The 144179-nt window shown below is 41.0% G+C and overlaps 1 long non-coding RNA gene and 26 other non-coding genes across 27 annotated transcripts; 13 read left to right on the top strand and 14 right to left on the bottom strand.

The window, feature by feature from the left end:
- Positions 1 to 17410: 17410 nt before the first annotated feature.
- On the bottom strand, positions 17411 to 17485 carry Trnas-cga (transfer RNA serine (anticodon CGA)). Its single transcript has one exon. It is a non-coding gene; the product is annotated as a tRNA-Ser (tRNA).
- A 225-nt stretch (positions 17486 to 17710) lies between these two features.
- Positions 17711 to 17785, bottom strand: Trnas-cga (transfer RNA serine (anticodon CGA)). The gene has a single exon. It is a non-coding gene; the product is annotated as a tRNA-Ser (tRNA).
- A 225-nt stretch (positions 17786 to 18010) lies between these two features.
- Positions 18011 to 18085, bottom strand: Trnas-cga (transfer RNA serine (anticodon CGA)). Its single transcript has one exon. It is a non-coding gene; the product is annotated as a tRNA-Ser (tRNA).
- A 225-nt stretch (positions 18086 to 18310) lies between these two features.
- Trnas-cga (transfer RNA serine (anticodon CGA)) lies at positions 18311 to 18385 on the bottom strand. Its single transcript has one exon. It is a non-coding gene; the product is annotated as a tRNA-Ser (tRNA).
- A 225-nt stretch (positions 18386 to 18610) lies between these two features.
- On the bottom strand, positions 18611 to 18685 carry Trnas-cga (transfer RNA serine (anticodon CGA)). The gene has a single exon. It is a non-coding gene; the product is annotated as a tRNA-Ser (tRNA).
- A 225-nt stretch (positions 18686 to 18910) lies between these two features.
- Positions 18911 to 18985, bottom strand: Trnas-cga (transfer RNA serine (anticodon CGA)). The gene has a single exon. It is a non-coding gene; the product is annotated as a tRNA-Ser (tRNA).
- Positions 18986 to 19210: 225 nt separating this feature from the next.
- Positions 19211 to 19285, bottom strand: Trnas-cga (transfer RNA serine (anticodon CGA)). Its single transcript has one exon. It is a non-coding gene; the product is annotated as a tRNA-Ser (tRNA).
- Positions 19286 to 19510: 225 nt separating this feature from the next.
- On the bottom strand, positions 19511 to 19585 carry Trnas-cga (transfer RNA serine (anticodon CGA)). Its single transcript has one exon. It is a non-coding gene; the product is annotated as a tRNA-Ser (tRNA).
- Positions 19586 to 19810: 225 nt separating this feature from the next.
- Positions 19811 to 19885, bottom strand: Trnas-cga (transfer RNA serine (anticodon CGA)). The gene has a single exon. It is a non-coding gene; the product is annotated as a tRNA-Ser (tRNA).
- Positions 19886 to 20110: 225 nt separating this feature from the next.
- Positions 20111 to 20185, bottom strand: Trnas-cga (transfer RNA serine (anticodon CGA)). The gene has a single exon. It is a non-coding gene; the product is annotated as a tRNA-Ser (tRNA).
- Positions 20186 to 20410: 225 nt separating this feature from the next.
- Positions 20411 to 20485, bottom strand: Trnas-cga (transfer RNA serine (anticodon CGA)). The gene has a single exon. It is a non-coding gene; the product is annotated as a tRNA-Ser (tRNA).
- Positions 20486 to 20710: 225 nt separating this feature from the next.
- On the bottom strand, positions 20711 to 20785 carry Trnas-cga (transfer RNA serine (anticodon CGA)). The gene has a single exon. It is a non-coding gene; the product is annotated as a tRNA-Ser (tRNA).
- Positions 20786 to 21010: 225 nt separating this feature from the next.
- Trnas-cga (transfer RNA serine (anticodon CGA)) lies at positions 21011 to 21085 on the bottom strand. The gene has a single exon. It is a non-coding gene; the product is annotated as a tRNA-Ser (tRNA).
- A 206-nt stretch (positions 21086 to 21291) lies between these two features.
- On the top strand, positions 21292 to 21366 carry Trnas-cga (transfer RNA serine (anticodon CGA)). The gene has a single exon. It is a non-coding gene; the product is annotated as a tRNA-Ser (tRNA).
- A 225-nt stretch (positions 21367 to 21591) lies between these two features.
- On the top strand, positions 21592 to 21666 carry Trnas-cga (transfer RNA serine (anticodon CGA)). Its single transcript has one exon. It is a non-coding gene; the product is annotated as a tRNA-Ser (tRNA).
- A 225-nt stretch (positions 21667 to 21891) lies between these two features.
- Positions 21892 to 21966, top strand: Trnas-cga (transfer RNA serine (anticodon CGA)). The gene has a single exon. It is a non-coding gene; the product is annotated as a tRNA-Ser (tRNA).
- A 225-nt stretch (positions 21967 to 22191) lies between these two features.
- On the top strand, positions 22192 to 22266 carry Trnaa-cgc (transfer RNA alanine (anticodon CGC)). The gene has a single exon. It is a non-coding gene; the product is annotated as a tRNA-Ala (tRNA).
- A 225-nt stretch (positions 22267 to 22491) lies between these two features.
- Positions 22492 to 22566, top strand: Trnas-cga (transfer RNA serine (anticodon CGA)). The gene has a single exon. It is a non-coding gene; the product is annotated as a tRNA-Ser (tRNA).
- A 225-nt stretch (positions 22567 to 22791) lies between these two features.
- Trnas-cga (transfer RNA serine (anticodon CGA)) lies at positions 22792 to 22866 on the top strand. Its single transcript has one exon. It is a non-coding gene; the product is annotated as a tRNA-Ser (tRNA).
- A 225-nt stretch (positions 22867 to 23091) lies between these two features.
- Positions 23092 to 23166, top strand: Trnas-cga (transfer RNA serine (anticodon CGA)). The gene has a single exon. It is a non-coding gene; the product is annotated as a tRNA-Ser (tRNA).
- A 225-nt stretch (positions 23167 to 23391) lies between these two features.
- Positions 23392 to 23466, top strand: Trnas-cga (transfer RNA serine (anticodon CGA)). The gene has a single exon. It is a non-coding gene; the product is annotated as a tRNA-Ser (tRNA).
- A 225-nt stretch (positions 23467 to 23691) lies between these two features.
- On the top strand, positions 23692 to 23766 carry Trnas-cga (transfer RNA serine (anticodon CGA)). Its single transcript has one exon. It is a non-coding gene; the product is annotated as a tRNA-Ser (tRNA).
- A 225-nt stretch (positions 23767 to 23991) lies between these two features.
- Positions 23992 to 24066, top strand: Trnas-cga (transfer RNA serine (anticodon CGA)). The gene has a single exon. It is a non-coding gene; the product is annotated as a tRNA-Ser (tRNA).
- A 225-nt stretch (positions 24067 to 24291) lies between these two features.
- On the top strand, positions 24292 to 24366 carry Trnas-cga (transfer RNA serine (anticodon CGA)). Its single transcript has one exon. It is a non-coding gene; the product is annotated as a tRNA-Ser (tRNA).
- Positions 24367 to 24591: 225 nt separating this feature from the next.
- Positions 24592 to 24666, top strand: Trnas-cga (transfer RNA serine (anticodon CGA)). Its single transcript has one exon. It is a non-coding gene; the product is annotated as a tRNA-Ser (tRNA).
- Positions 24667 to 24891: 225 nt separating this feature from the next.
- Trnas-cga (transfer RNA serine (anticodon CGA)) lies at positions 24892 to 24966 on the top strand. Its single transcript has one exon. It is a non-coding gene; the product is annotated as a tRNA-Ser (tRNA).
- Positions 24967 to 38998: 14032 nt separating this feature from the next.
- LOC126094553 (uncharacterized) lies at positions 38999 to 89902 on the bottom strand. Its single transcript, XR_007521847.1, has 3 exons — positions 89784 to 89902; positions 55264 to 55363; positions 38999 to 39112 (listed from the first exon to the last, which is right to left on the bottom strand). It is a non-coding gene; the product is annotated as an uncharacterized LOC126094553 (long non-coding RNA).
- Positions 89903 to 144179: the final 54277 nt, after the last annotated feature.

Below are 144179 nucleotides of genomic sequence, written 5' to 3' on the forward strand. Positions count from 1 at the left end.
AATACAACAGCGAGTCTTTAGACTAAAAGTCATAACGACACAAAATTATCACCGAATAAGGGACATGTAGCCGCATAGTTACTTTTCTCGATATGTAAATATAATTGCTGTTCAAGTGTCTAATTTCAAAGTGGACCCCTTTCACTTATCAAATACAACGAAAGTAGCTGTAGGGAAACGCTCAGCGTGTTTCAGAAGATCCCAATTATTACGTTTAGCATTTAGCCTTTTAGAGTTCCTGTGCGTGATTTTGTAAAGATTAAGGTACACATATGGATAACGGATATGCGAAGTTATCGTGACAGTTCTTCAGGGACACTGCTACATTCAAATAAGAATATAGCACAGTAAGGACTGAAAACCAATACGTGCCCTCAAGATCATAACATTGCTTCGATCGTCAGTGCACCGATTGAGCAAACTGATGTTAATATGGTACCTTAGATGTATTTCTTATATAATGGCAACAGTTTCCATATATCTGGAGAAACACATGGCTTCTCGTCACCATACATCATGTGAGATGGTTATAATTAAACTTTCGCTACTTGAGTGGACCCCAACAAAAAACGTAATCGTAGTAGCATAATGAAAGTTTGTGGAAGCATTTTTAAAGAAAAGAAAAAGAGAAATAACGTACAAATCACTGAATGAAACACACTTTAATTTCCACATGAGAGGCGTACCATGTTTACGTTCCAGGTTACAAGCGCTGCTCGATGTGATGACCGTCTCCATCCACAAAAATGGTTCAAATGGCTCTGAGCACTATGGGACTTAACAGCTATGGTCATCAGTCCCCTAGAACTTAGAACTACTTAAACCTAACCAACCTAAGGACAACACACAGCACCCAGTCATCTCTCCATCCACGATAGCCTGGAACCACACTAGAGATTGCTCTGGTGCTACCCGAAATTTCTAAGGCGGGATGTTAGCTACTATAGATTTGTAAATAAAGAATTTCGCTCGCTCGAATTTGAACGAGCCCAAGGCGCACCTGCACTCCTTGGGCGAATGGGAATGCTGGAAGCAGGCAGGCTGTGGTCGAACGAGGCGCCATGGGGAGGGCAGCGCACGCCACGTTGTTGTTGCGACCGTTTTACTAGCAGCTCTGTGTGTCTGCAGACTGTTGTCGCTCCTGACATACTCCCACCAGCTGATGGAACTACACTCACATCAATTTAGTTATGCTGTAGTGGTAGGCCTATATCATTTTGATCCATAAGAGAAAATAGCTCGCTTTATGCAATAATGAAAATTTTTTAAACAGTTTGAAGTTTCACAAGGAAACGATGTGGCTACCACGTTAAAATGTCCTCAGATTACCAAATTATTCACTAGTGCCATAATTACAATGAATCGACTCGTTTGGAATAAATTCTGTTTCGTCTGAGCGAGATAAGGTTCCATACCGCTCTGAAACTTCTTTCGCTACCCACATAAAGGCTGGAAGACAAAACATTCTTCTCGCTAAATTACACAGCATGGGAAAGAGTGCTGGTACGCTTTCACCTCTGAAGCGGATCGCCGTCACTATTGTACATTTACATCTACATCTACATGGGTACTCTGCAAATCACATTTAAGTGCCTGACAGAGGGTTCATCGAAGCAACTTCACAATTCTCTATTATTCCAATCTCGTATAGCGCGCGGAAAGAATGAACACCTATAAGAATGAACACCTATATCTTTCCGTACGAGCTCTGATTTCCCTTATTTTATCGTGGTGATCATTCCTCCCTATGTGTCAACAAAATATTTTCGCATTCGGAAGAGAAAGTTGGTGATTGAAAGTTCGTGAGAAGATTCGGTAGCAACGAAAAACGTCTTTCTTTTAAAGATTTCCAGGCGAAATCCTGTATTATTTCTGTAACACTCTCTCCCACATCACGCGATAATACAAAACGTGCTCCATCTCTTTGAACTTTTTCGATGTACTCCGTCAGTCCTTTCTGGTAAGGATCCCACACCGCGCAGCAGCATTCTAGAAGAGGACGGACAAGCGTACTGTAGGCAGTCTCCTTAGTAGATCTGTTACATTTCCTAAGTGTCCTGCCAATAACACACTCTTTGGTTAGCCTTCTCCATAACATTTTCTAGGTGTTCCTTCAATTTAGGTTGTTCGTAATTATAATACCTTGGCATTTTGTTGAATTAACGGCTCTTAAATTAGACTGACTTATCGTGTAACCGAAGTTTAATGAGATCCTATTAGCACTCATGTGGTTGACCTCACACTTTTCGTTATTTAAGGTCAACTGCCACTTTTCGCACCATTCAGATATTTTTTATAAATCGTTTTGGAGTTTGTTTTTATCTTCTGATGACTTTATTAGTCGATAAACGACAGCGTCATCAGCAAACAACCGAAGACGGCTTCTCCGATTGTCTCCCATATCGTTTATATAGATAAGGAACAGCAAAGGGCCTGTAACACTACCTTGGGGAAGGCCAGAAATCACTTCTGTTTTACCCGATGACTTTCCGTCAGTTACCTCTCTGACAGGAAACCACAAATCCCGTCACATAACTGAGACGATGTTCCATAAGCACGGAATTTCACCACGAGCCGCTTGTGTGATACCGTGTTATAAACCTTCCGGAAATCCAGAAATACGGACTCGATCTGAAATCCCTTGTCAATAGCACTCAACACTTCATGTGAGTAAAGAGCTAGTTGTGTTTCACAGGAACGATGTTTTCTAAACCCATGCTGACTGTGTGTCAATAGACAGTTTTCTTCGAGGTAATTTATGATGTTCGAAAACAATATATGTTCTAAAATCCTGCTGCATATCGACGTTAACGATATGGGCCTGTAATTTAGTGGATTACTCATACTCTTGAATATTGGTGTGACGTGGGCAACGGATCTTTCGTCGATCGAACGGTAGTATATGATTGTTAAGTATGGAGCTAATACATCAGCATACTCCGAAAGGAACCTAACTGGTGTACGGTCTGGACCAGAAGACTTACTTTTATTAAGTGATTTAAGTTGCTTCACTACTCCGAGGATATTTACTTCTACGTTACTCATGTTGGCAGCTGTTCTTCATTAGAATTCTATTTACTTCGTCATATTTTGTGAAGGAATTTCGGAAGACTGTTTAGTAGCTCTGCTTTGGCAGCACTGTCTTCGACAGTATCTCCATTGCTATCGCGCAGAGAAAGCATTGATTGTTTCTTGCCGCTAACATACTTCACATACAACCAGAATCTCTTTCGATTTTGTGCCAGGTTTCGAGACAAAGTTTCGTTGTGGAAACTGTTATAACATCTCGCATTGAAGTCCGCGCTAAATTTCGAGCTTCTGTAAAAGATCGCCAATCTTGAGGATTTTGCGTCCATTTAAATTCGACATGTTTGCTTCGTTGTTTCTGCAACAGTGTTCTCACCTGTTTTGTGTACCAAGGAGGATCAGCTCCGTCGTTTGTTAATTTATTTGGTATAAATCTCTCAATTGCTGCCGATACTATTTCTTTGAATTTAAGCCACATCTGGTCTACACTGATATTATTAATTTGGAATGAGTGGTCTCTCAGGAAGGCGTCAAGTGAATTTTTATCAGCCTTTTTGAATAGGTATATTTTTTGCTTACATTTTTTTCGCTTACATGAATGAAACCGACAAACTGCAGGGAAGGATTCCTGTCTGGAAATGGAGAAAGAAGGTCCTATGAACATGTGTTCGGAAATGGACGGTATGCGTGCGCCAACAACATATCATTCCGGAACACCGTACAGAGCTACATAGCACCCAAGTCGCAACACATGTTCAAAGTGGCCTCCATGTGATGCGGCTGCAATGCAGCATACTCATTATCGAACTTTGGCTTGCACCATGTTGGCGGGCCGCTTGCCTGGAGCTTGTACCACGGTTCATCTTAATATCCTGTAGAACCCTGTCCTGCAAATCTGCTGTACACACAGTCCGCCATATCCCTGCATGTTCGTCCGTCTGAAAGGGCTCATGATCACACAAATGCCCAAAATGGGCTTGAAACGTTGTTTGATGTGGTTGGTGACGGTCAGGATACTTGTTTTGGGATAGACGCGCAGCCAACTGCTTGGCTGCACAGAAACACGATCTCGGCTTGGTCGCGACATGCATAAAGGACCATTCTGATGCTCACAGTCCGCTGCGTCAGTCACACAGCCTGCAAGACACAAGGCACACACGACACGTTGTCAGAGGAACTTCCATTCGTCAGCGCCATCCACCGTGCCGAGGATACATTTCCCGAACATGTTCATATGACCTTTTTTCCTTCATTTTCAGTTAGGGAGAACTCCCTGCAGTTTGTTCCACACTGTATTCGGGGTAAGGGGCTCCGGAAAGGCTCAAAATCATGAAAAGTTCAATTTTTACTTTTTTGGATTTTCTGAATCTGCAGACTATTACCTTTTAATAGATATATAATTTATTCAATTCCGAAGACTACAACTATTTTTAAATTTTTTTTGAAATGTGTTCTACATGGGCGTGACCCACTGTGGCGCTGTTAAACTGCTGTCAAATGGTGTTATTATTAACGTCCGTGTTCATCAGGTACATTTTAGTGATGTGAGATAAAGTATGTGTTGTGGCTAACCTGTGATGGTTCAATATATATCGCTGGTGTGATTGTCGATTGTTTCATGTTTATTTACTCTGTCGTTATCTCGAAAATATTCGTAATTAATTCTGTTTCCTGAGTCTCTGTTTTGTTGAAGTATAATAATGAGTAAAAGTAAAGTTGCTGTTGTGACTTTCAATGATGGCAACATTGTAAGGTGCAAGGTATTTAGAAATATGGGAATGAAGATAGGTTCTAACATGGTACGAGCGATGCTTGCTTTAGACAAGGAACGCCTTCGGGCTGCAGACAGGGCTGTAAAGAGTCTAGAAATACAAGCAAGAGTAAACAGGAGGATGAACAAGAGAAAGCTGGAGGAGGAGTTTGCAGAGGATGAAGATAATCCATCCTATGGACCTGGAATGCACTAAAAAGTTAATCCAATCTTTGTCGCTCGATTCCCAAAACTTTTATTTTCTCATACTAATTACATGTTTTCTAAGGACCTTCCAAACATATTTGTTTCAAAATTTCAGTAAATGTTACACAGTACCTTCTTCATAATTTAACACAGCCTTTTTCCAAAAAACTGTATATTTTCGAATATATAAACAAAAAATTGCAAAAAAAGTTGTGAATTTTCATTACAATTGAAAAAAAATCATCTTTAATAACTGAACTAAAATTTTGTAAAATCCCTGTGTTACGCTGTAGCCCATATTCCAATAAATAAACTGTAAAAATTTCAACTTCCTACCTCAAATACTTTGTGAGGAAAGATGTAATTTATAAGCGTTATTTTAACATTGCAAGTATAGGGCGTTCCGGAGCCCCTTAAATACATGTCAATCGCATCGGCAGAAGGAGTGTGGTATGGCACACAGCCCAGTCACTCCGAAAACAGGGACTTAATTTTTTGGCTGACGTGAGGCTGACATTCACTCAACATCCATGAATGAATATTTACTTGTATCACAAAAATAGACTAAGATATTACTGTCACGTTATAGTTTTGTTCTAGCTTATCAGGAGCTGCCATTTCAGTACATACTTGAGCGTAGCATTTAACGAGTTATCTGTATCAGGCACAGATATTTTTGCAATCGAAAGGGCGATCACAGAAATACACTTGTACTGTACTGGCAGAATACCGGTGACGCTGAAACTGGCGTTCTGCTATTAAGTGCAGTTTCCATTTGCTGGACAAGCAGCATGTGTTAAACAAGAAAACTGAGTCTGTCTATCTTCAGGCCCTGTGTTACAATCACTTTCCAGTTTGTTCACACATAGACAGTTTGTTCACACATAGAAAAACAACAACTGGAAACTTCTCACCTTACGGTACTCCTACTGCAACTATGAATAGCTCTAAAGGTGGCACGAGTTCTTATGTAGTGTTGCTGCCGTAACCGGCAATCTTTTTAGAGACGCCTGTCTCCTGAAACATTTACATGACTTTAGGGCAATGTCTAACTACAGACTTACATTCTAAACAAGCTGTTCCACCTACTCTTCCTTTTTGTTTCAGTCTTGTCGGTATTAAGTCATCAATTTTCTTCACGAAATGGGCAGTATCTTTGGCAGCATACGTCGTATAATACATCACTGCAACTCATTTTTCAAATAATGACCATCGAAAATGTGTTTTAGGACTGTATTCATAACGTCTGTAAAGCATGGAAGATACTAAAAGGACGCAGTGGGTAGCATATATTATCACCTCAGTCAGTCAGTCAGTAATAAATCACATCTTATTAAAATGATCGAGATGTATCCCCAACAATTTGAATAATGTCTTCTCAATTTACTTCTTAATAAATTGCCTAGAATTTTTATCTGCTCAGAAGAAAGAGTTGTCACCAACAACATATATTTCGGTGGCTACTCTAGATAAACAAATTATGCAGTAACAGATAGGTAATACATTTTCTGATCTTATCGACCGGTCCATGTACCTGCTCTGCACCCACACGCACTCACGCGTTGTTGTTGTGGTCTTCAGTCCAGAGATTGGTTGATGCAGCTCTCCATGCTACTCTATCCTATGCAAACGTCTTCATCTCCCAGTACCTACTGCAACCTTCATCCTAATGAATAAGCTTAGTGGTCTCCCTCTACGATTTTTACCCTCCAAACTGCCCTCCGATACTAAACTGCTGACCCCCTTGATGCCTCAGAACATGTCCTACCAATCGATCCCTTCTTGTCAAGTTGTGCCACAAATTTCTCTTCTCCCCAATTCTATTCAAAACCTCGTTATTACATAAGTGATCTACCCATCTAATCTTCAGCATTCTTTTGTAGCATCACACATTTCATAAGCTTATCTTCTTGTACAAACTGTTTTTCGTCCATGTTTCACTTCCATACATTGCTACACCCCATACAAGTTCTTTCAGCTACACATAAATCTACACTCGATGTTAACTAATTTCTCTTCTTCAGATACGCTTTTCTTGCCATTGCCAGTCTACATTTTATATCATTTCTACTTCGACCATCATCGGTTATTTTGCTTCCCAAATAGCAAAACTCATCTTCTACTTTAAGTGTCTCATTTCCTAATCTAATTCCCTCAGCATCAGCTGATTTAATTCGGCTACATTCCATTACCCTCCTTTTGCTTTTGTTGGTGTTAATCTTATGTCCTGCTTTAAAGACACTGCCAATTCCGTTCAACTGCTCTTCCAGGTCTTTTGATGTCTCCAACAGAATTACAATATCATCGGTGGACCTCAAAGTTTTTATTTCTTCTCCATGGATTTTAATACCTACTCCGAATTTTTATTTTATTTCCTTTACTGCTTGCTCAATATACAGATTGAATAACATCGGGGATAGGCTACAACCCTGTCTCACTCCCTTCCCAACCACTTCTTCCCTTTCATACCCCTCGACTCTTAAAACTGCCATCTGGTTTCTGTACAAATTGTAAATAACCTTTCGTTCTTTGTATTTGACCCATGCCACCTTCGCGCCTAAAGCCTGAATAATGCTGGGTATCACACTAGCCCATATTTCATCGGCTTGTCTTTCAGTGTTTCGTGCTACCGTCGTATCCCAATTCATAACTGACATTTAAAAGTTCCTGACACAAAATGCGGAACCCTACATCTAAATATTAATGTAAACTGACGAAGATCTCTGGCACTCATTTCTGCGCACCTTTTTCATTACCGTAGTTTTCAATGAAACTTTTGATGTATCACAACTTATACTTTGTCGTGTGCTGCAGATGTGTCGTGGCCGATCCACAAGGAGGGCAGAGCACTTGCCACAGTACATGTAGCCGACATACTTATTAGCCAGTAATGAAAATCTCTCCCAAACTTTGATACTATCGCCGTCTTTTGCAGTCTCCATACATCCTTTCGAAGCGAGTTCCGCTTACGCGCTCGAACCACCATCAGGGATGTCAATTGGAGCTGTTCTATCAACATCTGTTGGACTTAGTGGAACTGCCTGCCGCTGTGGACGAGTGGCTCTAGGCGCTTCAGTCCGGAACCGCGCTGCTGCTACGGCCGCAGGTTCGAATCCTGCATTGGGCACGGATATGTCTGATGTCCTTAGGTTAGTTAGGTTTAAGTAGTTCTAAGTCCCGGGGCTGATGACCTCAGATGTTAAGTCCCACAGTGCTAAGAGCCATTTGAACCATTTGACTTAGTGGAACTACATGCACCATGCAATGCAAGCTGGCATAAACGTCAAATGCAGGCCTTTATTGTCTACCTCCTTCACCATGCTCATCTCCAATGTGTGTTAGTGACCCATAGATAAAACCTTGCCCTTCAGGTGACCACACAGCCAGAAATTATACGGTTTCAAATTTGGTGACCTTGGTGGGAACACAGTTTGGAACGATAAGTCAATGATTCGATTACCTCCAAATGTGTTAACGGAGTAACCGAGTGACCTCAAGAGCAATGCGTCGATTCTCGGGAAGAGCGGAAGCTCTACTGATGTTTTTCTGTCAGAACACCATTATGATTAAAGCCCTCCTCGCGTATCCCACAACCATGTTGACTGTCTGCCACAGTAATGCACATTGCTGCTTGTGTTTCAGCCCTATGTTGCCGTATTAGTACTGGCACCTAACAGCAACTCCTGACACTAACATTACTAACATCCTGAAGCACCAGGTCTGAAAATTATTCCTGTAAAGTTTGTTATACGTTCGATAAATGGCTTTCCGTCTATACTGGATCAAGTAGCGAAAGTTTAATTATAACCTCTCTGCATTTTCCGTTTAGCTACTGGAAGGCAAAGTGGCCGCGAACCAAAAGGTAACTAAAAGCATTGTCTACGCAGTGCGGTCTATCTACGGATACAGGCGGAATAGAGCGCACACTTTCGTCTGTTTATCTGCTTTATTTAAACATTTTTGTTGCTTTCCAGAACACTAATCTTCCTCCTAGTAGACACTGCTTAAAACTCATTTCAGCTCACCTGCAGAAACGTCTCCCTGTTCAACGTGTACATCTTTCCTACTTTGATCTCCAGCTGTTGTCCGACCGCCATTGTGAAGGTAAGCAGGCTGCGTCTGCACCGAGTGTCGAAGTCCACCCACGCATTGCTGTATGCTGAGTGCATCAGCCTCTCGCTCTGTAACTCACGCAATCGGTTAATGTTTTACTCCCAAATAATAATACATATATAACAAGATTATCTGGCTCTTTACTGGACATTAGTTGCATTTACATACAGAAAGATAACTAAATGCAAACGTAAGAGTACTGTATTTCAGAGAGTTGATATCTTAGTTTAACTGGAGAGACGGGGATTATAACAAAGATATGACGCAAAATCAACAGTGCAGTACTGAGTTCAGTGCGTACTGTGACGAAATGTTCGCTATCTGGAAACTACTTGATTCTCGCCCACTTGCATGACTGTTGATCCCATAACTTTTCGCATAACCTTTCTCTTTACTGGTGACAGCAGTATTATAATCCCTAAATAAACAAGAGATTGCCTTGCAGAGAAAGAAAATTAAACCCCCTAGGAAGTTTACAACTGGCCAATATGCAATAAAAGGAAATTCTTCAGAAAGAAAAAAAATGCCGTGAATTTCAGTTTGGAGGGGGAGAAGTGATACTGTAAAATAAAATGTAGATATGACCTCTACATACTGCATTGAAAAACACGAAATTTCTAGTAATGAATACTGATTCTCGGTGAAAATGGCGCGAACACACAAAGATACTTGCAAATAGATGTGATCAGCAAATTATGCCAATGCGTAACAGTCAGTATCTTTTCGTTACATGCTGCTCATATGTACACTCAGTTGTTAGATACGGAATCCTTTTCTGGGGAAAAATTACACAAAATGTAGATACAGCATTCAGAATACATAAAAGGACCATAACAACAGTAAAAAAAGAAATTGCGGTCGAGCCCATTGTAAAAACTGTGAAAAACACTAAAGACTAAAACTGCACCATGAGAACATATTTGTCAACCAGTTTTAACCATTAGTGAGTGTGTATTGGGATAAAAAGCAGTGAACTAATGATAGTAACACCAGAACCTTTCAGCTATGCAATAAGCATGATTTTTATGTCCCAGAGAAGTAGAGTCGTAATGCTTCACAGAAATAGTCTCTCTCTCTCTCTCTCTCTCTCTCTGTCATACACACACACACACACACACACACACACACACACATACACACACACACACACACACTTTCATAATACAGCAGATCTGAAAAATGGGCTTGCATAGCTACTGTCTGAAAACTAATCGGAGAGTAATGATTCATCAATCATGTGATTAAGAACTGAACAAGTGTTATCCGTCTGATTATACTGATAGCTTCCAGTTGTGCTAGTGTTTACGTTTCCACTTTTGTAATAATGAAACACATAATTTATAGCCACCTGGTACCACAGTAATATATATGATTACATTGGACAAGCAGCGATTATCGAATCTTAACGCGTAGACCTACCTCTCTGCTCAGGTCACGTGATAGTAAGCAAAGAGGAGCTACTTAATGCTAATGTTGTGAGTGCGACTCAGTATCTGAGTTCCAATATATTAGAATATTAGTTTTATAACCAACAGTCATCTAGTAACCTATGTTAACAAACCAGCTATCTGGTACACTTGTTCATATCACTTGAGTGCCATCATTGACCTAATAGCGTAGACTGGTTTATCAGTAACGTCATGACTGATGCCATAGTCCTAAACAGTTGCATCGTCCTTATCAGTGGGAAGACACGCCCCTTACCCTCCCCAATCTCCAACGAATCAACAGTTCTGGATGGTAGAACTGACTCTTTCTGTTAATGGATCATTAAAAACCCTCTCCCCCTATCTTCAGTCAATGACAGGACAGTATTAAAAATGAAGCAGCCAATCAAAATTATAATATGATGGAACTAACCTAATTGTATTACTGGAAAATTAAAAACCTTCTTCACCTACCCTCTCCTCTGCCAACGTCCTATCTTCACTTAATAATAACATCCAAGTTGGGGGAAGTAGTTCAGTTGTGCTCTACGCCCCAACCTTTCTCTTTATCTCCAAACAGTCAGGGGGAAGTTTTAAAAAAAGCCAGTCGAAAAGCCAAGATGGAGGGAACTAGCTCAGTTCTGCTTGAAACCTCCATTACCTTTGTTCTTTCCAGCCAATCAGGGTGCAGTATTAAAATGATGGATAAAAATAGCACCAAGCTGCACTATTTCCTTGATATTTACGTTAAGTTGCGTAAAGCGTACTGTGTAATTTAGCACATCCCGTCCCCTCCCGCCCAGTCAGAGTTTAATATTTCATCTGTTTCAATGAAGTCCAATCTGGGCTGTGCTCTAAAGTATCACAACGACCAGAATTATTTACCAAAAAATATGTCACACACCTTAAAAAGCACATTAATTGGATAAAACATCGAAAATGTTGTGAAATACGTTTTCATTCCTGCCATAAACAATTGTATGTGGAATAGATAACCAGTTGCAGCGGTTCGTTCCATTCGAAGCTATATATGATTCGCTATGGAACCAGTATACATATATATCTATGGAAGTAGTGTATGACATACTCTGTATAAACAGTTAAAAACCACAAATTACTTGTAAAATGTAACAATAGTGATACGCAGCTACTGATGGTGAAATTTAAATGAAATAATATCCTGCGAGCCCTGAAATACGCGAAATAGAGCCAACTGTTAATTTATGCCCCAGTGGCTTGTGCGACAAACAGATGCTTGCAATGGTAAAAAGGTTAAATGATGGATTGGTGGGTCCCACTTAGTGGATGACACAACACAACCTTGAATTAATTATTTTCCGAGTCTATGATGGTCTTCAAATATGACAATATTGTAAAATGTCTCTAAAATGCGTGAACGACACCAGCAAGTGTGCCACTTACATTACAGCAATATCTAACTACGTAAAGTGTGTTCTGTGTTGCGTACTGTCATCACCTAACTTTTCCACCACCAATTTAGGAGGGTAGCAAAACAATACATCTCTACAAAAATTCAGTCGATCCCAGAGATTATAAATGATTTAACATACCCTCACAATGGGAACTATGGCTCTCTAAAACCGGCAATCAACTACATCAAAATCTAATAAAACCACCACACGCACTCATGATAAACGCTTGTTTGCAAAGGAAGAAGTTGTCTTTATTTCCTTGGGAAGAAATGGGGTGTTTTATTGCGATATATTGTTTACACGCACGCATAAGACGACCAAAGTCGGTGACAGAGACTTCTCCAAATAAGATTACAAAGACGAAATCTCGAAAAAAAAAAAAGATAAAGTTATGTATTATTTACTGTATTATCTGTAACGTTTCATACATTTGTCAAGCTCAACAAGGCTTCAGATTAATTACTAAAGCATATAAACGGTCTGTATTACCTATTAAAATGCATGCAGTAGCTTGCATATTGACGCTACTGATAAAAATCCTTAGGTTTAGCAGCACTTGCTTACGGCGAAAGTTCGATAGGCATACCACACTTCCAAGCTCTATGGACCTTCAGGTAAAATATTCTTGCGTCTAAACTGTTTGTATAAGCTATTAAAATACACATAGCCTGCCTGCTTAACACATTATGGAAGATCTATAATAAAATTCGAGTAAAATACAGTTTTATTATATGGAAGATTTCCCAAAATTTTCAAATACAGTTGTATTATATGGAAGATTTCGCACAATTTTCAATCACAATGGGACTTCAAATTGAGCATTTCGCTTCTAAAGTGGCTATGTAGCTTATTAAAATACACGCGGCTTGCATGCTTATCGTAGTATGCAGGACCGCTACGAAAATACGAGCAAAATAAGATTGTGTAAGCGCGGGAGCACGGTAACAAATGTATATGAAAAGGTCTTGCATAGAATCACGGTTTTGGGGATCTTAGTGTTCAGTTCCTGTTTGAGCTGGGAATATGGGGTAAAACGTTTTTGGTTTATTCCGGACGAGCCGCCATTAGTTTAGCCATTCGAACATGTGTCTTACTGTAGCTGTTTTGTAGTATATTAAAAAGGTGCCAACGACGAACAGGAGCTGCAACAAGGAATATTGTGTGAACCGATCAATTACTTTTTCGAAAGGTTTTAATTGGGCTGAAACTAATGCTCTGCTAATGGCAACTTTTGTATATGCAGCGTTCGGATTTTAAGTGCAAAAACATTAACTCTTAAACAATCATAGACTGGATCGAGACCGATGGTTCAAATCTGGTCAACTGGTGTATCTAACCTTTGTCTAATGTAAGCTTTAACCGTTCGACAAAATTGCTTTAGTCGCGCAAAAAGCACGTTCCTTGGGAGGTTTCTAAAGGGATCCTCTTCTATTCTTTAAACTTGTACGTGTCGGTTCAGACTTTGCACAAAGGTAAATAAATAGATAAAATCGAAAAAAATTATTTTATCCAATAATTTTTATCCGTTATTGAGCTACGATGATTTAGTCACGGTAAATATAGCACATAAAATTTGTTCTTAACGTGAACTGAATGCGCCTAAACAATTTAAAGTGAACGAAATACGTAAAAAATGCATTATTACGATACAATTGGTGAGTCTCTCTCAAAATTTAGCCTCATACGGATTTTAGGTGCTAAACGTCTTTTTTTGTGATGTTTTTCATGCATGCCACTTTCATGTTTCAAACTCTTGCTAATCGAATTTTGTAAGAAGGAAGACGAATATATGCAATTAACTGTCGTCCTGTCGTCCGTGAAATCTTTATTCGGCACCACGAATCGATTTTGCGTGAATTGCGCGTCTCGAGCTGGTTTAAAGTGAAACATGATAGTAAAAAATACGTTCTTACGATAATTCTAAGAAGTGTTTGCAAAAAATCTTTCATCATTCAGGTCTGACTTGCGAAAAATCACTCGTTTGCACATGAAGCTGTGTTTTGTACAAATGTGCTTCATTTTAATAGTTGCTTTTGGATATAATTTAAAACAAAGCTGGTTATTACAGTTGATTATCGTTTCGTTATTTATACTTTAAAGATTTTATTTGTCCGTGGATTAAAAACATCGAAAAATCTTTGAACATGTAAGAGGATGTACCAAACCGGAATTGTACCCATCCCTGTACAAATGATAATTTATACGGTTTGATCGAGCTTCTAAAGCCTTATCGATGACAATGCAGAACAGAGGTCACCTAATTTCTAACCAAAAGCAAATGTTTTACAGCGTTTTCTTCAGAAACTACTCTCTACCTTGTAGAAAATTTGTAGAAAATTTCAGACGAAATAAGCTTAAGTTCGTCATTTGTTGTACATAACTGTGAAGTTGATAGTATTTTCTCGTGCATACATTGTTTCTCAGTTGTTGTGCTTATTTCAGCCAGTCACACAGATACTGAATTCGGACGGGTTGTTGCAAGATTTCGCACCAAAATTATTCAGGTGAATTTTTCTAGCGGCGGTTTCTTAATTTTCAATTATTGTTATTGTGTACTTTAAATAAACAATGACAAGAATGTTAAGATAAGAGATAATAACAAGACGTATGCTCCACAATAGTTTATTACTTGTTGCTGGTACTGTTCAGCGTTCATGTAGCACATGATTCTTTACACATACATCTTTTTCTCATTTTGCTTCAAATATATATATATATATATATATATATATATATATATATATATATATATATATATATATATATATAAAACATTTCGTTCACAACATCATTCGATATATGTATTTCCAAATATTTTGAAATGATACGTTCAAGGATCTGATAGCCAAGTTAAATTTAACTATACATCGGAAGGGTTTCCAATAGTTGGGCATATTTTGGTGCACCACTTAACTGATCAGAGGTTAAATCCTCAGCTACTTTAATAGTCACATGAATTGTCAGTGACTCAAATTAAGTAAATTGTCAGTTACTTCTTGTGTCTTAGGATGCTTCTTCCCGGTGATGGTCAAATCATTGGATGTCCAAGAGATAGCCTGTCCTATCACATTGTTTTCCACACTTTGTGATTCATTATAAAGATACTTCCACATTTTATAATGATCCACTGTAACTTCGTGTTTGTGTTATTTCGTACTTTTTCATCGCGTGGTTGGTCACGCAACTAATTTTAAGCGCAATTATGCTCAGTCTCATGCTGCTGTTAAATTAGGTGAAAACGCTTTGCCGTTTAGACCCCATTTGGGAAGCAACCTTTTTAACAGTAGTATGTGGACACTGAGACTTTCGCAAGATTTTCTAACTTTCGAAGCTGTTACTTTACATGAACTATATGACCACGTCTTTTTCTTTGAACAAGGGTCCTACATTTTCGTTCCCATCGTTAATTGCATCTGTACCGGGGGAACGACAAGCTCCGGCATGCAGATGAAGAACGCAAGAGCAGAGAAGGCTGTGATACGAAGTCACCCAATAGTTCGCTGACTAAGACCGCAGCACGGCAGGAGCGGCCTCTAGCCGAAGAGCATATAAGCGCCGCTCCTGCCAGCCTCGGCCGGACGGTAGAAGACGGACACTGGAAGAAACCACGCACTGGAAGAGAGCACTAGGAGAGCTGTTACTTGTGACCCATTACTAGCATTGACATTCTGTATAACGAAAGACATTGATTATTAGCATGTCGTCAATAGCTCGCGACACGACATTGTAAACCAAATTTAAATATTGTTAATCTACTTTATTACAATAAAAACCATTAATGTGGTTTTCTGGAATTGTTGTGTAACTATCCGAGAAAGCAGCATCCTTTAGGCTCCCTATAAGAGACGAGTAGGTAGCACCCCACAGTATCTACCCAGTATTGTATGGTAAATTCATCTGTGTAATATAAACGATCTCCGCAGACTATTATCATAAACGTGGCACAGTATTCTGTATTTCATTCAGTATCGTATTTATTTTTGCTGTTACTTGGTGAACCCTGTTCGGTATTTATGGTTATTTCTCGTATGTTTGCACATACAGTCCCACATATATTTGAATAAAGTAGGTGTAAGTATAAAGCAAAAATTAAAAAAAATTAAAAAGAGGAAGAAAACTAAAAATGTATAAAAAGTAATGAAGTTATAAATTAAATGACTGAAAACTAAAACAAGAAACCTCCCACGGGGATGGGACCTTGGTGTGGAGACAAGGCTTTTGTGCTCTGAGGACACAGTAGGCTGTACCTGACAGATTAAACTATACCAGGCTGGTAATGGCAGAGAGCCAGATCTACGATGCCCCACTCAAGCAACATGGTTCTAAAGACAATAAAAAACCTGAATCGGATCAGTTGTCGCCCGAGTCAACAAAAATCTACGTCCATTACCTAGCATGGCACTCTGTCATAATTATGGTTGAGTAAAAGTTGAGAACCAGAATGAAACAATGCTCATATTAGCACAAAAAAGGTAGTATGTTATGGCCAGAGTTAGGGGGTGTAAAAGAAGGGAAGCAGCTTTTCGACTGATCTGGCAACCTTGAAGACAATCAAATCAAAACATCTTGACATTTTCCAGCTGTTTTACGAATTAACCCTGCTTCCACAGTGCAGTTAACTCTCTTAGCTGCAAGATATTGCACGTGCATCTTGCACTGCATAGGCTACACTCCCTTATTCTGGGCCAAAATTCCAGAACATTCACCAGCTATGGTAAACATAGGCCTGAAGAGCACACAAGGAGTAGCTAAACACGTTTTTCTGAGGGTATAAGATTTCTGAATGTGGATTTGTTCCGAAGAGGTTAGGAGGAAGGGGGTGGGGGGAGCGCCAAGACGATCTTTTTATTTTTGCGTGGGGAAGGGGGTGTTTTTGAACCATTTTCCCCCAAAACCAATCCCTGTTACAAGTATAGTGATGGGTGTAAGAACAAAGATACACAAATTTTTGTGCTTCTAGAGAGTGGGACGCATCTACAATAGGAAGTATCCGAGAGTGAGGGTACGTCCCTTAATGAGGATACATGCATCGTAAACTGTGATGAAACATTTAGTAATATTGAAGCGACATGATAAATGCAATGTTGGATGACATTATGCCATGTTATACTGTGTGACATAGTGTATCGTGTTAGTTTACTTGACTCCATGCATTACATTACATGACGTGGGTGCTAATACTAACAAGTAAAAGAGAGCGAATATGTCAAGATGTTTTGATTTAAATGTCTTTGAAGCTGCAAGTCGAAAAGCTGGTTTACGTATTTTACATCCCTGACACTGTCCAGAACATATCCGCCTTTTTATGCTAGGATAGGAACATTTTTTTACTCTCGTATTATTCATAGTTAATGGTGGCATTCAAATGATGTGACATGATTAACACAGAATGAGATTTTCACTCTGCAGCGGAGTGTGCGCTGATATGAAACTTCCTGGCAGATTAAAACTGTGTGCCCGACCGAGACTCGAACTCGGGACCTTTGCCTTTCGCGGGCAAGCGCTCTACCAACTGAGCTACCGAAGCACGACTCACGCCCGGTCTCACAGCTTTACTTCTGCCAGTATCTCGTCTCCTACCTTCCAAACTTTACAGAAGCTCTCCTGCGAACCTTGCAGAACTAGCACTCCTGAAAGAAAGGATATTGCGGAGACATGGCTTAGCCACAGCCTGGGGGATGTTTCCAGAATGAGATTTTCACTCTGCAGCGGAGTGTGCGCTGATATGAAACTTCCTGGCAGATTAAAACTGTGTGCCCGACCGAGACTCGAACTCGGGACCTTTGCCTTTCGCGGGCAAGCGCTCTACCAACTGAGCTACCGAAGCACGACTCACGCCCGGTCTCACAGCTTTACTTCTGCCAGTATCTCGTCTCCTACCTTCCAAACTTTACAGAAGCTCTCCTGCGAACCTTGCAGAACTAGCACTCCTGAAAGAAAGGATATTGCGGAGACATGGCTTAGCCACAGCCTGGGGGATGTTTCCAGAATGAGATTTTCACTCTGCAGCGGAGTGTGCGCTGATATGAAACTTCCTGGCAGATTAAAACTGTGTGCCCGACCGAGACTCGAACTCGGGACCTTTGCCTTTCGCGGGCAAGCGCTCTACCAACTGAGCTACCGAAGCACGACTCACGCCCGGTCTCACAGCTTTACTTCTGCCAGTATCTCGTCTCCTACCTTCCAAACTTTACAGAAGCTCTCCTGCGAACCTTGCAGAACTAGCACTCCTGAAAGAAAGGATATTGCGGAGACATGGCTTAGCCACAGCCTGGGGGATGTTTCCAGAATGAGATTTTCACTCTGCAGCGGAGTGTGCGCTGATATGAAACTTCCTGGCAGATTAAAACTGTGTGCCCGACCGAGACTCGAACTCGGGACCTTTGCCTTTCGCGGGCAAGCGCTCTACCAACTGAGCTACCGAAGCACGACTCACGCCCGGTCTCACAGCTTTACTTCTGCCAGTATCTCGTCTCCTACCTTCCAAACTTTACAGAAGCTCTCCTGCGAACCTTGCAGAACTAGCACTCCTGAAAGAAAGGATATTGCGGAGACATGGCTTAGCCACAGCCTGGGGGATGTTTCCAGAATGAGATTTTCACTCTGCAGCGGAGTGTGCGCTGATATGAAACTTCCTGGCAGATTAAAACTGTGTGCCCGACCGAGACTCGAACTCGGGACCTTTGCCTTTCGCGGGCAAGCGCTCTACCAACTGAGCTACCGAAGCACGACTCACGCCCGGTCTCATAGCTTTACTTCTGCCAGTATCTCGTCTCCTACCTTCCAAACTTTACAGAAGCTCTCCTGCGAACCTTGCAGAACTAGCACTCCTGAAAGAAAGGATATTGCGGAGACATGGCTTAGCCACAGCCTGGGGGATGTTTCCAGAATGAGATTTTCACTCTGCAGCGGAGTGTGCGCTGATATGAAACTTCCTGGCAGATTAAAACTGTGTGCCCGACCGAGACTCGAACTCGGGACCTTTGCCTTTCGCGGGCAAGCGCTCTACCAACTGAGCTACCGAAGCACGACTCACGCCCGGTCTCACAGCTTTACTTCTGCCAGTATCTCGTCTCCTACCTTCCAAACTTTACAGAAGCTCTCCTGCGAACCTTGCAGAACTAGCACTCCTGAAAGAAAGGATATTGCGGAGACATGGCTTAGCCACAGCCTGGGGGATGTTTCCAGAATGAGATTTTCACTCTGCAGCGGAGTGTGCGCTGATATGAAACTTCCTGGCAGATTAAAACTGTGTGCCCGACCGAGACTCGAACTCGGGACCTTTGCCTTTCGCGGGCAAGCGCTCTACCAACTGAGCTACCGAAGCACGACTCACGCCCGGTCTCACAGCTTTACTTCTGCCAGTATCTCGTCTCCTACCTTCCAAACTTTACAGAAGCTCTCCTGCGAACCTTGCAGAACTAGCACTCCTGAAAGAAAGGATATTGCGGAGACATGGCTTAGCCACAGCCTGGGGGATGTTTCCAGAATGAGATTTTCACTCTGCAGCGGAGTGAGCGCTGATATGAAACTTCCTGGCAGATTAAAACTGTGTGCCCGACCGAGACTCGAACTCGGGACCTTTGCCTTTCGCGGGCAAGCGCTCTACCAACTGAGCTACCGAAGCACGACTCACGCCCGGTCTCACAGCTTTACTTCTGCCAGTATCTCGTCTCCTACCTTCCAAACTTTACAGAAGCTCTCCTGCGAACCTTGCAGAACTAGCACTCCTGAAAGAAAGGATATTGCGGAGACATGGCTTAGCCACAGCCTGGGGGATGTTTCCAGAATGAGATTTTCACTCTGCAGCGGAGTGTGCGCTGATATGAAACTTCCTGGCAGATTAAAACTGTGTGCCCGACCGAGACTCGAACTCGGGACCTTTGCCTTTCGCGGGCAAGCGCTCTACCAACTGAGCTACCGAAGCACGACTCACGCCCGGTCTCACAGCTTTACTTCTGCCAGTATCTCGTCTCCTACCTTCCAAACTTTACAGAAGCTCTCCTGCGAACCTTGCAGAACTAGCACTCCTGAAAGAAAGGATATTGCGGAGACATGGCTTAGCCACAGCCTGGGGGATGTTTCCAGAATGAGATTTTCACTCTGCAGCGGAGTGTGCGCTGATATGAAACTTCCTGGCAGATTAAAACTGTGTGCCCGACCGAGACTCGAACTCGGGACCTTTGCCTTTCGCGGGCAAGCGCTCTACCAACTGAGCTACCGAAGCACGACTCACGCCCGGTCTCACAGCTTTACTTCTGCCAGTATCTCGTCTCCTACCTTCCAAACTTTACAGAAGCTCTCCTGCGAACCTTGCAGAACTAGCACTCCTGAAAGAAAGGATATTGCGGAGACATGGCTTAGCCACAGCCTGGGGGATGTTTCCAGAATGAGATTTTCACTCTGCAGCGGAGTGTGCGCTGATATGAAACTTCCTGGCAGATTAAAACTGTGTGCCCGACCGAGACTCGAACTCGGGACCTTTGCCTTTCGCGGGCAAGCGCTCTACCAACTGAGCTACCGAAGCACGACTCACGCCCGGTCTCACAGCTTTACTTCTGCCAGTATCTCGTCTCCTACCTTCCAAACTTTACAGAAGCTCTCCTGCGAACCTTGCAGAACTAGCACTCCTGAAAGAAAGGATATTGCGGAGACATGGCTTAGCCACAGCCTGGGGGATGTTTCCAGAATGAGATTTTCACTCTGCAGCGGAGTGTGCGCTGATATGAAACTTCCTGGCAGATTAAAACTGTGTGCCCGACCGAGACTCGAACTCGGGACCTTTGCCTTTCGCGGGCAAGCGCTCTACCAACTGAGCTACCGAAGCACGACTCACGCCCGGTCTCACAGCTTTACTTCTGCCAGTATCTCGTCTCCTACCTTCCAAACTTTACAGAAGCTCTCCTGCGAACCTTGCAGAACTAGCACTCCTGAAAGAAAGGATATTGCGGAGACATGGCTTAGCCACAGCCTGGGGGATGTTTCCAGAATGAGATTTTCACTCTGCAGCGGAGTGTGCGCTGATATGAAACTTCCTGGCAGATTAAAACTGTGTGCCCGACCGAGACTCGAACTCGGGACCTTTGCCTTTCGCGGGCAAGCGCTCTACCAACTGAGCTACCGAAGCACGACTCACGGCCGGTCTCACAGCTTTACTTCTGCCAGTATCTCGTCTCCTACCTTCCAAACTTTACAGAAGCTCTCCTGCGAACCTTGCAGAACTAGCACTCCTGAAAGAAAGGATATTGCGGAGACATGGCTTAGCCACAGCCTGGGGGATGTTTCCAGAATGAGATACTGGCAGAAGTAAAGCTGTGAGACCGGGCGTGAGTCGTGCTTCGGTAGCTCAGTTGGTAGAGCGCTTGCCCGCGAAAGGCAAAGGTCCCGAGTTCGAGTCTCGGTCGGGCACACAGTTTTAATCTGCCAGGAAGTTTCATATCAGCGCACACTCCGCTGCAGAGTGAAAATCTCATTCTGGAAACATCCCCCAGGCTGTGGCTAAGCCATGTCTCCGCAATATCCTTTCTTTCAGGAGTGCTAGTTCTGCAAGGTTCGCAGGAGAGCTTCTGGAAAGTTTGAAAGGTAGGAGACGAGATACTGGCAGAAGTAAAGCTGTGAGACCGGGCGTGAGTCGTGCTTCGGTAGCTCAGTTGGTAGAGCGCTTGCCCGCGAAAGGCAAAGGTCCCGAGTTCGAGTCTCGGTCGGGCACACAGTTTTAATCTGCCAGGAAGTTTCATATCAGCGCACACTCCGCTGCAGAGTGAAAATCTCATTCTGGAAACATCCCCCAGGCTGTGGCTAAGCCATGTCTCCGCAATATCCTTTCTTTCAGGAGTGCTAGTTCTGCAAGGTTCGCAGGAGAGCTTCTGTAAAGTTTGGAAGGTAGGAGACGAGATACTGGCAGAAGTAAAGCTGTGAGACCGGGCGTGAGTCGTGCTTCGGTAGCTCAGTTGGTAGAGCGCTTGCCCGCGAAAGGCAAAGGTCCCGAGTTCGAGTCTCGGTCGGGCACACAGTTTTAATCTGCCAGGAAGTTTCATATCAGCGCACACTCCGCTGCAGAGTGAAAATCTCATTCTGGAAACATCCCCCAGGCTGTGGCTAAGCCATGTCTCCGCAATATCCTTTCTTTCAGGAGTGCTAGTTCTGCAAGGTTCGCAGGAGAGCTTCTGTAAAGTTTGGAAGGTAGGAGACGAGATACTGGCAGAAGTAAAGCTGTGAGACCGGGCGTGAGTCGTGCTTCGGTAGCTCAGTTGGTAGAGCGCTTGCCCGCGCAAGGCAAAGGTCCCGAGTTCGAGTCTCGGTCGGGCACACAGTTTTAATCTGCCAGGAAGTTTCATATCAGCGCACACTCCGCTGCAGAGTGAAAATCTCATTCTGGAAACATCCCCCAGGCTGTGGCTAAGCCATGTCTCCGCAATATCCTTTCTTTCAGGAGTGCTAGTTCTGCAAGGTTCGCAGGAGAGCTTCTGTAAAGTTTGGAAGGTAGGAGACGAGATACTGGCAGAAGTAAAGCTGTGAGACCGGGCGTGAGTCGTGCTTCGGTAGCTCAGTTGGTAGAGCGCTTGCCCGCGAAAGGCAAAGGTCCCGAGTTCGAGTCTCGGTCGGGCACACAGTTTTAATCTGCCAGGAAGTTTCATATCAGCGCACACTCCGCTGCAGAGTGAAAATCTCATTCTGGAAACATCCCCCAGGCTGTGGCTAAGCCATGTCTCCGCAATATCCTTTCTTTCAGGAGTGCTAGTTCTGCAAGGTTCGCAGGAGAGCTTCTGTAAAGTTTGGAAGGTAGGAGACGAGATACTGGCAGAAGTAAAGCTGTGAGACCGGGCGTGAGTCGTGCTTCGGTAGCTCAGTTGGTAGAGCGCTTGCCCGCGAAAGGCAAAGGTCCCGAGTTCGAATCTCGGTCGGGCACACAGTTTTAATCTGCCAGGAAGTTTCATATCAGCGCACACTCCGCTGCAGAGTGAAAATCTCATTCTGGAAACATCCCCCAGGCTGTGGCTAAGCCATGTCTCCGCAATATCCTTTCTTTCAGGAGTGCTAGTTCTGCAAGGTTCGCAGGAGAGCTTCTGTAAAGTTTGGAAGGTAGGAGACGAGATACTGGCAGAAGTAAAGCTGTGAGACCGGGCGTGAGTCGTGCTTCGGTAGCTCAGTTGGTAGAGCGCTTGCCCGCGAAAGGCAAAGGTCCCGAGTTCGAGTCTCGGTCGGGCACACAGTTTTAATCTGCCAGGAAGTTTCATATCAGCGCACACTCCGCTGCAGAGTGAAAATCTCATTCTGGAAACATCCCCCAGGCTGTGGCTAAGCCATGTCTCCGCAATATCCTTTCTTTCAGGAGTGCTAGTTCTGCAAGGTTCGCAGGAGAGCTTCTGTAAAGTTTGGAAGGTAGGAGACGAGATACTGGCAGAAGTAAAGCTGTGAGACCGGGCGTGAGTCGTGCTTCGGTAGCTCAGTTGGTAGAGCGCTTGCCCGCGAAAGGCAAAGGTCCCGAGTTCGAGTCTCGGTCGGGCACACAGTTTTAATCTGCCAGGAAGTTTCATATCAGCGCACACTCCGCTGCAGAGTGAAAATCTCATTCTGGAAACATCCCCCAGGCTGTGGCTAAGCCATGTCTCCGCAATATCCTTTCTTTCAGGAGTGCTAGTTCTGCAAGGTTCGCAGGAGAGCTTCTGTAAAGTTTGGAAGGTAGGAGACGAGATACTGGCAGAAGTAAAGCTGTGAGACCGGGCGTGAGTCGTGCTTCGGTAGCTCAGTTGGTAGAGCGCTTGCCCGCGAAAGGCAAAGGTCCCGAGTTCGAGTCTCGGTCGGGCACACAGTTTTAATCTGCCAGGAAGTTTCATATCAGCGCACACTCCGCTGCAGAGTGAAAATCTCATTCTGGAAACATCCCCCAGGCTGTGGCTAAGCCATGTCTCCGCAATATCCTTTCTTTCAGGAGTGCTAGTTCTGCAAGGTTCGCAGGAGAGCTTCTGTAAAGTTTGGAAGGTAGGAGACGAGATACTGGCAGAAGTAAAGCTGTGAGACCGGGCGTGAGTCGTGCTTCGGTAGCTCAGTTGGTAGAGCGCTTGCCCGCGAAAGGCAAAGGTCCCGAGTTCGAGTCTCGGTCGGGCACACAGTTTTAATCTGCCAGGAAGTTTCATATCAGCGCACACTCCGCTGCAGAGTGAAAATCTCATTCTGGAAACATCCCCCAGGCTGTGGCTAAGCCATGTCTCCGCAATATCCTTTCTTTCAGGAGTGCTAGTTCTGCAAGTTTCGCAGGAGAGCTTCTGTAAAGTTTGGAAGGTAGGAGACGAGATACTGGCAGAAGTAAAGCTGTGAGACCGGGCGTGAGTCGTGCTTCGGTAGCTCAGTTGGTAGAGCGCTTGCCCGCGAAAGGCAAAGGTCCCGAGTTCGAGTCTCGGTCGGGCACACAGTTTTAATCTGCCAGGAAGTTTCATATCAGCGCACACTCCGCTGCAGAGTGAAAATCTCATTCTGGAAACATCCCCCAGGCTGTGGCTAAGCCATGTCTCCGCAATATCCTTTCTTTCAGGAGTGCTAGTTCTGCAAGGTTCGCAGGAGAGCTTCTGTAAAGTTTGGAAGGTAGGAGACGAGATACTGGCAGAAGTAAAGCTGTGAGACCGGGCGTGAGTCGTGCTTCGGTAGCTCAGTTGGTAGAGCGCTTGCCCGCGAAAGGCAAAGGTCCCGAGTTCGAGTCTCGGTCGGGCACACAGTTTTAATCTGCCAGGAAGTTTCATATCAGCGCACACTCCGCTGCAGAGTGAAAATCTCATTCTGGAAACATCCCCCAGGCTGTGGCTAAGCCATGTCTCCGCAATATCCTTTCTTTCAGGAGTGCTAGTTCTGCAAGGTTCGCAGGAGAGCTTCTGTAAAGTTTGGAAGGTAGGAGACGAGATACTGGCAGAAGTAAAGCTGTGAGACCGGGCGTGAGTCGTGCTTCGGTAGCTCAGTTGGTAGAGCGCTTGCCCGCGAAAGGCAAAGGTCCCGAGTTCGAGTCTCGGTCGGGCACACAGTTTTAATCTGCCAGGAAGTTTCATGATTAACACAATTAGCAACAGAATGTTGGGCTTATCGTGTAAGCACTCCAACAACATCCTCTCTAAGTATGCGCCTGAAACTACTGCTTCAGAAAATCCGTCTCAAAATGTGATGTGTCTATCATCTTGATAAAGTTAGCCTGGAGGAAACACGAAGTAGTTTCCTTCAAATGTGAGCGAGATTGTCCCAGATACGACTTTTTTCCCAGAACCTGATCTAAGACCAGATGCTGTAGGCACTTTGCCTTCGGCTCAGACATACAATGTTTGTCTGCGCAAACCTAGGCCTGAGGAGCACGATCTTCGTACTACGCAGCACCTTTAGCTCGGCGTCATAGCGTGTGTGTGCTAGCGTCTGCGCGCATTTGTAAATACTTCACCCATTTTCATTCAAATACCCAAGCTTCCCTCTAAGATAAACGTATAAGTAAATACAATAGCCCGATATATTAAATATGGCAGAACTACATAAATTTAGGCAGTGTATTCCACTCGAAACACATCTTTGTATGGTATTAGCAATTACATCCATTCCCCACTATGAGTCATTTTGTGTAGTACGTTGGTGAATTTTAATTATACGTCATATTTTCTGCATAATGCTACTCCTAAAACATTCCACACTTTCCTTGGTGTACGCTTGCGGCTCTCTCTTCACATACAACAGTCAGACCTCTTCTTTGTTCGCGGGGATATATAGCTGTTCTTTGAATTCTGAGATTTATTCTCAGTTAAGTGGCAGTTAGAATGGTGAATAATCGTGTGAGCTGAAGTTCAATACATCAATGTGTAGTACACTGAAGTGGCACAGAAACTGGTATAGCCAAGCCTATTCAAATAGGTATGTAAACAGGCAGAATGCGGCGCAGCGGTTGGCAATGCCTATATACGCGTAAGACAACAAGTGTCTGGCGCAGTTGTTAGATCGGTTACTGCTATAATATCAAGTTAACAAGATTTAAGTGAGTTTTAACGTGGTGTCATAATCGGCGCACGAGCGATGGGACACAGCTTCTCCGAGGTAGCGATAAAGTGGGGATTTTCCCGTACGACCATTTCACTAGTGTACTTCGAATATCAGGAATCCGGTAAAACATCAAATCTCCGACATCACTGCGGCCGGAAAACAATCACGCAAGAACGGGACCAACGACGACTTAAGAGAATCGTTCAACGTGACAGAAGTGCAACCCTTCCGCAGACTGCTGCAGATTTCAATGCTGGTCCATCGAAAAGTGTCAGCGTGCGAACCGTTAAACAAAACATCGTCAATATGGACTTCTGGAGCCGAATGATCACTCGTGTACCCTTGATGACTGCATGACACAAAGGTTTATTCTTCGCCTGGGCCCGTCAACACCGACACTGGACTGATGATGACTGGTCGGACAAGTGACGTTTCTAATTGCATGAGCGGATGGTCGCGTATGGGTATGGAGACAAGATCAAGAATCCATGGAACCTGCGTGTCAGCAGGGGACTGTTCAAGCTGGTTGAGGGTCTATAATGGTGTGGGGCGTGTGCATTTGGAGTGATATGGGACCCCTGATACGTCTCGATACGACACTGACAGGTGACGCGTACGTAAGCAGCCTGTCAGATCAACTGCATCCATTCGTATCCATTGTGCATTCAGACGGACTTGGGAAATTCCAGCAGGACAATGCGACACCCCAAACGTCCGTAATTGCTATAGAGTGGCTCCAGGAACACTCTTTATGGAGTTCACCAAACTACCCAGATACGAACATTGTTGAGCATTTCTGGGAAGTCTTGCAATCTGCTGTTCAGAAGAGACCTCCACCCCCTCGTACTCTTACGGATTTATGGACAGCCCTGCAGGATTCATGATGTCAATTCCCTCCAGAGCTACTTCATACGTTAGTCGAGTCCATGCCACGTTGTGTTGAGGCACTTCAGCATGCTCGAGGGGGCACCACACGATATTAGGCAGGTGTACCAGTGTCTTTGGCTCTTCAGTGAATTACGCAGTGAGATCTGTATTACCCCTTCCCACGCCACTTATTGACACCGAGAAGCACATGTTAAAAGATGATGCAAACCCTAATGTTTTATCAATAGCGTCCTGCGAGGAATAATATGACGTCGTTGTAAGCCTCCGGCATAATATCCTTGTCGACAAACGCTGGTATTGCCTACACCTTTTAGCACGAAATTCATACCATCTTAATTTTCACGTTTCTCGAGAAATAGAGTTAACATCACTATATTTTCCATAAGCTTTTATAAATATTTTCCTTTAACTGGTTTCCAGAGTTTCGTTCATAAATTTTTCTCGATGCGCCTATTATGACGGAGTATGATTAACTTCTATAGGAATATAGCATTTGACACCATGTCTCTCTAGATTGCTTCACTTTTCCGCTATTAAAAACACATATATATGGTGACATATTTCTCCTATATCTATCTATTGGTTACATTAAAGTTCATTAATTTAGATTACTCTTTCTTTAGAAATACTGAATATCTTGATTTTCTATTTCGTATCCGTATTTTTACTATGTTCCGTATTTCAATTTTTTTATATGTTTCCATATTTTTGACTTAAAAATAGGCAAAACACCGAGTAATAGAGTATCATGCTTAAAGGTCTGCTACACAGCGTAACAGGCAAGGCGACCAAGTGCTACCAAGTGCTACTGGGAATAATAAATCAGCATTAAGGAGTTCTAATTTTAGTATTAAAAGGTAAAACTGGCAGCGAAACTGTATTTGTCAAATGGAGTTATTCCAGAAGATGAAAAGGACGTCATCTTATTCCTCAAAGGATGACATTGGTAAAACATTCGGGTTTGTATCACATGTTAACAAGTCATTTGTGATTTGTATACAGTCATAGACAAAACGAGCGAGGCCCCTCGCCTTTTCGTTATGCTGATCCGCACAGCTTAAAGGTTTGCTACACAGCGTAACAGGCAAGGGGACCAAGTGCTACCAAGTGCTACTGGGAATAATAAATCAGCATTAAGGAGTTCTAATTTTAGTATTAAAAGGTAAAACTGGCATCGAAACTGTATTTGTCAAATGGAGTTATTCCAGAAGATGAAAAGGACGTAATCTTATTCCTCACAGGATGACATTGGTAAAACATTCGGGTTTGTATCACTTGTTAACAAGTCATTTGTGATGTGTGTACAGTCTTAGACAAAACGAGCGAGGCCCCTCACCTTTTCGTTATGCTGGTCCGCACAGCTTAAAGGTCTGCTACACAGCGTAACAGGCAAGGCAACCAAGTGCTACCAAGTGCTACTGGCAATAATAAATCAGCATTAAGGAGTTCTAACTTTAGTATGAAAAGGTAAAACTGGCAGCGAAACTGTATTTGTCAAATGGAGTTATTCCAGAAGATGAAAAGGACGTCATCTTATTCCTGACAGGATGACATTGGTAAAACATTCGGGTTTGTATCACATGTTAACAAGTCATTTGTGACGTGAGTACAGTCTTAGAAAAACGAGCGAGGCCGCTCGCCTTTTCATTATGCTGATCCGCACAGCTTAAAGGTCTGCTACACAGCGTAACAGGCAAGGCGAACAAGTGCTACCAAGTGCTACTGGGAATAATAAATCAGCATTAAGGAGTTCTAATTTTAGTATTAAAAGGTAAAACTGGCAGCGAAACTGTATTTGTCAAATGGAGTTATTCCAGAAGATGAAAAGGACGTCATCTTATTCCTCACAGGATGACATTGGTACCACATTCTGGCTTGTATCACATGTTAACAAGTCATTTGTGACGTGAGTACAGTCTTAGACAAAACGAGCGAGGCTCCTCGCCTTTTCGTTATGCTGATCCGCACAGCTTAAAGGTCTGCTACACAGCATAACAGGCAAGGCGACCAAGTGCTACCAAGTGCTACTGGGAATAATAAATCAGCATTAAGGAGTTCTAATTTTAATACTAAAAGGTAAAACTGGCAGTGAAACTGTATTTGTCAAATGGAGTTATTCCAGAAGATGAAAAGGACGTAATCTTATTCCTCACAGGATGACACTGGTAAAACATTCGGGTTTGTATCACTTGTTAACAAGTCATTTGTGATGTGTGTACAGTCTTAGACAAAACGAGCGAGGCCCCTCACCTTTTCGTTATGCTGATCCGCACAGCTTAAAGGTCTGCTACACAGCGTAACAGGCAAGGCGACCAAGTGCTACCAAGTGCTACTGACAATAATAAATCAGCATTAAGGAGTTATAATTTTAGTATTAAAAGGTGAAACTGGCAGCGAAACTGTATTTGTCAAATGGAGTTATTCCAGAAGCTGAAAAAGACGTAATCTTATTCCTCACAGGATGACATTGGTAAAACATTCGGGTTTGTATCACTTGTTAACAAGTCATATGTGATGTGTGTACAGTCTTAGACAAAACGAGCGAGGCCCCTCACCTTTTCGTTATGCTGATCCGCACAGCTTAAAGGTCTGCTACACAGCGTAACAGGCAAGGCAACCAAGTGCTACCAAGTGCTACTGGCAATAATAAATCAGCATTAAGGAGTTCTAATTTTAGTATGAAAAGGTAAAACTGGTTTCGAAACTGTATTTGTCAAATGGAGTTATTCCAGAAGATGAAAAGGACGTCATCTTATTCCTGACAGGATGACATTGGTAAAACATTCGGGTTTGTATCACATGTTAACAAGTCATTTGTGACGTGAGTACAGTCTTAGACAAAACGAGCGAGGCCCCTCGCCTTTTCATTATGCTGATCCGCACAGCTTAAAGGTCTGCTACACAGCGTAACAGGCAAGGCGACCAAGTGCTACCAAGTGCTACTGGCAATAATAAATCAGCATTAAGGAGTTCTAATTCTAGTATTAAAAGGTAAAACTGGCAGCGAAACTGTATTTGTCAAATGGAGTTATTCCAGAAGATGAAAAGGACGTCATCGTATTCCTCACAGGTTGACATTGGTAAAACATTCGGGTTTGTATCACATGTTAACAAGTCATTTGTGATGTGTGTACAGTCTTAGACAAAACGAGCGAGTCCCCTCGCCTTTTCGTTATGCTGATCCACACAGCTTAAAGGTCTGCTACACAGCGTAACAGGCAAGGCGACCAAGTGCTACCAAGTGCTACTGGCAATAATAAATCAGCATTAAGGAGTTCTAATTTTAGTATTAAAATGTAAAACTGGCATCGAAACTGTATTTGTCAAATGGAGTTATTCCAGAAGATAAAAAGGACGTAATCTTATTCCTCACAGGATGACATTGGTAAAACATTCGGGTTTGTATCACATGTTAACAAGTCATTTGTGATGTGTGTGCAGTCTTAGACAAAACGAGCGAGGCCCTTCGCCTTTTCGTTATGCTGATCCGCACAGCTTAAATGTCTGCTACACAGCGTAACAGGCAAGGCGACCAAGTGCTACCAAGTGCTACTGGGAATAATAAATCAGCATTAAGGTGTTCTAATTTTAGTATTAAAAGGTAAAACTGGCATCGAAACTGTGTTTGTCAAATGGAGTTATTCCAGAAGATGAAAAGGACGTAATCTTATTCCTCACAGGATGACATTGGTAAAACATTCGGGTTTGTATCACTTGTTAACAAGTCATTTGTGATGTGTGTACAGTCTTAGACAAAACGAGCGAGGCCCCTCACCTTTTCGTTATGCTGGTCCGCACAGCTTAAAGGTCTGCTACACAGCGTAACAGGCAAGGCAACCAAGTGCTACCAAGTGCTACTGGCAATAATAAATCAGCATTAAGGAGTTCTAATTTTAGTATTAATATGTAAAACTGGCATCGAAACTGTATTTGTCAAATGGAGTTATTCCAGAAGATAAAAAGGACGTCATCTAATTCCTCACAGGATGACATTGGTAAAACATTCGGGTTTGTATCACATGTTAACAAGTCATATGTGATGTGTGTACAGTCTTAGACAAAACGAGCGAGGCCCCTCGCCTTTTCGTTATGCTGATCCGCACAGCTTAAAGGTCTGCTACACAGCGTAACAGGCAAGGCGACCAAGTGCTACCAAGTGCTACTGGCAATAATAAATCAGCATTAAGGAGTTCTAATTCTAGTATTAAAAGGTAAAACTGGCAGCGAAACTGTATTTGTCAAATGGAGTTATTCCAGAAGATGAAAAGGACGTCATCGTATTCCTCACAGGTTGACATTGGTAAAACATTCGGGTTTGTATCACATGTTAACAAGTCATTTGTGATGTGTGTACAGTCTTAGACAAAACGAGCGAGTCCCCTCGCCTTTTTGTTATGCTGATCCACACAGCTGAAAGGTCTGCTACACAGCGTAACAGGCAATGCGACCAAGTGCTACCAAGTGCTACTGGGAATAATAAATCAGCATTAAGGAGTTCTAATTTTAGTATTAAAATGTAAAACTGGCATCGAAACTGTATTTGTCAAATGGAGTTATTCCAGAAGATAAAAAGGACGTAATCTTATTCCTCACAGGATGACATTGGTAAAACATTCGGGTTTGTATCACATGTTAACAAGTCATTTGTGATGTGTGTGCAGTCTTAGACAAAACGAGCGAGGCCCTTCGCCTTTTCGTTATGCTGATCCGCACAGCTTAAATGTCTGCTACACAGCGTAACAGGCAAGGCGACCAAGTGCTACCAAGTGCTACTGGGAATAATAAATCAGCATTAAGGTGTTCTAATTTTAGTATTAAAAGGTAAAACTGGCATCGAAACTGTATTTGTCAAATGGTGTTATTCCAGAAGATGAAAAGGACGTAATCTTATTCCTCACAGGATGACATTGGTAAAACATTCGGGTTTGTATCACTTGTTAACAAGTCATTTGTGATGTGTGTACAGTCTTAGACAAAACGAGCGAGGCCCATCGCCTTTTCGTTATGCTGATCCGCACAGCTGAAAGGTCTGCTACACAGCGTAACAAGCAAGGCGACGAAGTACTACCAACATACTACGCACAGGTGTGTAATTGAAAAACTATCCTAACTTTGTCAGACTTTTTTCAGTCATGTGTAAGACTATATTAATGCTGATTAGTGTGTTGAATACAACACGTAAATATAAGATATAAAAGAAAGAAGAAACGCTAATTAGAATGAACCGTACTAATAAAAATGAATTTCAGCTTATCGAGATAATTTAACTGTTTTAGTAAGACAAAGTACCGCAGATCGTTACTAAGCTATGAAATAACTGTAGCAAAACCGAGTATCCTCGTTGTGCCTGTGATGGATAAGACGACTAATTCGCAACATAAATGTCAATGTAAGCAGCAATTCCTGTTGTAACATGCTTCCTGGACCAAATAACATACATTTCCTACGTCTTCAGTGCGAATCATGTAGCAAATGTAATTTAAAGGATATAAAAATATCGAGTGGATTTACTAACGTAATTATGAACCACTCAAGAACGTAAAGAGATGGTCACATAGTTGTCAAACATAATCTACGGTGTTGCCATTGTCCATTACACTAGCAGCAGGAAGAAAACGTTCGCTCAGCTGATGTGCTGAGATAGCTAGCATTGGCGAAGCTCGCACTTCAAAGACGCCACAGCATCGTCTGCTGCCACTTCGTGGGTAACGAAATACCACAAGTATAAGCCAATGTGTTGTATTCGCATATCTGTGACTATGACGTAGCGCTAAAGTGTGGTTATGGATAGTACGTATGCTCAGATTACGAATCTAACATCATAAATAAAGACGAGGGGAAATGAATTAGGCGTCCTTCCTCTTCGTAACATCAAATGTATTTTAGTTATTCTACATTAAATTAACTGCTCAGAAAATCGTTCACCAGAAGTGAATAACTTTTTAGCAACACCAGATGATATTAACAGTTTGCCGGCGCGGCGTCATATCGCAGACAGCGCGGCTGCTTGCGCTGTTCGAATTCTTCCCCGGGCATCGATGTGTGTTAGGTTAGGTAGGTTTAAGTAGTTCTAGGTCTAGGGGACTGATGACCAGCAGTTGGCCGCATAGTACTTAGAGCCATTTTTTGAGCTCTCGCGTAAATTTTCTTTACATAAACTGTCGTACCTTTAGAATGCGTTGACATAGAGGCTCACTTTTTTACACAACCGAGGGACCGTATAACGCAGGAAGTGCGATACATTTCCGCATATTATGTCTACCCGTATTCAAGGTAAACAGGTTTTAAGGGTTTGGTATACAGATAGACGGTCAAGAAAGTGAGACTAGTAAGTTTCCATTTTTACCGATTTAGGTGACGAAATCCTAGCAACGAAAATGCTACGACAGTTACTGAAGATCAATGCCGCATAAATAATTCCCCCTACTCTTTATTCGAAATGTTCTAGTTGCAGTCGATACATCAGTATATTAATCATAGCTACGCTTTCGATCCAAATCAGATTTACAGGAATGCAAATAAAATCCATTTTCCTATACACGTGGTAATTCTGATCCCAGTATTAATGCCACCGCGTTTTGGAAGTGCCAGCATTCCCATTGCTTAAGACACACTTCCACTAATGAACTTTTCTGGCTGTGGTGAGTCTAATGGAGAATTCTAAACATTGTAGAATACGTTTGGCAGTTATGTAGCCATTTATTTCCTGGGGTGGTGCAGAATTATCCTATTAAATTTACTCGCTAATAACAGTATTTTGTTATTTAGATAAACATCCCTAATGATTGTCACATAAGCGGTGACATAAAGGTAGACAATTCATGTTTTTAAGTCCAGAAAGCTCTATGCGACAGAAACTGCAGATCATTTTCCCATTTTCATTGCGAAATGTTATTCGTGTCTGGGGTAATAATAGAGCGCTCTTTGCCTGGGTTTTTTGCTAACGTAGTGAAAGGTGTTTGCTACTCCAAGGGAGGTCTGGTGTGTTTTTGGTTCTAATCCCGATGGAGGCAGATAGACTATCAGTAAAGCAATTTTAAGAAATTCTCGCGCTTCCAATACGTTTTTTGCTACCTTTTTTCTGTACCGGAGCCCTGTGGATGTCAATATGAAACCTTTGTAGAATTTCGTACTTGTTACCGACTACATTTTCCGCTTCTGTCAATAACTGAATTGACTTAAGCGTGGCACTGAATGATTTTTAACTGAATTTCGTTATGAATCGTCACGCATTGCTAAATTTGCACACATTCATGGTAGGTCAGCAACGGTAATCGAGCATTACTGGTCTGAACGTTGTCACAGACCGTTTCGCGGCCGAATGCGCATAATGTTATGCTAATTCGTAACGATCTGCGGTACTTTGTCTTACTATGCTCTCTTATGCTATCTTATCTCGATAAGCTGAAATTCATTTTTATTAGTACAGTTCATACTAACTAGCGTTTCTTCTTTCGTTTATATTTTTGACGTGTTTTGTTTCACACGCTAATCAGCATTAATATAGTCTTACATATGATTGAAAACAGTCTGACAAAGTTCGGATAGTTTTTCAATTTCACGCCTGTGCATAGTATGTTGGTAGCACTTCGTCACCTCGCCTGTTATGCTGTGTAGCAGACTTTAAAGCTGTGTGGATCTGCATAACGAAAAGGCGAGGGGTCTCGCTCGTTTTGTCCACGACTGTACATAGCACATCAGAACCGAAATACACATGTGCGGCTCTCTGTTATTCATTGTTTTTAGTGATATTAACACTTTCTTCACAAAGCTATTCACCACTAAGGAAATACAATTTTAGTGTTTAAACGAACAAATAAATCGACATGAACATTGTGCAACAGTATTAAAAAGATATCGTGTTATTCCCTGCAGGGTGCTTTTGCATCATGTGTCAACAACAGCCTCAAGATAAGTGTATATAACATCTTAGAGTAACGATACAGACATGTAGCTCTCTCAGTTGTTCAGCATTTCTAACGACCTTAACACTGCCTTCGAAAGACCAATGAATATTAAGGAGTTTCGATTTTAGTGCTAAAACGTAGAATGAACGGAAAATACCAGCATTTGTTGACATATATGCTATTCCGCAGATTGAAATGACGTCATGTTATTGGTTACATATGGCCTCTGTTAAAACATTCGAGTTTGTATAATGTGATAACCAGTGCTTCACTTTTTGCCCACTTACAAATTATGCATTCCTTTAATTGTCTGATATCTGTCGACTACTGTAAAGCTGAGAAATGAATGAATCGATTTGTGCTTCGATTTCGTGACTCAGACAGAGGAGAAGTTATTGAACCTGTTACTGCTCTAACGACAGACGAGAAACATGCAAGGAGAAGGATTCTAGGTAAGTCTTGAAGTCCAGCCCTTTAAACATGATAGAAGTCTCTAAGACATCTTTGTACAGGTGGTACATCCTACAGTGGAAACTGATGACAAAGAAATTAATCGGAAGAGAACAACATGCCATAGTCTGGAGCCGAGCGACCGCTACGGTCGCAGGTTCGAATCCTGCCTCGGTCATGGATGTGTGTGATGTCCTTAGGTTAGTTAGATTTAATTAGTTCTAAGTTCTAGGCGACTGATGACCTCAGCAGTTAAGTCACATAGTGCTCAGAGCCACTTGAACCATTTTTTTGAACAACATGCCATATTTACATTGGAAGGCTGTTTCAGTTCTTGGATATATCCAAATTATTTAATCCTGAAAGCATCACGCCTACGCAAAATACGAAAACATACAGCCAGGATTGCCCTTTGGCTGATACATAACCACACCTTTAAAACACCTATCAATTAAAGAATATGGGCGTCAAAGCGTTTTTCAGCCTCCCAGGCAAGAACACTTGCTTACACTATACATCACCAATATACTACTGGTGTGATCAAGATATGTCAGACTGGATCTGCCTATTGACAGAGTTGCTTTTCGACTTAAATAAATTGTTAAGCCAGCTGCTCTGATTAGACAAAAACCTGCTAGCCTCTGCTGTTTCCTATTATGGAGCTCGAGTCAGACACTGAGGCAGCAAACTGAACACCGAACACTGCTTTTCCCTCCACAGTTGGACACCGTAAGACATACATGAATGCGAGACATTGGCAGCTAGCATGCCCACAAGCGACTGGGCAATGACTTTCACGCCTGCTGTCAGGTAAATCAAGTGTGGATAGTTTCTTGTAAATCATCATCATCTTAAATTTGATTCAAATAAGGTCCATGTGTATCCTATGCCCATCCTACACTAGCAGTAGTAACTGTTTTTTACATTTTAAATTTCGGATTTTTCCCCTATCGTTTAGGAGATACTAGGAGTAGTCTTATGGCAACATCGCACACTGATAATGTATGTTAATGATACGTATTTATTGCAGCGTCTCATTTATTTAGCGTAGTACAAGCACGTATTTCTTACAGCTATTTTGCAGAATAATCTACGTAAAATTTACTGTCATTTTCAAGCATTCCTTATCCATCCTCACTGGGAGTACTAAGGACTGGGAGTATTACAGGATGAAATTGGGTTACAGACGGATGGCAGAAACTACCGGAAGGTTATAATTAAACTCTCCCTGTTTAACATGTTATAACACGAAAACTAATTGCCGTACGAGTACCAAGTATGATACCATTAATGTCCAGAGTATGAGGTGCAAGATTTCCATGCGTCACAACGGCACCGTTTAGTTCTAACTACGGCCACCAGGTGTAATGATCAGTCATCGTGATTCACTGTCTCACACACCTGACCAGTCGCTGTGCACTTGGTGGCGTGTCAATATGAGCTTGGACGAAAGGAGTAGGGAATTATTTGTGAATCTCTATTATCAAAACAACAGTAATACTACAGCAGCACTTCGGGAATATCGCCGGCTGAAAGAATTACGTACAGTCATGGACTGTGCGGCTGGTCCCGGCGGAGGTTCGAGTCCTCCCTCGGGCATGGGTGTGTGTGTTTGTCCTTAGGATAATTTAGGTTAAGTAGTGTGTAAGCTTAGGGACTGATGACCTTAGTAGTTAAGTACCACAAGATTTCACACACATTTGAACATTTTTTTTGAAAGAATTACGGACGGGTCCTCTTTCTCCACCTGCCGTGCGGAGCGTAATGAAGAAGTTAGAATCAGCTGTAGAACAGGGCGTGCTCCGTGAAGAGGCCGAGACCGGTTGCACCACAGGCGGTTGATGAAATCGCTGTTGCTAAGGCAGACAACGTTATGCGCAATTTTCGATCGTGAGGCAGAGCGCATGCTGTGTCAAGACAGTTGAACATCTCGTGGTCCACTGCATGGAAAGTGCTTCGAACCATACTCAAACGGCATCCATACGAGATCCATATCGCTTAGCAGCTTGCACCACAAGACGCTCTCCACTTTCTCACAAGGATTGATGTTGACGAGGGCTAGCCCTGGACCATCCTATGGAGAGACATTTTTCTCTGACGAGTGAGGTGAACAAACAGAATTGCCGAGTATCGGAATCTTCACCTCCAGCCACAGTGCATGACGTTCCTCTGTATGGTGCACGTGTCACTGTATGATATGGCTTCACGGGTACGTTCTTCATTGGCCCATTCTCTTTTGAACAAGTTGGAGCTCAAGAACCAAAAAAGTGCTGTGCGATGTGCTTCGCCAGCATGTCATACCCGCTCTGTACGAGAGAGAGGCATTGAACTCAACAGTTTTTATGCAAGATGGGACCCCACCGCTCATCGTTCGTGAAGTTCACCTACTTCTCAGAAACACCTTAGGAAATGAGCGAATAATCAGCCGATCGTTTCCAAACGCTTGGCCGGCACGATCACCTGATCTCACTTCCTGTGATTTCTGGTTGTGGGGCTACCTGAAGGACAATGTTTACCAGGAGAACATTCACACACACACGCTGATATGAAGCACAGCATATCAAGAGAGGTTAACCAGAGTACCTACGTACATGTTTCGTTCTGCTGTTCAGAATGCAGTCCTGCGCTTTCTGGCACTTCTGGACACTTGATGGGCGCCATATTGACCCTTTTTGTTGCAGTAATGGTACCGGTATGTAACGGCATGGTGTACCGTGGCAGCACATTGAAAATATTTCGACTGAATTGATTCTGCATTGTTTCTCTTCCCCACGTCCTTGACATTAATGCTACCAAGTTTGGTTCTAGTATAGTAATTAGTTTCCGTTAAATAGGGAAAGTTTAATTGTAGCCACCCGCCATTACTCAAGCCTTATCAACTTCAACGTATGTATTGTAAATTCATCACGTGATAATGATGTAACTTTTGTTTATGTGTGGTAAAATTAGTAAGTGTAACGACGCTGATAAAAACCGCATTACGTGACTGGAAAACATTACGGTGTCATACGTAATTTGCCTACAGGACTAATATTTTCCGATATTTTTGCAGAACACGTAGCGGCATTATATAACTTGTACGTAGTCGTATGTCCTAGATTGAGATCATTGATATTTGGGTGACAGTCCGACTAAAAATTGTAAAATAGTCCACATTTGAAGAAACTGTTTGAGTTTTTTCTCCAGGGTACTCATACGAAGGTGATGGACACAGAAGACAGTTGTGGGGAGACGTTTGTTCGTTGCAATAATTTCAGTTATGTACTTAGAGCGGATATTTGAGGAGCACTTTATTGTAAAATGCCCGCTACTAATTGTCTTAGTTAAGATATAACACTCTGATGCTGCGATTAACCACATTAATATTGACTGTCATCTTTAAGTAGGATGTTTTGTAATATGTAGGTCTGCAGGCATTCGTGGTCATTTTCACTGAAGTTAAAACCTTCTGAGTTGTTAGGCTGTATCATATTTCTTCAAACAATCGACCTTCCGACCCCTTCACTGTGATTTTCTTTAGAATCTTGCTGCGTCCACTGTAGACTGAACCTTGTGCAAAATTTACCAAGTGACACTACACACAAACGCTATTTATTGATGAATAATACTTCATCCACTGGTACTTCTACTTCTTATTGCACATATTTGTCCGTGAGGACAGGGCTAGCAACGGGATCTAACAACAAAGTGTAACTGGTTTGTGATTTCCCCAGCTCAGCTGAAAGACTTTGCTTGCCAGTGGGGTGGCTAACGTAGGCGCAGTCGCTGATAGTCAAGCGGCTATAGACTTACCTGGTCATTTACCATCTGGCCAAAGATGCAATACATTCCGATGTTATATAGGAGGGCTGGTATTGTGAGAATTGACTTCAGCGCTCTTGTCTCGCCTCCGGCAGTCTGTAAAAACTGTTTATGCAAAAATATTATAATATGATTTAATAATTACTACTAAATATCTATTTATGCATTATTCTAGAACATAAATTGGTCAACCAGGATATTATGATCACCTGCGTCACAGCCGATATGTTCACCTTTGGCACGGATAACAGCAGCGACGGCTCGTGGCGTAAAAAGCAATGAGGTCTCTAGTGGAAGTTGGCACTACATCTGCTCACACAAGTCACGTATTTCTCAGAAATTCCGTGGAGGGTACGACAATCTCTGACGCCACATTTAGTAACATCCCAGATGCGTTCTATCGTGTTCAGATCTGGTGAGTTGGGGAGCCAGCACGTCGGTTGGAATTCGCCACTGTGTTCTTCAAACCAATCTACATCGACTGGCCTTGTGACATGGCGCGTTATCTTCTTGAAAATTGTCATTTCCACCAGGAAAGATGATTGTCATGAAAGGGTGTACGTGGTCTGCAACCAGTGTACGAAACTCCTTGCCCGTCATGGTACTTGTACCAACTCCACTGGAGCCACGGGTGCCCACGTGAATATTCCCCCAGAGGATAATGGAGCCTCCGCCAGCTTGTCTCGACCCCGCTGTACACCTCAAGCAGCTGTTCCCCTGGAAGACGACGGATCTGCGCCCTCCCATCAGCATGATGAAGAAGGTATCGGGATTCATCAGACTATCCTACGCTCTGCCACTGCTCCAACGTCCACTGCCGACGATCATGTTCCCAATTTAGTAGTAGTTGCCGACGTCGTGGTGTTAACATTAGAACCTGCATGGATCGTCGGCTGCAGAGGCCCATCGTTAAGAGTGTTCGGTGTACTGTGCGTTCAGACACACTTGCACCCACCATTAAAGTCTGACGTTAGTTCCGCCACAGTTGGCCGCCTGTCCTGTTTTACAGTCTGCCGAGCCTGCGACATCTGACATCTGTAATGAATGACGGCCGCCCAACTCCACGACATCTGGACGTGGTTTCACCTTGATTTCGCCACATGAAGACGGTCATCACAGCAATCCTTGAACACCCCACAAGTCGTGCAGTTTTTGAAATGCTCGTGCCAAGCTTTTGGGCCACCACAGTCTGCCCTCTGCCAACCTCTTATAGATCACGCGCCTTCCCCACTCTACACACGGGCAGCACGCTCACTGATACTACATGCACTGTTCCTATGACTGGCTAGCAGTCATTCCTTGCCAATTTTCCACTCCTGTTGACTGAATGGACTTATGTCGGTAACAGGTCGGTGATCATAATGTTCTGGCTGATCAGTGTATTTGTGACAGCAACCGACACAATGACATAGGGTAAAGACCATGATGTCTGTTTCTGCCTGTTTCTTTACTTGTCCCAATCAAATGTTGTGCGTCATAAACGTGGTTAAAATTGCTCAAAATGGCTCAAATGGCTCTGAGCACTATGGGACTCAACATCTTAGGTCATAAGTCCCCTAGAACTTAGAACTACTTAAACCTAACTAACCTAAGGACATCACACACACACCCATGCCCGAGGCAGGATTCGAACCTGCGACCGTAGCAGTCCCGTGGTTCCGGACTGCAGCGCCAGAACCGCACGGCCACCGCGGCCGACGGTTAAAATTGCTCCACGCATTCCAGGGCTACTTCGCAATTCTTCCCATCTTCGTCCCCAGGGCCAAAATTTCATCAGGTCTGTCATAAATCATCCCTAGGGCAACTGAAATGACTGGATTCAATATTAATATCATTCATTTTCCGTTATTATTACCATGTGCCTCATATCACAGTCACATACCACTCTAAGGGTGCTATGGCTGCCTCATCCTCACGGTATTTTCATTTACAAAGTAAAACTGATATGAACTAGTTTTGGTTTCCATTGCACTAATTATTTAGAAGTTTACATGTCACTAATTTACCACCGCCACAAATAAAGATCTCGGTGTGTCTTACATTCATCGTCATCATCATTTGCTTCCAAGGATTATGCGCTATAGTCATCTGTACCGGTCTCTATCATCCATCCACCTTGTTCTCTCATTCCATTCGGCCGATAATTCAATGTTTTCTTTTGGCAGTCTGTTTTATATCACCCTGCCAACATGATCCTTACATTTCATTTCATTCTCTCTTATCTTTATTAACTGAAATGATTTTTAAATCGGTATTTATTAGTATTTATCAGAGCACTCAATAAAATCCTTGGTAAAAAGGTAAGTTTGCAAATTTCAATGAAAGTGAGCAATCCCTTAATAGCCACTAATACTTCGCAAAACTCTTGAAGTAATGGGTAACGTATATAAAACGCTAATAAGAGGAGGTTGTTGTTTTTGATGTGGTCTTCAGTCCAGAGACTGGTTTGATGCAGCTCTCCATGCTACTCTATCCTGTGCAAGCTTCTTCATCTCTCAGTACCTACTGCAACCTACATCCTTCTGAGTCTGCTTAGTGTATTCATCTCTTGGTCTCCCTCTACGATTTTTACCTTCCACGTTGCCCTCCAATATTAAATTGGTGATCGCTTGATGCCTCAGAACATGTCCTACCAACCGATCCCTTCTTCTAGTCACGTTGTGCCACAAATTTCTCTTCTCCCCAATTCTACTCAATACCGCCTCATTAGTTATGTGATCTACCCATCTAATCTTCAGCATTCTTCTGTAGCACCACATTTCGAAAGCTTCTATTCTCTTCTTGTCTAAACTACTTATCGTCCATGTTTCACTTCCATACAAGGCTACACTCCATACAAATACTTTCAGAAACGACTTCCTGACTCTTAAATCTATACTCGATGTTAACAAATTTCTCTTCTTCAGAAACGCTTTCCTTTCCATTGCCAGTCTACATTTTATATCCTCTCTACTTCGACCATCATTAGTTATTTTGCTCCCCAAATAGCAAAACCCTTTACTACTTTATGTGTCTCATTTCCTAATCTAATTCCCTCACCATCACCCGATTTAATTCGACTACATTCAATTATCCTTGTTTCGCTTTTATTCATGTTCATCTTATATCCTCCTTTCAAGACACTGTCCAATCCGTTCAATTTTTCTTCCAAGTCATTTGTTGTCTCTGACAGAATTACAATGTCATCGGCGATCTTCAAAGTTTTTATTTCTTCTCCGTGGATTTTAATACCTACTCCGAACTTTTCTTTTGTTTCCTTTATTGCTTGTTCAATATACAGATTGAATAACATTGGGGAGGGCCTACAACCCTGTCTCACTCCCTTCCCAACCACTGCTTCCCTTTCACGCCCCTCAACTCTTATAACTGCAATCTGGTTTCTGTACAAATCGTAAATAGCCTTTCGCTCCCTGTATTTTATCCCTTCCACCTTCAGAATTTGAAAGAGAGTATTCCTGTCAATATTGTCAAAAGCTTTCTCTAAGTCTACAAATGCTAGAAACGTAGGTTTTTCTTTCCTTAATCTAATTCTAAGATAAGTCGTAGTGTCTGTATTGCCTCATGTGTTCCAATACTTCTTCGGAATCCAGGCTGATCTTTCCCGAGGTCGGCTTCTACCAGTTTTTCCATTCGTGTGTAAAGAATACGCGTAAGTATATTGCAGCCACGACTTTTTAAACTGATAGTCCGGTAATTTTCACATCTGTCAACACGTGCTTTCTTTGAGATTGGAATTATTATATTCTTCTTAAAGTCTGAGGATATTTCACCTGTCTCATACATCTTGCTCGCCAGATGTTAGAGTTTTGTCAGGAATGGCTCTCCCAAGTCTGTCAGTAGTTCTAATGGAATGTTGTCTACTCCTGGGGCCTTGTTTCGACTAAGGTCTTTCAGTGCTCCCTCAAACTCTTCACGCAGTATCATATCGCCCATTTCATCTCCATTTACATCCTCTTCCATTTCCATAATAGTGTCCTCAAGCACATCCCCCTTGTATAAACCCTCTGTATAATCATTCCACCTTTCTGCTTTCCCTTCTTTGCTTAGAACTGGGTTTCCATCTGAGCTCTTGATATTCATACAAGTGGTTCTCTTTTCTCCAAAGGTCTCTTTAATTTTCCTGTAGGCAGATCTATCTTACCCCTAGTGAGATAAGCCTCTACAATAATACATTTGTCCTCTAGCCATCCCTGCTTAGCCATTTTATACTTCCTGTCGATATTATTTTTCAGACGTTTGTATTCCTTTTTGCCTGCTTCATTTACTGCATTTTTATATTTTCTCCTTTCATCAATTAAAGTCAATATTTTTTCTGTTAGCCAAGGATTTCTACCAGTCCTCGTCTTTTTACCTACTTGATCCTCTGCTACCTTCACTACTTCATCCCTCAAAGCTACCCATTCTTCTTCTATTGTATTTCTTTCCGCCATTCCTGTCAATTGTTCCCTTAGGCTCTCTCTGAAACTCTGTACAACCTCTGGTTTAGTCAGTTTATCCAGGTCCCATCTCCTTAAAGCCCACCTTTTTGCAGTTTCTTCAGTTTTGATCTACAGTTCATAACCAATAGATTGTGGTCAGAGTCCACATCTGCCCCTGGAAATGTCTTACAATTTAAAACCTGGTTCCTAAATCTCTGTCTTACCATTATATAATCTATCTGATACCTTCTAGTGCCGGCCGTAGTAGCCGAGCGGTTCTAGGCGCTTCAATCTGGAACCGCGCGACCGCTACGGTCGCAGGTTCGAATCCTGCCTCGAGCGTGGATGTTTGTGATGTCCTTAGGTTAGTTAGGTTTAAGTAGTTCTAAGTTCTAGGGGACTGAAGACCTCCGATGTTAAGTCCCATAGTGCTCAGAGCCATTTGAACCATTTGATACTTCTAGTATCTCCCGACTTCTTCCATGTATACAACCTTCTTTCATGATTCTTCAACCAAGTGTTAGCTATGATTAAGTTATGCTATGTGCAAAATTCTACCTGGCGGATTCCTTACCCCCAATCCATATTCACCTACTACATTTCCTTCTCTCCCTTTTCCTGGTGTCGAATTCCAGTCACCCATTACTATTAAATTGTCGTCTCCCTTCACTATCTGAATAATTTCTTTTAACTCATCATACATTTCATCAATTTCATCGTCATTTGCATATCTAGTTGGCATATAAATTTGTACTACTATAGTGGGCGTGGGCTTCGTGGTTATCTTGGCCACAATAATACGTTCACTATGCTGTTTGTAGTAGCTTACACGCACTCCTATTTTTTTATTCATTATTAAACCTACTCCTGCATTACCCCTATTTGATTTTGTATTTATAACCATGTATTCATCTGACCAAAAGTCCTGTTCCTCCTGCCACCGAACTTCACTAATTCCCACTATATCTAACTTTAACCTATCCATTTCCTTTTTTAAATTTTCTGACCTACCTGCCAGATTAAGAGTCCGACATTCCACGCTCCGATCCGTAGAACGCCAGTTTTCTTTCTCCTGATAATGACGTCCTCTTGAGTAGTCCCCGACCGGAGATCCGAATGGGGGACTATTTTACCTCCGAAATATTTTACCCAAGACGACGCCATCATCATTTTACCATACAGTAAAGATGCATGCCATCGGGAAAAATTATGGCTGTAGTTTCCCCTTGCTTTCGAGCCGTTCGCAGTACCAGCACAGCAAGGCCGTTTTGGTTAGTGTTACAAGGCTAGATCAATCATCAAGACTTGCCCCTGCAATTACTGGAAAGGCTGCTGCCCCTCTTCAGGAAGCACAAGTTTGCCTGGCCTCTCAACAGATACCCCTCAGTGGTTGCACCTACGGTACGGCTATCTTTATCGCTGAAGCACGCAAGCCTACCCACCAACGGCAAGGTTTTGGGGTGGGGGGAGGGAGCAAGATGGGGTATAATCTTGAAATTATGAAACTGTAAATTTGTGAAATAGTAAATTTTGTTTTTTGTGCATATAACGACTATTGCTGGGTTACCAAAAGATCCATCTAAAACGAGTACAATGAAAAATAGTCCAGTACCAATATTAACAAAAGACGATAGCTTGTCTAAGAATGACATTATTTTAACTAAACTTGCTATAGGACAAACCTTTAACGATCCTCATTTAAATTATTTACTGGAAAAGTACAGCGCATTTGCTTGGACGCAACAATATGAATCTGCATTCTAAAAGTTTGAAGAAAATCTTTTTGCAGAAATAATATTATAGCATACTGATGCGAATGAACGATGTCGTACGGGGACTGACAGTTCAGATTTTAACTTAGGAATATAGGTTCTCCGAGAAAAGGAAGAAGATATGCAGGTTATCCGTAAACAAATTGCTGTGACAAGAAGGACGTTGCGTAAGTACGAATGAAACTTTCCTGTGTCTGGAAATAGCAACAGGTTGGGAATTTAAAAGTTCTGAATTCTTTTCGGGGGCTCAACCATAACTTACGACGACTATTGAACTTCAATATATCTGGAAGATTTCCGGTTATTGCAGATTCAGTTAATCCACTGGGTACCCATTTTGCAGCAGTTCGGGGTCGAAATAAAGAACGTAAAAGGCAAAGACATTTGTGTTCCTGGAGCCTTGTGTGGCTGTCTGAAAATGCAGATAAACGGGAAAAGAGAGTTGAAAATGAGGGAAGATGTTGAGTGAGATATTTGTGAGAATATGAGTTGTTAACAAACTGGAGACGACTGCCTGAATACGCAAAGAACTAAATTTGACAATGAGAAGCCGGAGATTTTGAGGTTTCATAAAATTTACGGAGGAGAGTTACATCTACAGAAGGACAAAGATTCCAAAATTTGGAGAGTATGTTGGCTGTTCATATGCATTAATGAACTAAGCAATTACTTTCATTTAGTGTAGGTACACTGTGGAGTTAGGAAATGTGCTTATATGATATTTCGAAGTACTTCATTTACCACCTTGCTGAGAGAGGTAGAAGAACATACTAAATTATGTACTGTGTGCCGAAAGGCAAAATTCTTGAATGCTACAAGTACGAGACTAATGCGATCTATTAATCCTACTGGACAGATATAAGTAATTTCAGTATTTCTCTGTGGGTCTTTATCGAAAACTTCAGTAAATTTTATTAGCAGTGTAAATTTTTTCGAAGTTTATCAAGTCCTTTGCGAAAGACTACAGCTAAAACTGATTATCAAAAATTGACAAAAGATTATTTATTAATCGTAAAGAAACTGAAACATATACTTTCAGATAACGTTCAACAATTTTGTTGCAAAATGTAGCAGAGAGGTATTAACGAAACATATTGTAAACCGTTCATACATATCATCTTTGCATCATTCACCTAATCTGGGAGGAAGGCAAATGTATGAAACAGGTAGATTATATTGTATATACTAGTACAGTTTTTGCGGTTGGGGAATTTTAATAGACAGAAAGATTGAATGTAGTCAACGAACGAAAATATTTCTGAATATGCAAGGAACTTTCTGTAAGGTGAATAGAAAGAAAACCTGAAAGCCAGAATGAAACTGAAAGCAGAAGAAAGAATTTGGAGACATGATAAAAATTCTAAGAATAGTATATTCAAAGTCGGGAACTTAGTACTAGTCAAAATACATGACAAATGTACTGAAATAAGCCATATGATTAGCAAATTCAATTCGTATACAAAGGACCTTCCAGAATTGTAGATATACCAGGCATGAATGCATTCTCCTTAGAATTTACTAAATCAGGAAAAGATTAGTCGTTACAATTGTGACTTAAAAATGTATGAAACAAGAATGGACCAGTAACAAACGTTATGACACTACAGCGTATAATGTCAGAGTTAAACACCATCACGATTATTATTTCATGAACTTTCTAGTATATTTATTATGTATGTGAAAAAGTGCATAACATGTACCAGTCTGGGCTAAGTAAGTTGGTGTTTATTATGTCAAAATTATTAAAAATATGTGATAGTCAAAGTTTACAGAGAAGGGAAATGGAAGAAGTATAATATGAAAATAACTGATCAAAATATCTTATTTATGGCTAGCAAGCCTCAGTGAAGTGCTATGTGTGTGACCATGCCTATTTTCACAGGGTGCTTTTTATCTGTATATAACTGTACTTTTGACAAATCTGTATGTAATGTACTGTTTATTCACCACCATAATGACACGATGGCATGAGTATGACACTCTAAATGGAACATAATTTGTAACCAAGGAATTTTTTGAAGATCATAAGATGACAGTTTCTACTGTCAGTATTGGTCATCAATAATGACCTTGTCTATAAAAATATTTTTCAAGTTAAATATAGATTTCTCCTTCCATTTTCTCAATATAACAAACTAAAATCAGAAAATAATGATCAGAGAAAAAGATGTTAAATCAAAGATACTCAATCAAGTGTTATCTTGCTGTAAAACGAGATTTTCTTTCTGAATGTTTGTTTCAGGATTATGAAGAAAACAGTTGTTTAAACAACATTTATATAAAGCAAATTTACAGTGATACAGTTCTGAAGAATACTGTAATCATAATGTGTAGTATTTTAATTTAGTAATAACATGAGGTACAACAGATATGAGAAACAGCTATTTCATACATCTGGGTACATTTCTATGAAATTGTCCTTAAAGGATATTCCAACACATACGGGAAACTGCTATGTTATATGTGTGGGTACATTTCTTTGAAATTATCCTTAAGATATTCCAAGAAGATTGGGTACATGTGTGTTCTGAATATCTGATATAAAATAGTAACATGATTATAACAGTATGAGCATCGTCCAAAAGAAAATGTACGAAACAACGCTGTGGGTATAATTGAGGTCTTCATTCAAAAGTAATCTCCTGAGGAGTGAACAGGGCTATCCCACTGTCATGAGCCTAAGAATTCCCTGTTCCCGTAATTCCTGGGGCCGTAAGAGGAGCTTGTGTTCTTCAGCTAGTCGTCTGAGTCGAAACGCTTCCTTTTAATATGTTTTTTTGGCGAACCAATCCCGTGGAAGTCGTATCACGCTATGTTCGTGCGTAGGACGGGTACTCAAGCTGCTCCCATATGAACTAGGTCATTACACCTTATGTGACCTTGGAGATGTTTGGAAGCGCGTTATCATGGAGCAGAATCACTAAATCTGTGAGCAGCAACTCTTGATGGACCTACGTACGCTACAGCGTGATTCACAGAACATGTCGCTGTTAATGGTTTTTCCGTGCTCGAGGAATTCCATGAGTATCGGACCTCGGACATCGAAAACGACTGTGAGATTCACCTTGCCTGCTAGGGCACAGTTTTGAATAATTTAGCTGGAGGTGACGATGCGTACTTCCAGTACCAATTTCTCTAAAATACGCTATCTCAAAGCAAATTTCAACCGGTTTGGTTATTACGACATTTCATATCTTTTCATTAGAGCTCACACTTTGTTTCATTGTAACATACTTACATATTTTTGTGAAGTCCTGTCTCTTCCTGAGAAAGCAATAATTTCTTATATTTTAGATGTGGTACACAGCTAAAAAAACTCGGAAGCCATTAGATCTGTGCCGTGACAAGCTTTTCGCCTGATCATTTCTAAAAAGCCATTTCTTTAATTAGGAGTACGGCAGACACACTGAAACGGGAGAAATAGCCAGTTAGCATTGGTTGAGTGAGGTCATGTAACGGAGCACTCTTTAATATTTTGATATATGTGAAGACATTAGTGTATTTTGTGGGAGAATGCGATATTTAATATTTTTTTAAAATATCACCTCTTATAAACTGTAGTTATCAGTGCAGAATAGTTCCAAATTTATGGCGATGCAAGAATTGCCATATCTTACTTCAAGGATGGTTCGGAAAGATAAACTATATGAGGCATTTCGGAGAAAAAATAATTACCTGTATAAATATCAAGAGCTCAGGTGGAAAACCAGTCCGAAACAACGAAGGGAAAGCAGAAAGTTGTGAGGAGTATATAGAGGCTCTATACAGACGAGGTATACTTATTGAGGACAATGTTATGGAAACGGAAAACGACGTAGATGAAGATGAGAATGGAGGGATGATAATGCGTGAAGAATTTGACAAAGCACTGAAAGGCGAAACAAGGCCCCGGCAAAAGACATTGCGTTAGAGCTACCGGTAGTCTTTGGAGAGCCAGCCATGAAAAAACTCTTCCATCTGATGAGCAACCTGTGTGAGACAGGCGAAATACCCTCAGACTTCAGAAAGGATATAATAACTCCAATTCCAAGGAAAGGAGATGACAGGTGTGAAAATTACCGAACTATCAGTTTAAGTCACGAATGTAATACACTAATATAAATCCTTCATAGCACAATGGAAGAATTGCTAGAAGCCGACCTCGGCGAAGATCCGTTTGGATTCACGAGAAATATTGGAACACGCGAGGCCATACTTACCCTACGACTTTTCATAGAAGATAGATTAAGGAAAGGCAAACCTACGTTTATAGCATTTGTATACTTAGATAAAGCTTTTGACAATCTTGACTAAAATACTTTGTTTCAAATTCTAAAGCGCTTGGGGTGAAACACAAGGAGCGAAAGGCTGTTTACAATTTGAACAGATACAGATGGTAGTCGTAAGAGTCGAGGGGTACGAAAGGGAAGCAGTGGCTGAGAAGGGAGTGAGACAGGGTTGTAGACTATCCCCGATGTAATTCAATCTGTATGTTGAGCAAGAAGGAAAGGAAACAAAAGAAAAGTTGGGAGTATGAATTAAAGTCTTGGGAGAAGAAGCAAAAAGAAAAGTTGGGAGTATGAATTAAAGTCTTGGGAGAAGAAACAAAAACTTTGAGGTTTGCCGATGAGATTTTAAATCTGTCACAGACAGCAAAGGACTTGGAAAAGCAGTTGAAAGAAATGGACAATGTCTTGAAAAAAGGACATAATAGGAACATCAACAGAAACAAAACGAAAAAAATTGAATGTAGTCGGATTAAATCTGGTGATAGTGAGGTAATTAGATTAGGAAAGGAGACACTTAAAATAATAGATGAGTTGTGGTATTTGGGAAGCAAAATAACTGATGATAGTCAAAGTAGGGAAGATATAAAGACTGCCAATGGCAAGAAAAGCGTTCCTGAAGAAGAGGTAATTGTTAACATCGACTATAGATTAAGTGTCAGGAAGTCCAAAAAATGGCTCTAAGCACTATGGGACTTGATATCTGAAGTCATCAGTCCACTAGACGTAGAACTACTTAAACCTAACTAACCTAAGGACATCACACAGATCCATGGCCGAGGCAGGATTCGAACCTGCGACCATAGCAGTAGCGCGGTTCCGGACTGAAGCATCTAGAACCGCTCGTCAACAGCGGACGGCCCAGGAAGTCCTTCCTCATAGTATTTGTAGTGCAGCCATGTATAGGAAGTGAAACATGGACGATAAACAGTTTAGACAAGAAGAGAATAGAAGCTTTTGAAATGTGATGCCACAGAAGAATGTTGAAAATTGGATGGGTAGGTCACGTAACTAATGAGGAGGTACTGAATAGAATTGGGGAGAAGAGAAATTTGTAGCACAACTTGACTAAAAGAAGGGATCGGTTGGTAGGACACATTATGAGACATCAAACGATCACCAATTTAGTACTGGAGGGAAGCGTGGGAGATAAAAATCGTAGAGGGAGACCAAGAGATGAATAAAGTAAGCAGATTCAAAAGGTGCAGTAGTTACTCAGAGATGAAGAGGCTTGCACAAGGTCGAGTAGTATGGAGAGTTGCATCAAACCATTCTTTGGACAGATAAATAATGTGATACGTGAAGATAGTGTGGAAGCTAATTTGCACCCACTACTTCTCACAAGGAAATCAGGTGACATTTTATTTCGTAATTATTGTGGTGTTATGAAAGCCACTCTTTTGTTTGTAATAACTGTGTGGCGATTGTCCTTTCGAATTACTAAAGTAATAGTTTTTCACTTCAAGGATCGCTCCTATGGACTGTAGTGGGGCTTCATTCAGAGACCATGGATGGCGTCTATGAGCTTTTGAAATCTATATGGAAGGTGATAAACCTCGACTTTATAAAAGACCTCATCCGAAAAGCGATGAAGGATGTGCCTTAGTAACTATTCCCAGAGTCACTCTTTCCTCACATGCGTAAAAATCCATGCCAAGCCTCCCAGGCTCAATCATACAGGCTGGTGCCTAAAGTTCTACTCGTAATGCTCCCGATCTTTCTCCTGGTCGTTTAGAGTCCATATTCAAGCCAGCTTCCATATTACTTCGGCCATGATAATGACATGTTTGACACAGCCATCTTGTGTATGGTTTAGTTGAAATGGGAGCAGGGTATTCATTGTCATTTCGGTCTTTCGATTGTGGAGCAGAACCTTATTTTGCTGTGTTGTATGTAAATCTCACGATGAGCGGAGCTCTATCCCGATGTGTCTTCACCGTCAATGGACATCGAGAGCAGTCTGCTAACGTCTTATTGAAGCGTCCTGTGGAGCCATTTCTCCGTGAGTGGCAGGCAGTTTTCATCGTGTTGGTGATAAGGTACTATAATATTACCTCTGATGCTAATGTCGACCGGAAAACACTTCCACTATCAAACATCATCTCACGTGGTGGTCGTCATAACATGTCACCGCTCTGTAGAGCAGGTTTGGTTACAACAGCGGTATGTGGGTGCGTTATTGTGTTGAAAAACTCATGAATGGCAGCACAAAAGGATGAATCATCAGACTGACGCACAGTTTTGCAGTAAGAGTGCATGGGACAGTCTCGACAGTGCTCCTGATTCACGAAATCGCAGGCCAAACCATAACTTAAGAAGTAGGTCTAATGCCTCCAGCACGCAGACAGCTCGGATGCAGGTCCTCAACTGGTCTCCATGTCAGTAACACACGACCATCGCTGGCCCGAGGTAGAGACAGCTTTCATCAGAAAACATGACAGACTTCGACCCCGCCTCCAATGAGCTCTCGCTTGACGCCATCGAAGTCACAAATGCACGCTACAGGACGTCTGCCTCCGAGCTGCACTAGAAGTAACCGATTTCTAACAGTTCCTTATGTCGCTGTGGTGCCAACTGTTGCTCAAATTGCTGCTGTAGATGCAGGACAATGTGCCAGAACCATACACCGAACACGATGGGCTTCCCTCGCGGTAGTCCCATGTGGCCGTCCAGAGATCGGTCTCCTTCCGACAGCACATTCTCGTGACCACCGCTTCCAGCAAATCATGTACAGTGGCTGCATTCTGCAATATCGCAGACGGGACGTCTGGCCCTATTTCTCGAGCTAGGTCAAAATCAGCGAGGCGCTGATAATGGCGTGTTTGTCACCTTACAGCCATTATTGACTGCCATCAGCTCACCACTTGCAAAGGTAAGAGACGCACGCGACCGTAAGAGCGTGTATTTAAAGCAAACCTGATTTGCATCCACAGCGGCGACGCTCGCACCTCCGTTATCCGACTAGTGCGAAATTTGAGTAGACATCATCTTTCAGATGTGGAATCACGCCTACCATCTTTAGTTTATGTCACATAATTCCTTCTTGGTACTGCGATTTTTTTTCCGTCGGTGTAATTTTCTTGTCGTGACTAGTGTATGCGATTATTCTTATCAGTTACTCAAGATGTACAGGTAAGGCTTGTTATAAATTTCGTAGACTGGATCTTGATAACGTGGTTCCAGCTAGGGGGATATGCTCAATAGGTACCGGTATAGAGAAACTACTGCCTTCCGTAGTGCTAGTGGTTATATTAAATCATGGCTTATTTCTGTAGACGATTTATATTAGGTAAGGGAAAATTATATGTGTAAATAATACACGAACACAAATATGCAGCTCAGCTGACAGATGTTATCAGTTGTTGAAGTACATCTACTCCCAAAGCTATCGTATGGTGCGTAACGGCTGGTACCCTGTGTCGCTACTAGTCATCTCCTTTCCTGTTCCACACGCAAACAGAGAGAGGGAAAAACGACTGTCTGTATACCTCCGTGTGAGCCCGATCTCCTATCTTGTCGTCTTATCTCAGTGGTCCCTCCGCGCATTGTATGTTGGTGGCAGTAGAATTGTTCAGGAGTGAGCTTCAAATGCCACGTGGCTTTGCTGGATTTTGTGAATATTAATGAAAGGATCCGAAACAGAGGTAATGTGTTTGTGACATTTTAAAACTGGGTATATAATCAGGTTCTTTTGAATTTGTACACTTTCCGAATAACCCAGATACGTAACACATCTCTATGTGAACAGTAATAAATTTACTTGGTTATCTAGATGGAACATCTTAATGTGCAGGTCAGACCACAGCTTCCACCAGCAAACATGATTTTGTTAGTGGGCCACAATAGTACCGCTAATGCGCATGAACTATTTGGCTGCTGATGTCAGTTGCGTTTGTTACGACAGTGGTATTTGCGCAAAACTGTTTCCATCCATATAATTCTAACGATAGCGCTGTTACTGTTACCTACAGACCACTTGAAACACAATCAACACTTTTACCATGGGAACTGCAGCCAGTTCTTCATGGTATAATTTCCTAGTGAAGAAATCGTCCTATAATTCTAACGAAACCATTCAGGTTACAGTGGTTGACATCCATCCGCAGAAACATGCCATACTGAGTCAGCGCTGACAAGCTGCAATAACGATTTTCCCTAGTGGCATCGCAAGGTTTGGGCGATTTACCTCTTTTTTTATTCCTTATTTGGACCTGAAAACATATCGGGAATGATACCATTATACGGGGTGAACCCCAACTTCGCCGACAACATTTTGGAGGTTCTACACACAGTTTTAATCTGCCAGGAAGTTTCATATCAGCGCACACTCCGCTGCAGAGTGAAAATCTCATTCTGGAAACATCCCCCAGGCTGTGGCTAAGCCATGTCTCCGCAATATCCTTTCTTTCGGGAGTGCTAGTTCTGCAAGGTTCGCAGGATAGCTTCTGTAAAGTTTGGAAGGTAGGAGACGAGATACTGGCAGAAGTAAAGCTGTGAGTACTGGGCGTGAGTCGTACTTCGGTAGCTCAGATGGTAGAGCACTTACCCGCGAAAGGCATAGGTCCCGAGTTCGAGTATCAGTCAGGCACACAGTTTTAATCTGCCAGGAAGTTTCATATCAGCGCACACTCCGCTGCAGAGTGAAAATCTCATTCGGGTATAAATACAAATTATACAATAATTTCTAAAAGAAAACTATTCATGCAAATTTGATACTGAGATCACGTTTCCACACTAGAGCAAATCTATATTCAGAATTTATATGTAACTTGTTGTTCAAGACCCCATGATATTTGCGATGTAACTCTGCCATTTTCACGCGTTCAATCTCGTACATTGACAACTTGCTCCACCACACTGTGAAGAACAGACGACCAAAGCAGTCGTCAACAGATGAATGGACACATTAGTGGCTCGTATGTTCATGTGTTCAAGAGGAGGAGGAGCTGGAGATTAGTATTTAACTTCCCGTCGGTAAAGAGGTAGCTATAGACGCTCAAGAAGGGTTCCCTTGGCTCTGGAAGTAACGAAATGTATAATGTAAAATAAGTTGCTTTAGGAAAAAATTGGAAAATGCAGTACAGATTTTCGGGGGTTTTAATTTTAGAATATACAAGCAGATGAAAAGATTAGCTACAGATGTATATTACACGAGGGCTATTTTTTTGAACCTCCGATCGATCCCAAAATTAAAAACACACAGAAACCCCAAGTAAGCTTTGTGCAGTGCCTCTAGTATGCCCATCGATGGCATCACATCACACTTTTTAATTCTGAATGCACAGCAAGCATGTAAAAATGATTAGAACAATAGAGCCTCCTGCCAAGTGTGAAGTGCCTGCTGAGGTGTGCCGCCTGATTTTATGCAGCCCACGTGACGTAACTGTTATACGTTTACTTCTTCACTGTACTGTACTGTAGTTGCAACAACGACACTACTACACCGTCTTTTACGGGAAGCGTATGATAACTCAGCATACAGCCTAGACTTGGTTCCGTCTGATTTTCATCTCTTTGCTCACATGAACCTCTGACAATTAGGTCACAATTTTGCCAATCAACATAGAGAACTGGCAATGAGCACAAACTTTCATGAAGAGGGTATTGAAATGTTAGTACCGCGCTACGACAAATGTTTAAGTCGGAGCAGAGAAGTAGCTAGAAGATGTAGCTAAAGGTAGCAAATTAAAGATTTTTTACTTTCACTTTGATTTCCATTTCGAGACCGATGCCCTCGTACTCATCGAAGAACTGATGACTCAACATGTTCTGACTCAATTGGAAAGGTGAAACGAAATTACCACTGTAGCAGTGAAGATGTCAGTGCATATCCCGATGATCAAGGCCAGGAACAGAACGAAGATTGCTGTACTCATTGCTTCCTCTAGCAAGGCGGCGGACCTGGAATGAAGAAAACTACACTTGTGTAACTAGTCATCATAACAGGATGCTTTAAGTTACCAGACTGTCGACTAATGTCAATTAAGAAATCATGGGCAACGTCCTGTAGATTTATGGGCCGTCGGAAGATTATCAGTCAAGACAAAACGCAGGAAATGTTTATTAATTAGTTTTTGACAAACAGCACTGTTTTTCTACGATCTAGTTTAAGAATAGAAAGCTTATTTTAATCCTAAGACAGAGCAAAAATGACAAAGGAGCAATGAATCTCAAACAATGCTACATCATAACTAAACAAAAAATTTTATGTGGTGCATATAATTATAATTATGGCATAGACTACACTACTCAAACATTTTAGAGCACTAATAACCACGAAGTCGGCTGCCCTAAGCCGGCCGTGGAGGTCTAGCGGTTCTAGGCGCTCAGTCCGGAACCGCGCGACTGCTATGGTCGCAGGTTCGAATCCTGCCTCGGGCATGGATGTGTGTGATGTCCTTAGGTTAGTTAGGTTTAAGTAGTTCTAAGTTATAGGGGACTGATGACCACAGATGTTAAGTCCCATAGTGCTCAGAGCCATTTGAACCATTTGGCTGCCCTAAACAACCTAACAACGACAGCTAAACTCTTAAGTAGAACAGTAAAGAATGTGATACAACCAATTTCCTTTCTGAAAGTCGTGTGACAGTAATCAGGCAGAGCACTCCGGCCAAACATTTGGATTGCCGCAGGTGATGTTATCCTATGAACGGTGTAACACCGCCTCTAGCCTTAATAATGGCCTCAGTTCGGCGCCAAATGGATCCACAAGATTCTTGATGTATGACATATACAGCTGAAGCCACCACTTGATGGTCAGTAGACGTCCAAAACTGCAGGAAAGCTGACCGCAACGTTTCAATCGCCGTTTCAAATAGTCCCATCCATTCTGTATGGTAGTCAAATGTTGGTATGATCTCAAGGTTTCTACTACCTGAAGTCAATTAAAACCTAAAAAGTCTCAGTTAGTGGGTCTATGAGCAAATCCCACTCTCAGCTCGTCGAAGGCCAAAGCCTTCCTACTCAGTAGCTAGCGGGAGGGGATGAAAGTCCCTGGCCCCTTATGACTGCAGGTTTTCGGCTACGAAAGAAAACGCTGACAGAAAATCTAACAGGTCAAATGGCTTAAGGTGGCACCCCACCAAATGGTACCGTCTTAGGCTGGGTTCATAGGGGCGGAATGTCTTGTGAATCTCATCTGCGCGGTAAACGTAAGCACTGCTGTGGTGCAAGGGGTGAATGCAGCAGTCCGCAACGGATGGAACGACTGCTGCTGCGGAATTTCGCCAATTTCGGGACTCATCGCCCATAGCGACACGGAAACTGAATGGCGGCAGCCTCAGTGCCATGGCGCACGAGAATCAATTGGGCAGTTCACACTGGCGGTGCGGCAGATGTGCGAAGAACGGCCAGCCGACGGCAGTCAGTAGTGGAGACGGAGTGGCCGGCTGACAGACAATAATGAGTGTAGCGTCCTCCGTTTCCACGCCTATGTATACGAAGTGCCTCCCACAAAGTGCCCCTAGCCATACTGAAAATCGACACACAGATTCTAATAATGGACGTACACCAATGCATGCACTACGCCCAGAACGTTTTCAGACGCTACATACACCAGGAAATATTTAAAATGAATGCAGCTACTCAGTTAGGACAGATACAATCTCACTAGTATCAGCTTAAAAAACTGTGTGCCTATAGAACATTCGCTTTCATTTTCATAAGAATGTGTTGATTCTGATTCTGAGTTAACGATGTTTTTCATAAAAGTGAGCTAAAAAGACTTAATTTCTTCCTCCTTTTGCATGTCCACTCTGTTACCTTCATTAAAAGATTATTGATCTATCTCATATTAAAATAAGACAGATTTACTTGTAATTTTTTATTTTGAACCACTGTTGTTGTTGCGGATTACAGCCCACAAACTTGTTTGATACAGCTCTCCATGCTACTCTATCTTGTGCAAGCTTCTTCATCTCCAAGTAACTACTGCAACCTACATCCTTCTGCATCTGTTTAGGGTATTCATGCCTTGGTCTCCCTCTATGATTTTTACCCTTCGCGCTTCCCTCCAATACTAAAATGATGGTCCTTGATGACTGAGTACGTGTCCTATCAACCGATCCCTTCTTCTGGTCAAGTTGTGCCACAAATTCCTCTTCTCCCCAATTCTGTTCACCACCTCCTCATTAGTTATGTGCTCTAGCCATTTAATCTGCAGTGTTCTTCTGTAGCATCACATTTCGAAAGCTTCTATTCTCTTCTTGTCTAAACTATTTACTGTCCATGCTTCACTTCCATACACGGCTACACTCATGTGCATCATGTCTGAGATTAATACCTCTGATAACAAAATTAAAACAATTTGGAACATTATTACAAGGGAGACAGGGTAACCAAGAGTACAGGATGACGACATTACCACCAAAACGAATGGAAACTTGACAAACAACAAGCAGGAAGTCAAAAACACTTTGAATAATCATTTTTTTTAAATGTTGTAGAGAAAATAGGATCTAAATGTTCATTAGAAGAAGCAAGGCAGTTAATGGAAGAGGCCTTACCCACACCATTTGATACAATTGAAATTCCACCCACCTCTCCTTCTGAACTTAGGAAGATAATAAACTCTCTTAAGAATAAAAGCTCACATGGAATTGATGGCATTTCCAGCAGGATAATAAAAGCTTGTTCCCAAGAGATAAGTGGGATTCTTAGCCACATATGTAATAGCTCTCTGAAGCAGAGTATTTTCCCAGATAGACTGAAGTATGTCATTGTTAAACCACTGCATAAAAAAGAGGATATGTCTGATGTCAACAACTACCGCCCAATCTCTCTTCCGACTGCCTTATCCAAAATTCTTGAAAAAGTAGTGTATTGTAAAGTAGCTTCATACCTTTGTAAAAATAAAGTTTTAACAAAATGTCAGTTTGGTTTCCAGAAAGGTTTTTCAACGGAAAATGCTATATATACTTTCAATAATGAAGTATTAAATGCTCTGAGTAACCAGAAGTCACCCGTTGGGATTTTTTGTGATCACTCAAAGGCTTTTGGCTGTGTAAATCGTGAAATACTTCTAGAAAAGCTCAAATACTGTGGTATGAATGGGACAGCGCCCAAATGGTTTAAATCATACCTAACTGGAAGAGTGCAGAAACTTGAATTAATCAGTTCACATAATACGCAAGAACACTGGTGATTTCTCAAACTGGGGAACAATCAAGAATGGGGTGTCACAAGGTTCGGTCTAGGGTCCTCTGCTGTTCTTACTATATATTAATGACTTGCCATTCTATATTCACGAAGATGCAAAGCTGGTACTTTTTGCCGATAATACAAGTATATATATCTCATCCAACAGACAAGAATTAACTGGTGGAATTGTAAACGATGTTTTTCAGAAAATCATTAAGTGGTTCTCTGCAAATGGGCTCTTATTAAAATTTGACAAAACACAGTACATACAGTTCCACATAGTATATGGAATGACACCATTAATAAATATAGGCTTCGATCAGAATTCGGTAGCTAAGGTAGAATATTCAAAATTTCTAGATGTATGCATTGATGAGGGGCTGAACTGGAAAAAACACACTGAAGATCTGCTGAAACGTTGAGTTCTACTTATGCTATTAGGGTCATTGCAAATTTTAGCGATATACATCTCAATAAATTAGCTTATCATGCCTATTTTCATTCAGTGCTTTCGTATGCCATCATATTCTGGGGCAAGTCATCATTTAGAAAAAGCGTGTTCATTGCACAACAGCGTGTAATCAGAATAATTGCTGGAGTTCATCCAAGATCATCCTGCAGATACTTATTTAAAGAGCTAGAGATCTTCACTGTAGCCTCACAATACATACATTCACTTATGAAATTTGTTATTAACAATCCGAACGAATTCGAAAGCTACAACACTAGGAGAAAGAATGATCTTCACTACTCAAGGTTAAATCTAACTTTGGCTCAGAAGGGGGTAAATTATGTTGGCGCAAAAGTCTTTGGTCACTTACCTAATAGCAACAAAAGTGTGACAGATAGACATATAGCATTTAAAAAAATAAATAAAAGAATTTCTTAATGGCAACTCCTTCTACTCATTAGATGAATTTTTGGATATAGTAAATGGGTAATTTCCCGAACCCCCACAAAAAATTAAAAATATTAAGTGTCATGTAATATTTTGTGTAACGTAATATCTTGTATAGGCACCTTTTATTAACCTGACACGTTCCACATCATTAAGAAGTGTCGTATTTATGATCTGTGGAACAAGTACTAATCTAATCTAATCTAATCCATGCAAATACTTTCAGAAAAGACTTCCTCACACTCGATGTTAACAAATTTCTGTTCTTCGGAAACGTTTTCCTTGCCATTGTCAGTCTACATTTTACATCGTCTCTACTCCGACATCAGTTATTTTGCTTCCCAAATAGCCAAACTCATCTACTTCTTTAAGGATCTCATTTCCTAATCTAATTCCCTCAGTTTCGCCTGATTTAATTCGGCTACATTCCAATTTTCTCGCTTTGCTTTTGTTGGTGTTCATCTTATATCCTCCTTTCAAGACACTGCCAATTCCGTTCAATTTCTCTTCCAGGTCCTTTGCTGTCACTGAAAGAATTACAATGTCGTTGGCAAACCTAAGTTTTTATTTCTTCTCCATGGATTTTAATTCCTACTCCAAATTTTTCTTTTGTTTCCTTTACTGCTTGCTCAATATACAGATCTAATAACATCGGAGATAGGCCACAACCCTGTCTCACGCCCTTCTCAACCACTGCTTCCCTTTTACGCCCCTCGATTCTTATAACTACCATCTGTTACTGTGCAAATTGTAAATAGCCTTCCGCTCCCCATATTTGACCCAGAATTTGAAAGTATTACAGTCAACATTTAAAAAGCTTTCTCTAAGTCTACAAATGCTAGAAACGTAGGTTTGCCTTTCCTTTATCTATTCTCTAAGATAAGTCGTAGGGTCAGTATTGCCTCACTATAGAGAAAAAAGAATTCATATTGTTCTTTTAATACCCTTATCATAACCTGTTTCCAAAAAATTTAACCTGTAAGTCTTATTAAAATAGTGATAGACATTACTGAGTTGCTTTTTTTGAGCTACGATAAGTTTTGGTTGTGACGGAATAGTAATGTAATGTACTAGCATTTTCCTTACAGTCGTAGCGGAAATTTCTACTGAAGACATAGCCAATGCCTTTCTAAGCATGTAATGCAATTTATCGAAACCTGAAGCAGTCATTCTGAAGGAGCTAAAAAATTTTAGTTCATCCTCTCCTAGTTCGTTAAGCAAAACGTAAAAAGCCACTTGTAGTAACCAGCTGCTTCCAACTGGATACATCCACTACTTGCGGTGTAATTTCCTCTATGTTAAAACTTTCAGCCCTGCGTAAGCCACTACAGCACAGTATCGAATATTCATCATGACTACTAGCTGAAAAGAAGAAGGAAAAAAATAAAAACAAATTCATTCCACTTTCATGAACTGCTCACGGCTTCGAAGCAAACCATCTCCATTCTGAGAATATTCTCACTGTACTACAACGACCAGTAAACTTCTTTTCTTTGGTATCTTCAATGTCTAACATCACTTAGTCTCAGGGTTCATTGTTGCTAGTTCGCCTTGCTTGCTTTTCTTAAAAAACAGTAACAATTACTAAACGTTTCTTGAATAAATCAATGCAAAAACGGAAAAGAATACATCATACAGATAACTCTGCGCTGGATCTGCGAATGTCAGTCTCTAGTTTTAAAATTAAGATAATTCTACTGCAATGGTAACTTAACGTCTGACTATAAATGACCTCATTAACCATATACGAAAGACAAACAGGAGGTACATCTCCACGTAGCAGGTGGCCATAGCCCCGAGTGTGGCGCATCATAGTCCATAGGAGCCAAACGCCGATATGTGTAACTTATGTCCTTCCAGAGTTAAAAACAATTACCATATGTGAGTTACACTTGGAACGCAGCAGTGCATGTCCTAAAATGCACTTAACGTAAACTGCACAGCGACGACATTTTTCTGCATACTTTTCAAAATAAGCGTTGTGTTTCATTTTACTTCGAAGTACCACGATAAGTTTGCGCAATAAAGTAAATAAAGTCTGTTCAATCAAGATGACTATAAAATCCACAAAAATCCTTTTTTATTTTTGTTTAACTGAACAGTTTCCTCAAACTCCAATGAGAAAGACTGCACAGCACAGAACAAACGCAAATCCGAATTGTCTTTTTCATCTTTTACCAGAAAAGTAAAAGTTTCAGTGAGCAACTACTATATAGACGGATGCAGCTTTGATTCTTTTGCATAAAACAGCCTTTTCGAGGCACAGCATATAAATCGATATTTGGCATTTCGCATTTCGTTCTGCAGCTAGCTGCATAGCTACGGGACTCTGCATCTAGCTGCAGTCCGTCGTCCATTTAAGAAAAACTCCATTCCTGTGGCCTCAGACTTACCCTTACAATGCCCTTGAAGGTCTTAATTTTAAAAGTATCTAATAATTCGTGATTTGTATTCAAAATCATTTCCAATATTCTTCCGCTTACCCTTTCGCATGCCTCTCATCAAGTTTGACGTAAATTGTTTTTCAGTTTCTTTTTTTTTTTTTGCATAATTCAATACATTTGACAAGACACCATCAACTGATGTGGAGAACTTCGGAAGCCACCTTCTAGTTATACGTGATCTCTATTCCATACTGACATTCGTTATTAATTCAATAATAACCGTAGTAGAGGTTCAAAAATGGTTCAGATGGCTCTGAGCACGATGGGACTAGAACTTGGAACTACTTAAACCTAACTAACCTAAGGACACCACACAGATCCATACCCGAAGCAGGATTCGAACCTGCGACAGTAGCGGTCGCGCGGCTCCAGACTGTAGTAGAGGTAGTGTTGGTGTTAGCAGCAGCAGCAGCAGCAGCAGTAATTGTAATTGTAGTACCAGTATAAGAGAAAAAACAACAGACATTGCCTCTATTTATTAAAGGTGGCGGTACGCCTTTGACCTTTTCGAGGTCACATGCTTTATTGTTGCACTTTATTCTTGTCCTGTGTTGCTACTGTCACTGTCATACCTAGTTTAGTTGCACCAATGCCGGTATTGTTTCCGTCATGATTTGTTTAATTTTGTATCTACTGTTGTTCGAGAGGCACGTATTTTGTCATGATGTTAGGAAGTGTTCCGCTAAGAGCTGGTAAAAAATTTTTCATTAAAGCACAACCGGTTTCGCGGCCTACAGGCGCTTCATCAGGTGCAACCTACACGGTAAAAAAGCAAAGTACAATGTCACCAAATTTTTCCGATATTAAAATTAATTAAGGACTGTCTACAATATACTCAAAACGTTAGATCATAAGCGTACCTATGACTCCAAGTCAAAATTTACTATTTGCCGAATATTGTCAATACTATGGCAAACCAAATGGAACAAAGACGTGCTCCATTCATTTAGTACAGATAGCCGGTAGGTGAAACATGCGGTTACAGAGCCATGTTTTAAAATTTGCCTGCATCTAATAAGAGAAAAGAAATATATTTTTAGTGACTGCATGGTAAAAGTTTCTCAAGGGGCCGGATTGGCGATAAAAAACTGCTAACACGATTAGTCGCGTGGCTATACAAATTACTAGGTGGATTTAATCAGGTTGAAGTGTGTTACCGCTGTGATGGCGGGCAGCTCTGTGTTTGGACAAAGTAAAAGTGGACCGCACGAACGAGAAAGAGGCTGCCGTAACGGAAGCTGTCCATGTGACGAGGACCACTGGGCCACTTCTTATTCAAGTTGGAATAATACGAAACTTTATTATGTAATAATACCTAAGATATAAAAATGCACAGTTCACGTTGAATAACCAATTAGATTTAAAGGACTACAGCATTCTTGTTAATTTAGATTGTTTATACGATTAGACAACATTCCATCATCACTACTGATAGCCTTGGGCGAGCCAACCATGACAATTCTACCATCTGGTGAGCATGATGTATGAGACAGGCGAAATACCCTCAGATTTCAAGAAGAATATAATAATTCCAATCAGAAAGAAAGCAGGTGTTGACCGGTGTGAGAATTACCGAACTATCAGTTTAATAAGACACGGCTGCAAAACACTAAGACGCATTCTGTACAGACGAATAGGAAAACTGGTAGAAGACGATCTCGGGAAAGATCAGTTTCGATTCCGTCGAAATGTTGGAACATGCGAGGCAAAACTGACCCTACGATTTATCTTAGAAGATAGATTATGGAAAGGCAAACCTACGTTTCTAGCATTTGTAGACTTAGAGAAAGCTTTTGACGAAGTTGGCTGGAATACTCTGTTTCAAATTCTAAAGGTGCCAGACGTCAAATACAGGGTGCGGAAGGCTATTTACAATTTGTACAGAAACCAGATGACAGTTATAAGAGTCGAGGGGCATGAAAAGCAAGCAGTGGTTGAGAAGGGAGTGAGACACGGTTGTAGCCTATCCCCGATGTTACTCAATCTGGATTTTGAGCAAGCAGTGAAAGAAACAAAAGAAAAATTCGGAATAGGAATTAAAATCCACGGAGAAGAAACAAAAACTTTGAGGTTTGCTGATGACATTCTAATTCTGTCGGAGACAACAAATGACCGGGAGGAGCAGTTGAACGGAATGGACAGTGCCATGAAAGTAGGATATAAAATTAACATCAACAAGAACAAAACAAGGGTAATGAAATGTAGTCGCATTAATTCATGTTATGCTGTGGGGATTAGATTAGGAAATGAGACACTTAAAGTGGTAAATGAGTTTTGCTATTTGGGGAGCAAAATAACTGATGATGGTCGAAGGAGAGAGGATATAAAATGCAGACTGGGAATGCAAGGAAAGCATTTCTAAAGAGGAGAAATTTGTTAACAACGAGTATAGATTTAGGTGTCAGGAAATCCTTTGTGAAGGTATTTGTATGGAGTGTAGCCATGTATGAAAGTGAAACATGGATGATAAATAGTTTAGACTAGAAGAGAGTAGAAGCTTTCGAACTGTGGTGCAACAGAAGAAGGCTGAAGAGTAGATGGGTAGATGACGTAACTAATGAGGAGGTACTGAGCAGAATTGGCCAGAAGAGGAATTTGTGGCACAACTTGACTAGAAGAAGGAATCGGTTGGTAGGACACATTCTGGGGCGTCAAGGGATCACCAATTTAGTATTGGAGGAATGCGTGGAGGGTAAAAATCGCAGAGGGAGACCGAGGGATGAATACACTAAGCAGATTCAGTAAAATGTAGGTTGCAGTAGTTACTCAAAGATGAAGAACCTTGCACAGTATAGGGTAGCATACAGAGCTACGTCAACCAGTCTCTGGACTGAAGACCGTAACAACAAGATATACGATTAGATACTAGTACGTAATTAAATTCTGTATTATACTCGCTTGTAAAGGTTGCGACTCAACGCTCCTAGTCATTAGTATATGACGTCATACTGTCCATTTTTCTTTTCTCTTTTTAGATGCAGGCAAATTTTAAAACATGGTTCTATAACTACAGGTTTCACCTAACAGTAATTTGTCCTAAATGAATGTAGCACGTCAGCGGTACCTTTCGCTCGCCATAGTCTTGGCAATGTTCACTGAATAGTAAATTTTGACTGGGAGCAGTGGGTATGCTTATGATTTTTAAGGTTGTGAGTTTTAGACATTCCTTTATTAATTGTAATATCTGCAAAAGACAGTGACGCTGTTTTTTGCTTTTTATCATGTATGTTCCCCATGATAATGCGGCCTTTGGCCCCAGAACCGGTTATTTTGTAATAAAGAAAAATTTTTCAGCTGTTAACGAAATTCTTCATAACACCATCTTTTAACCGCTGTAATACCCGGAATATAAAATAGTTTGTATTTTGTTGTGGCTTCATCAAGAAAAACAAGACAGTCAGTACATGCAACTGCAGCTAATTTAGAAAGTCTTGACACTCAGTCGTTTGAAGAAGCTGCTTCGTGAGTAGAGGGACATATTATTTATGACAGAAGTAGGGAAGAATCAGGCTTTGAACCTGCTTGTACGAATGTTTGGGAAAATTAGTTTACTTCAGATAGTATTATGTTATCAAAGCTACAAAATATTTTGCCACATCAACAACTCAGAAATTCCTGCACATAAATTAGCCGTAACGGAACCTTTGAAATTAAGATACTGCAATAACTTCTCGTACGGCTATTCACAACTTCATAAAGATGACATCATGTGTAGCTTCTGGTTTTTAACTTATAACGCTAAGAATGCCTGAAACTATCTCATTTGCAAGGAAATAGTACATGAAGTCATCAACTACACAAATGCAGAAGGCAGAAGAGTGGCTGCTTTACATGGTAAAACAAGGAAAAACGTTTAACTTGTTGAAATGGAGGATTTTCTTGGTCTTTTACTGCTAGCTGGTGTTGAGAACAGTTGTGATGTCGGTGTAAGAGAATTATTCTTGCATAAAAAGACAAAGCCTGCGTGTAAGACCACATTGTCGGTAAATAGATTTCATGATACAAGGAAAATGAGGTTCGACGACAGGCGCATCCTTGAAGCCAGATCTGTAAACGACAGACTTGCAGTTGGTCGCTGTGTATCCAAACTATGTCTTGACAAGTGTAAAAACACAATGATTCGAAATGATTCCCTCACAGTTGACGGACAGTTACTCCCATTTCGTGGAATATGCGGATTTATCCAGTCTGTTACCAATAAACTCGCTAAGTATCGCATGAAGTTATTTTGGTTATGTGATGCTAAATCTGCATATGCTTTAAACGTAATTATGTACACAGGAAGAAAGCCCCATGAACCTATTCGGAAAAATCTTTGGTTGTATGTGGTGAAAGATCGTACAGAAGGCATAGAAGGATCATCGAGAAATTTTACTGTTGACAGGTTATTCGTTAACATTCAGCTCGCAAAGAAGATGCTTTGGAAGCAAAATGCAGTGGCTGAAAAAAAAAAAAATAGAAATCCCCATGAGGTGAAACTGTGAAACACTCTTCCTCAAGAGTAATGTGTTCCTTTCTTTTTGCCTCTTGAGATAAAATCACAATGGTGAGTCATGTTTCCAAAAAGATAAATCAGTAATTCTCATTAGCACAATGTATTATGACAAAGAAATCATCAAATTCAATCAATAAAGAAACCAGATACAATAAAGGTCTATAACTTCACAGAGAGTAGACCAGAAATTTCGATACTATATCTGCAATAATTAAGTAGATGGCCATTTGAATTGTGGATTAATATGATGGACGTCACAACAATGAACAGTGAAATTTTATTTTCTGCTCAACATCCGGTATACCGAAGCAGAAGAACCAATAGAAGGCGTTCATTCTCAAGAAATATATATATATATATATATATATATATATATATATATATATATATATATATATATATGGTGTACAAAAAGGTGTCTCGTCGCTGAACCGATGTTCTGTATCATACAACTAACATAGGGAAAGCACTATGAAATGTATGAATTGTAAGAAGAACATCTGTGAAGAATGCAGTGGCAGTCTTTGTGCTTCTTGTTTGTCAAATACTGTACACGAAGGAAAAAGCAAGATTTTATGAGAAATGTATAATAATTTTATGTCAAAATATAGCTTATAATTCAAATTTTTATGAACCATAACAATTTTGTAATTAAATTGAACTTACAAACTCTTACAACTTGTAAAACTGCAAGTTATAAGTGCATTAATGCAATTATTTGCATATTTCGAATGCAAATGCTTCCTCTACAAATAGGAAATGAGGTAACATCACGGTTGTGCCTAGAAAATGCTTTGCTGGAGAGATATTAAACTTCTTTGCTGCTGTTTTCTTCCCCATAGTCGATACTTGAAATATTCCGTTATCAGATTCTTTTTTGTACTTACCGACATCTTGTCCAATGAATTTACAATTTGCAAATACTGTAACCAACAAAACAATTGATAAGAAATCTTTGTAATTAAAAAAACTGCGATAAACTCTTTTCTGTTGCTCTTATGCAAACATGTTTTCATTAAACACGACAACGAAGTTAGGGGCATTCATTGTATGCCAAAATTCTTGTTCAGTACATCTGAAATCTGCTTCTGTAGGCGGGATCATGATATCGGTACTTACAGTAAAGAATCCGATAACGGAATATTTCAAATATCGGTTATGGGGGAGAAAACAGCAGCAATGCAGGCAGCAGTCGTATTCTTATAATCAGTACATGTTCCGTTATTCTCGATAAGTAAGGTGGGGATATACGGTATGCAAAAGACAGAGGTCGTTAGCTTTTTCTTGTAGCTTAGAATCTGAGACAAATTAAAACATGTAACTAACATATTTTCTATTTAAATATGACGACTGTAAGAAGAAGTGGAAGATTTTAAGAGACGGTTACCAGAGGTTCAATCAGAAAAACAAATTAGAAACAGACCCCGTAGCCTCAAAAACTCAAAAACCAAGAGATACGAAAAGCTGTCGTTTCTTGGTCACGTTCCTCAACACAGATCTGGAGGAACAAATACTCCAGTGACATCAGTGGAGCCAGCAACACAGAGCAACCAAGAAGACAATGGAGTTTGAAGTTTTCAACTTGACTAATCGGCGTCAAACAAAGAAGGTACAGAACAAACAAATGCAGCAGGATGTAGTTGTGAAACTTGTCAGTTAACTAAAGATGTACGTCATGTTCCGGTACAGAAACTAAAACGCAGTAAAGTTGGTAGTATAGATGATATGACATTAAAAATGTAGACAAAAAGAAATAAAGGGAAGCAAAATTTGTTAGAAACATTTATGGAAAACAAAGATGATAACCTTGACATATTTTTCCGACATTTCAGCGAAGTTGTAAGGAGATTATCACCACTTTATAGGGCTAAAGCAAAAACAGAAAATATAACATTGATTTTCACCATGAATTAGTGGCTGCACGGAGCAACACACATGAGTCAGCAAATGATATCAGCAGTCCTTCAACTTTCACACCTGTAGCGCAGTATTCGGTATTAGAAAGTAAATCTGACTCGCCGAGTCTTGAAAGTGCAGCACGACGTAATAATGAGCGAAATTTAGTTCGCTTCAGTGAATGTGAAAAATATTTTTTCTTCTGCACTTACTGCATCTCTTAGCTACTGTGGTTTAATTTCATTTTTAATACAACTGAGCAGGATGTATATCTGCCTTTTATTTAAACGATAATAGCTGCTGAATATGTTTTCAACTCGTCTCAAATATTTTTTAATCGACGCTGTGTAACTGCCTTCAGCTTTACTACTTTTATATGAAGGCATTTCCAGCTTTCATCTTCCCCCCGTATATAGCAATAAAACTTCGTCATCCAGTAACAAAGCAATAACAGCGTGGAGTTACCAGACATCTCGTCTCGCATAGTTCTTACAAGCTACTGAATCGCTTTTCTGTCACTGCGTTGCGCAATGCATCCACTACAGGCAACAGTATTGCATTCTGTCCTCGGCACTTTTCTGTCGCCGTCGCTGCGTCCCAATCGCATCATAAGACGGGGTAGAATCAACTCAAAATTTTATGATGCATGAGCCAGATGGAGCACTAAGACCACGCCACATCAAGGACAAGACATTAGAAGTGTCATAAACGTAGTATCAGAAACTTGGAATGTGAGAGGATTACGACAAGACGAAGAAAAATTTCACAGAGAACTAAAAGTCAACATCGTAAATATAGGTGCCGTAACTGAAAAAAAAGCACAAAAGAAGTGAACGAACACATAATGCTTTCAGAAGTATAATAAAATAACTAGGGCACGCTGTGGAGGTGTATGTTTTTGTGCAGACAGTTCTGTGTTATTGAAAATTACGATGAGCTGAAAATCTAGTGTCCAAACGTCTCGCTAACGGATGCAGTGAGCAGTGAAAGTCATACAGGGAGCCTAGGAAAGTCTGCGTTCTAAATCTAGGTGAGAATAAATGTAGGTGAGAATAAAAGTATATACGGAAGAACCATTCTGTGAGGGCAAGTGCTATGTGTAGCCTGTAACCAGTCAGTGATAATAAACAGCAGCTGCAAAAGATTTGAAAATAATAGTTTTTTGGTACATCGTTATTCTTCCGAAATTCTTTGAAACATTATTCTACTGAGAACTTATTGAAAATTTGTGGGAAATAAGTTATGGCAAACATGAAATACAAATCTGAGGAATAAATGGAAATCGTCAAATTTCCGGCCTGCCATCGAGTTAATCAAACACTGCATCTCTTTACGTTTAACCGTCAGGAGATTGCCAAGGATTATAGCATTTTTTCAGATTTTGTGGACTTTATTTACAATTTTTATGCAGATTAGTTAACATGAAACCAATGCAGGAAAAAATTCATAAGTTAATGTTAACGGGAAGTACTGTTTTTACCTCAGTGTTTAGGAGTTCATAAACTCACGAACTGAATCAATATGAAATTCGATGTTGTGCCCGAGAGATAACACATACCATTCAAATAAAATCATAGAAACAAGCCTTCAAACTTCCATCTATAGAAAGAAGTAATGATATTAAATTTCAGTAAAATCTCAGACGGATAAGCGTAAATGTGCTTTTCTTGACCAACGACAACTGAAAACCCGCTAATCAACAGTGAACATATAGTTCTAAAAAAGAAGTTTCAGATGAAACACTTCTCACAATTGTGAAACTTAGTAGATAAATGTATTACGCCCCGTGTATTTCTTTCAATGAACTAAATACAACAGACTTCGGTAGAGATGCTTTCTTATCGTGAAAGAAGGAAAAGTACTAAAGATTAGCCGCAGAATGCTTACCTGCAAAATCACTTTAATTTTCTTCAATTCCATCGTTGCGGCTGGTATAGCAAAGAGAGTAAGCTTTGAGGTAAAAATACAGTCTTGCTTGCGGAGATTTTTATTTTCAAATTTCCACTTTACACTTATTTTCAGAGCTATCGTTTTAGAAATTATGTGCATTGTGATTCATAGCTATTTATATTCTATAAATGAATACGATACTGTGCAATAGATAAATACATTGAAGTGCTAAAGAGAATGGTATAGGCATGCAAAGATATGAAAACAAGCAGAATACGGCGCTGCTGCCGGCAACGCCTATATAGGACAATAAGTGTCTGGCGCAGTTGTTACATCGGTTACTGCTGTTACAATTGCAGGTTATCAAGATTTAAGTGTGCTTGCAAGTGGTGGTACAATCGGCGCACGAGCGATGGGACACAGCATATTCGAGGTAGCGATGAAGTGGGGATTATCCCAGAAGACTATTTCACGAGTGTACCGTGAATATCAGGAATACGCTAAAACATCAGATCTCCGACATCGCTGCGGCCGGAAAAAGATCCTGCAAGGACGGGACCAACAGCGACTAAAGAGAATCGTTCAACATGACAGATGTGCAACCCTTCCGCAAATTGGTGCATATTTCAATGCTGGGTTATCAACAAGTGTTAGCGTGCAAACCATTCAACGGAACATCATAGATATGGGCTTTCGGAACCGAAAGCCATTCGTGTACTCTTGATGACAGCACGACACAAAGCCTTACGTTTCGCCTGGGCCCGTCAACACCGACGCTGGTCTGTTCATGACTGAAAACATGTTGCCTGGTCGGACGAGTCTCGTTTTAAATTGCATGGAGCATATGAACATGTATTGGTATGGAGACAACTTCAGGAATCCATGGACCCTGCATGTCAGCAGGGAACTTTCAAGTCGGTGGAGGCTCTGTAATGGTGTGGGGCGTCGGCGCTTGGAGTGATGATGGTCTAGATACGACTCTGACAGGTGAAACGGACGTAAGCATCCTCCTATGATCCCCTGCATCCATTAATGTCCATTTTGCGTTCCGACGGACTTGGGCAAGTACAGCAGCAAAATGTAACACCTCACACGTCCAGAATTTCTACAGAGTGTCTCCCGGAACAATCTTCATGAAGCTCTGCTGTGCTTCTGTTCCTAAGATGTGCCGCGTCCTTTACGCATGGGAACGAGTACAGTAATTAAATTTTCGGTATTCACGTTCACGGCCTTCTTAACCGCTCTTCTCAAATCAAAGCTAAAATTTTTTGCTGCAATTTTTAATCGTTGCGGTTCTTTTCGGGAACCCAGTTGACAGGCAATGGGGATTCTCTACTTCTTGATAAACATTCGCATTTTGCCGATGTATTCGCATCGTGTAATCATTTTATGGACGACATTCGCCATGACCAGTTTCTGTAACGTGAATAAACTATTTTCCCATAGAATACGCTCTTGTACAACATGGGATCAGAACGTTTGCCTTATACATACTTTTACATTTTCATTTCATTGCACATAATCTGAAGATTAAAAAAATAAAATATTAAAAAATAATAGCTTCTGAAACGAAGGCTGTATAATTATCTCGTTACTTTTTCTTAAATTTACATTGTCTTATTTTCTACTTGGTGCCTACGTTTTTAGGGAAAGGAATTTTCTGTTGCGATAGGGACTGTCGGGAATATTGGTAGTGGGAATTTCGTTACGTGTAAATGTGTTTATGGTAGAATTGTGGTTCGTCAACTGGGGTAGTCTGCTCTTATGTGATCTACTGTGCCTCGCAGAGCCCAAGTTTGCGGCAGCCCACCGCATGTCACCAAGGATTTACATCCGGGTGTAGCTATACGTGATCGTATGTACAGTCAACAAAACGTAACTGTTCGTAAGTCTCGATGAGCTCCGGTATCCCCTACTCACACCACTGGTAACTCAACACACGGAGGCCTGCCGCTCTACTTATAGCACACTTTCAACTGTATTTGTTCCCTTCTTATTGTAACTACTTCATTTTCTGTGATTGCGTATAATTACCACATCTTGGTTTGTATATATACCACACAATTAACTTTTATTTGTTCGAAAGGCTTAAACGTTTCTGACTCGAAGGCCAAATCTGAGCAGTTACGTCGTGGCAGGGTGTGACGTTATGGAAATCTGCAAAAGTATTTTTTACATTTTATTTTTTGTTGGTATCACGAAGCGAAACACGAATATACCAGAGGTATTCTCTTCCTTAAAGCTTCTCCAACATTTTCTGCGTTAATTGCGCAAAGAAAGTACATTCAGGACATACTAAAGCTCTTTTTCAAGTTAACATTCTTCGTATACCCAAGGATATCATTCCATCATTGCGCCCATTTCTCTATGTTAGTCTTCAGTGAAACGACCACTGTAGAATATGCGTTCAGCGTCCTCTTCTTCAGACTGCACAACTGAATCATTGTCTTTAATTAACTTTGAAGCTGGCTCCAAATGATTAGAAACTGTGTTTCCTGCAGCTTGCTCTTATACTTTTTCGGGACCAAATCTTTCACTTCCAACCCCTTTGATCCCGCTGCAGCTTCCTTCTCTTTCAATTGTTTCAAACATTCCTTGTGTAGAGAGGATGTTAGCTACTTAAAAGCTTCAGAACGTTCTGATAACTCTTGATGTGGCTTGCTGATTCTGGGAGCTGGCCGGATACTATGCTGACTCACATTATTCCATTGTGCGCATCTTGTATGTCAAACCCCTGCCCTAGTGCAATGTCATTGTCTCTAAGTATAAGTGTCGAGCAAAAATATTCCATCTGCAGACGCTGCTGCAGCGTATATGCAATCCAGCGCAGCTCCGTTGCAGGTATATAAGTATCGACAAATAGGAAAGGGGTCAGAGTGGCACTCTAACGGAAACTTTTCGATCGTCTCTTATATATTCCTGTAGCAGCGGAAAACTCCTGTTAAGGCCCTATTGTTACTGTTCCCAGCTACGCTGTTCGAAATAACCTCGTAATCAAAAAGAAGGGTAACTACTTGACGTCGGTTATTTGACCATCAGGTTTCTATTTCCGAAGGATAATGCGTTTTAAAAGGACTCATGAATTCCGTAAGAGACTGCATTTTATGCGTGGAGTGGCGTAACAAATATGTGATGGAGGCACGGTTTTGTCTTGCTTTGTCTATCGCATAAATGTGCTATGATGTCCACCAAGTATTTGCACAGCAAGATCATCACCAGTGGGTCCACATTGGATCGCAAAATTGTGAAGTTATTCTAATATAGTACACCGTCGTGTGTTAGGATATCCATGGTATCACTTCTAAGGAATAAGCTAACTTGCGCTATATACCCAGTCTCGTAGTTACACCGCGGTTTGAAAGACAGTTAATTGCAGCGAATGAAAGAGTGAAGAATATAAGCACAGGAATATTCTTGCAACACCTATTCAACTTCAAACATTAAAGTGTACTGAAAAAATCTTGAAATTCTACGCTGTTAAAATCGATTCCTGATAATATCCCATTAATAACCTCATCGTCACTTCTCTATACCCCACGCTCAGTGAGAATTTTAATGCTTGCCAACACAGCTTAGCGCTTACTTTAGTCAGAATCTAGCTGTCTCACATTAAAGAACTCTTCCATGACAAGGAGTTTTCCTCTACATTCATAATCTTTGTCAATAATAATAGTATCTTTTTGGTTGAAAACAATGTAATATCAGAACTTAAATGGCCGTTTTCTCAAATTCAATTTTAATCGCAGCCGGGCAAACCGCTGTGCATTTCATCACCTGACGCCTGTATAGTTTTATTTTCCTTGAAGATGCCATTCTTTCCGTTGGAAAACGGTCTTCTACTCTTATCGTGTCAGGTAGAATATCACGCAGTCTCATACCTGTTATCACATTCGGATCGTTATCGTCGTCCAACTGGATTTTAATAAATATTGCCTGACAGAATTTAAACGTCTTATTCCGACATGTTAGGCTCAATAGTTGAACTACTTTTCCGAGCATATATGTAATGTATGAGTACATTGTTAAACATTTATCCGCTCTCAGTAAGTTTCATCTTAATTATTATTTCTTCTGCTTCCCGTTTTGCCTTCGGCAACTTAATTTCAACCTGATTGTCTCAAAAATTCAGAATGATAGTGAATTTTTGTTTTCCCAAATAAAAAGGGAAGAATTTCAGCACATAATTTGAAAAAAAGTATATCATTAGCAGTTTTATTTGTGCCAAAGAACTGATTAATTATTCCATTAGTTACTCTATCCTACATTTGAAATATCAGTTTATCAGTTTCACACAAAATTTTGTAACTATCTGTTTGACCTAAAGTTACTTGCTCTCGAAATAACAATATTCAATCATTCTTACAGAATGAATGCCTTTAAAATAACTTGGATGAATTTTGTTTAAAATTTTGTGAGGTTTGTGATACAGCTTTTGTTAACTCGTACTACAACATGTAACGCCGTAAATGCATATCCTCCTATTTCCATTTATTGTACTATAAATTTGTTTTCCTTATTTTTGTTACCTGAATATATAATATTTCTGTGTCTTTGTATATTGTAATTGTTTTACTGTTTGTATATATATATATATATATATATATATATATATATATATATATATATATATATATATATATATGCATTTATGTCGATGTATAATTGGTTTGTTTCGTAAATATTATTTGTATTTTTACGCTGGGTCTTGCCTAGGGAAAACTGCTATCGAACGATTACATCGATAGGTCGTGTGAAGAAACAAAGTGTGTAGGATCTTTGGTAGTGTTAACTCTGCTGCGTGGAGCGCGGGCTGAGCAGAGGGAGTCTGGCTGGAGTAGTGAGGTTGAGCAGGTGTGTTGTGTGACGCTCCCGCGAGTTGCCGCGCTTTCGGGGTTTGGCAGCATGTAATTGCGCTCGACTTGCGATGACATGGTGTCGCGGACGGGAAGCATTAGCCGGAGGACATCAAGAGCCCGTTTCGTCTGGTGACCGTGTCGGGAAGAAGGCGCGCCAACATCCAGCTTCTGCAACAGCGACGGCCTACAATGAGTGACTTTCGCCAACTCCTCGATCGACGGCTTCAAACCTTCAATCAACCAACAAGGAAGACTGGGAGCACGTAAAGTCTTAGAACTGTATGGCAGACCTCAGCTTTTCAAACTGTACCATTTTCGTAACTATAATTACAGCAACTTAGCATGAACATTTGTTGCTCATTGTCCCAATTGCATTACCAAGCAGGGTCCCTTCCTTTTCCGGAATGAACCCGAGTGTCGTTGAAATTCAAACGCCAGCATTAAAATAATAATATAGCATTTCACTACTTTAATTTCAAAGTTCAGTTAAAGTATTCATAGCTGGCTGGCTACAATACTTAGATTACACAAGCACAAATTAAGAGTGCGAGTTTCGTTACCATATTTTAGCTTACCTGTGACTGCAGCTCAGCTTGGTACGTACTAAATTTTACTACTGTTAATTGTTCAGAATCATTTAATTCAAGTTCAAAGTTAAATCCCTGATTTCTAAATTGCGTAGATTAAAGTAGCTTTTGAAATGATTGTTGAGGTAGTCCAAGACTAACCGTATTTTACTTAATTTCGATGTGCTTCAGAAAGAAAGCTCACTATTAACTTCAGTCACTAAATTAACTTTCGATTTTCCGGTTTTATTAATTCTTTTACTAAATTAAGTCAGAGTGTAGCGAAATTTATTACTTCTGATAAACTTTCAGTTTTCACACTGCACGTGTCAACCTTCAGTTGCCACGCTTCTAGTGCTAATTATATGTGTAATAACCTTTCTTTTTCTGTTACTATAGTAATTGTCCTTAGGACTGGCGACCGTAATTTCCCCCAAATCTCAAATATCTAATTACCACTAGTTAATTGTTAACGTAATGGCCGCACATTTACTTTCTTTATTAACTTTACCGCTTTTCAAAATTAATTTCCACCAGTTTCATTTGCATTTTTCCTTTCATTTAGATGTAACCCTTTCCTCCCTCTTTACCGACAGTTTAACTTCGGTGACGATTGCTTTTCCCAAATTTCCATTAGGTACATGCGGTTTAATTTTTCACTGTCATTAAGGTCGATAAGTGAGGGGGAGGTTACAAACAGTTCTCTTAAAGACTACAAATAATATGCATCAGTGTGTTACTCATCAAGGCACAGACCACAGAAAGTCCTTTGACACGATCCTTGACGAAGACATGAAAAATACAATATGGGGCAGATGGTGGAATCGAACTTTCGTTCGTTATTGCTCATTGTATTTGGTGGTAGCGGACGTCACGTGACATCCGTTGAAGTTCGTTGTTGATTCCTTCACTCCGTTTTTTTAAAAACAGACAAGCCAGCTCTCTGACCGAACACGCTTTTTTTTATCTCATATTGTTCGTTATTGGTCGTTGTAATTGTCCGGGCGGACGTCCCCACGCCGCTTGTTGAAGCTCATCGTTGATCCATTCACTCAGTTTTTTTACTATAGAGGGCAGCTAACGCTCTGGCCGAACGCGCTGAGCTACCGTGCCGGTATCACGAGCTATACAGGGTGTTACAAAAATGTACGGCCAAACTTTCAGGAAACATTCCTCACACACAAATAAAGCGAAGATGTTATGTGGACATGTGTCCAGGAACGCTTACTTTTCATGTTAGAGCTCATTTAATACTTCTCTTCAAATCACATTAATCATGGAATGGAAACACACAGCAACAGAACGTACCAGCGTGACTTCAAACACTTTGTTACAAGAAATGTTCAAAATGTCCTCCGTTAGCGAGGATACATGCATCCACCCTCCGTCGCATGGAATCCCTGATGCGCTGATGCAGCCCTGGTTCAATGATTCAAATGGCTCTGAGCACTATGCGACTTAACTTCTGAGGTCATCAATCGCCTAGAACTTAAAACTATTTAAACCTAACTAACCTAAGATCATCACACACATCCATGCCCGAGGCAGGATTCGAACCTGCGACCGTAGCGGTCGCTCGGCTCCAGACTGTAGCGCCTAGAACCGCACGGCCACTACGGCCGGCTGCAGCCCTGGAGAATGGCGTATTGTATAACAGCCGTCCACAATACGAGCACAAGAGTCTCTACATTTGGAACCGGGGTTGCGTAGACAAGAGCTTTCAAATGCCCCCATGAATGAAAGTCAAGAGGGTTGAGGTCAGGAGAGCGTGGAGGCCATGGAATTGGACCGCCTCCACCAATCCATCGGTCACCGAATCTGTTGTTGAGAAGCGTACGAACACTTCGACTGAAATGTGCAGGAGCTCCATCGTGCATGAATCACATGTTGCGTCGTACTTGTAAAGGCACATGTTCTAGCAGCACAGGTAGAGTATCCCGTATGAAATCATGATAACGTGCTCCATTGAGCGTAGGTGGACTAACTAAAATGAGCTCTAACATGGAAATTAAGCGTTTCCGAACACATGTCCACATAACATCTTTTATTTATTTGTGTGTGAGGAATGTTTCCTGAAAGTTTGGCCGTACTTATTTGTAACACCCTGTATGTACAACGATGATGCCAACTCCTTTGTACCACATCTAGCGCTGCATGTTAGATTACTACATGTTTCGTGACTGATTTGGACATCCTATACTACCTTGTACAATGTTTACTTGGTATTAATTTCCAATATTGTGTATATTACGTATCGCTCGCATGATACTATTTAGCTCCTATATGCAAACATGGGCGTTAATGGGGCGAAAGTGTTGCCATAATTTGTGATGGGGCTGTACACATCGAGAATGCATAATGCGGGACTTAGCCTGTGGACATTTATGTCTGTAGCGTTTCATTTTCACGACAGCTGTATCATTGTATATGTTTCTGTCTTCTTTTTGTTGTTATAGTCGCAACCTACTTGTCACGTCTGATTTAAATCTGAGTACTCTGCTTCACCAATAGAATTGAATTTGTCCTCACTATAGTAACGTTTGCTTATTTTCTCGGACACTGCAAAACGATTTTTTTTTACAAGAACGCTATTCTGAGAAGCGTCAATCTGAATTACATAGATTTTTTCCTGTTATTTGTCATCTTTTCAAAAACCATTCATAAATTTCATATGGGATGGGCTTACAAATAACTTGCCTAAGTCCATTTTCTCCCTTTTTTTATTTTTTTATTTTTATTATTATTATTTTTTTTGTTAGTGCCCGTGGCATCAACTAGAAATTTTCTGTGTACAACCAGTGGTTAGACGAGGTCCGCGAACGGAATGACTGAGCAAACCTGAAACGATCCTCCACTCATCCTCATAATTACGTCTCTGCCAGTACTTGTGTCCTATTTCCCAAACTTAACAGAAGCTCTTGTGTACATCTTGCGGAAAATTTCAGAAACAGGGTGGGTTATAACCTTGCACAGCGAAACGATCGCACGCACGAAAATCGTCGGAATCGGCATTGGGTACCTGTTCACGGTGCTCGCTAAAAACGCCGGCTATCAACCAAACCAGCAAACAGAGTGTCCGGAGGCACAGTCCGAGACAGTCACGGAAACTGTAAGAACACTACAATGTGAAAAATTTAACACATAAAAGTGAGCGTAGGCTGAGTAAACAAGATCCGGTCTCATGCCAACGTGACTCAATTCAGAGTCCGTGTGGTTGAACTGACTCCAGAGACATTGCGATACTCACGCCACTTATGGTGGAGCAGTAGATTGCTCCGACTCTCGACCACCAACAGTTCCCTAACTGGCGCATATGGGTCTAGTGGGGATCCCAAATCCCTCCTCCCTTTAAAACCCACGTACAGCCAAAAATACCCAAGCCAGTGTCAGAGTAGTAAATTCAAAGAACGTTCGTTGACAGGGATATTTATTAGGGAATCCACCTAGGTGTTCTCCACCAGGAGATCATGGGCGACACTTGGACTGGTGATTGCTGATGCTCCAACAGTAACTGACAGTCGCAACATGATGAGGACTGAGGAATGAATTACGCTAGATGTGGAGGGAGATACTCCATGTCCATTAAATCTTCCCATGGCAAATAGTTCGCAATCTTTGCATGTCAGAGTAGGTCTTGCAACCTTCTTATTCAATTATTTTCTGGATGTATTACAATCTCCGTGTTCCTCTACAGTTTGTACCCTCTACAGCTCCATGTAGTACCATGGAAGTTAGTCCCTGATGTCTTAACACATGTCGTATTATCCTGCCCCTTTTGCTCTCCTACTGAAACTATATAAAGTTTTAGGACCTAACGTCCCAACGACGACGCCTTACTGCCTCCCAGGTGTCTGCATGGACAAGTATGCCGAAACGGCGGTACCTAGTGATATATGGCTGCTTTTTCCAAAATTTATAACATGAATTTATTAATTAAGTGTGCAGATCTCAATAGAAAATCAAGTCAGATCGCTATTGCAGTACTACAACAGTTAGCATAGTAATTACAATGATAATGGCAATGATTGCTACTGTCATTAATTTTACATCTGGTTTCTTCTGGATAAGGTGATGGTGTTTTGTAATTACTGCAGCCTTGGGGTTTTAGCTGAACTGCGAAATGGAAGTTTCACATAAGGGAATGGCAGACCGATGATGTCACGTGTGCCATAAAACTGCATTGTGCACGGAAAGGAATCCTGTTTAACACAGTCAAGATTTTAATAAGGGGTTGATTCATAGCAATTATTTAGGTAGCGGGGGAGAGTTTCTGTACCTACATGGAAACCTTCACATTGGCCATGACTGAAAAACCTGTCATCTAGTGGGACAGATACTCTGTATTCTTGTTCAAATGTGTGTGAAATCTTATGGGACTTAACTGCTAAGGTCATCAGTCCCTAAGCTTACACACTACTTAACCTAAATTATCCTAAGGACAAACACACACACCCATGCCCGAGGGAGGACTCGAACCTCCGCCGGGACCAGCTGCACAGTCTATGACTTCAGCGCCATAGACCGCTCGGCTAATCTAGCGCGGCTCTCTGTGTTCTTCCCAACGCCAAGAGACCAATATTCCTCACTGGTTCACTGTTTAACAACGACAAAATTTGCAAGACTACAAAACTGTTAAGTTTGTTTAATGATTCATTATTAGACGTAACTCCTCAAATGAGTGGAGAGATTCTGACAGTGGCAGAGCCAGCTAACTTTCGGAGAGGATAGTCAGTGACGCACTTCCCCAAAGATCACTGTCATGAAGAGCATCTCATACCCTGGAACTCTGTGTCGTCTGTGGCAGCCTTAGGAGAAGTCTTTAGGCCCGTCCATAAGACACTTATTCCAGTGATTGAGGCAAATTCTGGAACTTAGAGTTCGAGATGTCTCTGACCTAGAACAGAACACAGAGGTTGTGCTGAACTTAGATTATTTCGGGCTACTACAGCCATACCTTCTGCCCGGTAACGTCTTTTGAGTGGTAAGTACGGGTTCTCATTGCAGCCACTGAGACGAGGAGACCCCGAAGTCCGGTGATTTGTATGGAGCTATCGTTTTGCTGGTTTAACTTTCACAGCCAGCTAGCTGCACCCACCATGCACTTGGGCGAAGTTACTGGTGCTTGTTCATACATTACGGCACATTCCCATAAATTATATTCTTTTCAGCAATCATTGACGGTATTCGGGACGCAGTTTTGTATTGTTTATTTCCTGTATCCACCTGAGGCCAAGGCTATTGTTAGTATTTGCAGACCTTTGTCTATTTACTGACAGCCTATATTCTTGATTTGGTGTACAAATTATTTTTGATGTCTTTTGTCAGTAAACCAGATTGTTATAGTGGCCATTAGTCTCCATTTGTAGTTTTATGGATCCCGTTATTTATGTGGCTGTATAGGGTGCGGCAGCCTTATTTTCATGCTATATTGTTCACCCCTAATAATTTTCGCTTAATAAGCCATATCCACTACATGACCTTGTTCTCTTTTATTCTGCGTGATCTTATGGGGAGCTTTCCATCTTGTAGATCATCGGGGATAGAATCTGTAGCATATCAGAGGTGTGCTAAATAGCTCGACTAATACCCCGCATAGGAATTTATCCTGGACGGGATAAATTTTCGAAATTCTGAAATGCTGTGACTTACAGAGTCACTTTCTACATTAACCTTCGACCTGGATTTTTCCGATCCCTTGTGATCCTCTGATTTTCGTAGTCATTTTTAAAGGTAAATAAATAAGAATTTGTTGCCTTCAGTTGGTATATTTGATCACTGGTTATGTCTTTGACGATAAGAGTATATGCGGACATCATCATAAAAATAAACTTTAAGCAAGTAATTTAGGCGTATGTTGCGTTTTTCGTACTAATCTGTCCTCTCTTATAGCAAGAAGGAAGAAAGTAAGTTGGGTCACCCTGATCCTGAGTTTCGACGTTGCACCTTTAGGGAAACAATCAGATGTGTTTCTGTTTTTAGAAGGTTTCCATTGTTTTTCGTTGTATGACTAATTTAAAAACTTCATAATAAGGAGGGAGTGTTGTACTCATATCACTGTGAGGATGTGCCAAGCTTAACCCGTGTTCATATATATAGTTTGGAAGAAATAAGCGAAACTCATAGGGAAGTAGCTAGTCTATCCGTAACTGCAGAGAATGAATTTGTTGTGGAAGTCCAACAGAACAGTTCGCAAAGTATCGAAGGAATTTGCAAGGATCAGTATCAATGGATACTAAACTAAACTCCGTCGGAACAGGCCTTGGAAGGCCCAACGGTACCTACCGGCCGCCGTGTCATCCTCTGCCCACAGGCGTCACTGGATGTGGTCAGCACACCGCTCTAGCGGCCCTGTGTTAGTTTCTGAGACCGGAGCCGCTACTTCTCAATGAAGTAGCTCCTCAGTTTGCATCACAAGGGCTGAGTGCATCCCGCTTTTCAAGAGCGCTCGGCAGACCGGATGGTCACCCATCCAAGTGCTAACGCATCCCGACAGCACTTAATTACAGTGATCCGACAAGAACCGGTATTACCACTGCGGCAAGGCCGTTGGCAGTATCAGTGGATACTGAATCAGATATCATGTAGATTAATATAAATAATTCAGAGTTGAGTCGTCATATGGGGAGAATGAGATGATGCCACGGGCAACGTAAACCTCTGTAGGCATTAAACGTGAGAACAAGACACCGAGGGTTACTCTATAGCCACTGAATGTGAGGAAGTGATTCAAATGGTTACAGATACTGCACTAATAACTCCATAATTGCCATCTTATCATCTCCAGTTTTTTTTTAAATGAAATGGCCTGGCAAAATAAGCATCAGAACTAGAAAAACGACGAGCGTTATAAAAAGACAGAAGAGCAGCAGAAAAAGGCGCAAGAGCATTTTCCATGAGCTCCTAACAACTCAGACACAGAATTAAACCGCCAAGCACTCATCAGAGTCATTCCCACCAAACTTTCTACAGTGTTTTTGGAAATTCCATTTTATAAACTTCTAGGAGTAGTAGAGAGATGAGGGGTACAAACAGGTGGAGGAGTTTTTCAAATAGACAGAAAAAAATTTCGCAGCACTTGTGTTTATTTTTTTATATTAAACACTATGTTGTGCTAGCTGAGTAGCCAGCGTTGTATTTATTTCAGTTCTAGTAGTCAATTTCCTCCGTCCACCTATATCTGTCCATCTCTTCTGTCTCCCTCTGCCTCCTTCTCCACCCTCTCTCTGTCACCTCCGCATTCCTCTCCCCTCGTTCTCTGTTCATCTCCTCCCACCCCTCTCTCTGACAATCTGCTACTCGCCCCTCTCTGCTTCAAACTCCTCCTACACCTCTCTTTGTTCATCTCCTCTTTCCTTTCTGTATTCATCTCCTCTTCCCCGCCGCCTCTACCTCTTCACCTTCAGCTGTTCCCCCTGTCTCTCTGTCTCGTACGATGATATGATTTTACAGGTACATTTAGCGGGATATGTGGAAACTATTTGCAAAATGTGTTGCAGAGTTAGCAGCAAAGAAGTAATAAACTTTGAACGTCAGACTTCATTTCTGATACGACAGTTTCATTGCTTGAACAGCGAAAATCTACTAAGTGAAAAAGTTTTCTCCCTTCCATAATTTTGTAAGATTTATAAGCGATAAAATGTTTCGTAGGGGTCGAAATTCTGTATAAAGTTCGTTGCAGATCGCTAAGTGCTCTGGTCTTCAAATACTGGATGGTATGCTGTGACTTCAATGTCCAATTAAGGTGCACGCCAACTTACAAATAATAATAATAATAATAAATGAACTGAAACTGTCTCTTAGAAGTTTATGTCCAAAAAAGTAACTGTACTGGTACGGGGGCCCCAGAACTAGTCCGCAGATTATCAATGAATCAGTGTTCCAGTTAGTAGCAGTCTACCAAGGACTACAGTAAATGGTTGGATTTTGTTATATAACTGAGTTGTGTTTATGTCTAACGGCCGACCAATCACTTGTCACATTCACCCCAAAATCGTCAATTAAGACAAATAAAATTCCAATTAAATGCAGGCTGGAATTTGCGTAAAGAGAGTTAACTACAGTCACGGATTAAAGTTTATAAAAAAGGATTGGATTTATTTCCCGTTTTCTAGCGGTAACCAGTTTATGAGTTGCCAAAACTGAATGTCATTACGCCAATGTGAGAACTTAAATAAGCCCAGGTGCACTAAAAATTCTAGCAACAATTTTACGTTCCGTTAGCTTAAAATTTAAGTTTAAGTTCCTCAGTTGCAAACTGGCAAAATCACAACTTTCAAAAACCATCTGCTAAGATTCGAAGTCGTTTCCTGACGAAAAGTTTTCGAAGTTCACAGTTCAAAAATATTTCTAACTGTTTGCTAGCGACACACGAGTAAATTTTACAGATCCACGTTTGGACACCTTTAAGAAAATTTCAACACTTTCGCGAAGCCCTGCATACAAAATTCACCACGACGACTGCATTCTAATGCTGCCAGAATCAGACTACTCGCCTCCTAGGGCACTAAAATCAGACTGTGCGAACCAAGGTAGCTGCCAGATATTTATATCCTCAAATTGTAACATGACTCAGAACATATAAAACTATAAATATATCGCTATCAATATGTTTACACATGAACTTATATGCTATTTCTCTCAGATTTTCATTTCTGCCTTTAGTTTTTCATTACAGTCACTGGTTATCTCATAAATTCTAATTCTGTTTTGGAAAAAGTTTATGTTGACATATTATCGTTTATATCTGTCAATGACAATATAACAATATAAAGTTGTAAGCAATTAACACTAAGCATACTGATACTTCCCTAACTATATTTATTTTACATTACTTTCAACATGTTATCTAATCTTATGGCTAAAGTTCACTATTTACCCGTTCGGAATACACATCCCAGACTTTATTTCAAGACTGGTAATGTTTATAACAATTTTGCTTTAGCGCTGTGATAGATCTCTGCGAGACCGATTCATACACACCTTGTTTACAAAAATTAGCAAGGTTTTCGTCAGGTTAATTTTTAAACTTTATATCGTACACAAAATATTTAACATAAAATAACTTTGAAACTATACATCGCACGAGTGCGCGACTAAATCTCCGCACTCACCATAACTTGGCCTTTTTACTTGTAACGGTAGCTTTCTAGCATCCTAATGGGTTAATTTTTTATTGAGATATCTTATATTCGGCATTTTAGCTGGTCTCTCTAGCCAGTCATGGCAGCCTTTTCAACCATTCTTTGCTCCAACGGCCGGCGGGGACGGGAAATGCTGACAACGTGTTTGCAGAGCATTCTGAACATCTGCCGGACACCAGGGTTTTTCATACTTCCAAAACGACCAAACAGCAAAAGCAGAGCGTCGACGATGAGCGGTGTAACTTCAAAGCCCCCATGTGGCCTGCTCCCACCATTCTTTTACTGTCAAATTCGCGCTCGCGTAGCTACATCTATCATTCAACCCACATCAAACCGTGCAGGCAGAGCCGCGCCTCCTCTCGAAGTTTATGGAGATCTATCTGGGTTTAGTACCGTCACAGCTCATAGTACCTACACAATATGTACGTTATGCAACAAATAGTGTTTCAATTAGTATTAAACACAGAGAAGATTGTATAGGCATTATAATTACTACTTCATTACATTGAGCCATATGACGTAGCACAAGGCAATCAGTGACACCATTTTCACAAATATGGTAGTTCAAAAGTCAAAGAGTAAATAGCTGTATCTAAGAGCAAATTAAGTATCTTTTCCTATTACGCATAATCTTCTCCAAGTTAATGATTATTTTGTACTACATATTTTCTAAAGTACCCTCTGTTCTTCCGAAAATGTCAGGCTATCTCATTACAAAATTTAATCAAAATGGGTTTAGCGACTCAGTAATGATAAATTTAAACGTCATACACAATGCAGCATTTTCTCATGCATCTCAATATTTATGACGTCATATATCCCGAATTATGTTGTAAAGTAATATAATTTTGTAGGTACATGCACTGGCATATGTTAGCATTGTCGGCAAAATGCGTCACGAATACAGTTAGTAGTAAGGAAGTAATAAATTGAAACGTCATTCCTGATGCGAAAATGAACACCACTTTTTTCGACTTTTAGCAAAACGACGTGTAAATGTATTCTCATTTTTCGAAAAATTCTGGCGTAATAATGAGGGGAAGCTATAAAGCTACGCTCTGCCTTATCTCGTTCCGAAAGTATCTGCAGATGGTCAAAATCGCAGAGAAGAAACAAAAAACATAATATTACTCAGGGGAAAAGTATTAACGAAAAAATATTTTGTATACGCGGTATTACATAGCGATGTAAAATAAATCAAATAATAGATAGTATAAAACTTCATCCTCCTGACCTGAACATCTCAAGAATTCCGAAATTCCGTTTCGATCCGTGTCACCGCACATTGTCTGCAGTAGGAAAGTTACAGAGTTTCAGTTCCGTGTCCATACAAAGATTTGAACTACCAGAAAGCCCCCTTTAATAGGAGAATGAAAATTTATTTCTGGTAAAAATAATCATTAAATTTTTTTAAGCCAGGATGATAAGGAGGAACACCTGTCTTAAACTGTATGGTCCATCGTTCGTTACTAACTGCCGATACAGTCATCTGCTGCTCAAGCTGCACCCTTTGTCAAGAGGTAGCGTGTTTGACTAATAATCAAAACGAGTTGCAACTGCTTAAATTTTGAATAAGAATCATCAGCGATGGCGGGCAATAGCTTCCGGCGTAAGAAGGGATCTTCATTCTGCCAGCGGCCTTGTCGGTGAGAGCAGAGGAGCAGACGGAGGTTCACGGCACTCTCTGTCTTTCGGGTGTGTATCTGCCCTTAAAAGGCGGAAAATCAGCTATGGTCAACAGCATGAAGATGCAGAAGGCAATGGAAACCACTGCATTAAAGATACATCATGTGTATCCACAGGACATGTGGCCTATGACTGAAAAAGTGTCACGATAATCTCTCCATTGGAAAAAAATTCCGCACTAGACTGGAATAGAAGGGAGAACCGATAGAGGTACTCAAAGTACTCTCTGCCACACACCGTCAGGTGGCTTGCGCAGTATGGATGTAGATGTAGATGTAGATGTAGAGCACACCTCCGTTGCAGACGCCATTTTGAAGCCTTCGTATAGTGCCACCACATTTGGGAACTTCATGGAATTATACAGGCTGAAGCTGCAATATTCCGAAGTGTCCCGCAACAAATTCACCATATTTTCAACGGAGGTTGGTCGAGCAAAAAGAAATGTTTGTTGCATTAGTTATTAAAAACCCCTCGTAGTAGTAGAACTGGAGGAGACTATCAGGAAGAATCAATGCGGAAAGAAGTGGGATACGGAAGTACTAAAGAGTGAAGAGATGCACTTGAAGTTCTCTCAGGTTATAGGTACTGTGTTAATGAATAATTCAGGAGGCAGTTCAGTTAAAGAGGAATGAACATCTTTAAGAAAGAGCATTCACAGTTGTTGGAAAAATAAACGTAGGCACAAGGAGGGAAACTGCTATGAAACCATTGATGACAGACGACATAATGATGTTTATCGACAAAAGAAAGAAGTACAAAATTGTGGAGGTAAATTCAGGAATACAGAAATACAATTTGTTTAGTAATGGAATAAATAGGAAATGCAGGGAGGCTACGGCTAATGGCTGCATGAAAAATGTGAACAAACAGAAAAAGAAAAGAATATCGGAAGGACTAACTCAGTATATAGGAAAGTCAAAATAACTTTTTGTGACATTAAAAGCAATGGTGATAACATTAAGACTGAAGTGGGAATTCCACTGTTAAATGCAAAGGAAAGAGCGGATATATAGAACGAGTACATAGAAGACCTCTGTGATGGGGAAGACCTGTCTGAGGATGTGATGTAGAAGAAAGTGGTCGATAGGAAACATACAGGAGATTCAGTATTAAAATCAGAATTTAAAAGTGCTTTGGAGGACTTAAGGACAAATAAGGTAAAATGGATAAGCAACATTCCATCGGAATTTCTAAAGTCATGGGAGTAAGTGGCCACAGGACGACTATTCACGTTGGCGTGTAGAGTGTATAGTACTGGTGATATACCATCAGATTTTTGGAAAAATACCATCCACACAATCTCCAAGATAGCAAGATCCGACACGTAATAGCTCATTCTTCCACGTTTCTGACAACAATACCATATAGAAGAATGGAAAAGAAAACTGAGGATGTTTTGGATGACGATCAAATTTGCTGTAGGAAAGGTAAAGGCACGAAAGAGGCAGTTTTACCGCTAAGACTGATAATGGAAGCAAGACTAAAGAAAAATTAAGACATGTGCATAGGATTTGTCGACCTGGAAAAAGCGTTCGACTATGTCGGATGGCCCAAGATCTTCGAAATGCTGAGGAAAACACGGATAAGTTGCACGAAAAGGCGTGTAATATACAATACGCACACTTACTAATACTGGAAGACCAAGAAATAAGTGCTTGAACTAGGAAGGGTGTATGGGATCTAGTCTTCGTCCCACTGTTCAGTCTGTACATCGAAAAAGCAATGACGAAAATAAAAGTAAGGTACAAAAGTGGGATAAAAATTCAAGGGGGAAGAATATCAAATTTCACTAGTATCCTTATTGAAAGAGAATCTGGATTACAGTATCTATTGGAATGAACAGTCTGAGTGCAGAAAATGGATCTAGAGTAAATGGAAGAAAGACGAAAGTAGTGAGAAGTAACGAGATCAGCAGGAAACGTAATATAACATTTGAGGATCACGAAGTAGACGAAGTTAAGGAATTCTGCCACATAGGCATCGAAATAACCTGTAATGAACGGAGCAAGAACAACATCAAAAGCAGACTAGCAATGGCAAAAAAGGCTTTCCTGGCCAAGGGACGTCTACTAGTATCAAACATAGGCCTTAATTTGAGGAAGAAATTCATGAGAATGTACATTTGGAGGACAGCATTGAATGGTAGTGGAACATGGACAGTTGGAAAACTGGCACAGAAAAGAACTGGAACGTTTGGGATGAGATGCTACAGAAGAATGATGAAAATTAGGTTGACTGGTAAGGTAAGGAATGTGGAGCTTCTCCGAAGAATCGGCGAGGAAATGAATATATGGAAAACACTGACAATAAGAAGGGATAGGCTGATAGGACATCTATTAAGACCTCAGGGAAGAATATTCATGTTACTTCAGGGAGATGTAGAGGGTGAAAACTGAAGAGGAAGACTGGAATACACTGAGCAAATAATTGAGGACGTAGGTTGTAAATGCTACTCTGAGATGAAGAGGTTGGCAAGGGAGAGGAAATCGCGGATGGCTGCATCAAAACAGTCAGAAGAATGATAACCCAAAAAATAATTCGCTGCTACTCTATTTTGATTATGATTAATAAATTTTATAATCTCTTTTTTCAAATGTTCTGCGAATTATACAGTATATCCTATAGTCCATTAGCCATCTGATTCTGAATCCCATTCACGAATTTTTTATCACTCTTTGTGCCAATATTTGCTTGTCTTATGAGGGTCTAAATCCTTACAGTTGTCGATTGCATCAGTTCGGTTTCGTTTGTAAGAAGAATAATCCTCTGATTATGATGCAGATAAGAGTTAACCATTTTAAACTCCATACTATCATTAACTACGCCAGGACATTTCCCCACTCGCTGCTACTGACATTAGTAGTCAACAGACGAAGAACCTGAAGTACGTGTCGACCCTTCAGTTTACTTTTCTTGTGTTTCGCGTCCAGTTTTGTGCCCGTCTATCCTGCATTTTAGAAATTCTATTTCTCTACTGTTATAACACATCCAGCATTCAGTATATCAATAGGGAGCACCACAATAGAGTCGTTTGCCTTACTACTGATAACTACCTACAATATTGACATCGACCCACAGGGTCGAACGAGAGGCTACTTTCACTTAAAATTTATTTCTAGACCAATAAGAGTGCAAGACAACAATTTAAAGGAGTGCTCGTCATATTCTTCAAATGTGTTCGAACGACGTTGTATGGTGACCTCTGAATTTCCACTCCATTTATTGCTGTTGATGCTTGAGCCCCAGCCCAATGACTAGACAAAGTTTTCAAGAAAAATCGAGAAGTGCAAGTAGATGTAGGATTATACAAACCTAAGAATTGCCTGATGGTGCTTGACATTCTTCGAAATCTGTAGATGTATCTCAAGATCTGAGATACATTCACTTGGTTTGTCCTGGTTCCTTAATGTTGCTGAAGTCTTCCACTTACGCAAAGCTGAAATGTTGTCGTTCAAAATCTCCAGCTCAGCAGCAACCCTCAGCATGAGGTCAACGAAGAAACAGTCAGTGCACACAACAGCAATATCAACGGACATCATGCTCAGGAACTGTATCAGGTAGAGTGCCTCGTATGTGGGAGACGCGTACATGTCCAGTGGTAACCAGACGGCCAGGGGCAGAGAGCGATTATTGCTGGAAGTGTTCCCATCTTCCGTGTTGAGGACCTGGTGAACCAGTGGGGGAGCCGCCCAAATAACCACTGTTACGGTTGTGGTCCCCTGCAAAACAGAGCACGTGTAAGGCTTCAGGGTAACGCAATACAGGTAAGAGTACAGTTTAAGCAAATGGCAGCATGTATTTTTGCACGTTCCACAATTTCTGTTGCTTTAGTAGTTGCCACATTGCATGATACGTGCTGCATTCCAGCATGTAAGTCTCACTGCATACCGTATCATGATGTTGACCTTTCCACAATTTACTCTCTGAGAGACATTGTAGCACATACATACATACAGTACATGCTAATGATACCAAATACTAGGTTGGTGACTCAATTCATTCCGTTTTTGTTTTGAATGTTGACATTCCGATTGCCATGGGTTTATTTCTAAACTGTCATTTTTATTTGTAGTTTGAGTTCACATACTGTCAGTTTGTCATTTTGAGACAGCGAGTGGTTCAGTGTACACTACAAAAGTGGAGAAATCGCAACATTTTCGACATATTCTTTTGTTTGAGTTCGATAGAGGGGTGACAGCAGAGGAGGCAGCCAGAAAAATTTGCGCCCTGTATGGGTGCAGTGCCACTGGCCAGAACACGGTAAGAAAATACACTCCTGGAAATTGAAATAAGAAGACCGTGAATTCATTGTCCCAGGAAGGGGAAACTTTATTGACACATTCCTGGGGTCAGATACATCACATGATCACACTGACAGAACCACAGGCACATAGACACAGGCAACAGAGCATGCACAATGTCGGCACTAGTACAGTGTATATCCACCTTTCGCAGCAATGCAGGCTGCTATTCTCCCAAGGAGACGATCGTAGAGATGCTGGATGTGGTCCTGTGGAACGGCTTGCCATGCCATTTCCACCTGGCGCCTCAGTTGGACCAGCGTTCGTGCTGGACGTGCAGACCGCGTGAGACGACGCTTCATCCAGTCCCAAACATGCTCAATGGGGGACAGATCCGGAGATCTTGCTGGCCAGGGTAGTTGACTTACACCTTCTAGAGCACGTTGGGTGGCACGGGATACATGCGGACGTGCATTGTCCTGTTGGAACAGTAAGTTCCCTTGCCGGTCTAGGAATGGTAGAACGATGGGTTCGATGACGGTTTGGATGTACCGTGCACTATTCAGTGTCCCCTCGACGATCATTCACGCCTGTCGCGACACCACTGGAGGCGGGCTGCACGATGTTGGGGCGTGAGCGGAAGACGGCCTAACGGTGTGCGGGACCGTAGCCCAGCTTCATGGAGACGGTTGTGAATGGTCCTCGCCGATATCCCAGGAGCAACAGTGTCCCTAATTTGCTGGGAAGTGGCGGTGCGGTCCCCTACGGCACTGCGTAGGATCCTACGGTCTTGGCGTGCATCCGTGCGTCGCTGCGGTCCGGTCCCAGGTCGACGGGCACGTGCACCTTCCGCCGACCACTGGTGACAACATCGATGTACTGTGGAGACCTCACGCCCCACGTGTTGAGCAATTCGGCGGTACGTCCACCCGGCCTCCCGCATGCCCACTATACGCCCTCGCTCAAAGTCCGTCAGCTGCACATACGGTTCACGTCCACGCTGTCGCGGCATGCTACCAGTGTTAAAGACTGCGATGGAGCTCCGTATGCCACGGCAAACTGGCTGACACTGACGGCGGCGGTGCACAAATGCTGCGCAGCTAGCGCCATTCGACGGCCAATACCGCGGTTCCTGGTGTGTCCGCTGTGCCGTGCGTGTGATCATTGCTTGTACAGCCCTCTCGCAGTGTCCGGAGCAAGTATGGTGGGTCTGACACACCGGTGTCAATGTGTTCTTTTTTCCATTTCCAGGAGTGTATTTTTCTCTTTTGAAGGAGGATCATTTCAACATTAGTGACATTACGGAGACTTTCTGGGTCTGATTAAGATAGTTTAAACGGATTAATCCAAAATCATCCACGTCACTGTACTGGAGAACTATCAAAATCACAAAAACCATAACCAAAAATCTCTGCTTGCTAGTCATCAACTGGCTCGTGAACGAGACCGACGCCATTCCTGTCCTCTATCGTTACTGGTGATGAGAAATGGTGTCTTCATGCTAACATAAGTAAGTCGTTACCGACCCACCTCATTCACTTGACCCTGCGCCTTCAGATTCTCACCTTTTGGCTGTCTGTAGAACAATCTTCAAGGAATGTCCTTTCCAGATAAAAATGAGCTCCGAAGATGGCTCAGCGAGTTTTTCGCCTGAAAACAACGTGATTTCATCGATCATGGAATCGAAAAGTCACCCCGGAGTTGGCAGAGTATTGTAAATAATAAAGAAGAATACATTATTGACGACTAAAGTCCCTGTGTCGTGTTTAATACACTTACGGAAAAATGCTACAAATTTTTGCACCAATCTAATAACACATGCATACATACTAATGAGTTTGGGAAGATACCATATTTGGAAAATTGTCATTGAAGCGATAGTGCTGTTGAAGAAAGGAAAACGAAAATCTTGGAAACTAAAGTCCTCAACTGTAAACAATGGTAAGATGAGATTCATTTCGATCATCATAATCGATGCTGTTGGTAAGTTTGCAGTGTGTCATTCACTTTTTTATCATGACTATTAGATGAGTTGCAATTTTAATGGCAACAGACCCATAGTGTCTTCCAGGGGGCGGAAAACGTCAGAAAAGAAGAATACAAATGAAATATTTACAAAGAAAAACAAATATGTATATGGACCTATCAAACATCCTAAGTGCAATGGTGCTCATAGATGCCCACCTAGTAAAAAATCTTAAACCTATTTCCATTTAAAACGTGATAGCAAACTTTTCACAACACACCCAAATTTTCAATACGTGGCGATGTGTATGGTAATTCGTACGCTATTGCAGCCATGCATCATCAAATAGAAAATATGCTTTACAACACATACTTTCATATATCGCTTTACTGCAATGAATTTATACAGAAGACTGTTCGTAATAGTAGAATTATTTGATATTATTGATAATGTACGCACATCAATTGGTTCCACAAAGAAATTCCTCAATGAAGTCGAAAGAGTTGGCCCCCAATTTAATCTCTTAGGTTCCCGTTGAAATGAAGTTTATTAGCAGTTAAACCTCTTATGGCTGCCGGTAAGTCACTGAAAAAGTGTGTTCCTGAATAATGAACACGTTCCTGGAAAAAAGTGACTTTAAATATATGAAGATTATTATTATTTATGTTGATTCAATGAAATAAGCTATTGGTATGAAAAAGAGGCATGTTTTCAAATATAAATTTCATAATAAATAAATATATTGGTAAATAGTGTTTAGTATGCTGTTTCCTAACCGGGACTCTGCAGGATGTTCTTCAAGTCAAACAACATATAATTCTTATTACAGGGTTGTGGGCTCTGAAAACTTTCGCTTGGCTTGATGAGTTATCTCATTAAATAATCCCATATAACGTTTTAGAATGAAAGTAAGCGTAAACTTTGTTTAAGTATTATTATATCGTCTGTGTCTGACAACATTCACTTTGAAAATTAACATTTATTTAGGTGCTTGATTTCCATGACTTCTCTTGCCTCTCACCATTACTGTAATTCACAGCCCGCAGCTCGTGGTCGTGCGGTAGCGTTCTCGCTTCCCACGCCCGGGTTCCCGGGTTCGATTCCCGGCGGGGTCAGGGATTTTCTCTGCCTCGTGATGACTGGGTGTTGTGTGATGTCCTTAGGTTCGTTAGGTTTAAGAAGTTCTAAGTTCTAGGGGACTGATGACCATAGCTGTTAAGTCCCATAGTGCTCAGAGCCATTTGAACCATTTTTTGTAATTCACAATAAATTCTGAAACTGACGACCTTTCATTTCGATACGTTTATTAATTCGTGCGTGGAATCCATATACACAACTTAAAGGCGTTGTGAATTATAATTATGGTGAGACGTAAGGGGACGAACCGAAATGAAGCACCCCAAGGGGACCCACAGATATGAAGCATCCACGTAGCGTAGTTTCAGACACTGAAACGGCTAATCATTTTGTGCTGTACAATCGAATTGGCAACACCAATTTAGAACATAAATACCAACCGTCAGAAAATAAACGTTTACATTTAGATTCTAAATGAAATGTGAATTCAAATGTGTAAGTTCTTAATTTCAAAAACAGGCTCCCTTGATATTTGTCGATTATAACACCATACACCATGAATGGGAAACAATGGTTTAAGTACCGTACGTATTTTTTGGCGTAGAATCCGGATATGCAATAAAAATAGGTGGTTTCCATTTGAAAATACGAAGTTGAGCTGGTTAGGTGGCCAGTTGTAACGCAGGCAGCTGTTCCCATTACCAATATTAACTTCTCAGAAAGAACAGTTTCCTAGTCCATGCGTCTTTTTTGACTTTTTTCGGGTTAAAACGAAAGCCCTGTGTAGACAATGGCAGTGAGAGCAAGATGCTGAGCATGAAGCCTTAAATGCATCGAGTAACTTGGTAAACAGATTTAGAATGTTCTGTGCTAAAAGAGGGCGATTTTTCTCCTTGCCAACACTTTCGGTGAAGAAGGCGATAAGAGGACTGAGACTGGTAGTTCCAAACGTTTCCTGCCAGTCTTTTAAAGAGGAACAGATCCACATCTTTTGGGCCCAGACAGGGGCATTTTTACGCTGGTACGTTTCGTTATTCTTTACATAATGCTAATGCAGGTGTTCATGTGTTATTCATCTGTAAATTTTTTTTAGCGTTCATAGTGTATCCGCAGCTCGTACAAACTACAAACACAACAGGCATACTGGAGTATCAGTTGGTAGCCTTCGGTCAGAGTGATCACGTGCAACACTTCCCATGTCTGTCAGTATTTATTTGTACGTGCTGCAGCAACAAAGTAGGCCGTTAGTTGGAATACATTTCCCCCGTAACTGAGCATATTTTCTAGTACACAGCCAGGAGCACTTCCAGTTAGTGCAAAGTTACCCACCTGATACTTGTTTCACTACCGATACGCACTGAAGTGACAAACATCATGGGATACCTCCTAATATCGTGTCGGACCGCCTCTTGCTGAGCATAGCGCGGCAACTCGACATGTCACCAAATAAAAAGTCGTTGCTAGTTCCCCAACACAAATACTGAGCCAAGTTGCCTCCATAGTCGCTCATAATTGTGAATGTGTTTCCGGTGCAGGATTTTGCATACGAAGTGACCTGTCGAATATGTCCCACAAATGTTCGAAAGAATTTACGTTGCGCGTTGTGGGTGGCAAAATCATTCGCTCGAACTGTCCAGAATGTTCATGAATCCAACAGTGAACAACTGTGGTCCAATGACATGATGCATTGTCATCCACAAAAATTCCGACGTTGTTTGGGAACATGAAGTCGATGAATGGCCGCAAATGATCTCCACATAGCCAAACAAAACCATTTCCAGTCAATGAGCGGTTCCGTTGGACCAGAGGATCCAGACCATACTATGTAAACAAAGCCCACACCACCAGGTTGCACAGTGGCTTGTTGAAAACTTGGGTCTATGGCTCCGTGAGGTCTGCACCACACTCGAATCCTACTATCAGCTCTTATCAACTGAAATCGGGATTCGTCTGACCAGGCCACGGTTTTCCATTCGTCTGGGGTCCAATCATAATGCGCATTAACGCAACGTTTTACTGCTCTTTTCTAAGAGCTGCATTGATTTCTGCGGTTATTTCAATCACTGTTGCTTGTCTGTCAGCGCTGACAACTCTAAGCAAACACCGCGGGTCTCGGTCGTTAAGGGGACATTGTATGCCCTACGCCACCAATGTTAAATTATCGAATTTTGTGACCTATTATCTTGAAAACTTTTTAAGACACCAATTTAAAGATTTTCCATAATTATTGAATGCACAATTCTAGATACACTGAACTACAATTATTACTAAAATTTTATTGTGGGGCATGTTATCCTTTTTTTAAACAATAAACATTCTGACAGAATGCTGTAAATAAATGAACACACAAACAAAACAGAATATTTTAATTATTCTAGTTCCATACGTGTTGAATCTCACACTTGGCACGCTGTGAAAATGTCATGCCTCTACCATCAGTACTTCTTCTTAGAAAAGGGATCATTTATTGCAAAAAATGTAGTTTAGAGATACTGAGGTTCAAAACTTTTTTATATTCTTATACAGACTTACATTTGCGCGTCATTTATGCACTAGAATTGCCCTGGCCCACAGTCTGTGTCTTCTTGAGTGTCACAACAGCCCAGTGCTTTCCGCTTCCTGTTCTTTCTTGCTTCTTTTGTCATTTACTGAGCAGCTAACTCTGCTTCACACACACGAATCTCACCCAGTTCCCTCAGTCTTTTAGCTGTGTTCTGTCCAAATCTCACCCCTAACTTCTACAGAGCCTTAAGTATTTCATAGTTCCCACCATTTAAAGTTACTACAGCATCATACACTGCTACCGTTAGGGTCATAAGGCCAACTTATACATTTTTAGGCACACAGCACTACACAATATTATTGAAGGACTCATTCACATTCTATGTCTTCCCATGAAAACACTTCTTCAGCAGCTCAGGATTTGCCAAATCTCTGTAAATAGATTTTATTGTCTCCATTACTGTCAGAGGAAGATAATGCTTATGTGTAAGTTCATGCAGGGGGCCACAAAAAATGGCCTTCCCATAATATTCCAGTAATTCATCATTTACTTTGTCCGTTAGTGTTCCAGCATATTTTATTGCCTTGTCATCAGACAGTTTTGTGTTACCTAGCTTGGTTTTTCGGTTACGCAGACATGTTCCCATCCTTTTTCTTGACGTGTCCTACACAAAACAAAGCAATTCAAAGCCTTCTAGACTGTGTAGTTCCAAAGATATGACTGCCCAACTGTGGCAGTATATGCGTAGCTGCGAAATTTGACAGTCACAAGTCAACATTAAAATATTATTTGAAGGTCTCACAATTGATTTTAAAGTATTATATACCAAAATTTTCAGGGAAATCCAAAGTACATTATGGATTAGAAAACAGTAAATGTCAAATTTCAACGAATTTCACGTACAATGTTCCGTTAAGTGAAGGCCGCCGGCCTCTGCGTTGTCCGTGATGAGAGGTAATGCCTGAAAGTGCATTTCTCGCCGAACTATTGTCCTTGTTCTCGGAATACTGAATTCCCTAACGATTTTCAAAATGGATTGTCCGGTGCGCTTAGCTCCAAGTACCATTCCGCATTCGAAGTCTGTTCATTCCGGTCGAACGGCCATAATCAAATCGGAAACTTTTCACGTGAATCACCTGAGTACAAATCAGAGCTCTGCCAATGCACTGCGCTTTTATACCTTGTGCACGCGATTCCCATTCCAAAATAATTGCAATACAAAAGATATAGACGTTCATCATTTTTAATTGCACTATTCATGTGTCCAGTCGGCTTCAAGTTCTCGTATGGAACAGCATTCATAGGATTATTTTATGGTTTTCCGATGCTATTTCTTCAGCACGACAGTCGATAGCCTAAGGACGAATTTTAAGATCTACTATGGCCAAGGATGCAGCATACTTGGGAACGCAGCATAGAGAGCCAACAGTAAGTTGTTTTCAAACATGTTGTTCTCCTTACCAAAGAGGCCAGCAGCAGGCGGTTTCCGAGTCTTTGGTAACGTCGCCGAGTGTCGCCACTGTGTTCAGCGGTGCTGTTGCCAGTTCCAGTCTCGGACAGCAGCTCCACTAGCTCCCGCAAGGTTGGCGCTTTCACCACGAAGCACACCAACTGAATGGACAAAGCGTGGTGTTAGTGAAACCCAAGTCCTCACTAGATTCTTCTTCGTGGCGAGGGGAGGAGAGGATGGGGGGGGGGGAGCTGGCAGGAGGGGGGGGGGGGGAAACAGACAGACACCATGAATAGTAAGCTCTGTGTGCTGTCTTCCTGTCTTCAACCAAGTTCCGTAAGCAGTCTGTGTCTGTGGACCCTGTGCGTGTGTAGATTTATTATGGTAACGTCACCGTAGGTAGTGGATAGCTAGCAGTTTTCCGACACTCTACTATAACCATATGTTGCTTCTTATGCCGTCACTTGGGACGATTATCGATTAACCTGCTGTTTTAACGATATGTCTTTACAGTAACATATTTGCTTATAAAATTGTAAAGCAAGGCACTGGACGCGGTTGAAGGAGATGGAACAGAAGAAAGAATTACGGGAGAATACGGACTAGGCGGTAGGAATAAGAGAAAAGGAAAACTGAGTTCTGCAATAAATTTCAGATAGTAATAGCGAATACTGTCTTAAAGAATGGCAGCAGAAACGGGAATTGTATTGTGTACTATGTACTGAACCGGGGACCTAGAAACGACGGAGAGGGTTCGTCCCGTCGTAGCCCTCAGTGGTTCACAACCCCACAACAGGCTACAGCAGTCCACCCACCGCACCGCCGCCACACACCGAACCCAGGGTTATTGAGCAGTTCGGCTCCAGTTCTCTATGACTTGATTCCTTTCCCCCATCTGGTCCTTTTCCTTGAACATATCCGAGTCCTCTACATCTCCCACAGGCTTGATCCCCCCATCCCCTGGATGCTCGTCTCCTCTCCAAACCCCGCTCGCTACCGCGCCTTCACCACTGTGTCCCGCCTACCCTCCACCTCTAAACCCTACATCTCCTTTCCCAAGGTGGCGTCTCTCAACTCCCCCTCCCAGATGATGCCCTCTCGCCTTCCATTTATCCCTCCTATAAACTGTCATACTCATCCCCCCCCCCCTCACAACCTCTGTCGTTTTCCTGGGCACCCTTTCCCCCCTTCCATCCTGTTTTTCCTTGCCTACACTCTCTTTGACTCCCTTCTTTCCCCTGAGTCCTTTTTCTTTCCCCTCCTCTGCCTTCCTCACTCCTTCTCGTGTCTGCCCTGCCCCCCCCCCCCTCTTTTATGTGTCATCTCCATCAGCTCCCTCATCTGCTTTTGCTTTTCCTCTCCTCCCCTCCTTTTTACCCCTTCATCTGTCATGCCCCCCCCCCCCTATCTACCTTCATGTCTCCTCTATAATGCAGTTTTAAGTGAGTGTTCAGTGTTGTGCGTCCCCTTTCAGTGTTGTGACAGACATCATATGTCACTAGGTGTGTTTTTTAACTCTTGCAAACAGGAAACAGACGGTCGCCATGTGTATTAATTGTGCCTGTCTAATTACTATGTGGTTTAATTAGCATCACCAACCATTTGTTTTTATATTTTCACTTTTGCAACTTTTCGCCGTGTTACAGTTTTACACAGTCACCGTGTATTCCAGAAGAATGGACCGTAGGTGTAATCCAGCCCACACATAAGAGAGATAGGGTTTTATCCGGAATCCTATACAATAGATTGGTCTCAAATGTGGAAGATAAATTGGATGATTATCAGTACGGATTTATGCTTAACATATGAGTTGTGGACCAAATACTCGTACTTAGACAAATACAGAGAATAGCATATGAATATAACATAGAACTCAATAACATCTACGTGGACTTCAGTCATGTCTTCGATAGTCTAAAAAGGGAAGTGTTATAAGATATAAAAGTGCTTAGCATACCATCTCAATATATTTCGGTTATTAAGGCAACCTCGGCAATGTCCAAGGCAATGTTGAGAGCGGAAAGGGAATTAACAGACTGTTCCGGTATTAGTAAGAGCGTTAGACAAGGTGATGCTCTCTCAACAATGCTTTTCAATTTTAACTTGGAAGGAATTATACGAAAACTGCAAAAATCTGAGCACATAGGTATAAGAACCACGCAGTTGGCTGCACATGCTAGCGACGTTGCAGTTGTTAGTGGGCGAAGGAAGTCACTGGAGACAGTAGTTGTGGAACTGAAAGAACCCGCACTGCATAGTGGACTGGAAATTAACGAACTGAAAACTAAATGGAAGAAACTCCATAGAACAGGAGACAATAATGTGGATAACTGGTCAGCAGAAGGTTTTAATTTTCAGCATGTAGAGGATTTTGAATATCCAGGGGCTAGTACTAATCAAGTAATTTCCATGTCCATTGAAATACGCGTAAAATCCCGCATTTTAAGTGGTAGTAGGTATTATCACACATTTGCTAAGCTAATGCCATCCAGGATGGTAAATTGACAGTTCGAAATGACTATAAGGTTATCATCAGGCCAGTATTTACACATGGAAGCGAAGCATGAACATAAACCAGCACTGCCGAGTATTTGAACGACGGATGCTACCGAAAATTTATGGAGGGGTCCGAGAGAACTAAGATACCTGGAGATCAAGAACCAATTGTGATATGGATCATCTCATACAAGGAGCTGATATTGTAAGGCTACTTTAAAGTAAAAGAATAACCTGGCTGGGGCACGTCCTGAGGATGGAGAACACAAGAACTACAAAGGAGGTCTACTACGTAAACGATGGCTGGACGACGTGGGAGAAAACATCAGAGACGTGGGAATAAAAGGGAAAAGAAGGAAAGTAAACGAGAGGGCAGAATGGAAGAAAACTGTAAAGTAAGCAGAGACCTACTCAGGGTTGTGAAGCCACAAGAAGAACAAGAATGTGGCACAAAAGGGAGTATTTTCGCTCCCTGATCATAGAATTTTGTGTTTAGATATAAGTCAGTAGGCAAGATAGAAGAAGCTGCAGACGATTGCTCAGTTATGTGTAGCAAAGGGGTATAAAGCTGAAGGTATTCGAAAATTGTTCTACTCTGTACAGAAGAAGAAACACAAAGTAGTAAAAAAAGAGGAAATGTAGCTTTGTTAATTTAACCTTCACTGGTTCCAACTGTGACAAAATTGCGAAAATCTGAAAGGTAGCTTTGTTAATTTAAACTTTTCTGGTTCCAACTGTGACAAAATTGCGAAAATTTTGAAAAAGACTAATTTCAGTGTTTCGTTAAGATTAGAGGTAATTTACTCATGCAAATAAAGCATGACGTAGGACAGGAACGAAGATATGATTTTTGTAAACCAGATATATATAAGACAAAGTGTGGTGTCTGCGATAATTTCTTTATTGGAAAGACATGGAGGGATTTCATTATTAGATGCAGGAGCATTCATATATGAATAAAGCAAGTGCTTTGGGACAGCATTTAAAAATGAAGACGCATAGTGTGTTGTCGATAGTTGATGAGCTAGAAGTTTTGCATGTCTCCCCTCATAGCCATCATTTTGAAAGGATTTGAAATACGTATACATTTTTTTTTCTTTATTGAATTTCGCTTCCCCCCACAGGGGGGCGTGCTGGCAGCAGCGTAATTTGTCGCCCTGCAGCCTACAGAAGAGTTAAAAAAGTTAAAAACATACTGAGTAGATAACAAACAATAAAAACCCTATCTCTCTTATGTGTGGGCTGGATTACACCTACGGTCCATTCTTCTGGAATTCTTTCTTGATTACAGATTAAACAGACAATTTTATATATCTGTTTCTGTAAAGTAATGCCTCGTCTCTTTAGACGCTCGAAAATTACACCACCATTTCCTGGAGATTTGTGATTTTTTTTAATAATTCACCATTTTCCGTAGTTCTATTTTTAGTTGTACTGCATGGTATATCCATTACTCCCTGTCGGTGTGGTCACCCTACAACTGTTTTTTACAACATTCTCTCCATCTTTTCACCACTTTCCCCATCTTCATTTTCTGTCAGCAACTTTCCATCTTTATACTTGCAGCCTATTATTTTAGGTATATAGCCTTTGTTCCGTCTTTTGACTTCTTATAAAATTTTCTACCCTCATTCCTACTACAGTGCTCCTTCATATCTTCTACCTTCCTTTTTAGGGCTTCTTTTTCTTTTCTTCTGCATATCTTTGCCGCTTCTATCTCCCTTTCGTTATTCATAGACTGGTTCATTCTCGTATTTCGTTGGAAACATTATAGTCTTGCTTCTTTCTTCTGTGGTGACATTACTTGTTGTTAATAATGACTTCAGTGCATGTAGGTTTACGAAATATTCTGGAAAGAAGACTACTGTCATTCCTAGCAGAGTTCAAAAGTGAATTTCGTATTAGGTTACATGGAGATGAAGCAGGCACATAAATATCCTCATCACATTCTTCGTACAATAATAATTTCTCATCCACATAACAACGATATGATTTAATTTTTGGTACAATATCTTAATAGGATTTCATAAATCCTGTAGGTTAACAAAGAGTGTATTACCCATAGCTTAATCATTTGGCTATGAGTACAATTTTTCGTTAAAGGTAAAGGCATTGAAAGACAAAGACAGTTCTAATAACTTAATTAGTTCCAAAACCTCAACATGGGAAAGCTTATTATGCGTCAATAAATTATTTCTAATTATATTAAGAGTTTCACTAATTTGTATACAGTTGTACAAACTGACAATATCCAGTGAAGCTAAGTGGGTACCATCTGGGACAAGAAGGATTTTGATTCTTAACATTAATTCATAGTGACGTTTCACAAAGAAAACTATAGAAAAGATTAAGCTTTTTCTAATGTTTTGTTTAAAAATCTGTTAAGTTTACAATTAGCTCTGGAACAATTACTAACACTCAGCCTTATAGACGAATGTTCCTTCCGTAACTTCACATGATACCTAAGATCCAGTATTTTTGTGGTCATCATAAGAACACTTTTCTTCTGAAAATAAGTTTCAAACATGAAATTACAGTCTTTGACAAATACCTTTATATCACTCTGAAAATTATTCATCGAATTGCCTGAGATCTCAACTATTCCTGTATCGTTGAAGAAATCTGCAGCTTTTTTAAGTGATATGTGCCACAAATAAGAACTACAGAGCTACCTTTATCTGATTTCGTGGCAATAATATGCATGTTATTGAGCGTTTATTAAGCAGTTTTAAAATGTGATTGAAGTCTATAGAATTCTTGAGTAAAGTTTTGAAATCTCTGAGAGCTAACGCAACTTCAGATTGTTGACACTTTGAAAGCTTAACGTACTCACATACTGATTTAATCTCTACAATCGTGTTTTTTAAACGCTGTTTATTCATACCAGGAGCGAGGTTGTGTTTAAGATCTTTATTCAAGGTATTTAATTCATCTGGGTAAAATCCAACGTTAAAAAGATTAGCTACACGATCTACAAAATTGTGAACGTTCGCACTGCCGCAAGCATCATATTTGAAATAAACACATAATCTGAACCGTTAACATTCCTGTTTATGAAATATCTTTTTCAAACAAAGTAGTAGTACATAGCAAACTACTGACGTTAGATAAATCTGTATGAGAAACCAACTTCCCTAAATAATAATGAGGAACGAACGCTTTCCGAATCATCGTGGCTTTTATCCTGCAACCATCACGAAGCTCACTTTTGACGAGAGCTGCTTCAGATCTAAGTAAAACTTTATGAAAATTTGCTGAATGATTTTCACACTTAATTTTTGCGTAGTTACGAGTAACACTGTAACCTTCAGCCTAGAAAGATACCTCTACATCCTCCTACTGAAGCTCGACGAAGCACAAATTCCATTACTTGATGAAAAAATATATCCATGTAGAGGCAAGCGACCACAACTTGGAAATACGGAAAGGTATTGATAGCATAGTTCTTTAATAAGTCTTACGTGTTTAAAAATTCATCAGGCAGAAACTTTAGGGTAAAGTATACGAAGAAATCAACGATAGCAAACATATACATACTAACGTACACATGAAGAGTTGTGATCCCTATAAAGAATTTTCTGTTTTTACAATTAATATTATACTTACACTTAAATCAAACTTTAGTGAAAGGCACGTGAAATGAGAACATAGACGTAATATAATGCATATATCATCTCATATAGTCATATTTGACACTACGCTTGTCTATCGGAAGAGGACCAGTGCCAGACTCACTGTGGCGAATAAGCTATCTGACCCTGGGGAGTAAACGACGGTAAAGCCCTCCGCAGGCTATCTAACGGAATATCATCTGCTCCTGAGGCCTTGTTTCGACTTAGATCTTTGAGAGATCTGTCATATTCTTCTCGCAGAATCATATCTCATCTATCTCATCTTAACCTACGTTCACTGTCCTTCCTATAACACTGCCAGAAGTTCATCTTCTTTGTATAGACCGTCTAATACTCCTTCCAAATTTCAGCTTTCCTTTCTATGCTTAGGACTGCTGTTCCACTTGGGCTCCTGGTTTCCATACAGGTGATTCCCTTTTCTCCAAGGCATCTTTAAGTTTCCTGTAGGCGGTTTCTACCTTTACCCTAGGTAAATACGCTTCTAAATCAGTACATTTGTCCTCTAGCCATTCCCGCTTAGCCATTTTGCCCTTTCTGTCAGTTTCATTGTTTACACATTTTTATTCCTTTTGGCCTGTTTCATTTGCTCCATTTTTATACTTTATCCTTTCATCAATTAAATTCAATATCTCTTGCGTTATCCGAGGATTTCTAGCAATAAATTGTGGTCAGAGTCCATATCAGCCCCTGGAAAAGTCTCAGAATTTAAAATCTGGTTCCTAAATCTTTGTCTTACCGTTATGCTAAAAATCTGAAACCTACCGGTGACTCCAGGTCTCTTCCCGTTATACAATCAATCTGAAACCTACTGCTGTCTCCAGGTCTCTTTCAAGTATACAGTCCTCCTTTATGATTCTTAAACTAAGTTTTAGAGATGGTTAAATTATGCTCAGTGCAATTTTCTATTAGGTGGCTTGCTCTTTCATTCTTTTCTCCCACTCCCTATTCACCTACTATTTTTCCTTCTCTTCGTTTTCTTATTGTCGAATCTCACTCTCTCATCAGACTTAAATTTTCATCCCCTTTGATTACCGTTTGGAACCGCACGACCGCTACGGTCGCAGGTTCGAATCCTGCCTCGGGCATGGATGTGTGTGATGTCCTTAGGTTTGTTAGGTTTAAGTAGTTCTAAGTTCTAGGGGACTTATGACCACAGCAGTTGAGTCCCATAGTGCTCAGAGCCATTTGAACCATTTGATTACCTGAATAATTTGTTTTATCTCATCATACATATTTCCAGTCTCTTCATCAACTGCAGAGATAGTAGGCTTACAAACTTCTGCTACTGTGGTAAGGGTGGGTTTCGTGTCTATCTTGGCAACGATTATCCGTTCAGTATGCTGTTCATGGTGGCTTATTCGCACTGCTATTTTCTTATTCATTATTAAACCTGCTCTTGCGTTACCCCTATTTCATTCTGTATTTATAACGCTATATTCACCTGATCAGGAGTCCTGTTCCTCCTGCCACCCAACTTCACAGTCTCCCACTATATCTCTAAAATGGGCATGCATAGAAGCTGGCAAGATAAACAGAATTGCTAAGAAGGTAACTGTGAAGAAACCGTGAGTAGCAGGAGAAACACTTCAGTTGAGCGATGTAAGAATGAAGAACAAGCATGTTCAGGGAAATTCTGGTACACAGAAATACAAGTCACTTAGGAATGAGATAAATAGAAAGCGTAGCGAAGCTGAGGCGAATGACTGTATGAAAAATGTAAAGAAACCGTAAGGAAATGGTTCTTCGGTGATATTAAAAGCAAGGTTGGAAACATTGTTAAATGCAGAGGAGAGAGGGGATAGATGGAGACAGGACATTGATGGCCTGTAAGTGAGGGTAAACTTGTACGATGACGTGATAGAAGAAGAAACAGAAGTCGATATAGAACAGACAGGGGATACAATACCAGAATCAGAATTTAAAAGAGCTTTGGAGGACTTAACATCAAATAAGGCGGAAAGGATCGATAATATTCCATCCGAATTTCTAAAATTATGGGGGAAGTGGCAACAAAATGACTGTTTAAGTTCCTGTGTAGAATATATGAGTCTGGCGATATGCTATCTGACTTACGGCAAAACTTCATCCAGAAAATTTCGAAAATAGCAAGAGGCGACAAGTGAGAGGATCGCACAATCAGATGAATAGCTCATGCATCAAGAATAAAATACAGAAGCATGGGAAAGAAAATTGAGCGTGTGTTATATGATGATCAGTCTGGCTGTTTTTTAATTGTTATTATTATTTATTAATCAGTCCTCTGACTGGTTTGATGCGGCCCGTCACTAATTCCTCTCCAGTGCCAAGCTCTTCGTCTAAGAGTCGCACTGGCAATTAATGCCGGATGTGTTTCAGTTTTAACCCTCTACAGCTCCCGCTAGTACTGTAGAAGTCATTCCCTGATGTCTTAACAGATGTCCTACCATCCTGCCCCTACTTCATGTCGGTGTACATCATACAATCCTTTCGTCACCGATTCGGCGGAGAACATCATTTCTTACCTTATCAGTTAGGCTTTGGAAAGGTGAAGCTATAAGACAGGGTTTCCTGACTTTGGAAGTAACACTAATGAAAAATCAAGACATGTAGATAGGATTTGTCGACCTAGAAATAGCGTTCGAAAATGTAGAATGGCGCAAGATGTTCGAAATCCTGTGTAAAACAGTGTTAAGCAACAGGGAAGATGGGTAATGTACCATATGTAGAAAGGCCAAGAGGAAACAATATGAGTGGAAGTCCAAGAATGAAATAGTCGTATTAAAAAGTATGTAAAACAGGGATGTGTCTTCCGGTCCACTGTTCAATCTGTACAATGAAAATGCAATTACGGAAATAAAAGGAAGGTTCAAGATAAGAATTAAAATTCAAGGTGAAAGGATACCAGTGATAAGACTTGCTGACAACATTGCTGTCCTCAGTGAAAGTCAAGAATAATTACAGGATCTGCTTAATGGAGTGAATAGTCCAATGAGTATAGAATATGGCTTGAGAGTAAATAAAAAAAGACGCAAGTAATTAGAAGTAGCAGAAATGAGAACGGCAGGAAAGTTAACACCAAAATTGGTGATCACGTATTAAATGACGCTAAGGAATTCTGATATCTAGCAGCAAAATAATGCATGACGGACGGAGCAAAGAGGACATCAAAACTAGACCTGGCAAATAGGGTATACCAGGCCAGGCTAAGTTTACTAGTATCAAGCATAGGCCTTAATTTGAGGCGAAATTTCTGTATATGTACAATTGGAGCACAGCATTGTATGGTAGTGGAACATGGACTGTGGGAAAACCAGAATAGAAGAGAAATGAAGCATTTTAGATCTGGTGCCGCAGAAGAATGTTGAAAATTAGGTGGGCTGATAAGGTAAGGAATGAGGAGGTTCTCCGCAGAATGCCGGTCGATGTGGCCGAGCGGTTCTCGGCACTTCAGTCTGGAACCGCGCAACCGCTACGGTCCCAGGTTCGAATGCTGCCTCGGACATGGATGTGTGTGTTGTCCTCAGGTTAGTTAGGTTTAAGTAGTTCTAAGTTCTAGAGGACTGATGACCTAAGATGTTAAGTCCCATAGTGCTCAGAGCCATTTGAACCACCTCCACAGAATGGGTGAGGAAAGGAGTACATAGAAAACACTAGCAAGACGGACAGGATGGTAAGACATCTGTTAAAACATCTGGGACTATCTTCCATACTGGTAGATGGCGCTGCTGATGTTAAAAACTGTAGAGAAAGACAAAGAAAGGATTACATCAAACAAATAATTTAGGGCTTAGGTTGCAGGTTCTACTCTGAGATGAAGTAGTTGGCACAAGAGAGGAGAAAAAAATGATTGATCGACATGAATTCGTGACAGAATGGTGCAGTGGATGACCACACTGCAAACGTTGACCGATTTGTTTGCTTATTACTGCGTACTGCATCAGATGTGTGCACGGAATGATGTGGCACTTGCAGTCATGTACAACATGGTAATGACACTGGGCGTAAGGATATCCTAATCAACAGAGACCGGAGACAAGAGTCACAACCTTCAATGACAATATTCCTCTCACCCAATAAGACTTGCTTGTGTCAGTGAATTCAGCTGCAACTTCATCACTCTTCGAGTGAACCATGCGGGGGGACCAGTACTCAGAGAGCGTTTGGAGTCTGGTACCGCGCAAATGGCTACTTCTCACAGCGGCGCGTAAGGCTGCATTGTAACGTACTGGGGACGTCTCACAAGTCATGATTTTGCTTCATTCCAAATGATGCAAGTCGTCGATTTCACCGGTTTCCAAATCAGTCTTTTAACTCGCAACATCTGCAGAATGTAATTTATCCCCGTCGTTATTCTATTATATAAGATTTGGGCTCAATCATTCATGTTACCGTTGACAGAAACTACGATGTTTATTTAAAACATTATCGGTGACTAAGTGTTGCCCTTTGTTCAACATCTTCGCGATGTATGTGCTACTGGTGATCCGGTATTCTGAGATGGCGACAGCTTTTCTCATAGGGCGACAAGCGTACATTCCTGGTTTGATGAAGCCGGCCGTTGTGACCGAGCGGTTCTAGGCGCTTCAGTCTGGAACCGAATGACCTCTACGGTCGCAGGTTCTAATCCTGCCTCAGACAGGGATGTGTGTGATGTCCTTATGTTTGTTATGTTTAAATAGTTCTAAGTTCTGGGGGACTGATGACCTCAGATGTTAAGTCCCATAGTGCTCAGACCCATTTGAACCATTTTGGTTTGATGATAACTCGTAGAATAAATCTCTGTATTAAAAAGAAGACAGCGATGAAAATCATAGCTCATCATTCGAACTTTGATTTGTCATAATTAATATCTGTGAACTTTGTTTTCTATTCGTATGCTAACTTTGGCTTATCAATGTTTTTATTTAATAGCATCACTAATGATTAAATTTTTTCAGCGCTTAAAATGCGCTGGAAGTAGTCGGTTTAGTGACGCAACGATCGCGCATCGTAAGCACACTGTCGTTTAAGCATTTCAGTATTTTCAAGTCGAGTATGCCATCCATGTCTTCGACGCAGTATCATCTTTAGTATTATCATGCAAACCTATTCTTTGCATTAATATCTGCCAATAACACGGTCACCAAGCTTGCCGTTTTTCTAACGACGACTTCTGAGCCAAATGCATTAACAACATAAGGAAAAGGTATTCCAAGGGAATAAGATTAACTAATAATTTAACTAATCAAATCTCAAGTGCACATTTACACGTACATGTTTTTGCCATTCTCTTGCGGTTGTACATTCGATGTGCCTTTCCTTAGTTTTGCACATTTTTACGTGAAACCTAATACAAAATCCACACTGGTACGAAGGAGGGAACATTACACTACTCTATTTCTAGTCGGTGTTATGAATGACAGCTAACTCTAAATGTAGAAAAATGTAAGTTAATGTAGATGAGTAGAAAAACGAGACACGTAACGTTCCAACAAACCATTAGAAGTGTGTGCTAGACACAGTCACGTCGATTAAATATCTAGTCGTAACATTGCCAAGCAGGGAAGTTGAATGGACGATTTCGGTTTGTCGCGAGAATTTTGAGTAACTGTGATCTGTAAAAGAGACCGCGTGTAAAACACTAGTGAGACCGATTCTTCAGCATTGCTCGAGTGTTAGGGATCAGCACCAAGTCGGATTAAAGGATGACACCCAGGTATTACGTATATGCTTCGGGAACTCAAATGGGTATCCCTAGAGGGAAGATGATGTTTGAGAAAATTTAGAGAACCAGGATTTGAAGTTGACTGCTTAATAATTCAGCTGCTGCCATCGTACATGTCTTATAAGAACCCTGAAGGTAAAAGAAACTAGGGCTTGTACGGAGGCTCTGTTTGCGAGTGGAACTGAATAGGATATGATTAGTACTGGTACAGGGGATCCTCCGCCACGCACTGTACGGTGGCTTCCAGAGTATGTTCGAAGTTGTAGATGTATACTCGGATAGTTTTCCACACCTCCACTATCTCGCTAAATGCCGACCGTGGTGGCCGAGCGGTTCTGGGCGCTTCAGTCCGCTACCGCGCTGCTGCTACGGTCGCCGGTTCGAATCTTACCCCGTGCGCGGATGTGTGTAATATCCTTAGGTTAGTTGGGTTTAAGTAGTTCTAAATCTAGGGGACTGATGACCTCAGATGTTCAGTCCCATAGTGCTTGCAGTCATTTGAACCATTTCTTTTATCTCGCTTAATCACCATACCTAAATGCCATGGAAAAGTCTGTAAATATATCAAGACCGATAACAAACCTAACTGTTGCAGGTTGCAGGACGTTGAACGAGGACTCTGTACCAGCACCCAGCGCCAGCCGCCGAGCAGCACAAACGCACAACGTCAAGGTATCGACATGCATGATACCCACTACTAACAAAGCCTATCCTTGCACAACCTATCGCAGGCAGCAAGACAACCGCTACTGCTCTTGCCGCCCGACCTAACTTTCGCAGAGGTTTTTTTCCCTTGGCTCTTGCTTTGGCACTTTTTTTCCTCTGCCCTTCAAACCGCTACCCTTCGTCAGATTTCGACCAATCTATCTCCAGATGGGCGCGTATTAATGGTTAATCCTAACCAGACGTACGCAAACATCGCAGTACCCACATTCTGCGACACCTCACTTTAGTGAATACTAACCCTTATGCAGAGATGGCAGTAGACCTTTTGTGTTGGCCATCATGCCGGTGTGGGCATGGAGGGGCTCCACCTCTATTTAAAAAAAAATGTAAATATTTGGAACATTTGGTGGACGCAACACATCAGTATCTCCGCAGTTTGGTAGCTCTGCCTTATCTAATCATTACGTGGATGTGGCATACCTGAGCGAATTTCTGGCCCCTCTTCCTCGCATAATTATCAAAGCTAGAGCTACTGATTTTATTGGGGTGAAGTCTTCTCAGTGTGCCTACATTTTAGTGTGATATACTTGAGAGAGTTCTTTGTACAGTTTCAATTATGACTTCGAAAAAATTAAGTTATGTAATTAATTTCTTATTCGTTGAGAAGTACATGTCTGCAGTCCTGAAAAACACCGAAATCCCCACGGCACAATACCTCAGCATGCCGTAGACGACTCTAAACAAAACGATAAAACGGAGTTGGGTTGCACTACTTTGTTTCGTTACATCTAGCGGATTTCTGCGGTATTGTGGGGTAGGGTTCGGAGAAAGGTTCCAATGTGTACCAGGGATGCAGATATGTACCTGCAGCAAAGAAAAAAAATTGTTGCTCTTAAGGATTTTCGGGGAGTATGAGCAACATAAGGCTCTCTGGTCTGGCACAACTGAGTTTGGATTGACTTATATTGGCAACAGTTGCACAGTGGAAGGTAAATGCGATGAACATCACCCGGATAAATCTGCAATAGCAGAGCAGTACCTTAGCACTGGACACAGCATAGGGTATGAAAAGACAAAGAGTATATCCTCAGTTTTGTCCTTCCGGGACAGTGTGATAAAGGAGGCAATACACATTCGCACGGTGGATAACCTATAAAAAAGCGGACAAGAGCGAGTAGAACTCACGCTCTGAATGTTCCGTAAAAGTGTAGTTATAGATACCAATAATAATTTAATGCGGCTCACTGGCCTGGTACAAATCTATTAGACCCACTTCAGAGACTTGCGTGCCCCTAACTTACCCAGTTTTCTAAACGGGAAAGCAGACCTACACTTTAACGCTTATCCGAACCATGCCGCGCGGGATTAGCCGAGCGGTCAGGGGCGTTGCAGTCATGGACTGTGCGGCTGGTCCCGGCGGAGGTTCGAGTCCTCCCTCGGAGGATAATTTAGGTTAAGTAGTGTGTAAGCTTAGGGACTGATGACTTTAGCAGTAAAGTCCCATAAGATTTCACCCACATTTGAACATTTGATCCGAACCATGTGTTGTTTCTGATGACTCCTCACATCTTTGAGAGATTATAGCTAGGTTAAAACGAAGACTGAAAAATCCGTGGTGTGACCACTTGGTTACTACGCACGCGCTTTACGGCTAGACCATCAGAACCGTTGCGTAAGTAGACATTTCATTATAGACACGATTTTGCAGTGCCTGTGTTATCCTGATTAAGATGCAAATTTCCTTTGGACATGAATGTATGTCGCAGACACATTCACTGTCGCGACTACAGCCGTTATGAAATTTAAAAAAATGGCTCTAAGCACTATGGTACTTAAAATGTGAGGTCATCAGTCCCCTAGACAAACTACGTAAACCTAACAACCTAAGGATATAACACACATCCAAGCCCGGGGCAGGATTCGAACCTGCGACCTTAGCAGCAGCGCGGTTTCGGACTGAAGCATCTAGAACAGTTCGGCCACAGCGGCCGGCCGTTATGAAATACATTAAATGATTCGCAATTGCGAATAAGGACCGTTATCGGCTGTAGAAAGGAATGGAAAGAACGAAAATCTCTGACAGACCGGGGCACGAAGCCGGATTTCCCCCTTATCACGAGCGGTCGCCTTACCGTTTGGCTATCTGAGCACGACTCATGGCCCGACATATACTTCCATATGTCGTCAACTATACGTCCTGGTCCAGCACAGATTTTCACTGTCGTCATTCAAATCTGCAGTCGATGGTTGTTCCTATTCGAAACTGTGAATTCATTTAATGTATTTCATTATAGATGTTAGTGAGTTGGCATCAAAATATGTGACATAAATAACCGTATCTTTTGACTGCATTTACTTAGAAGCTTAACTCTTTCACACCTCCAAAAGACCGTATGTGATACAATTCTCAATTATATCACTGTACGTGTAACTGATAAAAAACGATGTAAACAGTCGGACAGACAGACACACAAACAGGATGGACAACAAAGTGATACTACTATAAGGGCTACGCTTTAAGCGACTGAGATATAGAAACCTAAAAAAAGGGACTCAGGATTCCAATTAAGTACAGCCTGAACCCCTGTGCCTGTCGCTATTAGATATAGAATCAAAAATTTTCGACAGCAGTTTCAGCGTCATAAATTGAAGGTTCGTCCAGCGTCAATTTTGGTATGGCTCATTACCACATCAACAATCAGCAGCAACTTCGGTCATCTGACGCATGCGCAGAAAGCTCTGGAGACGCTACTGCCATACGCCTGCAAGCAACTCGACTGCACATGCGCGACTTTCAGACGAGGACTTTATAGACACGGTCGTAAGTGCTGGCACTGGTAATAGCTAACTAGGCAGTAGTAGCAAATAGCCAGTAGGTGGAGATGTCGAAAAACTGCGACGAGGAAATACTGTGGGCAGATCCGTGAGGCACATTGAAACGCGTACGTTTCATAGGCAGCGATGGCGAGCCACAGAATCTCTGACCAGAGAGCATGTAGTCAGTTCAGTTGCGAGAGAGTAATAGCGCGCGAGAGCACAGTGCAGTTGCATGTAGGGAGTCGGTAGTAGCAGTTGCGAGTTAGCAGTTGTGTGTGACGAGTCGGCGGGCGTCGACATGGCTCTATGGTCGGCATTCAGGACGAGGTATATTGTTAAATAAGGTAATGAAGCAGCATTGCGCACATCTGATAATGTAATGTAAATTAACTGTAACTAATTTGTTCAAGAATCGCCCCAATAATAATTTTGTTTTTAAAGCAACCATTTTTAACAAAGAATCCTTTTTTGAAATAATATTTCCCTTACATTTCCTTAAAGAAAAGTTTCCCTTAAATTGAAAAATATATATATATTTGCGATGCATTTCCTCCAAGCTATGGCGAAAAATAAGAGCAGATGCAGTTTTATTGAGGTAAGAATTTGAGTTTAATCAGGGCCTAAAGATCGACATTTCGGTCTATTTGCGTTTTCATTGTCATTGAGATTTCATTCTTTGTATTGAATTGACTTTCATTTTTTTGGGAGGTTATACATAGGTCAGAGTGCTAGTTCTCATTTAATTGTCATTGTCAATAAATTATTTTATTTGCTGGTAGGTTACAATAGGTTCTATTCTCGTTAACATTTAAAAAATTGTCCTTCAAAATTCTCCGGGGAGGTTACACTTGGCGACATCCGGTCCAGGATCGTATTTCTTTGAGAATCTTCTGAAAAGTAGTCAGATATCTGCTCTTATTTACGTAATATAATTAGCATTTGGCGCAACGCTTTTACTAATTTTGTGACTTTCTTTCCTCAGATCATCGGCAATTCGTTGCTCTGTTGTATTTGTGTTTGTTGCCTTTTGCATTGTGCTTATTTCTTTTGTGAATAATTGTGTCTATTGTAAAAATGCCGCGAAAGACTGTGAATAGTGTACCGCGAGGTATTATGAATGAAACTACCGACTTAAATAACTTCACCGATAGTACTTGCGACACGCAATATAATGATGACAATTCACCGTTTACTGACAATCATCCTAATGATGAACAAGCGAACTCAATTGTGTCCTCTGTTAATTTGACGACAATTGATGACGCGGGGCGCTCTGTTGCAATGAGTGGTGCCCAGATTAACACACCCGGTTTGCTGAATTTATGTGATGAACAGATAAATTTTTCTAATGAAAGAGAACAGGATACTCAAAACACGACAGATGTATTTAATTCCGAGGTAGTGTCTAACAGTGCACATCTGATTAGCACACATTTTCAAGAATCACAAAATAACCAAATGGTTACAGAAAACGTGACAATTGCAGGTAAACTATCAAACAACACAGATAATAGAAATGCTAATTTTGGCTCGGATCCAATTTTGGCAATACTGCTACAATTTAGGGAAGAATTCAAATAACAGAATGAAAGACAAGACAAAAATCACAAACAACTTAGTGAACAGGTCAGACAACAGAGTGAAGATTCCAGACAGCTTTGTGAACAGATCAAACAGCTTAATGAAAAACATGACAGTCTTAATGAGAAATTAGACAACAATTCCAGACAGTTTAGTGAACAAATTAGAGACGTTGCCGCGCAGTGTCATGACACTAAGGAACAGTTACGTGAGGAAATTGAGGTTTGTTCAAGAAAAAGTAACGAAGAGATTAGATCTGTTGCGCAAGAATTAAGAGATATGCAAACAAGTGCAACAGAATCACTTAGAGAAGAAATTAATGCAGTCGGTAAACAATGCTCTGAAAAGGCTACACAATTACACGACGAGTTTAAAACAATGGCAGCAGAACTTTCGCGCACAATGGATGAAAAGATTGACGCGAAATTCGAACAACAGAACACTCAAATTGACGAGCGTTTTAATCACCACATAGAAAACAGTAATACGCGTTTCCGTAAATTTATACAGGATCAAAATAAAGTAAAACGTCAAGTCATGGAAACAATCACTGCACAGAGACAAGAAGACAAACGCAAATTGTTCGCGAAGGCAAAAACATACGTGGACAACAATATTGCTACAGTGTTCGACGAAATTAATACCATCAAACAGTCGAACACAGAATTACGTGACGAAATTTCTGATCTTAAATCGAAAACAGGCACATACACAACAGATTTTCAAACAGTGACCGACAGACTCGAACAATTACAACTAACACAGGATTCCGATGGCATTAAAGCTGACGTTAAAAAATTGAACGAAACCACACGTAGATTACAAAAACCGATTAATGCTTCTGACAGTAAAAACGATGATCAGGCAAAAATACTGACTGAAAAATGTGATGAATTGGCCAGTCGTATTGATCTTATTGAAAGTAATAATGACAGCAAATCAGACGATACCTCACCGGTTTCATTTAACCAAACACCTGAATTCCAAAATTTACAGCAGACAATTAATGAGATCGATTCGTCTAATAACACGTTGCGTAGAAAATTGGCAAGTTTACAGCAAGAGGTAACAGAGATAAAAAATATTTCAGTTAATAACACATCACAGCAGACGCCACTTTGCGAACATTTGTCAGTCTCACGCAGCGCGTATAACTTGGGTAATCTGCAGAGAATACGGGACTTAGATTCAGAACAGACACAGACAAATAGATTCTCTTACAATACAGAACCTGTTCCATCATACAGAGACGATAATTTCGATTACAAACATTTTCTATCAGTGAGAAAGTTTAAAGTATTTAAAAATGACAGAACACAGATTCATCCACTGGATTGGATACAACAGTTTAGCTTTGCTTTTCCACCGATTTGGCCTGTAATGCACAAACTTGAATTTATTTGTAGTTTTGTGGAAGGCGAACCGGCAACTCGTATGAGACCGATCGCGAGACAATGTTATTCGGTAGAAGAGTTTCAGAATGCTTTTCTATCAGCGTATTGGTCGAAGACGACACAGCGCGGGATTAAAGATCACTTAATTAGCTTACCGAATTATGAGAACTCAAACCTTCCCAGTGTCACTCAATTTTTTGAACACATGGTGCAACAAAACCAGTACTTAAGTGAACCCTATAGTGAATCTGCACTCATACAATTATGTATCTCTAAATTGCCACGATCATTAAGAGTGTCACTTTTAACGGGTCAGCAAAAGGAAAATATTTCGGCATTCAGGGATCTGCTGCAGCTTTTAGAAGTGCAGCAATCAGATTATTCCTTCGTAAACAAAAATTTTTCATATAACAACCAAGGCCAACAAAGTTACAGTAACTACGGTCAACCACGTAATTACAATAGCAAAGGTAACAGACGCTTTAGGAACGACAACTACCAGAACCTTAATAGCAGACAAAATTTTGATTATCAGTATCGAGAGAATTATCAGCAAGAAGAACCACATTTTAGTAGCAATAGAGGTTTTTCACAACTGCAACAAAACCAGCCGGTTAGAATACCTAACCAACAATGTAATGCACAAGGTCAACCTAACTTTAATGTTTCGCCACGTGGACGTATAGTCCCTGGTACAACAAATAGTAACGCACGGCAGCAAAGGAACAACTACGTGCAGAAAACACAATACTTCAATTCCTATCGCAATGCACCGTATAGGAATGACTATTACGACAGATGTAAAAAATAATGAAGACAATTTTCAGCGTACATCTAACAACAGTCGGTCTTACCAACAGCAAAATTATCCACAAGAACTTATTCTCATGAATGAACCCGACAGTAGGTATCATCCAGAGCGTAATACGTCTGGAAGAAATAATAGAACAGTTCAAATAGTCGAAATGCCACAGAATCGTCCTGAAAATAATAACACGTCAGATAGAATCTGACTAGATACTGTACAGGTCGCATCTTCCAATAACACAAGCACTTCTTTTGACACGCAGAATGTTGTTCACGAAAATGTAATTACTTTTGACGATATCCGAGACACTCTTTTGCAGGAAAGACCAGTTGTTCAGAAAACCATTTCACATCCTGTCATCGAAATTAAAATTGGTTCATCGAAATTCTCAGCAGTAATCGATTCCGGTTCACCTATGTCAGTAATAAATGAAGAAACTTTTAACGAATGTAACAAAGAGAATAAGTATCCTACATTACCATTAGGCAAAATGAAAGCGAAAGGAGCAGTATTGAGTAAAGGAGTAGACGTTAAATTACAGACACATTTATCATTTTGTATTGCAGGTCACACGTTTCACTCAAATTTTTGGATTGATCCTTTATTGACAACTGACGTTATTTTAGGTACTAATTTTCTCGTACAACACGACGCAGTGGTTGATTTTCAGAATTCCTATTTAATGCTAAAGGATGAAGATGTACAATTGGCTTTAGAATTTCAGCACTCACTATCTGCGGAAGAACAAGCAATTAATCGTACAGAGGTCATTTCCGTATCACGTGGCATAGACTGTAATTCCACATTGTTCACGGATACGTACGTACATAACTATAACACCCCAGACGAAGCTGACTATGATGTAATGCAGATGATTTCTGATAAGGTTAAACAGAGTTGTGCAAATACAGACGACGAACGGACGCAACTACACAAAATTCTTTTACAGCAAGCTCCAGTTTTTGACAACGTTCCTGGTACTATGTCCGGTTTTATGTATGAATTTCAAGTTAAACAGCACGACACATTTAAAGCCAAACATTATCCCATTCCGTATATTTACAGAGAACAAGTTAAGAAAGAATTGCAAGCTATGCTTGACCAAGGAATTATTGAACCGGCAGTTAGTCCGTACATAAATCCACTCCATATTGTTAAGAAAAAGAATGGTTCACTTCGCCTCGTACTTGATTCGCGTCACATCAATGACATTATTATTAATGAAACAGATCGCCCACAGACACTAGAAGAACTTCTACAGAAATATCATGGTACTGCTATTTATTCCACATTAGATTTGAAATCGGGATTTTGGCAAGTTCAACTCCATCCGGACTGCAGAAAGTACACGGCTTTTCTTTGTTTTGGTGACTGTTATCAATTTTGTAAATTACCGTTCGGTTTAACTATTTCTTCAGCAGCATTTATTCGCGGTCTGAATACAATACTTCCGACAGAACTTAAAGACAGAATCACAACGTATGTAGACGACATTCTTATTGCAGAAGCTAACTGGTCTGAACACAATCTCATTCTTGAACAACTGTTACGAACTTTTCGTGCACAAGGACTCACTGTTAATCTCAGTAAATCGCACTTTGGTAAAACTTCTATAAAATTTCTTGGACAAGTAATTTCAGCAGAGGGCATTGCGCCTGACCCGGAAAAACTTCAAGCTTTACGTGACATTACTGTTCCTACGACGAAGAAGCAACTACGCAGTTTTTTGGGATTAATTAACTTTTTTCGTAAATTTATTCATCACTCTGCTTTAGACACACCTAGATTATGCCAATTAACAGGTAAAAATACTGTTTGGTCTTGGGATAAGCAAGCACATTCTGAATTTGTGAACCTGAGAGAAGCCTTGTTGAATGCTCCACTTTTATCGCACCCAGATCTTACTAGAAATTTTTCCATTGCCACCGACAGTTCCAACACAGCTTTAGGCGTACATATTTTTCAGGAAATTGAAGAAGATGGTTCTACAGTAATTAAAAACAGCGCATTTGCAAGCCGCATTCTATCACCTGCTGAACGTAATTATTCCGTTACTGAACTTGAAACATTATGTGTTGTATGGGCTTTTACGAGATTTAGGCATTTTCTTTATGGCAGACATACCACCGTTTACACAGACCACAGAGCGATACAATTTTTACTTTCGGCTAAATTTACACACGACAGACTCAGCAGATGGAAGCTATATTTACAGGAGTTTAATTTTACAATAGTTCACATTCCAGGCACACAAAATGTTGTAGCAGACGCACTATCTCGTTCTCTCAGCAACAATCAGCAAGTCATCGCAACCAACTTCTGCAAAGCAAATTTCAGCGTCATGTACATCCAGCAAGTTGCATTTGAAAATTTTATTTCATCGTCTTTACAGGACATAGCACAAGAGCAAAATAAAGACAACGTGTGGAAAGAAATTAAACACCTTTGGCAAGATAGGAATAATTTTACGATTAGACACCATTACACTGTACGCAATGACATTCTGTTTCACCGCTCTCACCCTGACAGCAACAATTGGTTATTATGCATTCCTGACGAACTGGTTAACAAATTAATCTGGTATACTCATTTAAGCTACGCACATTACGGAGCAAGAAAATGTTTTCTTATACTGAGACAGAACTGTTATTTTAACAACATGGAGAAACGTATACGACGAATTTTAGCGTCATGTAAAATTTGCCAGAAAGCTAAGTCAGACACAACTTCACATATTCCTCCGTTATATCCCATTATACCTGTTAAATTAAGACATATGGCCGCTGTAGACATTTTTGGTCCGATTCCCAGAACTAATAGAGGTTTTTGCTACATCTTTGTCGCTGTTGAACTCACTTCAAAATTTGTTACCTTCACTCCGTTACGCAAAGCTACTGCGAAAACTGTTTCGAAAGCATTTGTAAAGCATTTTCTATTTCATGTAGGGCATGTGATGAAAGTAATTTCTGACAATGGATCACAATTTCGTTCTGCTATATGGACACGCATGTTACGAGCTAGAAACATTTCTCCGATCTATATATCCAAGTACCATGCTTCTTCGAACCCCTGTGAACGATTAATGAAAGAAATTGGTAAACTGTGTAGAATTTATTGCCACAAAAGACATATTGATTGGGACACACACATATTCTCATTCCAAGATGTAATTAATTCCATACCAAATGAATCGACTATGCTATCTCCGTCTGTTATACTGAAAAATGTTGAACCACCTAACAAAATTAAAGAATTAGTTAACTTTCCTACATCTCGTCGACTACGACACCATGAAATAATTGACATTGCGCTGAACAACATCAAACGTGCCGCAGAGCGCCGGAGAAGACAACAAAAACAGGTTTGTACACGCCGAGACTTTCACGTTGGACAGAAGATATTAGTACGTACACACTATTTATCCAACAAAATAAAAGGTAAGTGCAGTAAATTTGAACTTCTATACGCAGGTCCATATCGGATTCGCAGCATTCCTCACCCCAATGTTGTACACGTCGAAACTTTGAGAACCAGAAAATCGAAAGGAAACCACGACTGGTCAAGCATCAAACCTTTTATTGAATGAAGATACTTTATGATTTGACATGCTGTAATGCCATTTGCTAATTTTTATGATCACGTATGCAATTATACTCACATGAACACTTACTGATGATTATCGTATTTTTTCTTGGCAAGTGCCTGGCAAGGTAAGGTTAGCAGGTCGCTTTACTTGTCGTTACACATCGGACCGTGCACATTTTCTATTTTTTTTGTATGTATGATTGTTTTCCTGTTTTGTTTGTATGCACTATGAATTAGTTAAGATATAGCAAACACCAGTTGACTTTGACATTTTTTGCCTTATGATATCTCAACATCATGACTACTTTACTTTTTCTGCTGCTGCATTATGATATTCTGTGTACATTTTGCTTTTGAACACTGTCTATGTTTCTGACATATTACGTTTTCTGTCATGTTATGCTATATGCTCAGTTATGTTACTATAAACCAGTTTTTATCTAATGGGTATATGATTTAAATGCAAGACATTAATCTTTGTTCATCATTTTCAGAAAGAAATAACGTGTAAAGGAAATAAATTAAACAGAAATGGGAATTTCACCTACGGAATAAACGAAAGAAGATGCAAAAACCTTATGAGGAAGAGTAAATGGATCAGAATTAACAACCATTAACAAGAATATACTATACACATCGTAGAGTAGCAGTCTTAACTAATTTTTTCTTTCAGAATACGAGGCGATTGATGCAGGCTGTCAGAAAGAACTACACATCTTAGTTTTAGTGATGAAATATGCTAGAGATAAGGAATAGTTGTATAATGAGTAATGAAGAGATTTTTTTTGCAGATGATAATGAATGCTGATGAATAATGATGAAGAATATGCTACTATGGATAATGAAGTTTTTCTTTACAGGTGATGATGATAATGGAATTATGATAATATGGATAATGAAGTGATGGATAATGAAGTTTTTTTCTTTACAGATGAGGATGATGTTGAAGTTATGTATTTATGCTATGTAGTTATTTAAGTATTTGTTGCAGTTCATTTTGACAGTATGTGTTGTATTGCATAGTATGATGACTGAAGGTTTTGGAAAGGACAGCTATGGAACATATTTTTTATACACATTTCACTACCCGTTAATTCGAAGTTCACTACTTTTCAGCATAATATGCGTTTCTTCTTTCAGTTTAATATTCCATTTTTGTATATTTTTGCAGGAGAAATTATTTATGAAATTAATGTGCTATAAGCAGTTGTTCATTAAGTCTATGTCATTTATAAATGTGATCACATATACTCTACTTGTTTCATAACCTTGCTACAGCTGACTCATGACGAATGATGTTACACATTTTCATTTACAGCAACAACCCAAAAGCAATTTTTTTTGTCCCCTGTAATTACCCAACGCAATGCATTGCCAGCAAATAATAAAAAAATAGAATAATACTTTGTAATTAGGAAATGAGTGCCTATGTTCTCTGTAAATGACTTCTGATGATTTGTAATTATAAAATGAATGCCAATGTTCTCTGTAAATGACTTCTGATAATTTGTAATTATGCAATGAATGCCTATGTTCTCTGTAAATGACTTCTGATAATTTGTTATTATGCAATGAATGCCAATGTTCTCTGTAAATGACTTCTGATGATTTGTAATTATGCAATGAATGCCAATGTTCTTTGTAAATGACTTCTGATGATTTGTAATTAGAAAACGAGTACCAATGTTCTGTGTAAAGTACCACACGAATATATTGACTTCTGATGATTTATAATCAGGAAATGAGTACCAATGTTCTCTGTAAAATATCATATGAATATTATGACTTCTGATTATTTGTAATTAGGGAAATGAGTACCAATGTTGTCTGTAAAGCACCACATGAATATAATGACTTCTGATGATTTGTAATTAGGAAATAAGTACCAGTGTTCTCTGTAAAACACCATATGAATATTTTGACTTCTGATGATTTATAATTAGGCAATGAGTGCCAATGTTCTGTGTAAAACGCCAATTTATGAACATTATTCTGTAATACTACATACATGGTACAGAAATGTTCAATAACTGGGCAATGAATGCCGCAAACTACTAATGTAATTCTCAGTGAAGACTAGTATGTGACTTAATGTCCTTCACCTTCTGGCCTAACTACCCTCAATTACTGCAATATCCGTTTATCCTGTATATCCTCTTGATCATGGAGCACTATATTTGGTTTTTGCACTAATTCTACGTTGGTGTACCCTACAAGAACGTGGTGTTGACACGACATGCTGTCCACCACCTTGAGCGATGGAGATGTTATTATGGTCCCACTGTTTGATGTACCTAATGTACTGCCAAAATGATAACATGGAATATTACTACGACATTTCAGTGTCTTGGATACGCTGATAAATACTTCTGGGAAAAGAACTGGTGTTGTATTTCTGTGGAAAGATATGGACTTTCAGTGCAGCTGCGTGCAACCTAAGTGCTACAACCATGACGCAATCCTTCCTATTCCTTCCCTAATTCTTGTGAAATGAAAAAGTCATATACAGTGCGTGTGCACTTCCTTTCATTTGTTAATAAGATCAGTTATCCTGAAATTACTAAAGACTTCTATAGTGCATGTGCACTTTATTACACTCCTTGATTTGTTTGTTTGTTGTAGAAAAATACTAGAGAGTACTACAGTGCGTGTGTACTTTTGTCATTTGTCAATATGATTTGTACTCATTAGGTTTATTTGTCGTAAAAATATTAGAGAGTTTTTCAGTGCGTGTGCACTTTATGCCATTTGTAATCATTACGTATACATTTTATCGTTTGTTGATATGTTCTGAACTACAGTACATGTGAATTTATGTCATTTGTCAAGAGATTTGTACTAATTATGTCCATTTGTTGTGAAGACTTTGAAGAATTTTTCAGTGCATGTGCACTCATGTGACTTGTCAACATGATTTTTTGCCATTATGTTTATTTGTTGTGAAAATGCTAAAGAATTTTTTCAGTGCATGTGCACTTGTGTCATGAGTTAATATGCTTTCTACTGAACTTCAGTGCCTGTGCACTTTTCTCATTTTTCAATATGATCTGTACTCATTCTGTATACATTTTGTGATTTCCTGATATATTCAATACTTCAGTGCGTATGCACTTATGTCATTTGTACTCATTGTATATATATTTCCTCATTTGCTAATATGTTCCAAACTACAGTACGTGTGCACTTATGTCATATGTTCTGTACTCATTGTATATATTTTTTGCCTTTGTCTGATATATTTTGTAAGAGTTTTTCAGTGCGTGTGTACTTATGTAATATGTTTTGTACTCATTGTATTTTTTTTTGTCATTGTCTGAAATGTTTTGTACTCGGTGCATGTGCACCACATTTAATTCATGTTCTACATCTGAATATTCTCTATAATTGTGAAGTTAATTAGTCAAGAAAAAATTTGGCCGCGCTTGGCAAGTCCAAATGACTCACCATCGCTGCCAAATTTTTGCCCCCCCCAGTAGAGGGTTATGAAACGCGTACGTTTCATAGGCAGCGATGGCGAGCCACAGAATCTCTGACCAGAGAGCATGTAGTCAGTTCAGTTGCGAGAGAGTAATAGCGCGCGAGAGCACAGTGCAGTTGCATGTAGGGAGTCGGTAGTAGCAGTTGCGAGTTAGCAGTTGTGTGTGACGAGTCGGCGGGCGTCGACATGGCTCTATGGCCGGCATTCAGGACGAGGTATATTGTTAAATAAAGTAATGAAGCAGCATTGCGCACATCTGATAATGTAATGTAAACTAACTGTAACTAATTTGTTCAAGAATCGCCCCAATAATAATTTTGTTTTTAAAGCAACCATTTTCAGCAAAGAATCCTTTTTTGAAATAATATTTCCCTTGCATTTCCTTAAAGAAAAGTTTCCCTTAAATTGAAAAATATATATATATTTGCGATGCATTTCCTCCAAGCTATGGCGAAAAATAAGAGCAGATGCAGTTTTATTGAGGTAAGAATTTGAGTTTAATCAGGGCCTAAAGATCGACATTTCGGTCTATTTGCGTTTTCATTGTCATTGAGATTTCATTCTTTGTATTGAATTGACTTTCATTTTTGTGGGAGGTTATACATAGGTCAGATTGCTAGTTCTCATTTAATTGTCATTGTCAATAAATTATTTTATTTGCTGGTAGGTTACAATAGGATCTATTCTCGTTAACATTTAAATAATTGTCCTTCAAAATTCTCCGGGGAGGTTACAACATATTAAATAGAAATGAGTAACCGTATTTTTTCCAGGTGATAATTCTATGACAACACATTTGATAACAGAACTGTACGATTGTGAACAAGGAAAGCTCTTGAGGGAGCTAACTTAACAATTGTTGGAGCTGCTTACCTTGATAAAAATTTCGCTGTATATTACTACGACGAAGATACACGTGGCTAACTCCTCTAGTTCTTGTGGACGATCCATTAGTAGCTTGAGGAGAGGCATAACCACCAGCCCGCAGGAGAACGTCAGTGAGAGACCGGCAGCGAGGGCGCTGGCGACGCGACGGCCGCCGTCTCGGGGGCCCCAGAAGCCCTGCAGCCGCAGCAGCGTGGCGCTGAGGCCCAGCACCGACCCCTCACCTGGGCTGCGGCTCGCCACGCCGCGAGCTGCACCACGGCGCTCCGGGCTCCACCAGCGGCCGCACATCTGCAGCACATCAGTGGACGCACTGCGGCTGGCGCTCGGAATCTAGCCGACGGGCCCTAGCACGCTCCGGTCGGCTTACCACAACACCAGTGAAATGGAGATAGCTCAAGAAAGAGAGTGGCAGCGGCCTTGCCGCAGTGGATACACCGGTTCCCGTGAGATCAGCAAAGTTAAGCGCTTTCGGCCGTGGTCGGCACTTGGATAGGTGACCATCCAGGCCACTTTTCGCTGTTGCCATTTTTCTGGGTGCACTCAGCCTCGCGATGCCAATTGAGGAGCTACTCGACCGAATAGTAGCGGCTCCGGTCAAAGAAAATCATCATAACGACCAGGAGAGCGGTGTGCTGACCCCACGCCCCTCCTATCCGATGACACGGCGGTCCGTGGCCTGAAGACGGAGTGCTTTTTTTTTAACAAATAGAATAATATTACCAGCCCAAAAATATCAAAATACAGGATGACACAATTATATAATTATTTATTACGACGAACACCAACAAATTGCATACCAAATTACTGAGAAAAGACAGAAGTTTATAAAAATCCATCATAAATGTTCAATATGTCCTCCATTGGCTGCACGGACGACATCTAGCCGATAGCCCAATTCATCCCAAACTGAGCGTAAGGTCTGTTTTGTCACTGAAACTACAGCAGCTGATATTCTGGTTTTTACACTACTGGCCATTAAAATTGCTACACCACGAAGATCACGTGGTACATACGCAAAATTTAACCGACAGGAAGAAGATGCTGTGATATGCAAATGATTAGCTTTTTAGAGCATTCGCACAAGGTTGGCGCCAGTGGCGACACCTACAACTTGCTGACATGACGAAAGTTTCCAATCGATTTCTCATACACAAACAGCAGTTGACAGGTGTTACCTGCTGAAACGTTGTTGTGATGCCTCGTGTAATGAGGAGAAATGCGTACCATTATGTTTCCGACTTTGATAAAGGTCGGATTGTAGACTATCGCGATTGCGGTTTATCGTATCGCGACATTGCTGCTCGCGTTGGTCAAGATCCAATGACTGTTAGCAGAAAATGGAATCGGTGGGCTCAGGAGGGTAATACGGAACGCCGTGTTCGATCCCAAAGGCCTCGTATCACTAGCAGTCGAGATGACAGGCATCTTATCCGCATGGCTGTAACGGATCGTGCAGCCACGTCTCGGTCCCTGAGTCAACAGATGGGGCGCTTGCAAGATAACAACCATCTTCACGAACAGTTCGACGATGTTTGCAGCAGCACGGACTATCAGCTCTGAGACCATGGCTGCGGTTACCCTTGACGCTGCATCACAGACAGGAGCGCCTGCGATGGTGTACTCAACGAGGAACCTGGGTGCACGAATGGCAAAACGTCAGTTTTTCGGATGAATCCAGGTTCTGTTAACAGCATCATGATGGTCGCATCCGTGTTTGGCGACACCGCGGTGAACGCACATTGGAAGCGTGTATTCGTCATCGCCATACTGGCGTATCTCCCGGCGTGATGGTATGGGGTGCCATCGGTTACATGTCTCGGTCACCTCTTGTTCGCGCCGACGGCACTTTGAACAGCCGACGTTACATTTCAGATGTAACCTTCACCTCTACCCTTCATTTGATCCCTGCGAAACCCTACATTTCAGCAGGATAATGCACGACCGCATGTAGCAGGTCCTGTACGGGCCTTTCTGGAGACAGAAAATGTTCGACTACTGCCCTGGCCAGCACCTTCTCCAGATCTCTCACCAACTGAATACGTCTGGTCAATGGTGGCCGAGCAACTGGCTCGTCACAATGCGCCAGTCACTACTCTTGATGAACTGTGGTATCGTGTTGAAGCTGCATGGGTAGCTGTACCTGTACACGCCATCCAAGCTCTGTTTGACTCAATGCTCAGGAGTATCAAGGCCGTTATTACGGACAGAGGTGGTTCTTCTAGCTTCTGATTTCTCAGGATCTATGCACCCGATTTCATGAAAATGTAATCACATCTCAGTTCTAGTATAATATATTTGTCCAATGAATACGCGTTTATGATCTGCATTTCTTCTTGGTGTAGCAATTTTAATGGCCAGTAGTGTAGTTCATCCTTGTCACGAGCAAAGGCAGGGACGTAAACACATTGTTTAACATATCGCCACAGGAAGAAATCACATGGTGTTAAGTCAGGGGACCTAGGAGGCCAAGAGTGTAAAGCCTGGTGTCAGTGTCCTGTACTCCATATCCAACGTTGAGGCACGTTAGCATAGAGGAAACTGCGCACGTTGTTGTGCCAGTGCGGTGGTGCTCCATCTTGCTGATAGATGAAGTTGTCAGAGTCAAGTTGTGGGAATAACCAGTTCCGTAGCACTGCAAGGTATGATTGTCCTGTTACTTTTTCTTCCTCAAAAAAAGTAGGATCCATAGACCTTGCTTTCCGAAACAGCACAAAAAACAATCACTTTTGGTGAATCACGATCGTGTTCAATTGTTTCCTGAGGATTTTGGAGCCACCTTATACGGACATTATGACGGTGAACCTTATGGCTAATATGGAAAGTTGCCTCATCGCTGAATATCAATCGTTACATAAAAGTGTCATCTTCCATGTCCTCGATAATAGCATTGCTAAAGTACACTCGCTTCACTTTGTCAGTATCTCGAAGATCTTGCACCAGTTGTAATCGGGATGGTTTGAGGGCTAAACGACACCGTAACACACGCCACACTGTCATGCGCGGTAACGCAAGTTCTCGGCTGGCACGAAGCGTAGACTTGCGGGGGCTCCGCTCAAATGCTCGTCGTATTGGTTCCACTGTTTGTTCAGGAACGCGTGGCCGGCCAGGAATTTTGCCTTTAAAGAGGCACCCTGTTTCTTCAAACTGTGTATACCACCGTCGAATGTTCTTTGGTGATGGTGGCTTAGCACGAAATCGAATATGAAACGCCCGCTGAACTGCGATCACTGATTGAGTACGACTAAATTCAGTAACACAATACGCCTTCTGTTGCGCGAGACTGGGTGCACGCTCCAGGTCAGCGCTCGTAGCGACATCTAGCGGATTTTTTCTGGAACTCCAGACCATGCCGATTACATCTAGCGCTGCTTCAGTTACTTAGTGACATTTGTCTCAATATTATTACAAGTTAAAATCGGGTCATTCTTTTTGGGACACCCTGTACACTGCCAGAAAAAAATAGTACACCCTTTTAGTGGTTTCCAATTCACTCAAGATTCATTGTTGGAAATGATTACATTTACAGATAAATAGCGCAACCGTTTCTTAGGTTGCATCATTCACAGGCGGCAATGCAGGTGCTGCCTCTCGCGTCCTCTCGATCTTACAAATGGCGAATAATGTCCTGAGATACATTAAGCCACACCTGGTCGACCTGTACACATAGTTCTCTAACAGTTGTTGGCTGGCAAGTCGTAAGAGTTCCTTCTCATCCCATCGTATCCTGCACGTTCTCGATTGGAGACAACTTCGGAAATGGTGCTGGACAGGGAAGCTGAAGCACTCTTTCGAGCGCTGGTCATGGTCCCATTTACAAACACTAAAGGTGCACGAGAGTTGTAGCTTACCGCACACCAGGTCTACGTCGTACGCGCAAACGACCATTACTTGCGTGCAGGCAGAATCTGCTTTCAGCGCTGAAGACAATGGCGCGACATTCCCTCTTCAAAAAAGATCCTTTGACGGCACCAGTCGAGCTGTGCACGTCGACGCTGTTGCATGAGTGGAAGACGATGAAGATACGTGCTTGCCTGTAATCCCACTGCTAACAACGGGTTGGCAAGAGTCGTGTTGACACGTCTGGGCTCACGAGCCCTCTTATCTGTGCTCTGGTAGCTGTACGATCTGCCACTGCTGTCCTCACAACGCGACGATCATGGTTGGCGTCTGTGTTGCGTGGACACGCAGGACCTAGTCTACGGGTGTGAGAAAGTTCAGATGACCACTGAACAGGTGACGCAGCACGACCAACTAGTGTGGCAGTTGGTCGAAAGGACGATCCCGCCACTCAGAAGGTCACAGCTTGACCTCTTTCTAATTCGCTGTAGGCAGCCCAAGTGCGTCTCGCACGTTTATACTACATTGAGCCATCTGGCTGTGAGCATTCCGTATTAAAGGATACAGACAGGAAGGCGTTCTGAGTTATGCCACTATGCTATCTGTCGGCGGAAGATGTTGAAACCACTGTCAGTATATCTCCGATTCCCCAGGTGGCATATGCCATCATCCGATCAAAATCGACGTCTTCTTTTCAGGTATACTGTTTTTCCGGCACTGTATCTCTTTTTATGGTGTTCCACAGCTTTTTAAAATTATGACATTATGTAAACTGAACAACAGCTTAAGATGTTACATAATGCCACTTCTAAAGAAAAAAAAATCGATGTGACATGAGATCAGAGTAGTAGCCACATAATAAGCAGAATGTACCACTGAGGAAGTCGCTGACAGAGGACCAAGGGTACTAATATTTACTATAAATATTTGGTTATGTTACCACAACAGCCCTGTAGTGTACAAGAGATTGACCTCATTTACAGATATATCATCACACTAACAGTTTGCATCCCTTGTCAGCTTGAAACTATGTGTACAGCTACTGGGACAAGTTGCACATCCATCTGCATATTTTTAAGCATTAACCAATGTATTACCGCAACCTTTAGGCAGCTATTACATGTAACAGATATTATCTTAAGACCCCTTGCCTTGTGAAGTTTGCTCTCATACAATCACTCATCCCACCCTCTCCCTCCGTCTCACTTCCTCTTTCCTTTCCTCCCCCTCTGCCTCCAGCCTTTCATATCTATCTATGAATCCCAACCAAAATTGTTATTTGTGTATGATTTTACCACTGTAGCCAAAATTATTATTGTACTTAAGGTTTTTAACACTTTACCAGATTGTATAAATGAGTATGAAGTTTAAGCTATTTTAATTTCTCAAATTCGGATTTATGTACCACCTGAAGTATTTATTCTAACGAATGCATTTAACACCTCAAACAACACCTCCAAATCCTAAAAAAAAAAATTATTCTGTAATGATGTTGTTAGGACGTGTATTCTTTGACCTTTGCGACAATATTTTCTCTTCTGCTATACGATCCATGCACCCAATAGATTCGGACGCCGTATTTGTTTACAAAATATGACAGCGTACATATGATGTGTTACGGCTGTGAAAGAAACCTGTGACCACTGGAGGTACTTTATTTTACTTATTTTATTTTTACCGTTAGATACACGTTTAATTTTTTGTCAAAAGAAACCCAAAACCATGTTCTGAAATAGTGTTTTGCTTCTCCAATAGACAGTGCCACAAGTTCCTCCAAAAAACTGTAACACAACACGCACACTAATGTCATATTAACCAAAAAATGTCACATTAACAAATGTAAATCCACCTGATGTTGGAGGTTTAAATCTTTGAAACGCGTCGTCGAGATAAATAAACAGTGAGTGGTAACACTAAACTTGTTGTTTCATTTAATGTCAATAACAGCCACGGTAAAGCCTAACCTAAAATGTTCACATTTAAAGACCAAGGGTACGATATGACGTAAGTGCCCTTCAAGCATGCGCAAACATCAGCCGTCTCATTGTTGGTACGTCCAAGGACGACAATGTTCGTAGTTCAAATTGTAATTGCGGCGCCAGCTGACATGCCTACAAGCTGCTGCGACTACTTCAGGCACTCCTATAGTGGAATGGCAGATATTATACGTGGTGATCAAAAAGTTCCACTTTGAGGACGTTGCTGCAGCATACACAGGGAGAAGAAAAATCGCATACTCCGACTTTGCAGCGCGATTTCTCACATACCAGCAATACAAACATGTTTCTCATAAAATGTCGGCCTCCGCGTATTTCCAGCAGTAAATAGGCGTTGAAGATTGGCCAGCTGGCAACTCAGAAATCATGTGGTAACTTTCTCTGTCAGCATATATCGGTAGTTTTGTGCAGTTGGTGCAGTGGATAGCGTTTTGGGTTAGCATACAGGAGGTCGAGGGTTCGTTTCTGGGACGAGGCATATTTCTTTTTATTTGCCAATTTCATTCTGCCGTATAATACCATAATATACACAGCTGCAGAGGCCAAACGAATTCTACATCTTCACTGTTTCTACAACGTAATGGCCACGATGTTTCGACATTTACATTGATAATAATAATAATAATAATAATAATAGTAGTAGTAACGCAAGGAGATACATACAAAACAGCATGCGCTTATCAGGCTCAATGTTGAAAGGCATAATTAGTGATTCTATGATGATAATATGTACACATGTAACATAGTTCGGAAATTATTTGCAAGGCACGTTGCTAGCCCTACTAGCGAAATTTAATGGACCTGAATATGGCAAGAATAATCAATGGGACCACTGGGGAAGGTATATAAAAAACAGGTTTGGAACCTACTAGATGCAGTGGTGCGAAACAATTCTGGTCCACGACGTGCAAAAGGCTTCTTTAAAGACTGTCCAATGAAAATGATTGTACTTCCATTTATGTGTTCGTCATTTGTAAATGCAGACATTATGCAGAAGACTCACTGTAACCGTTGTATGATGACGAAGATGCCAGATACGACGAAGAGTACACGTAGCAAAAAAAAAAAAAAAAAAAAAAAAAAAAAAAAAAAAAAAAAAAAACGTCCCGAGACAGGATCGAGCCTTTGACCCGAAACACTAGCAACTATAAAGAACTTCTACAACATGCTAACAGAGGTACGTTACCGTACATGTGATCATAGTGTTGCCCGATTGACCATCTTTAACGTCCGTTTACTGTCCGAAATATGCTCAGGACGAAATTTTGTGAGATACACTTTTATGTTGCTAGTATGTCAGGAATCGTGCTGCAAAGTCCGAGTGCGCGAATTTTTCTTTACCCTGTACGCATCTTTGCGTGGATAGAGGCAAGGGATTATTGTGGCATTCGTGTCTTTCCGACTTACGTGCGGTAAATGTGGCTACGGAAACTATGCGAACTTATTAGCAAATGTGTTCAAACAGGACCAGTATGCTGTTATTCTCTTAGTGGCTGCTGTAGACGTCCGTCGAAGGATGAATGTGTGGGCAACAAGTCTGTCGGAAGCCACCGTTGTGGAATGGTGCGACAAATTCCGTGTGGGGTGTGGTTCTGCACAAGACGCCTGTCCATCTTGGAGGTCAGCAACATCCTTTACGAACAAGTGGGAGACATTCGAGCAATCGCTCTATTTATCTGATTCCTACTTACGCGATTATCGTGCCTTCGGTCCTTCAAGAAAGGAGGAGGATGTGCACAAGGGAGTTGTGGACTTCTTCACGCAGCAGAATACGGTGTTTTACCAAACAAATATCTTCAACCTGGGGCATTGGTGGTTTGATTGCCTCAATGCTCGCCATATATAGGTTGAGCAAGAAATCCACAGACCTAGTTCGGAAGTTTTCTCAGGGATATTTTCTAAGTATTTCGGCCACGGGGAACCGTGGTCTCCAGTGGCTCTTCACCGAGTAGTGATGTAATTATAATTTACACAGTTTGTTATAAAGAACCTTGTAGTTTAATAGTAAAGCGTGTGGCAGGAGATCCAATATTCGCGAGATGGAATCACGAATTTTTCGTCTTCGTTTTAACACAGTCTTCAACTCTCAACGACGTAAGGAGTTTCCAGAAACAACACGTGGCTCATATTTCTCGTTGAACTGTAGGTCCCCGTCCCCCAGTTGGATAACTGCGGTAGATCACGGACACGCAAGTCACCGAAGTGAGAGACTGGCACCAGGCCTTTGAGCCACATAATTATTTTATTATTATTCTGTCTATCATCCGAGTTATCTTCTTTCATGGGGAAATTCCATCACAAAAACGAAAAATCTTGTAATATGACAACGAAAAACACAGAGTAATGGAACAACACTCAAATTTATGCAAAGGTAGTGTCATGAGGTTTCCGTCGATGAGAGAACGTTTTAGCATAGCTTCTTTGCACCGGTCTTGCATCTGCATTCAGTGGACCCATTCACGAGTTGCAGTTCGACAAACTTCCCATGTCTAAACCTGTTCATACTTATGTGTATCAACGTTAACGAGCAACTAATTCAGCCGGAAGAAAAGACGAGACAGAACCGAACGGTACTGAAAGCAATCTTGATGTCTTTAGAGGGCTTTACTGTTGTCAACGACAAATACCATCAGCGAATGTAATAAGCGTTTCCAAGCAAGATGCACAAAAGGATACCGAGGACATTTTCAGTGTTATGCAGATATTTTCAAGGCAGTTCATCATCATGTCTTAACATCTCTCTGGAGCACTTAATTTATCTGATTAATATATCAACTACGCTTGAAGTACAGGCAGGATTATCCCCATTTCGTTCAATGTTAAGAGGTGCTCCTCCAGTGTTTGAGAGCCTCTGCAATGCTTATGCGAGTTAAGCAGGGTGTCATCAAGATGAGATGAGGGGAGGGGGATGGTTAGAGCTTATATTACGGTAACAGGGAGGTAGATGTACGAGGGTAACCCATGCAACTGTGTTAAAGGCAGTGCTTCGGTGATGCGATGGTTAGCGCATCTGCCTTCTGACCAGAAGACCCAGGCTGTAATCCTGGCCTTGATACAAATTTTAATTCAATGCTTTGGTCTGTATTCGTTATCATAGATGCAAAGATAACTGAGAGAAAGAAATCAGACGTAATGCAATCCAAAACTTTGTCAACGGAGTTCTGGTTCACCCCGTGTACGTATTTTTTAAATGAGATCGTTATCACGGTTGACTAGAGATTATTTTTAGAGTTTGACTTGTGCTACAGCACAGTCTTTGCCGTATACCACATGAAAACAGTCTTAAAGCCGAAAATTCATTAGTGAAATTAATATTTCTGCAGGCTTCCAAACTGAATTTCTGCGGTGTAGTCGAAGCAATTTTGTATTATGTGGACGGGAATAATCACACTTGAATTTAATGCCGTCCGTCAACATTCGTGGGCGACTGCAAATGGCGCTCTACAATTTTTGCGAAGTGTCCACAACCCTCTGTGTATTAATTGCTGCGCCGTGTTCCAGGAAGTGAACGAGTAACAAAAAAAATGGCTCTGAGCACTATGGGACTCAACTGCTGAGGCCATTAGTCCCCTAGAACTTAGAACTAGTTAAACCTAACTAACCTAAGGACATCACAAACATCCATGCCCGAGGCAGGATTCGAACCTGCGACCGTAGCGGTCTTGCGGTTCCAGACTGCAGCGCCTTTAACCGCACGGCCACTTCGGCCGGCTGAATGAGTAACAGATCCCTACCGCCAAAGGAAAGTTCTTCATGACTTTTCCGCAGGTGGCGTACTTGTTGTTTCGACTAAACTGCAGAAGCTTCATTGGGAAGCCAATACACGTCCTCGTTACAATCTTGATCTCTCCTTCTTGCGATTTCCATATTTTAGGAGTCCTGAAGGAAGATTTTCATAGTCGTTGATTTGCTTCGGAAGAAGAGGTGAACGTCTGGCTACAATCACGATTCCGTAGCAGTCGTAAACATTTTTCCATGAAGTCGTGACCGCCTTGCCTCACAGTGGGATAACTGTATTAACAGTTATAGCTATTGCTTTTGAAATAATCAGTAGTTTACTTGCTTTTTTTCTCATGCGTCTCGTTTTCATTTCACTGCCCTTCATACATTTAAAAAACAAGAAAGCAAACATGGTATTTCTACAGGTTAACAAGGAATTGGGTCAGTGGCGACTACGCTGTTCTTAAGGAAGTTCTACAGGACTGTGAACCCCAAGCATTAGACCTAGGTGTTCCTAACCACGCGTTCCTGTGGCTTCCTCTGGTTAAACAGGAAAGGAAGAAAACAGAGAGCACATGCATGGGAATTGGATACACGTCCTAAGCTCCTTCCAACCCCCCCCCCCCCCTGCCACTGTCAATGTTCTTCTTTCTTCTTCTCGTCCTCTCTGTGTCTATCTTCTCTTCCTTCCACTTTTCTCTGTTCATACACCCCCTCCCCCCCTTACCCGCTTTCTCATTTCCTTTGACCAATCTGTCCATCTTCCCTGGCGCGTCCCTTCTTTGACATGGCGCGTCACTGCAAACTGTTGACGGAGGTATGAGAACATGGAAAAGGTCCACAGATATATGAGTGGTTCGAAGACTTCTTAGATAATGGAACCCAGTATCTTGTCCCGACGGCGAGTATTCATCTGAGGCAACGGTATCGTCGGGAGGGCCTCAGGGAAGTGTGACAGGACCGCTATTTATTTCTCTGTACGTAAATGATCTGGTGAACACGGCGAGCAGCAATCTGCGGTTGTTTGCTGATGATGTTGTGGAGTACTTAAGGTGCTGAAGTTGAGTGGCTCTAGGAGGATACAAAATAATTTAGACAAAATTTTTCGCTGGCGTGATGAATGGGAGCTGGCTTTAAATGCAGGAAAATTTGACTTAGTTCGGATTAGTAAGGAAAACAAACCCCTAATATTGGGCTACAAGATTAGTAATATCCTGATTGACGCAGTCACGTCGTTGAAACATCTGGTCGTCAGGTTGAAAAACGATTTGAAATGCAACGAACATGTGAGGATTGTGCTAGGGAAGACAAGTGGTCGAATTTGGTCTACTGGGTGAATTTTAAGAAAGATTGGTTTGTCTGTGGAGGAAACAGCACACAGGATGCTAGTGAGCCCTACTCTTGATTACTGCTGGAGTGTCTAGCAGGTCGGATTAAACGAAGACATGGAAGAAATTGGGAGATGCGCTGCTACTGGTAGGTTCGAACAACACGTAAGCGTTACTGTGATGCTTCGGGAACTCAATTGAAGATCCCTGGAGGGAAGGCGATGTTCTCTTCATTGGACACCGTTAGGGAAGATTTAGAGAATCAGCATTTGAAGCAGACTGCAGAACGATTCTACCGCCGTCAACATATATTTCGCGTAAGGACCACGAAGAAGAGATACGAGAAATTAGGGCTCATACAAAGGCAAACAGACGTGCGACGACTGACGTGGCAGTTACATACTGGCAGCTTAATTCTCTGTCACTAGCAGGTAATGGATATGGCAACTGAAAATGGAATAGAAATAAGACCGTTTGATTTCCTAAGTTAATGACAGAAAAAGAATATCTCACGTTGTAACATAAGAAAGCAGCAAAGAACAGGTTTAGCCCAAAAGTGAACCTTCAGGCAACAGCTGCCTATAGACAGCTGCCAGCAAGCGATTGCATACACCGAGGCAATAAACTAGTTACCTCAATGCTCTATCGGCAATAACTGCGACCAGCCACTGTGGACGAGCGGTTCTAGGCGCTTCGGTCTGGAACCGCGAGACCGCTACGGTCGCACGTTCGAATCCTGCCACGGGCATGGATGTGTGTGATGTCCTTAGGTTAGTTAGATTTAAGTAGTTCTAACTTCTAAGGAACTGATGACCTCATATGTTAAGTCCCACAGTGCTCAGAGCCATTTGAACCAATAACTGCGATCTGTTGTCATGATTATAAACAAGTCAGTCTGTTTAGAAGAACAATGTCCTTTCTCAGGAAGTCAGATGGTATACATCTACATCAATTGTATATTTATGTGACAGACCATTAAATTAACCTCAAACAACCTTTTTAATGTGCTTGGCACTCGATGACGTTAACGTTTTTAAATGTAACAACGACAGTTTTTAGTAAATAAAAGAAGCTATTTATTTTTACCCAATTCCATGTTTACCTGTAGAAATACCATGTTTGCTTTCTTGTTTTTTAAATGTATGAAGGGCAGTGAAATAAAAACGAGAGACATGAGAATAAAAGTAAGTAAACTACTGATTATTTCAAAAGTAATAGCTATAACTGTTAATACAGTTATCCCACTGTGAGGCAAGGCGGTCACGACTTCATGGAAAAATGTTTACGACTGCTACGGAATCGTGATTGTAGCCAGACGTTCACCTCTTCTTCCGAAGCAAATCAACGACTATGAAAATCTTCCTTCAGGACTCCTAAAATATGGGAATCGCAAGAAGGAGAGATCAAGATTGTAACGAGGACGTGTATGGGCTTCCCAATGAAGCTTCTGCAGTTTAGTCGAAACAACAAGTACGCCACCTGCGGAAAAGTCATGAAGAACTTTCCTTTGGCGGTAGGGATCTGTTACTCATTGACTTCCTGGAACACGGCGAAACAATTAATACACGGAGGTTTGTGGACACTTCGCAAAAATTGTAGAGCGCCATTTGCAGTCGCCCACGAATGTTGATGGACGGCATTAAATTTTAGTGGGATTATTCCCGTCCACATACTACAAAATTGCTTCGACTACGCCGTAGAAATTCAGTTTGGAGGCCCTTACACATCCTCCACACAATCAGCAACGATACCCATGCGATTTCCATACCTACGAAGCGCTGAAGAAAGACATTCGCCGTAGTCACTTTGCTTCTGAAGAAGTGGAGCACGCCTGGTAAAATAATAATTCCGTAGGCAACCGCAAACATTTTTCCTTGAAGGCATTGACCGTCTTGTCTCACGATGAATTAATTGTATTAACCGTTACAGCGATTACTTTTGAAACAATAAAGAGTTTATTTACTTTTTTCCATTCTTCTCATTCTGATTTGTTTAACCCTTATAATATACTGATACAAAAAGAGTTGTGCTCGATATACACAATTTTGGAGTGTCATAATAATTCTCACTTCCTGACATCTGATATATAACTGTGCGAAATAACTTTCAGAAAAATTAAAGAATATCTTTGTATGAAAATCAAACTTTGGTAGTAAAAATCTGAATATTACTCGTCCTAATGAGATTTTAGCGTAGTAATCTATGGCTTTCTGAAAATATTTAAAGAATCAAACCGCTAAAATGGGTGGAAAATTATTAAGGACTCAACATATTTTGAGACGGTCACTATTTGGATTTTAAATGATTTTCTAAGATGAATTACGGCAGCTGGTAAGACGATTTTTCCTTGCAGACTAAATTATTTACTCACGCGAGTTATCGTCATGCATGTCGAACAAGACTTTTACTTCCAGTTTATTCCCAAATATTGGGAACCAATTGTCCCAATTCCAGCTTACTAGTTAGAAGGGTCTCAGATCTATGATGGGGCGAGATCATAATTAGCCAGCCTTGTCAGTTAGGGTAAATAACCATGTGCAAAATCGGAAACTGAAACTTGAAGTATATATTTTATAGCAATAATAAGAGTAGTAATAAATAATATCCTTTGAATGGCTATCTTCAGCTGTTAACTTAATATTTCCATTTCACAATCAAATTTCTCCTTCTAGAATATTGTGAAGTGATTTGCTCTATGAGCTTTTGCCATTGATTATTTATTTCTAGTTTCTGCTACCAGTCACTTTTTTTAAAATTTTATGTTTAATCTAACATAATACAACGCGTTTCGAACATGTTCTGTTCATCTTCAGGCGTTTATACATACATACATACACACAGAGAAATGTTACTTAAAAATGAACGGTCTTAAGTTTGATTAATCTAGAATTCTTCATCCATTATTTGTTACTGTAGGTGGCTGGTGTGGCATTTGGGGGGGGGGGGGGGCAAATAGATTTGCATCAGTTGTGTGTTACGAAAATCTATCTGCATCCTATACAGGCTGTGATATCATACACAGTCAACCACAAGGAATAAAACCAGCTGAAGACATCACTGATTTCGAGCCATACAGTGCCCCCTCCTGCCCTCCAAATATCACACCAGCCGCTACAGTAACAAACAATGGACAAAGAGTTCTAGACTAATCTAAGACTGTTTATTTTTAAGTAACATTTCTCTGTCTGTATGTATGTATAAACGCCTGAAGATGAACAGAACACGTACGAAACGAGTTGTATTACGTTAGATTAAACTTAATATAAAAAAGTGACTGGTAACAGAAACAAGAAATAGATAATTATCCCACACAGTCACAATTCACAAGCATAGCCATTATGGCTGAAAATAATTCTGCCTTGACCTTAGCGTCAAAACGAACAAAAGTAAAAGAAATAAAAACAAAATTAAATAGTTCAAAGTTTACATTTTCACTCATGCGGAATTTAAAAAAGCTTTTGGAGCCATTAACAATTAAGAAAATAAACTGCCTAAAAACGATTCTAGAAATAAGACGTTGGTTAAAAAATCATTATGTGTCTTTAGAAGTCTGCGTGGATAAAAGAACTGAAATCCGAATCCACATCCGAGGTTATTAAAATTTTAGAAACGATATCCCGCCTCCGCGCAGACTGCTAGTTATCAGGACTATCCACTATCCATACATGCTTCTACCTGTGTTTGCGAAGCCTGCTTTACCTTGTGCTACTGTGGCCTTCTACACAGTGTCACCAAAGACGAAGAGACTGTTCTGTTGCCTGTTATTTTATATGTGACAAGTTAAGAGTCATTAACGTTGAAAATTCACCTTCTCGGCTACAGAACACACGGAATGTGAAATACTCTCTGTACTGAAACAAGAAGCTATTTCGTTTCCTTTCACAAGTAACGACGCAGAACGATGTAACGATGTAGATGTCGATAAAATACATTTGTTTCGTGTTGAAAGACGTTCTTAATAAAATATGTCTGCCTAATATGAAGTAATTTGGCTAGTTGTGAAACGGACATTTTCAGGTGAAAAGTTCATGGACGGTACTGCTGATGACATTTTGGAGAGCAACATATACTTCCATGCAGCCGAGAAGTATCGCTGCTACTAGTTACAGGGTGTTCGCAAATTATTTATTCAAACGGAAACGACAGACCACCTGAACGATATGCAGGGATGATATTGATCTGACACCAGCTGAATTAAAAGCATGTTATAGGCTTTTGGGTCCCGAGCAGAACTGTTAATGCTCAAGCGTTATAATTCAATTTATGCAGCCCTCGTTCTGGGTGAAGTTTTTGCAAAGAAATGAAATAGATCACAAAAACCATTTTAGATGAAGTACACTTTCTATTTTATTTTAATACTGACAACAGGAAAAAAATTCCTTAATTGACAGAATTTCAAAATACACTAGGTCTTGCAGGGAGTGACATTTTTGGTGGTGTGGAATTCCACTAAACATTGGAATACGAGACGTAACTCGGATTAAGGCCTTGCAAGAATAGACTGTGGTTGGGGGATCGGTATACTATGTCGGTTATTAGTTTAAGTGTGTTTTAGAATTTCTGGATGATGAATGGTAGGTGTTTATTAATTTACTACGAGTATTTGTAGTAGCTCACCGTGTTCGTTAATTGGACAGGAAAGTCGTAAATGCAGGGTGCAGCAGAGGAAACGCATATTTTTCACTATTGAATGACTGCGACACGGTTTGATAAAAATAAAAAAAAAAGCAGTAAGTGATATATTTTTAATGCAGTTTTGAAATATACATATTTTCATTAGGTTCGAAAAATAACGCGTTAGAGATGACGTCCTTTTTGCTGGATACAAATTTGTATCCTATCCCCAAAGTTACGCATGGCTCCCTCCAACATTTCATTCGGCACGGCCTCAATTTCCTGACGAATGGAATTCTTCAGATCTTCGATTTTGCGAGGCTTGTTCATGTAGACGTTTGATTTTAAATATCCCCACAAAGAGAAGTCGCATATCGACAAATCGGATGAGCGAGGAGGCCAGTAAACATCACCACATCTCGAAATAACATGTCCTGGGAACATGTCGAACCACTTCCATGGACCCTCTATCCGTGTGAGCTGTGGCACCGTCCTGCTGAAACCATATGTCTCTCATGTTCACTTGACGCCTTTTAAGTTCTGGACGAAGAAAGTTGTTTAACGTTTTAATGTAGCGCGCTGATGTCACAGTAACTACAGTTCTTCCCTCTTCAAAAAAATTAGGGTCCAACGATTTCCATCTTTGAAATGCAGCACCACACTGTTACTTTTACACTGTGGAGAGGTATTTGGTGTAATTCATGTGCGTTCTCCGAGCCCAGTACCGACAATTTTTAACATTTACGTAACCGTCTACATGAAAATATGCCTCATTACTCATGAAGACTGTAGCATCTGCATCTTTTGTATAAATTTCGTCCATTACGCGACAAAACTCTCTGCGCTGCACAAAATCCCCTTCACTAAGCTGCTGGACGATCATTATCTTGTACGGGTGAAACTTAAGATCATCATGTAAGATGCGGTGAAGCGAACGACGTGACATACCCACCGCTACAGCCCTAGCAACAACTGCCGTTCTCATTCGGTCCACATATTTTGGAGTACGAACTGAACGGGGAAGACCAGGTGATTTCTTTTTCATCACAGATCCAGTACTTCTAAACGCTGCAACCCATCAGATTATAGTAATTCGGTATTTCGATCAGGAACTCCACCTCGACATCCAACTCTAAAATGTTGACGGAAAAGACGTTGCAATGTGACTACGGAATCATTGTTTCTAAAGTACTGCTCGACAACGAACACACGATGCTCTACGGTCCAACGCTCCACAGCGACTGAAACTGTATTGTATGGGCAGTCTGCCAACATTCATTCTCGTCGCCGCGTACTAGTAGTTCAAAAACATTCGTTTCCTCTGCTCCTCCCTGTACATATCAGAACATTAAGGAGGCAAAGATTGTGTCTAGTTCTTATAGTAATTTCCAACTGCGTTTTGGGTGGTTTATATGTTGAGGACCCGTTGGTTGCACTGCGAGGTAATTTGGTTGATACATAGCTGCAGGAACTGACGGGAAATAGGCATGATGGTTTGTAGCACATGGTAGTCAGTAAACTGTGGTAGGCAGATTACAAAGAATTTAGGTTTGTACACTGTTTAAGTACGTTGTTTTGAGGCGTTGGAAGGTTGAACACAATGCATGCAATAAAGCGGTTGCTGTTTCAGAGATGGATATAGGTTGGGTAGTTTGCTAAAGAGATTGGAATTCCTCAGTCTTAGGCAGTTTGTAAGTATACCTTGCATCCGTGATCAAGGGGTCGCGTCTTTTAATAGTGATCAGAAAGTCTTAGGTCCAGGTTCGAACCTCACCACCGCTTCGGTGTAAGATGCCAACCTCATTCTGCCAAATGCCTTGTCAAAGAGGGCGGAGAAGAGGACAGAGGATAAAGGCAACCTCCGGCCCTTAGGGGGGAAAACTGCCCATAAAGGTGGAAGAATGCGCAATTATCAACGGCTTGAGGATGAATAAGGCAGTGGAAACCACTGCATTAAAGACACATAATGTGTATCCAGAGGATATGTGGCCTGTAACAGAAAAAAGTATCGTGATAATCTCTCCACAGGCAAAAATTCCGAAATAGTTCCCCATTTGAATCTCCGGGAGATTACTGTCAAGGAGGAGGTGACTATGAGAAAAGTATTGAATAACCAATGAATGAAATGTGGTAGGGAAGCTAAAAACACTGAAAAGATAAATACAAAGGCTCAGTCTAGACATAGCGGGTTTCAGTGACGTGAAACGGAATGAAGACGAGGGTTTCTAGCCGGATGAGTTAGAGTAATATCAAATCAGCTGAAAAAGGTATAGCGGAAGTAGGATTCGTTATGAACAGGAAGCATAGCAGAGAGCGAGTTATTTTGAACAGTTCAATGATAGGCTTGTTTCAAAACCGACAGCGAACCAGCATCGACAACAATAGTTCAGGTATACACACCTCGTCACAAGCCGAAGATGAACAGATAGAGAAAGTATATGAGGGTATTGAACGGATGACTGAGTGGGTAATAGGAGATGAAAATATAATAGTCATGAGGAACTGGAATGCGGTGGAATGCAGTTGTAGGGGAAGGAGTGGAAGAAAGGGTTACGGGATAGTATAAGCTTCGTACTAGGAATGAAAGAGGAGAAAGACTAATTGAGTTCTGCAATAGCTAGTAATAGCCGATACTCTATTCAAGAATCTCAAGAGGAGAAGATATACTTGAAAAAGCGCAGGAGATACGGGAAGATTTCAGCCAGATTAGATCATGGTCAGACAGAGTTCCCGAAATCAGATACTGGATTGTAAGGCGTATCCAGGAGCAGATATAGACTCAGTTCACACTTTAGTAATGATGAACACCAAGCTGAAATTTAAGAGACTAACCAGGAAGAATCAATATGCAAAGAAGAGGGATACCGAAATACGGAGGAACTAAGGAATGAAGAGACGCTCTAAGTTCATTGAGACTATGGGCAGTACGAAAAGGAATAACTCATTAGGCACTTCAGTTGCAGAGGAATGGACATCTCTATGAAGGGAAATCACAGAAGTTTGAAAAACATAAGTGCAATGAAGGTAACTGTAGAAAAGCGACGGTTTCCGAAGAAATTCGAATGCTCGATGAAAGAAGGAAGTACAAAAATGTTGAGGGTAATACAGGCTTACAGAAATACAAGTAACAGGAATGAAATAAATGGGAAGTGCAGGTAATGTAAGGCGAAACGGGTGCATCAAAATGTGAAGGAATTGATAAAGAAATGACTGTCGGAAGGAGTGACTCAGTATACAGGGCGGTCCATTGATCGTGACCGGGCCACATATCTCACGAAATAAGCGTCAAACGAAAAAACTAAAAGAACGAAACTCATCTAGCTTGAAGGGGGAAACCAGATGGCACTATGGTTGGCCCGCTAGATGGTGCTGCCATAGGTCAAACGGATGTCAACTGCGTTTTTTTAAAATAGGAACCCTCATTTTTTATTACATATTCGTGTAGTACGTAAAGACATATGAATATTTTAGTTGGAGCACTTTTTTCGCTTTGTGATATATGGCGCTATAATAGTCACAAACGTATGACTCACAATTTTAGACGAACAGTTGGTAATAGGTAGGCCTTTTAAATTAAAATACAGAACGTACGTACGTTTGAACACTTTATTTCGGTTGTTCCAATGTGATACATGTACCTTTGTGAACTTATCGTTTCTGAGAACGTTTGCTGTTACATCGTGATTACCTGTAAATACGACATTACTGCAATAAATGCTCAAAATGATGTCCGTCACACTCAATGCATTTGGCAATACGTGTAACGACATTGCTCGCAACAGCAAGTAGTTCGCCTTCCGTAATGTTCGCACATGCATTGACAATGCGCTGAGGTATGTTGTCAGGCGTTCTCGGTGGATCACGATAGCAAATATCCTTCAGCTTTCCCCACAGAAAGAAAGAAATCCGGGGACGTCAGATCCTTTGAACGTGCGGGCCATGGTATG

This window comes from Schistocerca cancellata, chromosome 8 (genome assembly GCF_023864275.1).
Source record: "Schistocerca cancellata isolate TAMUIC-IGC-003103 chromosome 8, iqSchCanc2.1, whole genome shotgun sequence".
NCBI lineage: Eukaryota > Metazoa > Arthropoda > Insecta > Orthoptera > Acrididae > Schistocerca > Schistocerca cancellata.